The sequence below is a fragment of the Canis lupus genome, chromosome 20 (assembly GCF_011100685.1).
Source record: "Canis lupus familiaris isolate Mischka breed German Shepherd chromosome 20, alternate assembly UU_Cfam_GSD_1.0, whole genome shotgun sequence".
NCBI classification, from domain to species: Eukaryota; Metazoa; Chordata; class Mammalia; order Carnivora; family Canidae; genus Canis; species Canis lupus.
The window spans coordinates 9,554,595-9,698,773 of record NC_049241.1 but is presented as its reverse complement, the minus strand read 5'-3'; the positions used below and the strand labels follow the sequence as shown (position 1 = coordinate 9,698,773).

The window sequence follows — 144,179 nt, the reverse complement described above, 5'->3', positions numbered from 1 at the left end:
ATAAGGATTTGATAAGCGCTTCTAAAAACTTCCAGTCTACCGTTAGTGCTTTCCCCTAATACTTTGCGGTAGTGAAGCTGATGCAAAACAGACAAACACACACAATAGAAAACTGCATTTTGTAAGAGAAGACCACATCCTGGGAGTCTTGTGGGAGGACTTGCAGGGCTTACATGTTTAGTCACACATACCCATCCCCAGTAGGGCCAGCCTCAAATATCAAGAACAGTCTACACTATACATCTCTGGGAGTTAAGTAATTCCAGAGTCTTAGATAGCTTCCCAGGAAAACAGAATGGATAGTCTCCAAGTCAAAAAAAGAAAGAAGGAAGGAAAGGAAGAAAGGGAGAAAGGAGGGGAAAGGCAACTCCTTTTTTGGAGAGGCAGAGCTGTGGCTGAAACACAGAAAACATAAACCCTTGGAAACAATCCAGTTATATATGTTTCCTAATAAGATGATGTCCCTTGAAGAAATAGGCTATTCTGTAGCCAATGCTTGGTGAACTAGCAAAGGAAGAGGGATTCTTCAGAGGGAATTGCTGATTATGTTAGCTAATAAATCCAAGAAACCCTGGAAGATTGTCACACAAATGTATGCGAAAGTGGGAAAGGTTTAGCAGCAAGAAATGACCATGGTCAAGTGGAGTTCTCCATTCTGTGTCTGCCTTCTAATTTTTGGCTTAGAGTTATCAAGTCATCAACTCTAAGGGATTAACCACAATAATCATTGAGGGTTCTTTACCAGAGGCAGAAGAAAAAATTCAAGTTAGCTTAGCAGACAAGGAATTTCCTGATGAATAGAAATCAAAGGAAAATGGGGAGAAACCGAAAGGCCCCAGGAAGACAGAAACCAAGGCATCTATGATCATTCAGTCAGGCCCAGTCCCTGTGTGCCTTTGCCTCATCATCGCTCAGCTAGAGTGAAATTCCTGGGTGACAGAGTCTGGGTCAAACATCCATCCACTGGCCAGGGAAACCAGATCACTTTGACCCGTGGTTCTCTCTGTGTGACCGTAGGGGGGGATTTTCCCCTCCGTAGACATTTGGCACTGTCTAGAGATATTTTGGGGCATCCAGAGATTATCACAACTAGGGATACTGCTAAATATTGAACAATGCACAGGAAAGCCCCTTCTGACAAAGAATCCTCCTGTCCCAAATGCTAATAGTATCAAAGTGGAAAAGCCTTGATCTTGACTGATGGGCCCGAAAGGAATGCAAAAGGGATATTTTCTTAACAGAAAGTTGAGGTGTGTAGAGGACATGACCACTGACTGCTCCACCCAGATTCCCCTGAATCCCTTTGGCCATCTCCCTTTTCCCCTTCCCAAGCTTTGCTTTTCTAGCTCCTACCTGCATATTCCTTCATAGGACAGTCCTTGGGCTGCTGGAGCCACTTGTGAGCCAGACAGCTGGAGTGCCTGGGAATTTATATCTCATTTACTGGGGCTGGTGAGTAGGAAAACTCAGCTCTCTTGCTTCAAGTGCCATCTACAGTCCAGAACTCCCCTGAGACCAGGCTGAGGCTGGGACTTTGCTGAGATTGTACATTTGCTTGGCATGTCCTCCTGCTCCAGACCTACTTCCCACTTCCTTAATGAGTTCTCCTGGGAACGCTTTCTTAATAACTCATTTGTACCCAAATCCCCTCTCAGGGTCTGCCAAAAGGGGAACCTATCCTAAGATAAGGTGCTATTACCAAAAGAAATGGGCGTAGCGGAGATTGCTAGACAGTCAAAAGCAAAAGAGACCCACCATAATGATGCAAACTTCTCCTGGGTTTCCAGCTTTCCCCTCACTACAGAACAGATTACTGGGTGGCCCAAGTGCATGGGCTTTGCAGTCAAGCCTGGGCTTGAAACCGGGTTCTGCTTCCATGTGCCTTTGGGTGAATCATTTCCACAGTTTTCTCTCTTTTCATCTGTAAAATGCGCATAATGTTAGGACCTACCTCACAGGGTGGTCTTAAAGATTAACAGGAAAGAAGAAGTATTTATTCTGGCATGGAGTCCTTTATGAATACTCATCAAAGACAAAATTTGTAAAGTAGTGAGCACCTTCACTGTTTTTATTTTAAAAGCACATGGTAACCTTTTGAAAATCAATAATAATGAGTGAGAGAGAGAGTGCGAGCCCCAACTTAGATGGAATTCCATCTAGGGTGCTTTGTAGGCCACCTGTGATTAGAATTACATCTTCACAAGCAGAAGCAGAGATTTAAGGCTCCCAGGTACCTTCTAATCATTAACAGGTTGACGTGTTGTAATCATTACTAGTATCTATAGCAAAATGATCACTGCAGCAGAGCATCAGGCATAGTACACATGGATGGCTGGAGAAGCAGCCAACCCACCCAGGTAGGAAGAGAATTATGTAGAGAGAGAATTATTATGCTTCACCACAAAAATAAGATGGAGAAAGGTACAGGATAAACCAAAATGTAGAACTCTGGGGAGCTGAATTGCCAGTTCTTTGTGTAAATTAAAGCAGCTATAGTGTAAGGTTTAGATGAATGCCTTATGAATGAAATATAAGAGATTACTAGTCTGCAAATAACAAAATTACTGGAGGGTATTATGCTGAGTGAAGTAAGTCAATCGGAGAAGGACAAACATTGTATGTTCTCATTCATTAGGGAAATATAAATAATAGTGAAAAGGAATATAAGGGAAGGGAGAAGAAATGTGTGGGAAATATCAGAAAGGGAGACAGAACATAAAGACTCCTAACTCTGGGAAATGAACTAGGGGTGGTGGAAGAGGAGGAGGGCGGGGGATGGGGGTGAATGGGTGACGGGCACTGAGGGGGGCCCTTGACGGGATGAGCACTGTGTGTTATTCTGTATGTTGGTAAATTGAACACCAATAAAAAATAAATTTATTATTTAAAAAATAATTAAAAAATAAAGGGTTAAAAAAATGAAAAAAAAAAAACAAATAACAAAATTAGATGTTTGCAAGCAGCATAGAAGAGCAGAGAAGAGTAAGCAGTCTTCACAGATCTGCAAGCAAAGTCTTTCCAGTGCATTGAAACCAAACAAAAGATATTAACAGCATCCTGGAATGGGGTCAGAAAACTGGTCTCAGGGTGGGCAGGGAAGAGGAGCTCAAACAACTTGTTTCTCTGCCTTCTCTGTGGTTTGTCTGGAAGTGACATTAAGGGCTCACAATGAGGTTAAGGAGATGCATTCTTCTAAGGTTATGGAACTGCCTGGTGCATAGCCACTAGCCACATGTAACTATTTAAATTTAAATGACCCAAAATTAAACAAAACTTTAAAATCAGATCTTCTGTTCTATTGGCTTCCTTTTTTTTATTTTTAAGTAATCCCTATGTGCAACATGGGGCTTAAACTCACAATCCCATGATCAAGAGTCGTATGTTCTACAGACTGAGCCAACCAGGTGCCATCCTCCCCACCCACCCACTCCCCTGCCCCAAATCTCCCCACTCCAATCATTGGCTTCTAATCCCAGCTCAATGACCTGTTTAGATAAATCACAACCCTCCCCCCACCACCTCAGAATCTCGTTAGGTAAATAAGAGGAGCTGACAAGGTTTGTGAGATCTCTCGTAGCAACTGTATTGTCTGTTCTTGCAGTCTGTCTTGGAAGAACAACTCAGAAGGAACTATCTTTTAAGTGATGGATAGAGCTTATATGTCTGAACATTTGAAAGCCATATCTGCCTTCAGAGTAGGATTTGTTGCCTCTCTTGGCTCTTGGGGCCCTGCCTCAGCTGTCTCAGCCAGTCTTCTGGGAGCAGTCCCATATCCAGTGACTGAGGGAGGTGGGATAGAAAAGCCTAGCCATTTCTATACTACACAGGACAGCTCCAATAGGCAGTACTCACTCCTCAGCTCCCCTGGGTTGAGGAAACTTTCTGGAGCCTACAGGGCAGTTCAGCTTCTTTCTCTGTCCAATCCCATTGCTCCCCATCCTTTGATGTTGACTTCTAACAAACATCGTGTACACCAATAAACGTCTCAGGGTCTGCTACCAGAAAACTTGCTCTGTATCAACATGGTATATCAGAAGGGTTAGGCCGATGGTCAATGTGGACAAGTAGAATGAACAGATTGTGTGGAGATTTTATGATATAATAATAGCAATTAATATCAATTGTAATAGCTGTCCAGAAATCACCCCACCCAAACCCACTTAAGTTTCTGTGTCTCTTTTTCTAGCATCAAAGATGTAAAAACATATAAAGAGACAGGATGTGTTAAGATCTGTCTGTCTCTCCCTTATACACACACACACACACACACACACACACACACACACAATGTGAAGTGGGACTTTCTCTGATTTAGCACTTAAAATGTACTAAGAGCTTTATATCTGTTCAATTTTAACCTTCACAACAAATGTGGAAACCAAGGCTCAGATAGGTGAAGTCACTTTCTCAAGGTCACAAAGTCCTTAAGTATCAGAGTGAGGATTTACACACAGGTAAACCCCAACATCTGTGCTCTTGGTCTCTGATGGCTCAGGGGCATCAAGGATCCTCACCACTGGTGCTTATTCAAAGTAAACACGTTCTCTCCAGTCAGCACCCCCACTCCCAGCCACACTGTAAAGACGCAAGAGATTAAAGGTGTTGTTGGAGAAGGAGAGATGGGGAGGGAGAAAGGGAAAAGGGAAAAGGAAAAAGACAAGTAGGGAAAGATAGACAGTGATGGCTGGAGTTGCCAGTCAGTGGTGCCTACAAGTAAGGGGAGTACAACCTCTGGATTTCCAGGTTGACACCTGCTCAGGAAATGGCTAAGTCACTCCTTCCTTTGGCAGGGAGAACAGAGAATGGAAGAGGGAGACTAGGCTGGAAGACAAATGTAAGTGAGTTTCCTGCTGGTTAGGAGCACACCAGTCTCTGCTAGAAGCACTTTTGACCTGAACTAACTCATTTATGCCCTCAACAGTCGTATGAGATAGGCACTTTCTAATTCCCATTTTGCAGGTGAGAAAAAAAGTAAGGTACAGAAGGGTTAAATGATTCACCCACAGTCACACAGCAAGTCAGTGTTCCTTGAAGTTTCCTCCTGAACCAGTTAATTACCTTAAGTTCCCGTGACTAGGAAATACCATCGTAGCACATAGTGCAGTCATGCTAGTGCATGGAGGAATGAAAGGAGCATTGTATTAGGAGTTAGGAGACCTGGTTTTTTATCTCACCTCTGGCCCTAGCAAATTCTGATCTTGGGCAGGTTGTTTTTATCTCTCAGCCTACATTTCCCATTTATAAAGTGAAATAATTGCTATAAATGATGAGCTCATACAGTAGTTGTAAGAGTAGAAGTAGTAGTAGTAGTAGTAGTAGTAGTAGTAGTAGTAGTAGCAGTAGTAGCAATATTAAAGTAGAAATTGTAGTTGTGGTAACAGAAAAAGTAATAACAGATGCAGTGGTATTAGAAGTAGTAATAGTAATTGAAGTAATGGTGGTGGGACATCTGGGGGGCTCAGGGCATGATCCCAGGGTCCTGAGATCGAGTCCTGCATCAGGCTCCCCATGGGGAGCTTGATTATCCCTCTGCCTATGTCTCTGCCTCTCTTTCTGTGTCTCTCATGAATAAATAATTTTTAAAAAAAAAATAAGTAATGGTGGTAATAAAAGTAGTAATAGTAGTAACGGTAGTAAAATAGTAGAAGTCATAGTAGTAATAGAAAGAGGAGGAAAAAAGGAGGAGGAAGAGGGAAAGAAAGAAATAGTAGTAGTAGTAATAAAAGAACTAATACTACTAAATAGCTACAATACTAACAGTAGTCTAAGGTAGTAAAGTAATAGAGTAAAAGAAAAAGAGGGGTAACAGAAGTCATAGTAATAGAAGTAGCAGTAGTAATGAAAGGAGTAATAATAGTTATAGAAATATTAGGCAGTAGTAATGGAATAGTCACTGAGGCAGAAGAGGAAGGGTGGAGGAGGAGGGATAAACCCTCAATGATGACCTCCCATATGCAAGGCACTGTGCCAGGTATGCCGTGTGCACTCACCCCTCACATCTCTCTCATTATATGGCTAAGTGTTGTGAAGCCCACACACAGATGGGAAAACTGAGATTTGGAGACATCAACCTGTGCAAAGTGGAAGAAGAGTCTAGACCGTGCTAAGTGCCCCCCATCAACCAGGCTGCCTCCGTAGGGTCTCCCATGTACTTCTCCAGAGATTTTCAGCTTTTACAGCCCTCATTCCCAAAGTCTTGTTACGTCTAACGATCTGAACCTCCTGTCCTCTGAATTAGAAGGAAACGTAGTGCTAACTTCCTTTAGATAAGGTTCTTTATAAATATTTTCCATGGAATGCCCTTTTTGCTTTGTTTGAAAGATCAGCATGAGACTGGTTGTCACCCAATATTCTGTTGACATTTCTTTTTTAAAGAACATAACATACATTCTTGGGCTGGACTCAAACATTCTTACATTTTAGGGTTTTTTTAATACTATTTATGGAAAAACATAATCATTGGAAATGCTAGGTGGAAGCCCTGAGTTCTTTCTTCCTCTACAATGAAGGGCATAAAATGTCAGCCCTCTACAATGCTAGAATTACTCATGTCTCCATCCCCAGCCCTCAGGACTGGCATAAAGCTCCATAATAATCACAATTGAGAACGTGATTGAGCACCTACTATATTATGGGTGCTGAGTAAAGCATTTTATCTGCATTTGTTTCTATTAATTCTCACCATAACCTCATGATATAGGGTGCTACCATCAGCCCCATGTTGCAGATGATAAAACTAAAGCTCCCAAGCATTCAGAAAATCTCCCAAGGTCACAAGTAAGTGAAAGAGGAGAGATCTTAAACACAGATCTGTTTGAATCCAAACCAGGACTCCTAGGCTGACTAGGAATAACTAGAAATAACCAGCTAATGGGGACTTAAGTAACTACAGAGAAACTGAACACTCATTCAGCAAGTGACCCACAAAAAAACCATTCTGAAAGGCCATTGGCAGTACTCATCTAAGTAAGATGGGGGAAGAGGGCTCCATGAATATCTTCATAGTCATTCATTGTTTATTCAATAAACATATACTGACCATCTGGAACATAGAGCAAAACCCTAGGAACTGAGGATACAATGGGAATCAATATGGGACCCTCCTGGGAGCTCACAGTTGAGAAGGAGGCAGTAAGTCAATAGCCAATTATAATGGAAGAAATGAAATGCTTAGGCTAACACAAGGAACCTTAGTAATCTGCAAGGGTACCCTGATACAGCCTCCTAGGAGGAGGGAAAGTATAGTCAAGGATGGTTTTCTGGAGGAGATGACACTAAATTGATATTAAAAAGACAAACATGGGGTGCCTGAGTGGTTCAGTTGGTTAAGTGTCTGACTCTTGGTTTCTACTCAGGTCATGATCTCCCGCTCATGAGATCAAGCCCCATGTCAGGCTCCATGCTGAGCATGGAGCATGCTTTAGATTTTTATTGTCCCTCTGCCCCTCCCCTCCACCATGCCCCTTATTCCTGCATGCATATACACTCACTGTCTAACAAAGAAAAAGAAGAAGAAGAACAAAACAAGTCAGCCAGGGGACTGAGGTTGGCTATGGAAACAGCAGAGAGAATAAGCAGAGAGAATGCATCAGTATTTACTGAGCAACTGCATCTGTTAGAATCCTTTTGATTGTGAACAACAGAAAACCCAATCCAAAGTCTTAACTAATAAGGGAATTTATTATTTCACTCATGAGGAAGTTCAGAGGACCCATATTGAGTTAATTCAGTAGCTCAATGATGTCACCAAGTACCAGATTTTGTTCCCGTTTTTGTTCTGCCATTTTCTTGCTACAGTTCCCGGTGTCTCATACAGAAACAATATCCATTAGAAGAAAAGGGGCTTTTCTAGTCCTGTTTTTATTCCTAAAAATGCCTCCTCCTCCAGAAGATTTCCCTTCACACATCACTGAACAGAAATTGGTGACATGCTCCTTATAATTAGGCTAAAATGTGGTTAAAAAAAGAAAAGGAAAAGAGAATTGCTTGGACTAGATCCACCATGGGGAATGGAAAAAGTGTCACCATGCCTGACCCACAGCTCTATGGGGAAGGGCAAATGTAAACAATTAGGAGTTCTGCCTGCCAGGAAAAGTGGGGGTAGTGAGAAATGGATATGGGTCATTGGTACCATGGTGATATGTCTGGCACACAGTAGGGGCTCAATAAATGTCTTCTGAATGAGGAAAAGGAAAAACCAAGTTGGGATGGTTACAAGAGTTGGAGCAATAGAGTGGCTATGAATACATATTCAACACAACTCTTTCAGTTGCAAGAAATAGATATCCAGTTCAACCTAGTTTTAGAGAAGAAAATTATATTTACTGGTCACAGAACTGAGAAATCTGAGATTATACTGGCTTCAGGACATGGATGGATCTAGATATTCAAGTAATATTTTCAGGAATCTGTCTCAATTCCTCTCTTGACTAGGTTTTTAGCAGATAGACAACAGGAGCTGCAAGCCCAAATGCTCCCAGCTCAATAGCCCCATGAGAAAGAGGGTTCCTTCCCCCCCCCCCATCTTTCAACACCAGCCCCTGATTTGATGCTCAGTGACCTGGCCCAGATCTCATGTCCATCCCTGACCCAATTTCTGTGGCTGTGAGGGGGCTGATTGGTCAGTTCCAGGTCACATGACCACCCTATGGGAAAGGAGGAGGAGTGTGGGTAGTCAGAAGTAAGGAGCAGAAGAGGACATGGAGGCAGAGCAGACACAGGACAAGGGAGGGGATAGAGGCTGGGAAAAGGATATGACTTGGCTCCCTTTCTATTGTTCCCTCACAGCTTCTACCTGCTTTTTCTTGGATAAATAAGAAGCAAATGGACAGTCTGTACATTTCAATACTCTCCTCTTCCTGCTAAACAACAAAAATTACTTCCAAGAAACATTCCAAACCAAGAATGAGGTAGGTAGATAGGAAAAGAAGTTCATGTTTAATTAATGGGAACAGTCTTCAAATGATCTCAGTGGTAAAACCTCATTTCATGTAGGTTTAGAAAGGGAACATTCTGGAGATTATTAATGGAGTTTTGTTTTTCATGGCTACAGTGAAAATAAAGGGGGAAGCATAATTGGTGCCATTCGGTTAAAATTTGGCAATTTACTCACTGGCAGATTTGTTCAGATGTGAAAGGGTGGGGCCAGGGCCAGGGCAGAACACGACAAACACAGCTTATCCATTTGGGAAGGACTTGGGTTGAACACGTGAGTGGTTTCTATGTAATTTGGAACCCACAATACATGCACTAATTTTAGGAAGATTTCCAACATGGGGCCCTCCTGCATGAGCCTCTAGAAAGCAAACATCACAGCCACCGGGAGTGATCACATGACAAACATAAGCACACAATGCAATGTAGGTTTGGTTGTGATATATTCTTTGGCCCAATTTTCTCACCATAGGCCTTTGTCCTTGCTTATCTCCCTACCTCGAATGCCCTTCCCTATGGCTCAAGGTTGGTCTTCAGATATCAACTTAAAGGTCACCTCATCAGAAGGATCTGATCTATGATCTTGTGGTACTCTTTAAATTTTCAGCATCTCACTACCTAATACACATGTGGTTTGTTGAAATATTCGTAGACTCATTTATGTTCTGGCTCAAGGATAGCCTCATATAGCTGGGGTCCCTGTCCAATTTTGGCTGCCAGTATATAGCTAGTGACTCCACCAGAGACTGGCACAACATTAACACTCAAATATTTGTTAAAAACATGAAATGGTTATCCCTGGCCCCTCCCTCCAACACTTAACCTAGATAAGGGCCATAGCAGACTCCCTGCTACTTTATCCTTGTATGCCTCCAAACCTTTGCAGAGTTTCCTTCTAGTGGAGTCATGCCCTTCTCCATTGTCATACCCTTGGACAACCTAATGAACTCCATTCATTCTTCGGGGCTTCAACCAGTGTTACCTTCTTTCTGTAGCTTGCCTCAGCCCCAACCTCAGCCCGTGACTAGAGTAGACTTTGCTCCTATCCCACCTGCACCATCGGTGCTCCTGCTCCCCTCTGGTCTTACTGAAAAAGGTGAGGTTATAGAAAGAGCACAGACTCAGAATCAGACAGTTTGAATACTGGCTCCAATACTTACTGGCTATGGATGCTTAGGAAAATGTTTAGCTTTTCTGGGCCTCAGTTTCCTCATGTGAAAAATAGAGATCATAATAGCATCAATTAACACAATATCTGAGAAAACTAAATGAGGTCACATACATAGACAATGTCCAGTCCGAGTACTTCACATCGTTTTAGAGTTCTAGAAGTAATCACAGCTATTTGTGGATCTGTGCATATCATAGGTTGTGAATTCATCAGAGGAGGGATGACATGCTGCTGTTCTTTGTAATTTTTTTTGTCCTTCATGTTGCCTTGAACATAGTAGATGCTCACTCAATGTTTGTCCAATTAAATTAGATGCCATTCCAACAGGACCAGACCCAGGTATTTGAGTGACTTCTGTACCCCTTTTCCTTGATCTGCAGCTATCCAGAGAAAGCAAACCCATATGCCTTATGTGTTAGGCAAAACTTTAAGAAAAAAATATCACCAACCATGAGAAAATAGTTGTACCCCACATTCCCACACCAAACAGAATTGTTTTCAATCAACTATCTAGTCTGCACTCTGCCCTTCTAACCCATGTTTATTAGTATGAGCAATCAAGAAGTTACTAAGAGAAATTGCACGGAACAAGCAGGAAGTAACATTTGGTTGTTATGAGTGTCTCTAAAATGGATGCCTCTTCACACTCACTTCTTGAGTGGAGGTTGTTTCCCTCCAAAAGTTCAGAAAACACGAGATTTACCATCCTAACTTTTTGCTGCCTAAAATTGCCAACCCTTCCCTTGTTCAACTTCAGGGACTATGTCAACTTTAAGATCCTGCCCACAGGGCCACAGAGGAGCCAGACATGCCAACAAAATATTATTTGCTTCCCTGGTTTCTGGTGCATTCGACAGGAGCCTTTAGCTCCCAGAGTCCCAAGACTGCAAATTCCTGTCCCAACCCATAACTTCACTACTTACCCTGGCACCAATCATTTTCTCAGACACGTAAGGTGGCTCCAGGACCTCATTCCAAGTTCTGACTATGCTTTCTTTTTTCCAATATTGTGAATGTGCTTCTTTTTTTAAAACATATTTTTCTTGGAAATATCTGTATGTCCTATTATCGTCTTTCATGCTTTGCTGGAGCATAATACACCCCTTGGAAAGTCAACCACAACTGATTAAATGGTTTTAATATATATATTTAACAGGAAGGCAATTAGCTATGCTATATAGTTCAAAGATGGTAGCAGTGTTGGGAGGGAAAGGCAGTGATGTGTGTGAGGTCACAGATGTGCCATCTGGGACCATTCTTCATTCAGCAAGTTGTCATTTACTTGGAACATTTCCTCCATTCCATAGATTTTAGGCATGCTTTCTGTTCAATGGGAAAATGGAAGGAATAGGTCATTGAGACCTTTCATTTTTCTCATTCTTGTCATATAAACATGAAGAAACTGCCCTCTCTAAAAATGCTGCTAAGTTAGGGCAGCCCAAGGATATTTCAAGCCTGCATTCTGGCCATTTCTCTGTTTTATGTGGCTTCCTGCTCTCACATCTGATGAAAATAGTTCTTTCCATGGCAACACCACATAGAGAGATATGGTAGTGTCTTTTTTTAAAGCAATATTGTTTATCTTGAAACTGAACAGAATTCTCCTTTTTCTCTCACTCCACAATCACACCAGTGTTGGCAGACTCTCTTGAGGGCATGTGAGGACAGCTTAGCCATCTTTACCAAGGATTGCAGTTCTTTCTCTAGTCCTCCATAGGACATTAATCCTGTATACCTGTAAATAGTTTTTAACTTTGAGTGCTAAAGTCCAAGTTCTTAGTTTGATGTTCAAGGCCATTTTCACAACTGGCTCTGCCTGCTTCTACATTTTCATATCCTAACACTGCCTACATTTTATTTCACATACTAACAATACTGAGTGCTAACCTGGAACCCAAATGCACCTGAACTTTCATGGTCAGCCTGCCATTATATCACAATCAAGTACAACAACATATCACCTCCTCCCAACATGCACAAACTTACACGCACATATACATAAATACATAGACACTCAAATCTCTTCCCTACAACATTCAAACAGTAAAGCTGAATTATACTTAAGGTCTGTACAGAAATATTGAAAAGGAGATTACCCTGTATCATTTGGCCCTTAAAATTCCTTTCAAAATATTTCCTCAAAAAAAAAAATGTCCTTAAAATTCCTTTCCCCATTGTAACTATCAACAGTATCTCTACTTTATGCAAAAACTGAATTTTGAGAACAAAAACCTTTCTCCAACTGAAGTTAATTCTTTCTCCTTATCCTATACTCAGCTCGTATACCTACTGAATAAAACAAAAACCAGGCAGCTAGGTGAGAGGTTTCAGTGATGTCAGATCATTAGGCAAATCCTGATAACCCAGCATCCTGGGTGAGTCTCAGAATGGAAACACTGGGTGCGGGATCCCTGGGTGGCGCAGCGGTTTGGCGCCTGCCTTTGGCCCAGGGCGCGATCCTGGAGACCCAGGATCGAATCCCACATCGGGCTCCCGGTGCATGGAGCCTGCTTCTCCGGTGCATGGAGCCTGCTTCTCCCTCTGCCTATGTCTCTGCCTCTCTCTCTTTCTCTCTCTGTGACTATCATAAATAAATACAAATTTAAAAAAAAAAGAAATACTGGGTGCTTGCTGATGCCTAATTCATTCACTGTATAGAGTTCACAAATGAACTGTGCATCTCTGAATCCCGGATTGCATATGCTGCTCACCTTTCTTCGAATGCCCTTCCCACATTGCCTATCTGATGAACTCCCTAAGGCCTTAAGACTCAAGTCAAGAATCTTCACTTATGAGAAATCTTGGTGATTCCAGACATGTTTCCTCATACAAAGGAAAAAATGGAAGTCCCAAACTGACCAACCTGACTTAGCACTGTTATATGATCCCTGGGTTTTGTACTTGCTGGCATATCTCTTTGTCCTATTATACCATAAATTCCTTAAAGGGGAAGTCTTCCTGTCTGAATCTCAGTTCAGCACAGTGCCTAGCACATAATATAAAAAGTACCAGTAAATGTTTGCCAGATGGAATTTTATTTTTATCATACACCTGAGATTGATGTGGAGTGGGTATATATATTAATAGGTATTACAGGAGAAACTCCTTTTGTTTTCTGAACCACTAGGTGTGTTGGATGTGTGTTCTAACAACTTTCTATGCATTAATTTGATCATCATAAGAATCCTATGAAGTAAATTTACTGTCATCATCTGCATTTTTCAGATACTGAAGTTTAAATTTCCCTTCAGTAGATTGTATTGTTCAAAATAATTGTCTTCCATACTAGAGTGCCCTTCCTGTAGGTGAATTGTATGCTCAGGCATGGCTATGTTGCTTGCTTTGTCCTATGAAACATAAGAAGTGATGTGTGTCATTTCCAAAGCTTTAAGAACTAGTACATTGTTTGCCTCATCTCTTTTCCCTCTGCCCTATGAATAGCTTCTGTTCCATCACCCTGAGTCCTAGAGTAAACATGATATGGAACAGAAATGCAGCTAACCTGTATGCCTATAGAGCACAAGCAATAAATAAAACTTTGTTCCTATAAGAGGCTGAGATTTGAGGGTCATTTGATTACCTCAGAATAACCTAGCCTAAGCTGACTAATGAAATCCCCAAACCTGGTCTTTTTTTGATGTTCTCATGGTAGTGAATGAGATTAACTTCCATCTATCTGCACAACCATGAATCTGGAATTCATCTCTGGCACCTCCTGTCTTTTCCACCAAAAGAGTAAAATTAAAATTTTTAAAAATCCCAAGTCCTGCCAATTGGCCTTCCTAAATATCCCTGGAATGGCGTTGCCTCCAGTTCTCTCTTCATCTGCAATATCATCATCTTAGGTCAAGCCACCATCATCTCTCCCCTGACAGTTTACATGATATACCTGAACTCAGTCCCACGTGCAACCTGCCTTTTCCTCCCTCCATTCTTTCCTCCACAGATGCTCTGTTACAATGACAACATCGATCACATTACTATGGTGCTTAAAAATCTTCAGTGCTTTCCTACTGTTCTCAGGAAACTGAGCAATATCTTAATTTGGCATCAAGTCCCTCCATGATCTCTTTCTTTCTCAGCTCTCCAGTCCCATTCTATTCTACCCTCACTTAAACTTAATGATCCAGCTACTCTGATCTTCTTTCCACTCCTTTTTTTAAAAATATTTTATTTATTTATTCATAGAGACAGAGAGAGAGAGAGAGAGAGAGACAAGCAGAGGGAGAAACAGGCTTCACGCAGGGAGCCCAATGTGGGACTTGATCCCAGGTATCCGGGATCACGCCCTGGACTGAAGGCGGCGCTAAGCTGCTGAGCCACCCGGGCTGCCCTCTTTCCACTCTTAAGCCATGTTATCTTCAACCTTAAGGCCTTACATATGCTGTTCCTTCTACCTTGAGTTCTCTCTCTACTACCCACCATCACTCTCCATCTCACTACTCAAATGCCACTTTCCTGGGGAAGCCTGCCATGACTCCAATAGTTTGAGTCAAGCCCCTTAATTAAATGCTTTCATTGGTCCCTGTACTTCCATAATATTTTTCACAGTTGCAATTTTATATAGGATTGTTTTATGAAGCTGCCTCTCCAACTAGACCATAGGCTTTGCATTAATAAGAATCATGCCCACTGGATGTTTTAACCTGGACACTCAACAATTCCTGAAACATGACAGATGACCCAACAATATTTGATGAATGAAGTGATGAATGAAGTAATGAATGAATAAGTGAATAAAGCCCTTTTTCATTTGGATATTCTAGGGCTCCCAGTAATGCTTGAGAAATACATTGGTTTGCTATGCCCTCTAGCAGGAATTAAAAACAATCCTCCCCATTCAATTGGTTGGATCAGAAAACTCAAGGTAACAGAATAGTAATATTTTTGTCAGTGTTTACAAAGGTAACATATAATCTCATCACTTGGGCTCCCTGATCATGCAGATAAAAAGCTAAATTCAGAATTTCTCTGGATTCAGGCCCTGGACCTAAAGCAAATAAGATGAACATGAGTACTGACAAATAGGGTTAGGACTCTGCAGTCTCAAAGTTAAGTTGGTCATCAGCTAAAATGGACTGTTTGTCTTTTGGAATGTGTACAGATGGTGACCAGAATGGAGCACTGGCTGATATTTTCCCTTTACAACTGGCCAGGGCTTTGGGCATCCCAGGGGCATGGTCTGAGCAGTTTCATATAAACAGTACCAGAGGCCCATAGGAAGGCCCCTGTGTTTTTCTAGGCCACTGATCATGACACTGGCTGTGCCACTGCCTTACTGATGGTGGTCAGAGGGAGAAGGGCTGGGCCAGCTGACAAGAGATGCTCTGTGACCGGCTAGGCTCTGTTTGTTATTTCACAGAGTTCCAACCTGCGTTCTAGAAAACAGCCTTATTGACATTCACAGGACAGGGGAGTCCAGGTATGAGCAGCATGGTACAATGGAAAGGAACCAAGTGTGGCTCATTCTCTTGGTTTCAAATCCCAGCGGAGCTACTTACTAATGATTTAAAATTGGGCGAGCCACCACATTGCTCTGAGTCTTAACATCTTCATCTGTCAAATGAGGAGCAGAGGAGGGATAATTCTTTTGCATATGAAGCACCTAGCATATAGTAAGTACTCAACAAACATCCACATCTTCTCTTGATCACTAATCTTTCCTTCAAGTACGTTCAGAGTCATATCCTCAACTTTTATCTTAATAAACTAAGAGTGATTCTCTGAACCTCATAGTCCCATCCTTGCTTTAATGAAAAGGACAAAATATTTTACCTCCTTTAGAAGTATGACAATTGGGGGTAAACTGTGTGAAAACCAATGTAACATTATAACATTATTATATAACATTATATGTAAATACTAGGAAATATCTTTCTATTGCAGAAGCAGTAATATCAATCTCTGCCTCTTCTTGGGTACCTCTTAGGAGCCAGGCACTGAACTGAGTGATTTGTAACCCTGCTAGTCATGTGAGCTTGGGCAAATTATCTAGCCATGCCTCAACTGTATCTACTGTAGAATAAGAATAATATTAACACCTCCATCATAGAAGATTAAGTAAAATACTCTATTCCACTTTGGATAACTTGTGACTATGCATATTAAATGGTAAATACTGCTTTCATTCATGAGCCTGCTGGAGCCAATCATACTGTCTCTCAGGAGCAGATTGTGTGCATTTTCTTCCCAACTCTGTGCTTAGTGACATCACATAAATAGTTTGAATCAGTTATAGTGGACATATTTAAAATAAGGTCACTGGAAAACACTACAAATAACGGCTTTTTATTTTCAGTTTCAGTTATTATCTATCTACCAGCATGCCACTCCTATCATTCTTTCTATTTTACTCATGTAGGGCATGATGCTCCTGGAGAGGTTAAGTGACTTACCCAAGGCCATGAAGCCATTAAACAGCAGAGTTAGGAGTTAAATCATGTCCATCTGACACCAAATCCCATGGTCTTTTCCACAATAAATATGTTGTCATTTAAAGTAAAGGAAAACAATGCTGACTTTTAATGGGTTCCTTACATATCATGAGGTCCTTAAAATAAAATTTTCTGACCTATTGTTTTTAAGTTATCAAACATCTTTTTTTTAAGATTTTATTTATTTATTCATGAGAGACACACAGAGAGAGAGGCAGAGACACAGGGAGAAGGAGAAGCAGGCTCCATGCAGGGAGCCTGACGTGGGACTCGATCCCAGGTCTCCAGGATCAGGCCCTGGGCCGAAGGTGGCACTAAACCTCTGAGCCACCCAGACTGCCCCAGTTATCAAACATCTTTATGGCATTTATTTTTATTCTCTAATAGCACTACACAACTGTTAATTCATTAAATCCTAGTAACAGCCTATTAGGTTGCTTTTATTGCCATCCTACTTTACATCTGAGGTAATAACTGAGGCAGAGGGGAGTTAAGCAACTTGCTCAGGGTCATGCAGCAAAATAGATTCAAATGCAAATATGCTACCTGTAATCTATGTCCTTCTCTATGATGCTAGACTGTACCTCTATGTTAACAAGAAGCATTTACTTCATGCTTTAGCACAAAATCTGCTTCACTCCTTTGCCCTGGGAACTTGGTAGCATTTTTTTTTCCTCCTTGAATCACAGAGAAAATATTTATGGATGCCCTACAATCACACCATGGGGGCAGAAGTCATTTTGCACGAGTGGCCTAGCATGTGGAATTCTTCAGCTAGCAAAATTCTAACTATTTCATGAAGCTCCACTTTGGAGCAATCCTTTATGCTGCTGAGAGTTGTTGGCTAAAGGCCCTGAGAGAGGAGCCTGAGGTGGTACAACAGAAATACCTATATTACCTTTTTAATTTTTTACTATAGAAATTTTCAAACATTTGCAAAGCAAAAGAAATGGATCCTTTGACCCAAGGACTGATTTCTTTCCCTAGTGAACAACTAGAGAGGGTTCGACTCCCATGTTTAGGAGGTAAATGAAGTAAGTCCATTTATGTTCCAATTCCAGTCACTTCTCCCCAAGCCCACTGCTGTGACCTTAGCTCAAACTGATGGCGTCATAGCCTAGAAAACTGTGGCAGACTCCTGATGGGTCTCCTCATTTCCATCTGTGCTGCCTTAAACTCTGTTCTCCATAAAGCAACCACAGTGAGCCTCATAAAGTATAAATTACACTATGTAACGTCCCTACTGAAGCCCTCCCACCACCCAATAGCTGCCCATCGTATAAAAATCAAACCCAAACTCCTTGCCATGACCCTGAAAACCCTGCGAGATCAGCCCTCAGCCTATTTCTTAACCTCATCTCCTACTATCTCTAGCCAATGAGCTTTCCTACAGTTGCTCAAATAGGCCAAATTCTTTTTAACCTCAGGGCCTTTGCATGTGCTGTTCCCCTACTTTGAGGTTTTTTTTCTTCCCAGATGATAATATGGTTGCCTCCTTGCCATCATTCCAGGCTCAACTCAATACCACTTCCTCAGAAAGGCTTCTTCGATTGCCCTGTTTGTTTATTTATTTAGTTAGTTAGTTAGTTAGTTAGTTATTTTATGATAGTCACAGAGAGAGAGAGAGAGAGAGAGAGAAGCAGAGACACAGGCAGAGGGAGAAGCAGGCTCCATGCACCGGGAGCCCGACGTGGGATTTGATCCCGGGTCTCCAGGATCGCGCTCTGGGCCAAAGGCAGGCGCCAAACCGCTGCACCACCCAGGGATCCCCTGATTGCCCTGTTTAAACCACTGTTCTATCACTCTCTGTCCACATCTTATTCCTTCATAGAATCTACCGCTAGCCTATGCATTTCTTTATTTCATTATTATTGTCTCTCTTTCAGCTAAAATGTAAATTGCATGAGAGCAAGGACTCTGTCAAGTCCACTACTGTCTCTCCAGTGCCTAAAACAGTGCCCATGACCTAAGAGGTGTTTGTTCGGCCAATATTTGTTGAGTGAACTAATAATAAGTGATGAAAATGAATTATGCAATGATGATGACCATCACTCAGTGTCAGACAGTTTTGGAGTTCCTTTCCCAAATGGGAAGATTGTTGGAAAAATACCTTGTGGTGACAGAAACAAATAGAGGAAGAAGTTTCCAGAACTGAATGACATCCCACCGGAGGTCCTCAGAAAAGCAAAGTGATTTCAAAGACCAAGAGGTACCTATCATTCTGTCCATACTATATCTTCAGATTGGAAAGAGAGTGTGAAAGAGAGATGCTCCTGCTAGTACTTGTGGTGGGACATGGAACTTGCTTCTAACCAACTGAATATGGCAAGGGCAAGGGGGTCTTTGATCCTCTTTCTGATGTGTCATCAGAAAGTTAATAGCAGCCTAATGCTACATCACCTACGCCACTCACTTTATCATGTAAGCATTTTACCAGCTCATATCATCACAAGAAGAAGAATAAATATAATACAAGATAATGTGAGAGAAAAAGAGACCACAGTCACATAGCTCTTATCAGAGTAGGTTGTTATAACTGCTCTACTGTATTAGGAGTTATTGTTGCAAATCTCTTTCTGGGCCTAATTTATTAATTAAACTTTATCACAAGTATATATGTATAGGAAAAAACATAGTATTCAACCCTACATCTACTCTCTGCAGTTTCAGGCACCCACTGGGGGGTTTGGAACGCATGCCCAGGCAGATAAGGAAGGACTATTGTCTATTTTAAGAGGGATCAGTTTGGGAGAGAGAGAGCTCTCCACTTCTCTCAAGCCAACTGTGAGCAGGACTGCCCTACAGTACTACAAAGATCAGACAATGAGAGAGACAGAGAGGACAGGATGTTCCAAAACAAGATAGAAAGGACAGACAAGAACAAGTTTGAACGGACAAGAGACATCAAATTAGAAGAGAAGAAAGTAACTGGCAATAAGCATCATGTTGTATCCTCACTATCTCCGACTCCTAAGGCCCCCAGAGGGTATCTGCAAGTCTTGGCTCCAGGCAAACTATCTTCACTCACTCCTGCTTCTGATCCTGCTGCCCTGTTGTGTGCTTCTCACTTACAAGCCTGAGTGGCAGCAGGTCCAGGATGAGAAGCAGCATCCTCTCGGTGGGAGGCAGCTGGGGACTGTTTGTATTGAGTGAATCATTCACTCTAGAAGCTGAGTACTTCCCCCCTCCCCCGCCCAGACTCTCAAACTGCAATTAATTAATCCTGGAGTGCTCTTCTAGGTGGGGTCACGGCAGTGAAATGCCACCCAGGCTCTGCCCTCAGACACTGAGAGAGGCAGCTTGTGTAACATGCTAGCTGCCATGGTGCAGCCCGGGCCACGCAGGGAAAGCTGAGGTTACCCTGGCTATTGGCACACAGCTTCCCTTTGTGGAGGATGACACTTGCTACAGGCGTGACAGAAGCATTTGTTCTACATGTCAAATCTTGTCAAAAGGGGAAATAATGTAATGAGTGCTTTCTGGGTACTCAACAGTGGGAATCTGGCAGTTTTCAGCACTGAATGAGTGTCTGTTGTGAAATACCCTCTCTTCTCAACCCCAGTGAATTCAGCTGGCTTGTACCATAACAGCATCGGGCACCCCGGATGTAGGCTGGCCCGAGCTTTCCGAGACAGAAAGGGAGGGAGAAGCTAGTGCCCTGACTGGGCACTTGCTTTATGCCAGATGTTGTACCAAGTGGTTTATAAAAATCACCTTAATTCACCTACTAACTCTGCAAGGTGGTCTCCTCATCCTTATTTTGCAGATAAGAATAGTAAACCCAGGGAGTCCGGTTCACGTAGTTGTTAAGTAGACAGTCAGGGTTGGAATCCAGACTCAGAAGCCAACATTTGCATTCTTGCTGTAAACATTATGGAGGCTTGTTCATTTTATTCATTGTCACTTTATTATTAACCTCCTGAGGATAAAGACTAGGTCTGTTCTCTCCCTGGGTGAAGTTTACTTGCGTTGTATCATCTAGTCCTCTCAATGTTGTTATCCTCATTTTACAGATGAAAAAGTAAAGCTCAGAGAGGTTAAGGAACTTGCCTAAGATCACACAGCTAATAAGCAGTAGAGCCAAGTTTGAACACAAGTCTGATTCTAGAGTCTGACTCCCTAACCACGTGCCCATTCCTTAGGTTATGGATATCTATATATCCAACCATGCCAGCTGAGAGGTGGTTACCAGTCAGGAAAAGAGCTCTCTAAAGAACATAGATTTCTCAAAGTCACAGGAGACACCCTGGATCTCTTTGAGACATATGACTTTGCTAGCATCTGTATCCATGGCAACCCCGAAGCCTTAAAAACACTTTGGTCATGAACTCTAACCCCTCACAGAACTGTCCTGACCCAGCTTTTGGAGCTCACCTTTGGAAACATCACAAATGAAAACCATGACAACAGTGGATTCTGAATGAGCGCCTATAAAAGTAAGTCACTTCTTGGATGAGACACAATATTAAAAATGTATTCCAAAGGGTCACATTTCCTCAGCCTGAAAATATCCAAAAATGGAGATAAGAGAGATAAATCGGAAGAAACAGAAAGATCGTATTCTATGATAGTTCTCCCTTCATTAATCCTAATTCTTCATGAGCTTGGAGAGATAGAGAAGTTTCCATGTGGATATATCAGGGGCTCCCTACCTTAACTCATATCCCAATAAGCCATTTTTTTTATTTCTAAAAACCTGTTTTTTTCTTTTTGGTTTGGTTTTGTATGCCTAGCATCTATTCTCTCTTCTGAGAGCACCATTCCAATGTTCTTGGAGGGGAACTACCATCTCTCACGTGTGTTCCAGGGTGCAGGAGAGGAGAACTCCAGTCCCAGTCCCAGGGGCATCTGATGTACGTAACCCCAGTCTCACCAATGGGCATGTTTTGTTGCCCTGGCCACAGGGAATTGATTCAGGACCTGCTCACAGCTCAGTCTTGGCCACAAAGAGAGCCTGCGGTTTCTGGGGGAACTACTGGGAAGGGCAGCTCTCCCTTCCCCTGTGTGTCCACAGCTGCAGGACACAGGGGCAGGCTGTGACAAGGACCCTGCCTGAGAGGGAAGCTCTAAGGTAGGATGGTGGGTGTGTATGAGGGGGGGGGAACTCCTGACTCTTTGAACCTCTTTTACCAGAGGAACAGGTGTAACCTCAGCTTTCCCTGTGTGGCCAGACTGGTGCCGTAAAAAAAAAAAAAAAAAAAAAAAACAGTTTGGTTCTTTGAAAATGGCTACCAAAAAATCCTAATCCTAGCATTAATATTAATGAGTAGAATCCAGGAGAGAGGCACAAATGGCCACTCCCTATCCTAGGGCACTGGACAAGGAGTCTAATACTAACCATGTTCCTCCTATGTCCTACACTCTGGGCCAACACTTCTCTTATTCTGAGGGCAACTATACTTGCTTCTACCCAAGGAGTCCTTCTTCCTGGAATAAATCTCTCTGCTCATTTCTATTAAGTGCCCTCCTACTCATCCTGCAAAACCCTCCTTCTCCTCCTCCTCTAGAGTTAGGAGTTGCCTCCTCTGGGCTCTAAGAGCACCAGCCCACATTTCTGCAGTCACCTCTACCATATTTCCTTGTTTTGTATCTGCCCATATGGTGATTTTTTTCTTTATTATCAAATTAAGAGATGTCCAATGTTTAAAAAAAGAATCCTAACAACACATGAGGGAATGAGATAAAAAGTGAGATAAATTCCAGTGTCTCTCCCTTGAGGTAAACATCATGAACACTCATGAATCCATTCAGACAATTCCAATTGCACTACAATAAAATGTTGGTCCCAGGACATGTGAACTCTCTCTCCTAGGACAGGGATTCGGCTCCACTCCTTCTGCAGTGGTACTGTGGAACCATTCAGTCTGCGTTCTAGCCCTGGCTCAAACATTTACTAGCCTGTGACTTGGGACAAATTAATTACACTCTCTGCACCTCACTTTCCTCATCTGTAAAATGAGATTTATAGTTGTCACCTATCTCACCAGGTTCTTGTGAGCATTAAGTGAGTTAATATATTTAAAGCACTTAGAACAGGGCCTGGCACATGGTGAGTGCTATGTAAATGTGTACCACTTTCTACTGTTGATCTCTATCTGCAGTGTCTAGCTCTAAACAAAATGTTCTGAGTACAGATGCATTTCTCTGCAGTAGGCATGTAGTTAGATGGACTCCATTGCTCCTCAGGGAGACTTCTGGCACTTTCTCACTGATATTTCCTCCCCATCATAGGATCCACCCTCATCACCACCCCTATTTATTGAGTTTGCATCATGGGTCAGGGTGTATCTTATCGTATTTTACCCTCCCGATATTCCTATAAAAAAAGTACTCATAAGTATTCATAATAGCATTATTCACCATGGCCAAAAACATGGAAGCAACCCAAAATGTGGAAAAACTTGGTTGAAGTTCCCACAACTAGTAAAAGGCATTGAACTCAAGCATGTTTGACACCTCAGCACACTATCTGCCCAGTGTGCCTGGTGCATTGTAAGTGTTTAATAAATACATGTTGGGTGGACAAAATAATAGAAAGCTATTGTAACGATATCCTTAATTTTCCCTCTGCTATGTTTAATCATGGCTTCCTGGAGACAGAGATGGCAAACTATGATTAAGGAAGAGTGAGATAGATGTTAGTACTATCCTTGTTCACTCCTGGCCCCCCAAGCCCCAAAGCAAGCAAAATCCTTGGAGCTGCCAGTCAGACACAATGTTCTGAGACCACGCACACCACACTGTGGACTGTACAAAGTGGAGTGCAGGCAAGTAGGGGACAGTCCCTCCCCAGCACATCAGCCACATGGGTTCTTAAAAGCAATGGGAATAAAAAAAAAAGATGGAGGAGTATCTGGGTGGCTCAGCTGGTTGAATATCTGACTCTTGGCTTCAGCTCAGATCAAAATCCTGAGCTGGTCATGAGATGAAGGTCATGAGATGAAGCCCAGTGTCAGGCTCCACATTCAGCGGTGAGTCTGCTTGAGATTCTCTCTCCCTCTGCCTCTCCCCTCCCCTCAAACAAGCAAATCTTTTTTTAAAAAAATGATGGAGATGGTCTGACGAAAAGCTGCAAGATAAGCTGTCACTGTACAGATGAAAAAAGTGAAGCCCAAGACACAGGGACTAATTCAATGCCCTCCAGCCCACTGGTGGTATAGCAGGGACTAGAACCAGACCTTACATTTCAGGTCCACATACTCAGCAGCAGGAAGACAGTGTAGCCCTGGAACCCTCAATATATACAAGGTTAAATCAGTCCTCCATGAATAGCTGCGTGGTCTTGAGCAAGTCACTTACTCTCTAGGGCACTCAGTTTCTCCACTGATAAAATGCAGATATTAAGTCTTTTATTTGGATTAGTAACAAGAACATTAAAAAAATTTAGTAAGCAAAATACAGCTAATGCAATAGAAGAAGTAGGCAAAAGAAACAGTTCACAAAAGAGGAAACACAGAGCCAAAAAAGATATATGAATTGATATTCAGTATCATTGGTGATCAAGGAAATGCAAATCAGAGCCACAATGGGAGATAAGTTTTTATGTCTATTAGCTCAGAAAAAATTTTAAATCTGACAATTCCAAACATTGCATTGGACAGAATATGAAGGTTCTCTTATACATTGCCAGGAAGTGTGCAAATTGGTGCAACCATTCAGAAAAACTGAGACACATAAGATTGTTCAAAGGTGACACTGTTAACAAGAGTAGAAGTCTAGCAACCACCCAAAAACTCATGAGTAGAAAAGTGAATGAATAAACTATGGGATATTCCCACAGTGTGATCTTCCAGAGCCATCACTATGGATAAACTACACAGAAGTATTCAGTTTGATGGATCTCAGCAAGGTATCACATTGAAATTGTGTCTAGCCTGCTAAGTGGCCTTTTATATAAAGCTAAAACAATTAAAATGAAATGTATGCATGTATCTTTATAACACACATGGATAGAATTATATGGAGAAAAGCCAGAGGGTGATAGAAATGGGGTTCAGGAAAATGGTGGCCTCTGGGATGAAATGAGAGAGGAAGCTGTACACACACATGTGAGTCCGTGTTAATGTCTGAGCTTTCGTTCTAAGCCCAGGGTCATGGGTGTTCATGGCATTATTAAAATATGTGATTCTGAGCATGTGTCATGAATCCAGAGTCACTGTCCTTTTAATTCTGGGAAGCTAAAGAGCAATGGTGACAAGGATTCCTTCTTGGTGGAGCTGCTGTGAGGATTCAGAATGGATGGCCCAGCTTCTGGGCACCTGCACAGTAACATCCAGCTCCTAGGTGGTGGTGGTGGTTCTATGTACTTGTGGCTCAAAGCAGCTTCAAGTGAGCTAAAGAAAACAAAATTCCTTTCACTCCGACTCCCTCTGCCTCATGGCTCCCCTGATTTTGTGTATCAGTGCAATCTTTCCACCCTCTTGGGTGTCTTGCTTTTACAGATCACACAGCTCTTGTCTGGTAAATAATAACCACTTAACTTCCAAAATCTTCAGCCAATGTTCTTTGAAGAGTAACCTCTTCAGAGCGCTGGGACATGCTTGCACTACCTTCCCTTCAGAAGGAACTCTCATAGTTGGGTCTCTGACACTGGCGTCTTGAAGGATTTCACATGGCCTGGACTTAGGTTTAAAAGAAAAACTGGCTTTCAGTAGAGGTGGGGGGAGGTGGGTACCTTGTTGACACTGCTCCCTCACCCGGCTGTAGGTAAGAGTTTTCTTTTTCCTCCCACACAACACAAGGAACAGAGAAGTCATTTAAGCCTTATAAATACTGGCAGGCTCAAAAAGCAAGTCGCCAGTCTTAAAAACAAGTCTCTGTTTCCTTTGGCTAATCTGCAAATCCAGTCATATTTTCAGATAAGAAGGTAAACAGAGGGTGGAGGAGATTAAGGAGGCCTGTCTTAGGCTAGTATCTTTATAGAGAGACTGCGAGAAGAAATGTTACTGGAGTCTTTCCCTTTCAGGGAAAAGGTTAGTAGCCAAGCCCAGAATAACCCCCAAACCTAGGAGGGTGGTAGAAATAGGCACTTCTCTCTCTACCTTCAAGACAAAACCAGAACACCAATGAATAAGGTGCCAGACACACTGGTGCCAGAGCCCAGTCTCAGGGTTTAGAGGCAGGGAACAGGGTGGAAAAGAAAATTGGTGGAGTCTGTAGTCTGTAGAACTGCCTCTACCCACTATTTAGATGGAATGGCTGCCTGGAGGGGTAACAAGTCCCCCATCTCTTAAAAAAAAAAGAAAGAAAAAGAAAATCCATGCCTTGTGGTAAGCCTCTCTTAGCAAGGATGCTGAGGAATGTTCTCCAGATGGTAGAACCAGATCAGAAGGTTGAAGCTGGAGAGGTAAGGAGGACAGGATGGAAACCCTCTGAAACTAAAGGCAGAAGCCAGCAGAACTCAGGAGGTGATAAGTTCATGGCTTTATGGCTTCTATAATATTCTCAAAGAAATATGTGACCCTAAGAAAAATAACGAACCAATAGACGAGGTGATCTTTAAGGTTTCTCCCCTAAACCCCAGGATCTAGGATCCCTTAGATCTCAGAATTCAGAGTAGGGTACAAAGATATTCTGTAAGATTTAAAGACGGATCCCTATGTGGCATGTGAGGTCCAGGATGGCAAGGATTTCTATGAGTTTCCTTCACTGTTTTGTACCACCAGCATGTACAGCAGTGGCTGCCATGTAGTTGGGAAACATTTGTTGATTAATGTGCGTGAATGAACCCTAGTCAAAGCCTCTACTTCTTTTCCTTAGGGACCCCTGGACAAATGAGGTCTCATCTGGCTGGCAGTGGTGATCCCTGGGCCTCAGCAAATGCTCATCTTTGGACCTTATCTGTACAAATTCAAAGAGTCTCCCTCATAATTCTAGTGATAATCTCATCGGAAATCTAATGTCAGCTCCTGATTACTCAGTCTGATGGGGCCACCCTGAAAACCCCCACCCCCAGCTCCCGCTCCTAGACTAGAGATAGAGAGAAAGGTGTTCGCTGTGGCCCTGGATGCCAGCTTCATAAAAGGCTTCTGCTGCCCTTGACTTCAAGCCTCCCCATGTTGCTGATACTGCAACCTCATTGTGTTGATATTGGTCTCTAAGGTAAAGAAAGCTTTACAGGGGAAATGTTTGGACCTGGAGATTCCTGTTTGCTCCAGGTGTGGGCTAATAGCCAGAATAATGAGCATTTTCATTCATTTCCTTTTAAAGTGCCACCGATAATGTAGCTAAGTGGACAGCTCCAAACCATTCCTACTGCTCAATTACCAAAACAAGTTTCTGAAATACAACTGATACTTCCTACCTCTGTGGAATTTCACCTAGAGGAAATGCCAAGAACTATATCCTTTTGAAGGCCCCAAGATCTTGAGGGGAAGAGCAAGGAGAGAAGGAGAAGAGTAGGGTAGGTGAGAAGGGAAGAGAGTGACAAACAGCAGAGGCTAATCTGAATTGCTAATGTCCACTTTTATAATGGCCTGCCACAAAGTTAAGCCTGTTAGGTACATTAGTTCATTAAGCCCTTTTGACAGCCCTGTGCGAAAGATTTTATTTATCCCATTTTAATTTTTTCTAAAGATATTTTATGTATTTGAGAAAGAGTGAGAGAGAATGTGTGTGCAAGCACTGGGTGGGATAGTGGGGAGGGGCAGAGTGACAGAGAATCTCAAGCAGACCCAGCACTGAGCACTAGCCCACTGCAGAACTCAATCCCACAACCCTGAGATCATGACCTGAGCCAAAATCAAGACTCAGATGCTTAAATGACTAAATCACCCAGGCACCCCTATTTACACCATTTTAAAGAGGAGAAAACTGAGGCCCAGAGACTTGTCCAAGGTCACCCAGCTGAGCTGTGACCGAGCTGGATTTATACTAAAGCCTGTGCTCTCTACCACCATTTTGCACTGCCTCTCTTTATGTCACAATTCTGCTCCTCCTTCTCTTTACCATATGTGTATCCTTCATCATTATGTGAGGATGGTTTGAGTTAAACTGTGACTCAGACCTGGAGAGAAGAGAAAGCAAGCCTAGGACACGAGGAACTCATGGTGGTTCTATATCAGTGGATTGTAGATTGTAAAAGTTAGAGATGGAGGTGGAACTTTGGGTAGGCCAGTGTGCTTGACCAGGGCCAGGGCAGGGTTTGAAGTGGGGGAAGACCATGCCATGACTATGTGTTGGAAACAGCATGCCAGTTGTGGCATGCCAACCCCCAAACAAGACGGACTCTGCTGTGTTAAGGAAGCCGTCTGGCCCATGGCATTCCCGGAAGGGGCAAGCCTGGCAAATCTCAACCTTGTAACCCAGTCTGGGAAGCTGGCCCCTGTTGGGTTTGGCAAGGAGGCATTTATGAGCTCAGCAGGAGAGAATGAAGAGTGTCACTGGTTTAGAGAGGAAGAATCTGTTGCACCAAGATGACAGCTGGGCCATCGCACAGAAGGGCTTGGCAGTGTGTCTGGGCTACCTTTGTTTCTGACACATGTGGTATAACCAAACTGGAGTCAGGCTCATCCATGGCATATTGGGGCTTAAAGCTCTGAAAATGATCCCTATAAATCTTATTACTCTAAGTGTGGTCCACAGACCTAGAAGCTCGTCATCCACCCGGATGGAATCTCAGATTCCACTTGAACCTGCTGAATTAGAATCTTTAAAGTCTGAGAAGCACTGTCTTAGAGTCTGCCCTGACCTAGGATCAGAATCTCTGGAGCCACATTTCTCAAATCTAACTGACATAGAAACTCCCCAGGTCAATCAGATACAGGCTGAAGTCTGAGAACAAATACAGAAAACCTTTGAAATGTCATAAGGACATCAATGGGGCATTTTAAAAAATATTTTATTTACTTGAGAAAGAGAGAGAGCATGCACAGAGGGAGAAGCAGACTCCCTCCCCACTCAGCAGGGAGCCCGATGCAGGCTTGATCCCAGAACCCCAAGATCATGACGTGATCCGAAGGTAGATGTTTAACCAACTGAGCCACCCAGATGCCCCTCAAATGGAGTATTTAAACCACAGCTTTCAGGTGCTTCTCCAACCCAGTAAATTCCCTTTGAGACAGCATGGAAATTATCATCTGCTGATTTGTGGTCCACCTACTTCTAAAAAAGGATTCATGACTGATTATGAACGGAGCAGGTGGTCAGCAAAGCAGCGTAACAAAATGGATTGCAGGGAAACTCCATAAGCCGACAACCCACTAAACCCTTTTCTCCACATCTGGGGTATTATAGAGCCTAAAATCCCACTGCTCGGTTATCCTTGTGCTTCTTTTTAAAATTACAAGTTTCTCTTGGCGGAAAAGGCATATTTACATTAAATTGTTGATGACTTTTCAAAGCCTGCTTTCCTGATGGCAATCCGTCAGTAAGTCCTGGCATTCTATCTCCAAAGAAAATCTCAAGTGTGCTATTTCTTTCCACCTCTGCTGAGCCATTGTGTCTCATTTGCATGCCTGCCAAGAACTTCCCAGCTGGTCTCTCTATTCCTACTTCTGTCCCCTCTGATCTCTGTTCTACACAGCTCTCAAAGCGGTCACTGAAGGATGGAAATCTCATCATGTCATATCCCAGCCAAAAGCCAAAAACTGCCTGTATCAGTTTCCTTTGGCTTCTGTAACAAATTGCCACAAAAGTGGTGGCTTAAAATAACAAAATTTATTATCTCACAGTTCTGGACTGGAAGTCCAAAATCTGTATCACTGGAAGTCCAAAATCTGTATCACTGGGTTAAAATCAGCACATCAGCAGGACCATGCCCTCTCTGGAGGCTTTAGAGGACAATGTGTTCTTTGCCTCCTCCAGCTTGGGGAGGCTGCCAACCTTCTTCAGCTTGTGGCCACATCACTCCAGTCTCTGCCTCCATGGTCACAGTGCCTTGTCCTCTTCTGTCTGTCCACTCTCCCGCCACCTCCTTTTTCATAGGGATACATGGGATGGCACCTCCCCATCTCAAGATCCTGAATTTAATCATATCTGTACAGTCTTTTTTGGTCATATTAGAAAACATGGATAGTTCCCACACTAGGATGGACTATCTCTGGGGATCATCAATCCACTGCACCTAATAAAATCCAAAATCTGTACTGTGGCCACTAAAGTCCCATGTGACCTAGTCCTTGCCCAACTTTTAGAGCCTATTCTACTCCTCTTTCCTCATTTTTCTGGCCCACCCCTCCAGTCTGCTTTTAGATCTTCAAGTCTGTGCCTACCACGGAGACTTTGCTCTTGTTATTTCTTTTGCCTGCAGTGCTACCACTCTTGGCCCCATTTGCTGAATGAATGAATAGATGAATGAATGAATTGATGGATGAATGGATGGATGGATGGATGGATGGATGGATGGATGGATGAATAAATGAATAAGTGTCTTTTTCCTAAAAACTCAGGAAACAAGATGGTGGGGAAAGTAGAGACAGCAGTATGGGTAGAAATTAACTTCATCTACATCTCAATTTTGCCTAGAAAGTTGTTTGGCTAAAGATGCTTCCACCTACTCTTTTTTCAATTGCCAAATACCTCAAAATATCCACAGCTCTTAGGCACTTGGAAGCTTCCTAGAAAGGAGTAGCTTTAAATGGTTGTAGCCAAGTTAGAAAGTTGGAACTGGGTATTGATAGGAATAATGTCACATGGAAACATCCCCTCTCTCCTCGTTCTGAAGAAACAAGACAGTCCAAGGTATACAAAGCTATTTTGACTTCCAGCAATGATTTTGATGGTGTTTCTTCTTCTAGTGGTCAATGAATATTCATTGTTGATTTTAGTAGCAATTTTATGAAGGCCACCGCTAATGGCTGCATCCTGCCCTGGAGACAGTATGCCTGCCAGTGGTTAAATGACCTTTAATTATCTCCTGCCTCTGAGAGAAGGTCTATCATTAAATGGAATTTCTTGCACACTATTATGATGAAAATGTAAATAGAAGTTCTTTCTGCCTCAGAAAGAAGGAGTCTGAGTTCTGTATAGTTATATAAATTAACAACAGTCACTACATTATATGTAGTAGGTGGTCTAGAGTGATCAACACACTTTCTTCCAGTTTTCCTGGGTCTTTCTCCACTAGTACAGTAAATCTTGAATCACAGGAAACCCCTTAGTCTCAGATACACTAGGACTACTGGTTGCCCAAGTGGTAGCTAAAAAGCCTATCCCTAACACTTGAAGGAGCCAGGGTAAAAAGATACTAGAAGAGGCCCATGAGGTATGTATCTAAATATACAGAAGTTATAAATCAAACTAAAACACTGCCCAATAAAAATGTTCTATCCTCCTATCATGACAAATGTCCGCAAAACAACCCGGAAGGCTGGGTTTGAGTTCCAAGCTCTTAGACTCCCCTCTGGCTTCTGGTCTGTCTCCACTTTCCCTTCCTACTCCTAGCTCTCTACCCCACACCCCAAACCCCAAGAGGTCTTGCTCCATCCTATAAGCAACTACATCTTGGTTTCCCCCTGGGGCCTAGAAGTAAACTGTGACAAGGCCATTCTTGGAGGAGAATGGCCTTAGGGCAGAGGAACACCCAGTTCTAGAAATGGGATTGGAGCCATTTAAGAAGAGAATTCTGAGGTCATGGAACCTAAACCTAGCCTGGAAGGGATAGGTGGCCAGAAGAAGGAAAAGAGTGGAATCTACAGGACAGGAGTCACTCTTTCTGGAGTCTAAAAACCATACTGGAAGTCACCACTCTCTAGAGTGTCCATGAAATTAAAATATGTTAGATAATTTCCAATTTCCAATTACACCACCAGGTCCTTGTGGGCAGAAGGCTAGAGTTGTTCAACCCAGAGAAATAATGTCTGAACAAAATGTTATGGATGCCCTGAGACTGTTCCTAGAAAGAACTGAGGACCTCACTAGAGAAAACAAAATTACAGTACAGTACAGCAGAGAAAAGAAGTCACGTAGCAAAGAGAAAGAACTACTTAAATAACGGCTCTCTTACCTGGAGATTGATAAGAAAAGTGTCTGCCAGAGAGAAGAGACTGGGAGCTTGAATGTCATCCTTCTGAGACCACGCTAAGGCAAGATTTCTGTTTTCCTTCAGGGGATTTACTTTGATTGATGATGCAGATTGTGGTCCAAGTATCAGTAGGTAACAAGTATTGCAAGCTAAAAATGCCTCGTGTGCTCTTGTAGTTTTGTTCATATGAGCATAGTGAATAGCAGGCAGCCAATATTACATAATTAACAGCACAGAGGTGATATGAGGATATGAGATGGCAAAAAAGATCATGAAAGTAGAAAATACTGATGTCCTGTTTAAAAGTATCATGTCAGATAAGTTAGGTTTAGATAATCTCTCTGCAATTTACTAACAGTGAGACCATAGGTGAGTTACTTCACATATTTGAGCCTTGGTTTTAATTCCTAAGCAAAATTGGGATCAAATACTACATGCAGGAAGTCTGGGGGGCTCAGTCGGTTAAGCATTTGCTTTTGGCTCAGGTCATGATCCTAGGATCCTGGGGTCAAGCCCTGCATCAGGCTCCCTGCTCAGCAGGGAGTCTGCTTCTCCCTCTTTCTCTGCCCTTCCCCTTACTTGTGCTCTCTTTCTCTCTCAAATAAATAAATGAAATCTTTAAAAATAATAAATACTACATGTGACTAGTATGAGGAATAATTGAGATAAAGCAAATAAGGAACCCAACCAGTGTTTGTAACATTTTAAGTATTCCAAAATACTACTTCCTAAGGGGAAGAAAAAAGATGGTAGTGGTGGTGCTGATGGTAGTTGCAGTATTACACTAGTAGAGCACTACTACTTGATGTCAAGAAGAAGTAATACCATTGTATACCAATATGGGATATAGGCAGATTAGCTGGATTCTGAAGCTCCTGGTCCTTAAGTCTAAAAAGGAGATTCTTTGATGATAATTAAGACATCGGGCAAAAGAATCCCTTTGAATAAGGAGGTGATACATGGACTAGACCTGTGGTAATTGCAGAACACCAAAAGAACTGACAGGGAGACACATGGAAACATGACTCACTCGTGGCTTCATTGAGAATACATGGCAAAACTCAGCAAGTGCCAATGAGCACAGAATCATCTCCAACCACGTGGGAGACACCAAGAGAAGCTGCTGAGGGAGCTAACCATCGTACTCACAGTTGCACAGACTCAAGCTGAGTCATCACAGCAATTCAGTAATATCTCAAGTGATAGAAGACGGATCACTCACGGGCAAGCCTGAATCACCACCACTACAAGCAACTATTCTCATCCCCAGCCAAACTTAGGTACTACTCAATGCGTATATGAATCATTTCTAAATTAAGCATGAAGATTTCCAAATTATCTCAACATGATCTAACATCTGGACAGGAGATATTTATTATTGAGTTGGAGGAGGGGACATGAGGAGAGAGAAAAAATAGAGAGAAGGCTATGTTCTCTAAGAAAACTATTTTCTTTTGAAATATGGAACTATTTTTGCAAAAAAGACTGACTCACTTTATTTTTTTAATCACCAAAAAGGAAATAGAGTGTGTGTAATAGACTGCTTTACACTAAATAAAGACATCATGTGGACATGAGGCTTTCTAATTTGGTTTTATATTATTCTAACTGCATTAAAAATGTACACACGAATATAAGATTGATTCATTTCTGGGTTGGATTGCCTAAGGTCTTTCTGCTGTTACAAATAACTTCCCGCAAAGCTTTCTCATGCCTTCTGGGATGTAGGAACGTAGTTCACCCCATGATGCTCTCTGACCTGGTCACCCCAAGTTCTTGTTCTTTTTCCCATGGGCTGTGAGGCTCACTGAAGAGCTCTTGATTCTTCGGGAGGACAGCAGGAAGATCCAAAGGCTCTCCTCACCCCAACTTCTCAATGTCTTTTGTTACAAGTTTTCTACTTCCTGGGCTCAAGAATGTTCTTGGTTATTACCGTGAGCTGTAGAATCAGACAGACCAGGATTCAACTCTTTGCTCTGCCACTTCACCCTATGTGACCACAGACAAGCTGTTTATCCTTTTTGAGCCTCAACTTCCTTGTCTGTGAAATGGGGATACTAAGTCCTTAACTCAGGAAAGATTAAGTGTGACCATCTTTGTAAAGGACTTGGCTCAGTGGCTGGCTACATGGCAAGAGCTCCCACAAATGTTAGTTCTTATTCTTTCTAACAGATGAGTGCTAGGAATTATGTATTTAGACATCCAGGACCTGGAATCTGATGCTTTAGGCAATAGAAAACTGTAATCTCCAGCCAAACTGAACTTCTTTTGCTTTGGGGCCCATGCTTTTCCTATCATAATTCCCCATTCATCACCTTTTGTTATAATTGCTTGTTTAAAATCTGTTTTTTCCAGGAGAGTAGATTCTGTGAATCTTTTTTCACTGCTACACGTATGATACCCAGCCCAGCTCTTGGTATAGAAAAAGATGTCCAAAAGATATTCATTGCATGACTGAAAGACTGAACAGCCAATGGACCAATGAAGTGACAGACCAAATAATTGCTAGAACCACAGACCAAACGATGAATGACCAACTGAGTGATTCAATGAATGAAGGAATGAACATATGAACGAATGATGGAGACTGGTCATGTAAATTCAACTGGATATGAAAATATTGTCCTAGCATGACAACAGATGAGACTATTAAATATAGGATTTTAACTTGGAAAATGTAAGGTCTTTAGGAGGATATATAATACTTGTTTTTTGAATATCTTAGAATTCAGTTCTTCCTCCACCCCCATCAATGATAGGATGGGTGATAATACACTACTGGAAAACATTACTCATTCCACACTCACATGGCCCTCAAATTGCACATCCCTCCCACTCTCCATCATGAACCAGAATCTGCTTGACAGTTTCTGGCCTCAGCGTGTCTATCTATGTCAGATGACATCATGGCCCAACCATGTGTCTTGGGCTGTGAGAACAACTTGGGGAAATCAACAAGAAGTCCCAGATCTTTTGATGCCTAATTTCTGATAACTAAGAATCTTTCCTGAAATCTCCCATCCACCCCTTTCTTCTTGGTGAGCTCATCTTGTCTTTCCAGAAAGGCTGATCAGTGGCAAGGCATTGCTGGACTTCGTCAGGGGGATTTGGTGTCTTCATACCTTGTTCATCAGCCACAGGACACACTCATCTTTCAAGAGTTCTGGAATTCTGCCCATGAATGTCTGAACATTCTGCTGCAATCCCAAAGGACCTCTTAGAATGTACATGTTTAGTCACAGAAGATCCAAGCTGTTTTTAAATTAAAACCTGCCTCGAATGAACATAAAATGACCAGTGAGCTGTATTTTGACTATCCTCCTAAGAATCTTGTGACTGTAACAACACAAATAGAACACTCGTTAATGCCATTTTCCTGGTGTAAGGGAAGGGGAGAGACTACCAAATGCAGGCTGATGAAAACCATAAAGGTCACTAGGAAGATTTTCTAAAAGAACCAAGTGTGATGGCTACTTGCCTGGAAATTAGTAAATAATAATTATGCAGTTATGACATCTTTTCTATGTCAGGCAAGAGACTGCATACTTTCTATACATCAGCACATTTAATCTGCCTGGAAGTACTATGATATTGGTATTAGTGCTTCTATTGTACAGGTAGGTAAGTTGAGTTTCCAAATAGGTGCCCATGCAGGGATGAGAACCAAATGTGCCTGACTTCAAACCTGATGTTCCTACCCCTCCAATAGGCTGCAACACAGCACCTGAGATAAGGGAAAGCATGACTGCTGACAAAGTGGAATGGAACTGTAGAATATAACTTAGGCAGGACAAAACAGTACCTGAAGTCTAGAGGGGAAAAGACCTTGTGAACACATGACCAACAGTTTTCCAATAGATCAACTGTCATCCTATAAGAAAGGGAGAGCCCTTCCAATAGATCACAAAGGCTGGAAAGAACAGGTAGGGTCTAGGAAGACAGATGGAAGCCAAGGTGACACAGAACTCTGTAACAGTGAGAGATGTTCACAACTGAGAGAATGAGTTCTTGAACACGGGAAGTGTCCAAGCAGAGGGTAGGTGCTAAAACAGTGGATGGTATACCTTTGAGGTCCTGGCCCTCTGTCTGAATTGGGTAGATGTCCACTAACCATCTGAGAAGCTTACCCCTATTTGTGCCCAATCACCATCTGCCACAAGCATGCAAGTAAAACCATGTCTGCAGAAACAGTCTAACACAAGTTTTATCTCCCTGAGGCTACAGGAGGGAATCATGGGAACTGTTACTCTGAATCTCTTTGTGATAAACAAGGAAGAACTGGGGGACATTGGAAGGGAGAGAAATCTTGGGAGAGGAAGGAAACCATGGGTATTACTTTGTGCCAAGCCATGGGTTGGGTGCTTCACACATGCTTCCTCATAAAGCAGGGTGCTGCTGTTTGAAAGTAGGGCTGATCATTTCCATCCTACAGCTAAAATAGTTAAGAGGAAAAAGTTAATTTGCCCATAGCCACATGGCTAATAAATAGGATATAACCAAGGCTCAAACTCAGATATGCCTGACTTCAAAACCCTCATTCTTTTCTCAATGGTTTGCTGCCAAACCCAGTGAGGGAGTTTGGGCAGGATATTGAGAGAAGGTGCTTAGGACAGGTGGATTTGGATGAGCAGAAGAAGAATAAGAAGGCTGCAGAATGCAGTAAAACACAAGAGAGTAGGTCAGAATTTGATGCTCAGACAGGCAATTTAATCACTGAGCAAAGGCAGGCAACAGAGAGGAAATGGATCAAGCCAGACATCATCTCTTTCACATAGCATTCTACTTTTGACCTTGAACCCAAGCCATAGAACTGGTTCCAAATTACGAGTGATACAAGTTCTTAAATAGAACCTCAGACATTTTAATCTGAACAAAACCCATATATGTCAACTTTGCCCCAAGGGTAATATACAGAAAAATATACATTTTTTTTCTCCAGAGTATCCCATGATTTCAATATCCCATAAAGAGATGTTACCAGGTAACATAGGTTCATAAGGCTTTGGAAAATTAAGATGCCAAGATGGTAAACAGAATGGAAAATGTGATAATGAGAAAAGATGATAATAATGGCTTTAACTGTATTGATTTTTATCTCCTGTCTCCTGGGAAACAGGGGTGCTACAATGCTCCCTTCAATCCCTGGCTGTTGGGGTTGAATAGACCTAATTTTCTTCCATTATCTAGCAAATACAAAGTTATTCCAAAATAGAATTTTATTCTAAATGGTCCCCGTTATTAGATTGTTGAGGGACACCTACAATTAGACCACAGGTGTTAAGTGTGTATGTGTGTATAGTCGAGGGGCATGGAGGGGAAGTTTATTTCTATCATAGGGATCCAGACCCTATCCTGTGGGAATTAAGTGTCCTTAGCATATCCTGGCATGTGGTGAAATGAGCCATTCCTAGGGCTCGGTCTGCTGTTCTATAAAATGGGAATAAGACCACTTGCCTCAGGAAGATGCCCAGAGGATGCAATAAAATTGCCCTCAGGCAGTCATGTTGGTGTTAGCTCAGAAATGGCACTTGGTACCACTCATCCTGAGCATGTCCCTTGAAGCTGGGGAATTCCTCCTTTGATAGGCCAGCATCAACCCACCACCTGACCTATCTAAGCTAGCCCACCTGTCCCCCAATCCTCCTCCCCGAAAGATCAAAATCATTCTTACACTGGGAATTTAGAGCTGCAATAATGCCCCTTTATCCTGTCCAAGAGATTTTCTCTTTAGTAAGTCATACCAACACCTCACTCCCAGTGGGCCACGTAGAACACAACAAGTATTCTGATATACCTTGGCTGCAAAGTACATGCAGGTCAGCAAATTATAATGATTCAAGAAGGCCCACATCAGCAAATTGCTCCAAATTCTCCAGTGTCTCACATTCAAGCCTCATACCCAAAGATGCAAAACTAGATCAATGTTAGCTGGAACCCTGGCATGGGAACAGAACATTTGGAAGGGCCGTCAGGCTTAAAACAAACTTTTGCATATGACCCCACATTCATTCCTCACAATGAGCCCTATTTTGACACAGGAGAATACCAAGGCACAAGGGAGTTATATACCTAAAGTCACTGTCAGTGGTCAAAGAATTCTATGGTCAGCTTTCTCCTCATGATACAAGAGCAGCCAGCAGACTTGCCCTAGTAAAGGTCCCCAAATTTCTGTCTTGTTTCTCCTAGCACCTCTAACTGATTTTCCTATTCTAATTAATTGCCAAAATCAAATCATTTTAACAACTTCACATGCAAGAAGCAGAAGAGACTACACGAGAACCCCACAGGGTGCTCTATATCTCAACAACCCAGCAAACACCACACTGAGATCATCTCTAAAACCCACCTTGCTTCTGTATGGGTCAGGGTGCTGGCTAGAAATACTTGAAGGGGTAACCACAGGAAGTTTAATCAAGGCACTATCAATGAAGAAGAAAACAGGGCCATGTGAGAAGATGCACCCTGAGGCCAGTGACAGCAAGAGGCGAGACCACCCCAAGGCCTAAAGAGGCCATGGGAGAGAGCTGTCCCCAGGTTCACAGAAGCTGTGACTAGAGGTAGAAGAACATGACCACCACCTCCAAAACCCAGGCCAATAGGGAGGAAGAGGAAAGATTAAATATGCTCCCCCCTGATCTCCTACCAGTCTCCTGCTCCCAGGAAGACAGCACAGATGCTTAAGCAGGAAGTCCGTGCATCAGCCTACCAGGAACAGAGCTGGAGGAAGAAAGTAAAGAGCAAATCTAGAGAGAAACATGGAAAACATCCAGAGAAATCCTGAAAGGTGAGGAGCCCTGTCTCCCCACCTTTGTCCAAGCTAAGCCCTATTGTAAAGCCAGGCATCTCATGAGTGATCCCAGTGATCCCTAACTAAGGAGCAGCTTAAATAACCCAGCAGAGGGGATGCCTGGGTGGCTCAGCAGTTTGGCGCCTGCCTTCAGCCCAGGGCATGATCCTGGAGTCCCGGGATTGAGTCCAACGTTGGGCTCCTTGTGCGGAGCCTACTTCTCCCTCTGCCTGTGTCTCTGCCTCTCTCTCTGTATCTCTCATTAGTAAGTGATTTTTTAAAAATCTAAAAAAAAAAAATAATAATAACCCAGTAGAGCTTCATTCTCTTATCTGCAAATATGCAAATAGGAATAATAATATCTACCACCTGGGGTTGTGCCAAGGCTTAAATACATAAAGTTACTGTCTGCAAATAGAAAATACCAGGTATTTTGTTCACTGCCTTCCTGGTACCCAGAACGAACACACACACACACACACACACACACACACACAATGGATAGGCTGAATATAGCATTTAATATTACACGTATGGAAATGAAATGTGTAATATGGCTCCTTGGTAAGAGTAGGTGCTGCTTTAAAAATGATACATGCAACACAGGTGACTTACTGCCCCAGGAAGGTTTAAGAATTGAAGGGAGCAAAAGTATTTCTTTTCAAAAAGGGAATCTTGATAGAATTCATTTCCTCACCAGTGTGAAACTTGGTAAGCTTCCTTCTTTAAAGCTAGTAGGACAGAGGCAGAGGCAGAGATTTCTTCTCTCTGATTTCTAGTCACTGTTGTAAAGAGCTCGCCAGACTGGGTCAGGCCCACTCAGGAATAGTCTATCTTTGGATTAACCTGTTAGAGACCTTAATGACATCAGCAAAATCCCTTCACTTTGAACATAAGACACAACATACTCATGGGAGCGAAGCCCCACCACCTTTGCGACGTCCTGTTGGCTAGAAGCAAGTTACAGGGACCTCTCATTCTCCTAGGGATTGTTACACGAGGGCCTGGGTCATTGAGGGGACATCTTAGAATTCTGTCCACCACAGATGAGCATGTGGATGTACTTTGAAAGGGAGAAGGAATAAAGATTATTATCCTGATTTTTCAGAAACTCAGGGACTCTTAAAGACAATGCCCAAATCCCTGAGCTCATCCCTGCGACAGAGCTGAAACACATGCAGAGATTTTTCTGGGTCTAAATCTTGTGCTCTTTACATTCTCTTGTTGACCTCGGAAAGAAGGGAATGGCTCCATTGCATCGTCAACTAGGATATATATCTGATACTCAGAGAAAATGTATCACTTGCTCCTACTAAATAATAATACATTTGAGTTGCAAGTGGCCTTAGAGATGATGGCCAGACACATCATTTTAGCAGAGCTAGGATCAAAATGTAGGGCTCTGGACTCCTGAATGGATAGATTCTCATTGTGTCCTTCATAGTCTCTGTCAAACCTGGGCTATAACGCAAGAGAATGCTTGAATTCAACAATCATGTTTTGTTTTTATCCAGATGTTTTGGTCTTATAAGCAAAGCCTTTCTTGATCTAGGAAGCCCATCCAAAAATCTGAAGAAAATTAGATAGTTATTCTAAAATTAAAGTCACTGTAAGAATGACAGGAAAGACAAAAATTTCAGTTGTGAACAGTTCACATATACATGGTATAAATGTTGGGTCAAATTGATACAAATCAAAACATATAAGCTTATCCGGGCATATTTAGGTCAATTAATATACATTAAAATATACTATATGGTCAAAGTAGACCAGACACGCAGTTAGTGGTTCTCAGACTCTCAGTCTTTCCACTTGATCATGAGAGGTTGTTAGTTATGAGCTAGGTCTCTGTTAATACCCCCTTGGGTGTCCTTGCTGTGAATTAAACAGTAAATCAGATACTGTCATCCCCCGGTAGAACCCTACAACTGCTCTGTCCAATACTGTAGCCACTGGCCACAAGTGACTACTAAGCGTTTGCAATGTGGTTGATCTCAATGGAAGTGTACTGCAAGTGTAACTTGTACACCAGGTTTCAAAGATACAGCACCAAAAAAAGGATGTAAAACATATCAGAATGGGAATCAATCACAGACAGAAATGACATTTGGGATACATTGGGTTAGGTAAGATGTATTATAAATAGTTTACCTGTTTCCTTCTACTTTTTTAAAATGTGGCTATTAGAAATTTTTAAATTATATACTTGGCACACATTATGCCTCACTGGAAAGTACTGATCTATAATTCCCCACTGTTCTCAGAAAAGAATTTAGCCTCTGTAGCAGGGTGTGATCCAGTCACTGCCTACTTCTCTGGTCCCCTTATGCTTTCTCCCTGTCCCTCATTACCCTCCAGCCACAGAAACTTTATGATCTCTCATAAGGGGATCATAGAAAGGGACACAGAAAGCCTGTACCCACCTTAGGGTCTTTGCACTCAGGATTCCATTCTTGTGAAATGTTCTTTCCATGGCAACTCTACTCATAGCTGACTCATTCTCCCTCTTCAGGTCCTCAGCTCATATGACCTCTTTAGTCAGGCTTTCTGGACTACCTGATGTGAATGGACCACATATCCAGTGAATCTCTGCTCCCTTTACTTCCTCTAAGGCACTCACTTCCATCCTCCATATCCTGATCTAATTATCTGTTCACCTATTTAATGCCTGTCTCCCTCCACTAGAATCGAAGCTGTGTGAAGACAGGAAGCTTTCCAGTCTTATTCATGGTCTATCAGAGCCTCAGCTCAGGGTCTCCTAACCCACTGTAGTTCTCAGTTCAATGTTTGTTGAATGAGTGAATGAATGAATGAACAGTGAAAAGGGCATGAAAAGGAGTCAAAAGTCCCAGTTAGGACAAACCCATTGATAATGACAATGACAACAATACCATCTTCCTTCAAGTGCTTACTTTTCTCCCTATAGTCAATCCTTAAGATTCATTTGGGAGGTAGTATGGTATAATTGAAAGGGCCACTTACTGGCTGTGTGACCTTGGATAGAGCCCTAGACTGTTCTCAAATCTCCACCTTCTCCCAGAAAAATAATTAGAATTATTATGGAATAATTAGAATAATCCTTTGATGTCTTGACATTCAATTAAAAAAGAATAAGAATAAGAATAAGAATAAGAAGAAGAAGAAGAAGAAGAAGAAGAAGAGGAGGAGGAGGAGGAGGCGGCGGCGGTGGCGGCGGCGGCGGCCCAGAGGGCCCCAGTGACATTTATTAGACCAAGACATTCCTTAAGGGAAATGATTCCTTTATTTACCTGAGGGGGCCCCCAGCACCCAAGACTCTGACTACAGGTCCCCTGGAACATCTGGCTCAAGAGTAGGGTTCAAAGAGTCAGCATCTTTAGCCAGGAAAAGAATAAGTACTAGCAGGGACTGGGGGGTGCCTTTCTGCCCACAACAGGTTATTCTCCAGAAAAAAAGAGACTGGGCCACCCCAAGCAGTAGCTCCTGATTCTCACGTTCTGAAAAGAGTCACTATATCTGCCTCCTTAATTGACACTGGGGCCAAGGGTAACAACAAGGAAGGGAAGGAGGTCATGAGTTTCAAGCTATACGATGTTAAAGTTAATAAAATTAGAATTATTCCATGGAACCATAATTTCTCAAGATGGGGCAAGAAGGGTGGCTGGAAAAGGAGTGAGAAATGACTTCACTGGGAAGGCTTCTGCGCAGTTTGCAAGGGATAAAGCATGTCTTTGTTATTCTCCTGGCTTCTGTTCCTATACCTCTGAAATATGAAGGCTTCTGGCATGACATCCCAGTTCATCACCATTGTTCCAAGGGTTTGCTACTGAATGGGCTATTCACATGGAAACCTCTTCGAGGCCAGGCTTCTGTTGGCCACAGTTTATTTACACCCTGGTTTAATGTGCAGCACACCTTGGAAGTTTGGACAAACTAGACCACGGTACAGCATTGCACCATCTCTTCCTAGTCCTGCCTGCCTGCTCACTGCTGATTAAAAGCCAGAACCCCACCCTCATTCATTCAGCCCACACGTTCTAAGCGTCTATCACATGCGAGGTGTTGGGGCTACAGCTGGGAGCAAGCAAAACAAACGCCAATGACAGCAGATCCATGAAAGAAGAAAAGGGGAATCACAACTGGAAAGCCCTTTCCAGGAATGTGAAAAAAAGGAATCAAAATTTGGGTTCATTGATCAAGAGTTGGGATTGCTGGGGATGATGGTGTGTCAAGAACTGGGGATCTCTGGGTGACTCAGCAGTTGAGCGCCTGCCTTCAGCCTGGGGCGTGATCCTGGAGTCCCAGGATCGAGTCCCATGTCAGGCTCCCTGCATGGAACCTGCTTCTCCCTCTGCGTGTCTCTGCCTCTCTCTCTGTATGTGTCTCTCATGAATAAATAAACATAATTTTTTAAAAAATGGCGGAGGGTTTAAGAAGGAAAGTACCTCTGATAAGAGACGGAGTTCTAGAGGGACACCTGGGTGGTTCAGTGGTGGAGAGTCTGCCTTCACCTCAGGGAGTGATCCTGGAGTTCTGGGATTGAGTCCCACATCGGGCTCCCTGCAGGGAGCCTGCTTCTCCCTCTGCGTGTGTCTCTGTCTCCCTCTCTCTCTGTCTGTCTGTCTCTGTGTCTCTTATGAATAAGTAAATAAAATCTTTTAAAAAGAGAGAGGAAGGAAGCCCTAGAATGTGGCCAGCAGTTCCTCCATCCCCCCAAATCAGTCACATGAAGTAGTCTGGGACCCCTCCCCTCCTTCAGTCTCCCTGCAACCTAGTTTTATGGTAGGCCCCCTGAGCCCTGCTTTTCTGGCAGGGGGTGCTGCCAACATGAGTTTTAGGACCGAAAACCTCAGGAGAGAGCAATATTCCCCCAGGATAAAAAGTGGGGTTTGGTTCTCCGCCCAGGCAGGGAAAAGCACCCCCGGGGACCCCACGTCTGGCTCAATAGAGATGTGTCTGTGTAGGCACACAACACTGTGAAGGAAGATCTTGCTGAGACTGTCTTAGGGGACTTGTTATGTGAGATGTTGTCAGACCCTTCACCCCAAGGAGGTGAAAAATCCACAGATGGAATCCCGCTTGTCCAGATCTCGACAGCCTCATCTATCGAGTTTAACCAGAATTTCCTGGCTTATGGCTTCTTGTAATGCTGTGCCTCTTCTCCCTGGGGAAGTTCTCACTCTCATCCACGAACTAAGATTGATTGATTAATTGATTGAAAGATTTTATTTATTTATTCATGAGAGACACACACACACACACACACACACACACACACACACAGGCAAAGACACAGGCAGAGGGAGAAGCAGGCTCCACGCAGGGAGCCCGACATGGGACTCGATCCCGGGACGCCAGGATCATGCCCTGGGACAAAGGCAGATGCTCAACCGCTGAGCCACCCAGGCTGCCCCGAACGAAGATTCAAAGCCTTGCTGAAGAGCTCAACTTTGGACCAGTTACCCTCTCTTGAGCCTAAATCCTCATGTGCCAAATGCAATGGAGCATCATCATCATCATCATCATCATCATCAAAGGTCCTGGTAACACGGGAGGTCATTATGCAACCGGAGAGAAGATGCATATTTCACGCTTAAAAAACCAGGACTGTGTTCTCCTCGCTGAATTGGGAGAATTCACACGAAAGCAAGGTATGCGAGGCAGATCAATAATCCACAAGTATTAATTAATTAAAAAAAAAAAATATCCTAAGTCAGTGGACTCTGCCCTCCCGGCTGGTGACCGGAGGACCTGGCCGGTGCGGGCTGCACAGCACCTGCCTCCCCCCCACCCCCCCATCCCCCCAGGACAAGGCAGAAAGAGTGGGAAGGGGGACGCGGCTCAGCATTTATTTTTGGAGCCAGCTCACTAAAAATACCCCCGCCTTCCCGTCTGATCACTCTCCCTTTTGACCTGAATGGATGGCGGGAGCCGGCGGGCCTCCCCACCCTCTGCCCGATGTCCTTTAAAGGAGAAGGGCGGGGGCGCGGATTCCTGCGGCTCCCTCGACGGGCGCAGGCGAGCCGCCGCCGCGCGGGCCGCACCGGGCAGGGCAGGGCAGGGCAGGGCAGGGCAGGGCAGGGCAGGGAGGGCAGGAGGGGCAGGAGGGGCAGGGAGGAGCTGGGAGGGCAGGAGGGGCAGGGAGGGCAGGGAGGGCAGGGAGGGCAGGGCAGGGGCCGCTCTGACGTCAGGGCAGCGCTCGCGCCGCCGCGGCCGCCCGGCCCGGACCACGCCCCCGGGGCGGAGAGCCGCGCGCTGCCATTGGCCGGCCGAGCGCGAGCGCCCGCGACGATTGGCTGGCGCCGTTTGCGAGGGAGTCCCGCTCTCCAATTAAAGGGCCCCGCGGCGCCGGGCTGCGCGCAGAGCTCCCCTGGGCGCGCGAACTCGGCCCGAGCCCGCGCTGTGCCCGCGCTGTGCCCGCCGCGCCCCTGCCCGAGAAGCCGGCGCTCGCCGCTGCTGCCCCACGGGAGATGGCGAAGGTGGCCAAGGACCTCAACCCGGGAGTTCAGAAGGTGAGCTGCGCCCTGCCTGTGCTGCCCACGTCCTTGCTTTTCCCCGCGTCCCTCCCGCAGGCTCGGCCGCGACTTACCCAGACGTAAGGAGCAGCAAACGCGCTACATTCCAAGACTTGCCGAGAAAACGGAACAGTTGGGAGTACAGAGTTGAGCTGACAGGCGCACCCACCCCGAAACTTACTCTTAAAAGCCCTTGTGTGGAATTTGCAGAGAATCTTTAGTGCTGCCGTGATGCTGATCGCAATGTTATTTGAATTTTCTTTTTGCGCTCGTTTTTCTTGGAGTCCAGTCTGCCAGCAGATAGTATAACACCCCGTGCTCATCCCATCAAGTGCCCTCCTTCCTCGGTGCCAGTCACCCAGCTGCCCCTTTCCCCCTTCCCCACACCTCCCCTTTCCCAACCCTTTGTTTGTTTCCCAGAGTTAGGAGTCGCTCATGGTTTGTCTCCCTCTCTAATTACAATTTACATAAAGTAAAACTATTAAAGAAAATAGTAATCCTGTTGTCTGTAGGGAGAGAAAAAAAAAAAAAAAAAACAACTCCCTTCTCCTCTTCCTTCCCCCTCCCAGGATTGAGGTGGAGAGTAAATATTTACTCACAAGGAATCTCCCCTCTTGCTGTCATCCTGTTTTCTATTTTGCACTCACACACACTCTCTCTCTCTCTTTCTCTCTCTCTCACACACACACACACACACACGCACGCACACACACCAGTTTCTTTAGTTGGTGATGTTGGCCATGGCAGCAGTTCCAGCACGAGGGAACTAATTTCTGTCCCCAGGGTCTGCACGTTTCCCTTTCAGGAAGGGCTGGCCAGGAGCCCAGAAGGTCATGGGTGAATTACCGCAGGAGGGGCCTGTGGCTTCAACACCCACCCGCTACTTACCTTGGTGCAGTCGGGAGAGGGCACAGGCCAGAGGCATAGAGGACAAGTGAGCTGGAAGGGAGCAGAGACACAGACAGTCTAAGCCAATGGAGAAACTGAAGCCCAGGGTTAGAAACTGAAGCCCAGGGTTAGAGAGCCCAGAAGACCGCAGAGATTATTAAGGGAAGCCTTGGGCACGGAAACCCTGGCCCTGCCACTTTTTAGCTGCACTGTTTTGACCAATTCACTTTTCTGTGCCTCAGTTTCCTTGTCTCCAGTTCTAGGGATGATAGATCTCTCTTTTCTCCAGCAGCACTAGCAACGATAGTAAGCTGGATTAGATTAATCTCCCAAAGCAGTCATTTTTAAACTCTTGCAGGGCAAAGTCCTCCTGAGACCTCTGCCATTACCTGTGGAGTAGAATGAGAGGAAAACAAACAAACAAACAAACAAAAAAGGAATAAAGAAAGAAAACAACAAAACCCAAACATATGTCAGAATCAAAATAAAAGTGCAAACCATGTAACTTTGAGGCACGAGTTCATGCATCTGATTTATAGCTGCACGTTACACAGCTGACTTGCCCCAGACTCCCACACAGGGTCCAGTGTACCCTTCTGAATGTGTACACCAAGTCAGACTTAATCAGGGCATCTCTCTGGAATGTACCATGTCCCATCACATTTGCCAGACTATTTGGAGAGTCAAGTTCTCTCTCCTTCTATGGAATTCGTACACTTCAGACCTTGGTATGATACCTGTTAATTTCCACCTAGTGGCAAGTCATGCATGCACTGCTTTTGTTTCTCTACACATCTTTCTGAACCCCTTGTAGACAAACCTTTCTGGTTCATCTCTGTTCCAACACAGCATACCGTACACAGCAGGACTCAATAAACTACCAGTGAACCACTGAATATCCGTCCAGCTAAGACCTTAGTGTTCGCGGACAGTACATTTTGTACATGAATGTTTTTTAACTTGTCATAGCACGAGGATATTTGTGCGTCTGAACTGCCTCCCCAAATTAAACTGAGGTAAAAGAGTTTGGAGCTAAAGGGGCAAAGCCCCACTGTCCTCTAGAAAGTCAGATGATTTGGGGGTGGTTTTACTACAAATTGATTGATAGATAATGTGTGAAGTAAGACCCAGTACATGGAAACCCTCCTTCTTACTGAAAGCCAAAGCCACCACTTGGAGGAAGCCTTGTTTTTATTTTCCTTTGCATCGGAGACTGTGATTATCGGGATTAGAGGTGGAACATGTTCTCCTTCTTGTCACCCTCCAGTGCCAACTTCCTTGGCCTGCAAAAGGTTTATTTTCCATTTAGATCCAATTACAGGCTTAAAGAAAGAATGTAGTGGGTAGAGATGAAAGGGTGTAATTCTTTTTTTTTTTTTTTTTACTTCTTGGGACTGTGGCAGTGAGGAGGGCAGTCATCACTATGTAGATTAACCAATGTCTTCAACTCAAAAAGTCAAGGCAAAGGATGAGAGTGGGGGAGAAGCTCTCCTTGCTTAACATTATAATAGTGATTGAACACCGTGTCATACCCAACAACATTCTAAAAAGCTTTTATTCCATATTTACTATTTAAATCTACAGCAGGGGGGGGATTTTATAACATTTGGCTTCAGGATACATAATCACACTTAGGCATTTTGAAACAATTTCATAGACTCTTGGAGCGACAAGGGACCTATTTACAAAATGAGAAATGGTTTAAAATGGCATACAGACTGTCTCTACTGCCCTACCCCCAAGGGGAAGTGTGGTAGGGGGAATCCCTAGCAGCTGGAAGTTATAAAAGGTCTTCAAGAGAACATAAAATCCAAAACCTGGAGTAGCCTTAGAAATTGTCTAACCAATCCCAGACAGACTGAGATCACATACCTAGTTAGTGGCAGAGCTTAAAAACATTACCAGGCTCCTCTCATCTGTGCTAAGTTAAATGCTCCCAATGGCTGCTCTTAAGCCATCATTTGTTTTTCTATTGGGAAAGGCTTCCTAGCACAGAGAGTTCCCTGAGAATAGTCAACATTCCTTGGTAATAAAGGGCCTGAAAGGCCACATGCCATTTCTTTTGGTGGAATCAACTACTACTGCGTTGTGTTCTTCTGTAGTGTTTATTAAGCATATTTAAGAGTACTGGTACTACTATCAAAATAGTGTTTGAACCAGATAGAGGTTCATACCCTATCCTAGTAACTCTACCACTTACTACCTGTGTGCTCTTGTGTATTAGCTAATTAACTTTTGAGTCTCTCCTTATCTGAAAATTGGAGAGACAGTAGCAGCATCTACCTCCCAAGGTGTCTGTGATCATTAAATGAGATAGTACATATAAAGAGCTCAGCCCAGAAGCTCTCAAATAGTTAGTTGTTATTGTTGTTGCTGTTATTATTATTATTGGTGGCAATGGCAGTGGTATATATTATGATGGGTGTGTGAACGCTGAAAGGAGTCTTTTGGTAAATGAAGGACACACTTTTCTTTATGACTATCCTATCTGAAGAGCAACTAATTTCCATTCAGCTGAACCAAAGCCAGTTGCCCCGTCTTGATGAGCTGAACATTGGTCTTATCTTCATTCTACCCAAACAGATACAAAATCTGCTCACATGGAACAGAGATTACCAGTCATTTCACTCTGGAGTCAATTTTAGGCCTGGAGGGGGCATGGAGCTCTTGTCACTTTTTAAGCAAGGATACTGAGGCCCAGAGGGGTCAAGCTCCTCATCTGAGATTGCCAAGATGTGCTGAAGCCCATTAGGCTCTGCGACAATACAGCCCTGTTGGCTGCCAAAGAGCCACTTGCAGGAATTTAGAAAGGACTAGAACCAAGAGATCTAAGAGCATGTTCACTGTTGACTGCATGTGTGCCGGTGGCCTGGCTCCAAAAGGTCTGTTTTTCACCCCTCAACTCAGTGTCAAAGGAGCATTACATGATGGTTCTAAGTGCGTTGCCAGATTCAGCTGGGTGTCTCCCCACACCCTTCTCTGCCTACCCTCCCTCTTGGCTTTCCTGTCCTCAGCCCTTCCTGCCTTCACCTCCAGTTCCTGCAGCGTGCAAAACTGCTGGCACATTGCCTGAGAGAGCCGATCCAATGTAAACACGGCTCCTCGAGAACGTGGTTGGCTCCCTCAATCTTAAAAATATATTAAGCTGTCATTTAAAGGCCTTCATAGCCAATGCATTGGAGACATGCCCATAGGTGTAGAAGCACGTTGGCCCGAGAGAGCCTTATCGTAAAAGAAAGAAAGAAATTATCCAAGTTCTTAAAGGATCTCTGAAAACAGATGCTGAAGCCATTACTTTGTAAATTACAGATGCTTGTCGTGTTGTGCAGACGTGTGTGAATATGTGGGGTTAGGGGCTGATGAGTGGCTTTCACCAGTGCATCCACCTCCTGGGACGATAGGAGGCAGGGAAAGCCCTAATCACAGACCATCTCTAGGCTTTACTCTCCGCCATCTAGGCTCCGAGACCTTCTCCTAGCCAGGGTTTACACACCACTCTATAAGCCGGACAGTGGGAAAAGGACTTTGGTATTTTCCTCTGAAGATCCTATAGTTTGATCTTCTCAGTATATTAACTGGCCAAAGGTAACAAGGAAGAAAAAGAAGAGGCTGAGTCCAGCAAAAGCTGGGGACCAGGAAGGAGGGACAGTGTCACAGGCTCACATGTGCATCTTACTTTCCTACCTCCATGTCCGCCACTCCTGGTGAGGAAAAGGTAAGGACCAGAGACGTGAGGGAATAATTCCTCCTTCAACCCACTGGAGTCAGCAGGGCTCCAGAAGAGGTATTTGATTTGACCTTGGAAAGGAGAATCATTTTTTCATTCCAGCTTGCACATTCAAAATAGTGTGTGAATAATAATGTGGAAATCTATCATGATGAGTATAGACCTTGGGAATTCTTATCTCCCCAGTGTTCATCCAACACCATTTAAACATTTATTATGAGAAAAGTTTTCTGGCAGTGGTTGAGTCATTATAGTAACTGTTGGCATTTCTTTACCAGGTGACTTTGAATAGGTCACTTTTCCTAGGAAGTAGCAGACCTTGACTGAGAACCTGTCTTCCTTTTCCCTCCAGTCCACTAACCTTTCCTATACAGCAGGCTATCTCCCAAATAACAAATGATTATGGATAAACAGGCCTAAAACTCTGTTCCACTGAAAGTAGAATTGTGGAACAGCTTTTCAGGACAACCAGAAGGGAGCCACAGCTGTTGTTCGTTAAGTGCCTTCCTTTGGAGGTACCCACCCCTCCAACACACACACATACCCTTTTCATTTGCTTATCGGGAAGAGGATTTGGCTGGCAGCTGCCATGACCTTAGCAGGTGCAAGGCCACCAACAACTTCTACAGGAGTCCTTCAAGATTATGATAGTTCCTTAACTTCACATGTAATCTTCAAGATGTCCTAAACCCATTCTTGGAGCTTTGTACATAACAACGGCATGGATCTGCAAAGGCTCTAGAAATGCTTTCTATGAAGCTTTTATAGAAAAGCATTGAACAAGAAGTTGGGTCTCATATGTGCACTGAGACTCTGTCAGTAGCCAAAACTTAAACTTTGTATCTAGGCTTAAATATTTGATGTGGAAATTTGGTGGTAGCTTCACAAAAACAGAAACAATCATACAATTACAAATCTTTGTCAGACTCCCAGATCAACTCTTCACTCACTGTCTGCTCTTTTATATGAGGAGCAAACCCTTTTAGGTTTTTTTCTCAGAAGGGACCTGTTTGGTCTTCCTTTTACGATTTGTTTGGACTCTTGTCACTGAAGGGCTTTGCAGGAAGAGTCGTCTGTTCTCTGCTAGCATAGACAAATTCAAGGAAAGACCAAAGAAAGGAAGGAAGGACTCTCTTGAGTACGTGCACAGTGCTTGGCCTTTCTCATATCCCATTTGGCCTTAAGGACTACCATACAAAAATATGAATATCCTTTCTACACATGAGTAAATGAAGACTAAGTTAAGTGATCATATGATGGCAGGTTAAGAACTCAAATCAGGTCTTCACTCCGATCCCAAAACTTAAGCTCTTTCCACTCTAAGGAAAAATAAGAAGGCTTTTCTCAGAAGTAGCAGTCTGGTAGAGAGAAGCTATGATTATCACTGTGAGCTATCTACACATTAGTAGTCTGATTCGGGAATTGCCCAGCATTTGCCAAATGTTACCAGGCATTTGTACCTCTCTGGTATCTCTCGGTCACTACGAGGTATATACTGTCACTCACAATAAGTCCAAGCCATTTCCAGATACAGAACAAGGGCTTTCTAGATTTCTCCTAGTTCTGGCTTTCTTAGAAGTCTAATAGAACTCAAGGGAGGAGGCTGGTAGAGAGACAGTCTAAGGAAGCATACAAAAGTATCCTAAAATTACTGAAGAAGCAGTGACCCTTGACCAAAAAAATAAAAATAAAAATAAAAAAATCCTAGAGATCCTAGTCTGAGAGCTTCCAGGAAATTCTAGCCTGGGGATAAGCTTGGCCTTTGGAATGTATCTCTACATGCCTGGTCAGCCTGACTCATGGCCTACCCAATAACACGTGAATCAGGACCAAGCAAAACACAGCCAAGCCCCCACCAGGACACGCTTTAAAAGGAAATAAGATTGCTGAGGGGGAAAAAAGCAAAGGCTCCATTTGGCAAGTCACTCTTTGGAAGGACAAAGGAGTACTGGGGTCCAGCCCATGGCGGCTGTTTCAAATCCACATGATCTGTTTATGGATTTTTTTTTTCTCCTTGCGTTTTAAAACATTAGATTCTTTATAAAATTAATCTTTGGAGAAAAATGCAAATGACTCGTTATTTAAAAGAACTGAGCAGAATCTAGGGATCTGCTTGGTCAGTCCCTTTGTGTTACTGTTGGGATATGGGGAGAAATGCCATATCCAAAATTTATATGAGACATAAATGAAAGATACACTGATTCACAGCATCTTTTATGAATGCAGGAGAAAAGGATATGTTCTATATTCTGTTGCTTCCATGCCCAGAGTACTCTAATTTCAGTCAACTTCATACCCTCAAACTTCAGAAGGTCAAGTGAACATTTTGGTGATGAACTTTACTTTGGCCACCAGATTTAGAGGCTAATTGAGAAGTGGTTAAACACATAGCCTTTGCAAGCATGGAGATCTAAATGTGACTCATGGTTCTGCCATTTGCTAGATCTGCAGCCTCTGCCAAGTTGCTTTTCCTCTCTGGACCTCTGGTTCCCCGTTTGAGAAAGAGAGTTAACAATAGTTCTACATCTAAACAATAGTTAGTGAGATAAAGCCTGTAATGTGCCTGGATGCCTAGTAAGTGCTCAGAAAATATTTCCTCTTGCTCTTACTGGCATCCCCTCTCCTCAGTACAGCACAGAAATCCCATAGGTAGTTAAGCACTGGGGTGTGGGAAACCAAGTTCAGCTTACCTACGTCACATCACATGTGGCTTCTAAGATATCAGATTGCAGGACCTTCTCTTTGTAGCTAAACTTAGACTTAGCCATAAATATACTCAGGCTGCATCATATGCAAAATTGTGACAATAGCAACAATTTGCTTTGGGTGGCTGGTTGCCACACTTCTAAAAAGCAGCCCTCCCTCTGCCTGAGACCAGTCCTTGGCCCCAACCGTTTGATCGTGGACAGGCTTACCCTCACCAAGCCTCAGACATCCTGCTTATTAATCAGGATAATGGTCACTCATTTCTTCATTTAGCAAATATTTATTTAGCATATATCATGTGCCAAGCATTGTGCTGAGTGCTAAATACAAGACAATGAATAAGAAAGTTTTGGTCCCTGCCTTGTAAACTTGAGTCAGGTGAAATTAATTTCTCATAAAAGTAGGATAAAGGCCAAATAATGTCAGTGTTCTATGAGTCTGTGTATTCCTTGACCATCTGCAGCACATGTGCACACACCCTCACATCTACACACCTACTAATTCTCCTTTGCTACCCACCTCATATTCCCCAGGACTGCATACATCTGAGCCATACCCAACCCCAGTAATTTGTACAGTGTAACAGAGGAATGAGTTCACACTATTCTCCCAGTTTTTACATTTTTTTAAAGATTTATTTTTTTGAGAGAAAGAGCACATGAGCGAGAGAAAGGGTGGAGGGAGAAGGAGAAGCAGACTTTCTGCTGAGCAGGGAGCCCTGATGTGGGGCTAGATGTGGGGCTCCATCCCAGGACCCTGGGATCATGATCTGAGCCAAAGGCAGACGCTTAACCAACTGACCACCCAGGCGCCCCCTAGTTACTGCATTTTAAACAGGATATTTAGTGACAGAGTCTGAGGCTGGAGGGACTATTGGCAGCTCTCAGGTACTATGGTAACCAGCAGCCCCTTCAGCTGCCTTGCAGATACGGTGGTAGACAAACTGTGCTCAGCCTGTGTCCTCAGCGGCAGCCTAATGCCCAGGCTCTGTCCTTAGTGGTGTTGATGGCAGGGGCACCAAAGGACAGGGACACAGGGAAAGGGTTCTTGGATGGCTAACACCCCTATAACCTGCCCTCAAGAAGATAGCATCTATTTGGGCCGTATGACTAAGTGGCATGTCCAGGTACTGATTCATGAGGCTGACTACCAAGGTGACTGGCCTGGCTGATCCACTGGCTGCAAAAAGTGGAGGGAAAGTGGATCCCAGCCCTGCCCTCATCCTGGAGGAGAGCCACCCACCTGCCAAGGCATTCCTTTGCTCCCCACCCCGCCCTGGCACTGTGACCAGCCAGTCTCCTTGCTGAGTGGATCTGGTCTGAACTGGGGGGGGGGGGGGGCGAGGGGGGGGAGTCAGCATTTGGGGGCTTAGCTCAGAGGAAGTCGAGGGAATTTTTTACATATTCTTAGCAGATAGAAGAGAAGTTTTTAACTAGGAATCTGTGGATAGAATTGAAGGTATCAAGGACTGTAAATAAAGAAAAATTACACCCTCACACTCCCAGCCTCTAATGGATTCAGCATTTCTTTCAATTGTGAATGAAGGCAAAGCCCTGACAACTTAGCAACCCCTTGACTCGTTTTCTTTTTTAACTAAATAAAGCTATTGTGCAAGACATTTACGTTAGAAAAAGATAGCTGAGTATGAGCCCTCTGCCCTTGATACCAATGGAATTCTGATACTTTCTTGTCCTATTCCCGCTGAGATAGATGTCAAATGTACCATTTATATTTGTCCATATTCTGAAATCACAGTAAATGCACTGCTAAGTCCTGTTAATTAACTTAATAAAGGCATGTATGTTACTAAATTATAGATCTGTTTTTACATAGTGGTACTATTTCAGTAATAGTGGTTTCCTCTGTAATCCTACCTATTTTATGCACTTAAAACACTGTTCTGAGAAGGGAGGCTTTCATGTCAGACAAGAAAAAGAGCCCAAATATATAAAGACGTCTGTCAAAGCCTCAGCAGTACTCTATACACATATACACAAATATGTACATATATAAACACACATACAGCTGTAGTGGGTTGAGATCTGAGGCTCTTGGAGCAATCTGGGTTTAAATCCCAATTTGGCTACTCATTTCCTGTTATCTTGGACAAGTCACATTACCTCTCAGCCTCAGTTTCTTCATCAGTAACATAGGCCTAAAAGTTGTCCTCAACAATAACCTGTTAAATTCTTAGCACAGTACTTGACAAATAATGTTGTATTTTATTTTTTTAAGATTTTATTTATTTATTCATGAGAGACAGAAAGAGGCAGAGACACGGGCAGAGGGAGAAGCAGGCTCCATGCAGGGAGCCCGACGTGGGACTTGATCCCAGGTCCCCAGGATCAGGCCCTGGGCCGAAGGCAGTGCTAAACTGCTGAGCCATCCGGGCTGCCCTAATACTGTGTTCTAAACACGAGTTACCATCACTATGAATAGAGCTAACAAGAACGAAATGGTAAAGAGAATAAAAACATTACTTAGACGAAAATTCTTCACCTCGAATTTGGCACACACAAGAATTTAGCTCATGCAAACATTTATTATGTGCAATTTTTATATGCCAGGGACTAAGGGACTAAGCTGATAAGTGGAAAAAGGAAAAGAGTCTCAGAAGCTGATGGTTTCAGAGAAAGAACAGCCAGTGTGGCCATCAGAAAATGAACAGTTCCTAAAGACCTTGATCAGAGGTCCCAGTATAGAACTGAAGGAGGTTAGAAGAGGCAGTACTTAACCCTACCTGGGAGGTCAGAGGAGGCTTGCCCAGGAGGCGACATCTGAGCTGAGTGTTGAGAGACAAGGATAAATGAGCTGTTCGGATCAGGTCATGGTCCAGTTTTATGCTTTCCAAGTCTAGCACGTATATTCTCCATCCTACCTGACTTCTAACTTGGGGAATATCATCCATCTTAGACTGTGGAGAAATACATTTCCATGTATACATCTATCCCCACATATGTATCTTTTATTTCTGATCTGAGGACTGGCTCCTCTTGCTTTTCAACCAAAACACTTTAGAGTGATGAGGATAGCAGGCCCTGCAAAACTGGCACACAGAAAGCTTCATGGCTTTCTGTGTCTTGAGACTCTTCCAGTTCCAGCAAAGGAAATCCAACAAATTCACTCCCATTGAGCTTGAATTTTTGCAGGAAGATTTAGACTCAGGTAACTGAGAATACGCAATATAAATGGTAAGAAAGGAACACACACACACACACACACACACACACCCTGTGAAATTCAGCACACCACATGTGTGAGCAGAACATGAAAACAAAAAACAAACAAACAAAAAAAAAAACACACAAAAAAAAGAACATGAAAACAATCCAGAACAAGACAGGGTATGTATTTATGTGCCCCCAAGTTTTATTCACCTTTAAACTCTGAAGCCATAAATGATATTAAGAGCAAAAGAAATCTCAAGTAGGAATCTTTAATGAAATAAGAGAAAAAAATCAACTTTTGAAATATGGAACTTGTTTAACAAGATCCAGAATCTTACATTGAAACAATTCCTTTTGAACAGCGCTTCAGATTTCTCACTTGGTCAGACAGTGTGAGTTCCTTGTTGCCATGTGTTAAAGCAGGTGAGGCTTCAAAATGAAAAACACATGGTTTGGGTGTCAAAATGCCACTGGGATGATTGTTTTTGATTGTTCAGTTATAGATGGTGTATTAAAAAAAAAAAAAGAAAGAAAGAAAAAGAAAAAAATCCCAGATAATTCCCTGTCAGTTATCTGGAAAATAAAGTTGTAAGAATCATGCCTGTGTTTGCAAGGACCTGAGAAGAGGCAAAGTTTGATAGAAAAGCTGTGTTTCCTTGAGTCTGTCCTCCTACACAGCCAACATGCCTAAACAGCTCATGGGGAGAGACACCCTGTAATAAGATTCACAGTAACTTGAATGACTGTCGTCACCTGCCTCTACTTTTCTTGGATCCAGCCCAGGGTTGGGGCCACCACAAGAGAAATCATCATATACGTATTTGAATAATGCTTGTACTGTATATTTCAGCAACTACAATTAATTTTTAAGAGGTAGGAAGGGCTTTAGTTCCCTGGATCCACCTCCTTATTTAACAAAGAAGGAAACAGATCTATCTTGACCTTGTGACTTGCTCAAGAGCTGGGGTAAGAATTTGAGGTATCATAGTATTTCAGGTTCAAAAAGGCTTTTCAAACTCTATTTTGTTCAGCTATCCCATCCATAAACATGAGATGAACTAGACAGGACAGCCAGATCCTCTGAGAATGCCACTGACCAGCACTCGCAGCTCCCGAAGAGATCTATTTTTTGAAGTCCTCTAAATATTAGTTCTTTGTTATTGTGAGCTAAAATCTCTCTCTCTCTCTCCAACTCTTCCCATTGCTTCTATTTCCCTAGCTCCTCAGTTCAAGGATACAGTGACCACTTTTTTCTAATGTTCCAGTTCTGGTAACTGACCAAGTCCTCTGTATTGTTCAGGATTAAGGTCAAAGCACCTGTTTCCTGGGTTAGTTCCTGCCTTCTGGGAGACCTAGTGTCAGCTTTTAGCTGAGTGAGATAGCCAACAGACAGCCCCTAGTTTTTGTTTTGACATAAGTTCGGTGACTCATGCCACCTTCTCCATCAGAGCATATTTACCTCTCCTAATCTCACCCAGTTGGGAAGGCCACTTCTTTGCCACCGAACTATCCTATTTCTTGGAGAAGAGCTTTTAAAGTACAAAAACCTGGCAAAAGAGAAGGGGATAGGCATCTCAAAAGCACTAAGAACTCCAAACCCATGTCATAAATACTCATGAAAAATCAGCACTGATCCACAAGCGAAATACTTGATTTATAAAGAATTGGAGGCAGGGGGAGATGATAAGAAATCAGAGAAGGCTAAGAAGGTAAAGAAGAAAACTTTGATAAACAGAGGTAATATACTTTTTAAAAGCTTTTTAAATTATTTACAAACTTGTCATAGTTTATTACTATATGGAATGCTAGAGCAGTAAGAGAGCAATGTAAATCGTATATCCTGCTGATTTTTCCATCTGGAAGGGATGTTCCGAAAATAAATATGAAGGCTGGTCACCAAAAACAACTTGCTTTCATTAAATGATGCCACTAAAGAAAAGACAATCCACAAAGAAAATATTCACAGTACATATATCAGACAAAAGATTATATCGAGAATATATAAATAACTCCTTTAAATCAATTTTTAAAAAGCAGTCCAATTTTTTAAAAAATAGGTGGGGATTTGAACAGGCATGTCACAGAAGAAGATGTCTAGATGGCTACTAAGTGTAAGGAAAGGTATTCAATGTTATTACTCATCAGAAAAACACAAAAGCACCGAGAGACAGCATTACACAACCAGAGGACTAATAAAATTAAATACTGACAATAGCAAGTATTGACAAGGACATGGTGCAGCTAGAATTCATATGCTGCCAGGAAAAATGTAAAATGATACAACCACTTTGCTGGGGCACCTGGGTGGCTCAGTTGGTTAAGCATCTGAGTCTTGATTTTGGCTCAGGTCATGATTTCCCACATCGTGAGCTTGAGCCCCCTGTGGAGCTCTGCACTCAGTGGGGAGTCTGCTTAAGGATTCTCTCCCTCTGCTCTTCCTCCATGTATGCATTCTCTCTCTGGCTCTCGCTCTCTGTCTCTCAAATAAATATTTAAAAAACAAAAAGATACAACCACTTTGGGAAACTGGTAGAGACAAAGAATCCCGAGGAGGTGGAAGTAGAGAGAACATGAGGGCAAAGAACACAAGACAGACATGGAATAGAGTACATGAGACCAGCACCCCTCAGTGGGATCCCTACCCATGCAGCTTAATCTAAAACCTTCTGACCCATGGACCAAGATCAAAACCAGCATGGTAGGAGTGGGGCCAGAGACATGGGAGGGAGACTCTTTGGCAAATTTAGGAAGAATCTGGAGATGAAAAGGAAATGAAAGTGAGAGAGTTGGGGGAAGGCACCATTCCAAACCAGACTCTGAATTTTTAATGCCTGGTCCCAAGTTTAATTATCTTCCTGCAGACTCGCCTACGAAAGGATTGGCTTTAGGATGGTGGCTGAGCCAAGCCTTGATTTGTTTCCTTCCTTCAAACAATTGACTTAAACCTTCATCTGACCCCAGAGGCCCCCCTCTTTCTGGCTGGAAGTTTCTTGAGAACAAACTGCAGTGATTTCCATGGTCTAGGGCGGCAGTTGGCTCAGGTCTCTGACAACAGCAGCCACATCTCAGGAGAGTTGGCCCTCCTGAGAGACGACAGCCAGCGGGACAACTGAGAATTGGCTGAAGTCTAGTCCAAACCACTCATAGCTCAGACCGATATCGACTTTAAGTTTCTAGTCTCTGATGAATATTTATACCAAAATAGGGCCAGTGGAGAAGTTCCATCTGTGTGGATTTTAAGAGTTTTGCCTTCCCTCAGCCACGTTGACCAAACTCAGGAAAGTAGCAGAATCATTGCCAAGTACATACTCTTTGAAGTACAAGAAATTCTGAGAAGGCCCTGGACCCATCATATTTCTTCTCATCCTGAAGACTTAGATTTGGCACTCCTTTTTTAAAAAGTGCTTAATATCACCACCTCTCAGTGCTTTATAATTTTAGACTAGCCCTGAACACTATGAACACTCTTTTGAAAGAGTGGATAGTCTCTTCAAAGTTTTGCTGAGTGAAATTGCTTTGCTGGTTGATATTTTCCCCATCTTTCTAAAGTCTGGATGGTCCAGTTAATCACTTTAAGTCACCTCTTTACTTTGCTAGTTGACAAATAGCCCCGAATTTTCTCTTCAGTTTTATTAGTCACTCTATACTCCTTGGAAGCAAAAACACCAAAAATTTTATTAAGTTCTGCCCTTGATATGAGGGATTAAAATAGAAGCTCTGCTCTTGTACTGGGTATATTAACTCCACTTATCAAGCACAGGCCATGTGCCAGGCACTGTGCTACATAGTTTTTTCCTAATGTTTACAGAAATTTCATTTTACAGATGAGTAAGACTCAGATTAAATAAATTGCCTTGGTGACATAGCTAAATGATGAACATGAAATAAATGTGGGAAATTCAATCCACAGCTCTCCCTCTTCCCTCTATGCCATTTCTTATCTATATGTAACATGTTTGCAGGGTTCCAGAAAGATGGGCCATGATAGAGAGTAGCCCTCAGGCTCAGACCTTTTAAAAGACAATAGTATTAGCTGGAATGTAATGATGTTTCATATTTGTCGTATTTTTTATGGTTACCTTCTGTTTTAATACATTTATGGTAAAGGGTTTTTTTTTTTTTTCAAGAAATAAGTTGTTTTTCTTTTTTTTTTTTTTAATTTACTCTAAGGGAAATAAACAATCACACAGATGGTGTATTGAGGACAGAATTCATGAAGGAGCAACATAGGTTTTCCTGAACATCTAATACTTGTTTATCCCTAATCTGTATAGCACTTTTCAGTTTTCTCAACATCTCATATGCAGTGTCATATTTGATTCTCACAGCAACCCCGTGAAGCTGGTAGGAATTATGATCCATTTTAAAGGTGAAAAGAAATCGAAGTTCAGAGAGCAGAAACTACTCACCAGGGTCACATGGGTAGTGATAAAGTAGCCAGGGCATGGGTTCAACTCCTCAAGCTCCAACATGAACGGTGCTCCTCCAGTGCTCTGCCAGCAAATCATTTCAAGGGCAGGAGTGGATAAAGGGATATTCCAAAGCAATGAGCCAAGACCAGAAATGCCATGGAAAGTCCACAGAGCTTAACGACTCTCACAGGCTGGCCTAAGTTTTCACAATTTCCCAGTGCTTGTGTATATTCTGTTTCATGGAGAAGCCTGTGGTTGCTACATTCTGAGTTGCTCTAGAGAAGTCTGATTTTCTCTATCTGGTGAGTCACCTTCCAGAAGGTTCAGAAAATGGCTCTCCCATCAGAGGAGCATCTCCTACCTTCTGGGATACACCCCAGAAGGGATGGTACAAACTAGAAATGGGCCCCTCAAAGAGGAACAGCTGGATCCTGCCCAAGAAAAAGAGCATTTCTTTCCATGTCTACTTGCCTTGAACAACTGACCAGAATGCAGACCACAGGTCTTGGTGACTGGATGGGCAGGAATACCATAAACAGAAGAGAACCAGTGGGTTTGGTGGCAAAGAAGGTAAGATAGCACTTCTGTCATACGAAAAGATTCCAGGAACTGAAAGAATTCCTGGAGATAACAATGAGAGTCAGAGGGAATAGCTGAAGCTATTTGCATACATTGATGCATAAAGGAGAAGCATCTTGAGAATCAAGAGGAGGTAAGAACCAGTTCTAGAACCTTACAGGGGAGGAGAGAGCCATTGAGGAGGGCCGAGAAGGGTTGGGCAACCAGGGAAGACTAGAATTCCAGAAACTGCAGGAAATCAGGGTGATTCTTATTTTTCCAATTCTTCCTGTCGGCATCAGCCTCAGATGAAGGACATCTATTATACTTTAGCTTTTAATGTAGCACTGAAGAGGCATTGGTTGAAGGCAAAAATGAAAGTTACAAAAGAAGCTAGTCAAACACATGTTCACTGAGGAGCTACTACTATGTGCAAGGCAGTATGTGAGGCACTGCTGATAGAGCAATAAACTAGATACATAGGGACCCTGCCCCCATTGAGCTTACAGTCTAGCAGGAAAGAATGTCACTAAGGAGTTATATTCAGGATTAAATAATAATTAAATAATTACAATCATGATGGGTACTACAAAGCAGTACAAAATACAGGGTTTCATAAGACAATGTGATGGGGTACCTGAATGACAAATAAGAGTCGAGTATAGGGAGAGAGAAATGTTCAAAAAGAACTGCATATGGGCAGACTCAGAGGTATACAGGAAAGTGGCATCTTTTCTGGGGCATATGGTTAAAAGAATAATCCTAAAATTATTCAAGAGATAATTTTCTGGAAAGTGACTTGGCTTCTATAGTTCTGATTTTAATTGTGTCAGGTGAGCTGCAAAGGTGAGACCTTGAAAACAAATTATTTGCAAAGTGACCATCTGCTAATTGCAGTTTCATAAAACTAGGCTTAGAAAAATTTGACCTAAATACTCTGTAAGGTGTTTTCATTTAAGAATCTGTGATTTCCTTGTGTCAGATTTTCTTAAACATAGAATTCCACTATATAAAGTATGTGCAACTAGTTCATTATGGAGAAAGCTCATTGGGGGGAAAATCAAGGAAAGGATGAAATATTTGAAAATATATTTAATGTTAGTTTGAAAAACATATGATAGTGAAGAAGACGAAGAGGAAAAATAAGAAGGGTACTTTTGTTTTAAACTAAGAAACCATCTTGCTAAAGACATTCAAAACACAGTAGTTTCTTAACATCAAGGCACCAAAGTTGGCTGAAGGAAATGTATGTGTGTCTCAAAGCTTCTACTCCCATAAATTCACCTAAGAATTTATGTGTGAGATTCCCAGCAGGAATCATTTGCATAAGCAAAGCCTTCATACTTTCAGTAATAGTGCCGTACTTTTACATGGCACACTTCCTATTACCATATCAAGATTCAGATAAGCAAGATTAAAAAAACTTCCAACTTGGTTTGCTATGTCTCTCCATTTCCAAAATTAACTCCAGTAAAAGTGTGTTATCCTTAGATCAGTAATGCTGCAAGAATTCAGACACATGCATACACACACACACACACACACACACACACACACACCAAATTAATATCCTTATAGGAAGACATTCTTAAGACATTCAGCCGCTAAAATCAGGAGTCATATAAAACCGGGGAGGTATAAGTTAAGTATTGCCAGCCTCAGGCCCGCAGTCTTCTAACTTGAGGAGGAGTCTACTAAGGGCTGAAACCTAAGAACTGTGAAGCCAATTAGATTTTAATTTCCAAGTATGGCCTGAAGGTATTAGGCCTGGGGACACCGACAGCCTGTTCTCATTTAGGAAATGGGGGAGGGGAGAATAAAGAAACCCTACAAGGACTTTATTTTCTTTTATCTTAACTTCCCTCAAACCACTTGGTAAATCTCCGATAAAATTCCCAAGAGGGCTGGATAACTTCTGGCTCTGAGTGAGCCTAGTGGCTTTACTTACATCTTCCCAAGAACTGGCAGGGCTGATCCATGAAAGAAAAAAGACAAGTTTAAAAAAGATAGCATTGGAGCCTCTGGAAACATTTTGGCAAGAAATGCCAGGTCCATTCTTGCTCTATGGAAATCCCTTTCAGTGAAAACAATGCCCATACTTTGGGAACCTGGTGGTCTCAAAAGAGATCCATAAAAAGTCTGGATGTGGGGGGAGGTAGAAGTACCCTCTCCCCAGTGACTTTTTTTTAAAGAAGCAATGCACCCCTCAAATAATGGGCTGACTTGTCTAAAAACAGGCAATTCTCAAAAACAGGAAAGAATGGTTTTGTCAGTCTGTTTGTGCAATTCGCTATTCATGTTAGCCTGGGCAGCATCTGTAGCTAGTTCAAAGGGAGCTGGTGTCAAAGAAAAATATCAGTTCAATCCTAAAAATCCTACCACTTCAGCCAGCAGGGTCCCTTATACAAAAAATGTGTGGACCTGCTTTGTACTCAGCCATGGGTACCCATCAGCTGTCAGCAAGAAGCTGGCGGCATAGAGGCTGATTTCCTCTCTTTCTCAGTCACCATCATTTTTGCTCTACCAAAGGAAAGTTAAAGGAGTCAGAGTCCGAGCAGGGCCTGAAAACCTCCTGCATTTTCCATGCACTGCCATTACACAGATGCAGTCATCCAGCCATTAATCGCTCAATTTTGGATTTGGAACTTTCTGCCTCGTTCCATATTTCTCCCATTTCAAAGTGACCCCAGCCTTATCACCTTGCGAAGATAAGAGATATTCTACGAATATTTCAAGGCTGCCCACCTTCAAGGGCTCTGGCCAGTGCTGAGCAGGGAAGGAGCCCAGCCCTGTGAATTGTCACATGGAATCTCTATAGCTCCTCCATCCAAGTGTCCCTCACGTCAGGCCTTTCCAAGAGCCACAAACCCTTGGAAAATGTACTGATTTGAGTCGTATTGCTTCTTTGCCTATTTTTGATGAAGTGCTAAAAATACAAGAGTAAAATTACCAAAACACAGACAGAAGGGAAGAAAAGTGGGCAGTAATCCCCTATCTTGGCTAGCAGAGCACTCACTGCGTCTGCTCCATTATGCCAAGTAATGATGTGGTAGGAGGTAGACATTACTAGCAGACTTAGCCAACCAGGCCTGACAACAGGGAGGAGTATGATTGCAATATCTCGCTCTAATCGGGAGGAGATAATACAGGATGTGGCCAGTAAGCATGTGTCAGCTGTTGCCCACAGGCAGGCTTCCATGTGCCTGCTCTGTTCATGGCTCTGGGTCTGGGCATTCCTGCTTTTTTGGAACCAGCCTGAAATCAGTGAAGGTTGGATGAAAGAGACAGGAGGGGGGATAGAGAGAGGGAGGCAAGAGCACGGTCTTAAACAGAGAAACCTTTCATTTCATATTTCCCTTTCCACATATGGATTTGCTTTTCTACTCAGTTTTCATAGCTGGATTAACCCTTTTCATTCACACATGATGTGAATCTCAGGAATCTCCAATAATTTCCTTACCTGGAGGGGAAGACAGAACCAAACAAATGATTGCAAGTATAGAATCGTTCCAAAGAAGGCTGCATGTGCATGCATATGTGTGGATGTGTGCACATGTGTGTGTGCATACAGGTGGATGGGTGTGTAACAGATCATACATGGTGGTTAGGAACTTAAAGGGGAAAGCTTCCTGAAGAAGTGGTAGGAGGAACTGGCTAGTGGTTTCTAGAACTTCCCCAGGGGCATTATTCATCAAGAAACCTGAAGAGAAGGATTAGGATCTATTTCAGAGACAGTGGGTTGGGGAGACACAGGAGCAATAGGCCTCTTTCACCACGCTTAAGGGGCCGGGCCGACCAAGCATTCTGCTAACTTTCCACACACTCTAGAGAAGCATGTACTGGGATTCTGTGAATTTGTTTCTCCTTGCTGGCAGCTCTGATTTCAACTTAATTCTATGTATTAAACATGATGTTTAGAGGAAGAATAGTAAGAGGAAGAATAGTAAGAAGAACATGGTGTTTTTTGCCCCAAACACGAATTCTCCTACAGTCATGCCTGGACAGACTATCTTGACAGAAGAGAGAGAGAAAAAAAACACACATTTCTTATAGAGAGTAAGAAGTACTCTTTTGTTGGGCATTTGTTCAAAACTTTGTTTGGGACACCAGACACTCCTAACTAACATCATGGGCTAAATCCATCAGACTAATTCTTCCAACCACAGCTGGTCCGTGGAATCAATTTAATACACACAAACCATTTAATAAGAAAGATAATTGAATCTTTACCCCGAAATACTGACAACTCAAGCATTTCTGCCATCAGCTCATCACCCACCAAATGTTTTCCTTTTCCGTTGCTTTAAATAGGATTGGTCTTTAAAAACAAAAAGGAAAAATAACAAGTTTTCCATCCATAGAATTCTGAATACGAGATCAGTTGAGCTAATTTCAATTTGTTTAGTCTGTGCATTTTTATCCTTATTACACAATTCAGGAAAAGGGTATCTAAGTTGAAGTGATTTCCTTATATCTATGCTTGTCCAGACAGAAGACTAGAAATGCCCAAGAAGCAACCTTGGGGGTAAAAACAGTAGATTTGGACACATACCCACATACGTGTATGCATGTACATCTGCACACACATCCATGTACACACACAGTCCCCTGAAGAATACTTGTGCCCCCAGATATGACCTCTGATGTTGACATGGTTTTTGTTGCTGGCTTTGTGAGACTTGCTATGGTTTTACGAGGCGCTTTATCCTAATTTGTTTCCCTGGCTAATTTGCATGGCATTATAGAAAACATAGATTAGCCAGTGCAGAATAGAAATTTGAACAAGACCGCCAGCAGCCAGTTCTGCTCACTCCTCTGACTGGTGTACTGTATTCTAAGCCAGCCATCTTAAGGCCGGGTGGGAAAAAGAACCCCCAGGATTGAAGCTACAAGCCCCACTTTTCAACTCCTATTTGGGGAAACGGTTTTCTTGGCCACAGACTGAAGCCCTGGCTTGAGGCTTCCCCACCCAGAGTACAAGCATCAATAGGCGGGGAGAGTGAGCCAGAAGCCAGAAGATAAACACAGAGCAGTAGTTGTACCTAAGATTGGAGGGAGCAAGATTGGGAACACCCATTTTACATGAAAAGAACATAAATATACATTATGGAATAGGATGCCAAAAGTCCCCCTAATGTAAGAGCAAACAGATTAGAAAGAGTCTGTGTTGTTCACCCAGCATCCCTGGGTTTCTGGGCCCCCGTCCCTACCTCTGGTAGCATACAGGACCTGTCACAGGGAGGGCTTATGTTCAGGAAGGGCAGCAAATATCACTTTGACGTTAAGGATGGACAGTTATTGTACTGGTTAATGTACTGATTTCATTACTCTATTAAGATTTTTTTCTTTTAAGATTTTATTTATTCATGAGAGACACAGAGAGAAAAAGAGAGAGAGAGGCAGAGACATAGACAGAGGGAGAAGCAGACCCCATGCAGGGAGCCTGATGTGGGACTCGATCCCAGGACTCTAGGATTACGCTCTGGGCTGAAGGCAGGCGCTAAACCGCCGAGCCACCCAGGTGTCCCTGTTAAGATTTTGTAAAGCTGTTTGGCAGCTCATTCTTTCAGTCATTGAAGAGCTTCAAAAAATGGAAGAAGTAGTCCAGACTTTGTCAAGACCATAGGGTTTTTGAGTGGGAAAGTGAATGTAAGGCCTTTCATTATACTTCCTAGCAAGGTCATTCTCCAAAAGGATCACACTTCTTAAAGTGGCGGGGAAGAGGAGAGACAACTTTCCATGATGCAGCTTGTGACCTTCTGGGCCTTCGGTGTCCAAGTTGGGCTCTTCTGTCTGGCAGGACTTCTCAGTCCATACCTGGGCCCCAGGGTTGGGGAGGACCACCCTTGACCTCAGGCCTGGCAAAGGATCTCAGCATCAGTGTTGAGTCCCTCAGGGAGTCAGCCGGCCAGTGAAATTTAGAAGCAGAGGGAGGGCTGTTGTCTCCCTTCTGTCTGACTATTAAGAGAGTTTCTCCTGCCTTTGGCATGAAAGCCTGTGATGTGGTTTTGTGCCAGCGAAGAAGGGACCAAAATGAAATAACAAAAGTCAGTCGTGTTGTAGAAACTCACCTTGTAGGGAACAGTGGCCTGGAGGCAGAATGCGGGAGGAGACATCAAACCGATGCACTGAGACCCTGAGTCCAGGTTGTGGTGACTGAAAGTACAATGGGGAAACCCAGTTGTTCCCAAATTCGTCCATACACTAGAATCCTTCAGAGAACTTCCAGAATGACCGCAGCCCTGCGGCTCCTCCCCAGAGATTGTGGCTAAATTGCTCCAGTGCAGCCAGGACTTTGATAGTGTTGAATCTCCCCAGGTAATTCTAATGTGCAGACCAGTTTGGGAACCGCTAATGTGGCCCCTTGCTCCTTAAAGTGTGGTTTGTGGACCAGCGGCAGCAGCTTTCACTGGGAGGTCTGTAGAACTATGGCCTATCAGGCTCATCCCAGGCTTGAGACCAGAACCTTCATATTAGTTAGATCCAGGCTGATCTTTATGCTAATTAGAGTGTCTGATTCATTTGAGCAACGCTGCCTCCAAACACACACAGACCAGGCCAAATCCCTCTACTAAACTACAAACTCAAGGCAAGTCTTATTCTAATTCCTGGCACTGACTGCATTTGTAATTCTACAGTGGTAGGAGCTCTTTGAAAAATAAGTGTCAGGGCCCCAAACTATCAGGGAAAGTGTTCTCAGCATCACTGATTGTGCAGTGGTTTAATTAAAATGGAGATTGTGGGTCCAAATCTAAGCACCAGCACTTTAATTTGACCTCTTTGACTAGTTCTTAATTAGGGAGACCAACTCATCATGGTTGGTCATCATGGTTTGTCCAGAGCTTTCCCGGTTTCAGCACTAAATCAGCCTGACATTTGGGCTCTGATTCAGTCTCAGGCAAACCAAGACAGTCCGTTTCCCTTCACTTACTTCACACACAGCCTGGGGATTCCAACAAAGATCAGGGGGGTTCTCAGACTTCACTTGTGCATCCACATCACCTGAAGGACTAGAACAGCAAATGGCAGGGCCCCACACTGAGTATCTATCTGTGTTAGTGAGTCTGGGGTGAGAACTAAGGATTTGCACTACTCACCAGTTCGGAGGTACCTCTCAGGGACTACACTTTGAGAACCACCACAAGACCCCCTACCTAAGGAGGTATAGTATTTGGCTGAGCTCAGGCATAGCCCAGTGACTAGAGAACCGTAACTCCTAGTACTGGTTGCAGCTGTGACTAATTGTTTTTATTATGGAAAAAAGATAGGACTTCCTGAGCTGGTCCCTAAAGAGTGGGTGGAATTGAAGCTCTCTGAGGTTTACATGAATGTGAGCAAAAACCCCAGTGTATATTTAGGAGAAGTGCAGGAGGCTCAGGTGATTGGAAAGAGAATCTGCATAGAAGTAGTAGAGGATATGGAAATAGAAACAGATAAATTTGGACCACATCATGGGAGCCCTGTGACATCTAACACTCAAAAACGTTTATCCCTTTGAAAGTAGCTCAATACAACTTCAAAATGAGATGGGTGCTAGTATCCTTGATATAAACAAACTATTAAGAGTTGGGAATAAACCCAGATATGACTCGCTTCTTGGTTATGATGGTTTTGTTCTTTTTTAAAGTGTTAAGAGTTTCTAGAAGACAGTTCTCAACATCTTGTCCCCCAAGCCACTGTGTATCCAGTCATCTGGAGGCCTGGGGTTGGAGTGGGAGCTCCAGCTCCCTGGTCTGGTACTAAGTGTACGTGACCACTTGCCCCTCACTTGGGCTTCCAGTGAGGGAAGCCAATGTCCTGGTGCTTTTCTCCCACAGGCATTGCTTGTGGTTCTGATTCACTTTCTCCTCTGGCTACTGCCTCTCCAGCTGCCCCTGAGGCTTGTCCATTGCCTTGAACATCCGTACTTTAGTTTATTCAGCAGAACAGAGTTGGATGGTAGAAATATTAGGACCAAGGTGATCACGGCCTTGTACTGCTGCCCCCAACCCTAACCTGAACCTCCCACTCCTATAGACACACTGTCCCGTCTGTTTGAGCCCAACTGGCCTAATGCCCAGAGTCAAGGCTAGACTTGTAGGAGGCAGTCTGAGGTCTGGAGACTCCCAGTGTGGTAGGAAATCATAGGATCTGGATTCCAAAGACATGAGTGTGAATTATGTCCTGAGCATTAGCAAATCCCATCAGTTCTATGAGCTTGTTTTTTTTTTTTTTTCATGAGCCAAATGCAGAGTGTCTACATCCTAAAGTTGTTGTGAAAACCAAGTGAGATAAGGAATGTAAATACACTTTGTAAACTGTCAAGTGCTATACCCTCCATGGAAAGCACCATAGCAGATGAGATGAGAGCACAACTCTGAAGTAAGACACACCTGGTTTCACTTCCTGGCTCCATCACTTACTAGCTATTGGATCCTGAAAAAGAGGCTTAACCTCTCTGGGCCTCCCTCCTCATCTGAAAATGAAGTCACTAAAAGTACCTCTCTCCCACAGGGTCATCAACCATAAATCTTATGAAATGCTTGGCATATGCACGGCACATAAAGTGTACTCAATAAATGTTAGCTACAGTCAGAATCATTAAGAAAGCTATAACATTTTTGCTTAAAGGCCAGTATAGATGAGGGTAGAGTTAGGAGCCCCCCCACCACCACACACACACACACCTTCCCCATAGGAGCTCCAGTCTAGACCATTCAGAATAGACAAGTTGCTTCTCCTCTGTCTGTCATGCATCCTTTGTTGATTGGAAATAATGATGATACTTCACAGGTTGTCATAAGTGTTCTGAAAGAGAATGCTTAAGTAAGTAAAATCACTCCACAGATTGTCAAACTGTTAACATTTTGGAGTTGTTGCTAGCAGTAGTTTCTGGCAGCATTGTTTTCTGTTTATGATGGCAGTTCTTTTCCAAACCTTCTCATAAATTTCACCTCATTCCACCCTTAACTACTTCCACTCCACCTTCTCTCCTTGGTGAGGAGGAAAGGGTTTGTTTTCAAGTAATAAAGCATGTTGGCTAATAACCTTTAATAACACATATGCTTATAGAGCTTACCTGTAGAGGACAAGACAGAGTGATTGGCTTGGAATAGAATTTAGTGGCAATATTCAGAACACCCTAGCTCAGAAAGCAAACCCATGGATGATCAGGAGGGCATGTGATGGCGTGAAGATATAATTTTCAAAAATGTAAGATCATGACTCTTATGCAAATATAAAATAAAACTTAGCAAAAGGTTTATCTAATTCATTAGTTAATGAAGTAAGATACTTAGACCAGTTCAAAAATTATTTTAGGGGCTGGGTATTTATAGGCAATTTAATGTTAGGACGAGATTTATGGGCTAGGTACATAACTAGCTAATGTCCAACAGGACAAGAAACCATAACCTTTATCTGTTTCAAAAAGACAAAAACTCCTTATATTTGTATGTTTACCAGACAAAAATCTGGTAACATGTAGCCTCACCAAGTCTTGGAGTAAAGCAAAGTAAATTTGCCTAGATAATCCTTGCAGGGGGTGCAGAGCAGGGGCCAATGTCATTGCCACCATATGATACTGAGAGGACATGCCACCCACTTTTCTGCCTTACACTCGAGTTTTGGATAATTTTTTTAACAATGGTAAATATTTTACACTAAGAACAACCTTTTAATCTGACTTGCTGCTTACAACAGCCTGTGGAGGCAAAAAAGGGGCAGGGAAAACCCATTTTGCAGAAGAGGAAACCAAGTTACATATGGGAGAACTCTCACGGTCTAATCCCAAGTCTCACATTCATTCCTAAACTCCCTATTGCATCTGTCTTTTCCCTTCATCTCTGTCCTACCTTGTTCTTGGTGACATTTCCCCCCATTAGACTTCCCCTGGGGGTTCACCTAGAAGAAATGCTCAAAGTGGGAAGGAGGCCTGTTGCCCCTGGCCCATGTGTCCCCAGGGTTCCTGGCCTGAGCTGAGTCCTTTTAAGTCCCTGACACAATTCAGTTCCACAATATCCCACTCTCCCGAGCCAAAGAAAATTGTCAAAACATGTTATCTCCCCTCAGGAAAAATGATAGAATAGATGTTACATTCCAGGAACCCATTTTTTAAAGTGATGACTCCTTTTAAGCTCTTCTGTTTTCAGCTACTGTGAGCCACTGTGAGCAGCCACTGCACCATCTTTCTTTTGAGACGGTGTCAACATCAGAGAAACCTACTGTTTACAAACCAGAATATCTTGTTTGAAGCACTGTTTCTGGTTGATGTTTTCCTCTCCTTAATAAACAGGATCATCATTTTCTGTGTCCAACATAGCTGGGTCTGTCTGGCTCCTGGATGAATGACATGCAGGGGACAAATGGCTATTTATTGTGTTAAGCAGTCAGCCAGGAAACTGGCTGCAAGTGTGGCCTGATGGCCCAAATCTGCTTCTTCCTTGCAAGGCCATTTATTTTTCTCTCCCACGGACTTCTATCGCCATGGAAACTGTCCCACTAGCAGGATGGAGACTAAGGCCAACTCTCTGCTTCCTGCACTTAGTCAGAGAGGCAACACGTAAACACATGAAGCAAAGGAGACAGTAAGAAAGTATATGAGGTGTGGAGTTAGAAAGTAGTTCCTCTAAAATTCCCCAGAATTCTCAAGCTGGAGAATGAATTTTTTTTTTTTTTTTTGAATGTCTGAGTCAGGGCCTCCCAGACCACTTACACAAGGTGTGCTGACAAGAAGAGTAGACACTCAGTGCATAATACATGCATGCTAAGCCCTATCACTGCGGCAACCCATTTAAGCCTCACGGTAGCTCCACGAGACAGGTTGGTTCTTATTATCCCCACAACCCAGAGGGAGAAACGGAGACTCTGCAAGTCTGTCACTTGCCCAAGTCCAGCAGAAGAAAGGAACAAATTTAGGACTAATATCCAGGCCTTCTGACCCCAAAGCCTGGACCTCCTCACTTGAAATAGCTGCCTGTTCTCTACCTCTTTTCTTCTTCTTCTTTTTTTTTTTTTAAGAGTTTATTTATTTATTCACAAGAGATACAGAGAGAGAAGCAGGCTCCCCTCAGGGGCCTGATACGGAACTTGATCCCTGGGCCAGGATCGTGCCCTGAGCCAAAGGCAGATGCTCAACCATTGAGCCACCCCGGCGTCCCTCCACCTCTCTTCTTGCTCTTCACATAGGCTGGCCCCTGAGAGGCTCTGAAAGCCACTTCACATCCCGTGTCCACCATTTTTATTTGATCATGTAATCCTTCCCACTCCCAGCCATCAACAACCACTTTGCGACATCTCACAGAACAAGGATTCTGTGGAACAGGATTCCAGCAACCTCAGTCCAGGCCAGTTTTCTCATCTTACAGAGGAGCAACTTAGGCCGGGGGAGGAAATGAGTTGCCTCTAGCTGCACAGCTAATAAATGTCAGAGCTGGCACCATGGAGCCAGCCCCCTGCCCCACAGGCCTGTGCTCTGCTGTGCTGTGCCGCCTTACATCACTATTTCTAGCCAGACCCTGAGCCAGCAGTTCAGCTCTCCGGCCAAGCATCAGGACTAATCCCCTTATAGGATGACTGTTAAATCAGCCACTCGTTAGAAGAACAGCGATGCTCGCATGCAGGGTGCTTTGGCCTTTATGAAACGCTTCCACACAGCTCTTCTGTTTCCAGGCTTTGCTCCCTCTAGGTCCTTCTGAAATGATCCAACAATGAAGCCTTATTCATAAGTTGTATACCTTCCCAAATAACTGTTGAATCGCTCAAACATTAAGTGTGAAAGGATCACTGTGTTTCAACTAGTAGAATCCAAGGTGACAAGAGGCAGAAGCAGAACAAGAGGTGGAAGCTTGCGAGGTTTCATATGCCAGGGTTCTAGAGAACAGAGTTCTACCTGTGAATGAAAGCTCCCCAGCTTAGGGTGATGAGTTTTGACGGGGAGCATCCTCTCGTTTTTCATTTTTAACAAGAACCTAGCACTGACCAGGCACAAATGTGAACATGCTCTCTTTCAAATATGTGCAGCATGGTGCTTACTCTCCAGAGTTGCGAATGTGTGTTTGAACAGTGAAGCCCGGGAGGACATGGCATAGACAGCAGCTGTCGAGTGGGAGATGGGAGCTAGAGTCATTGTGGGAAGATCTGAGGTACAGAAGAGAAACATTGTGAGGAATAAGTGTGTCTTTTCATGTACTTCTTTGGATTCTAACAGTAGCGATGAGGATGGTCTCACAAGTTCCACTGCTGGCTTTTTCCCCATTTAAAAGCAAAGGGAGTAAAGGAGTAATGCTCAGATTGCAACATCCCACCCATCATGCCCTTCTGCATCTTTTTCCTGTGCACATTTTCTCCCTTCTAGAAATCCCTTCTCTGTTTCTGTCTGCTCTTTTTGTATAACCCCCATCCAGAGTCACCTCCTCTAGGAAGCCGCCCTGGACTTCCCATACGGGTTTCTTCACCCCTTCCTCTGTGCACCTACAGTCTTTGTGCAAAATTACACCAGCTCCCATTTTTTCAGTACCCAGTGTGAATAAGCACTTTACATATATCATCTTCATACCCATTTGACAAGGAGACTGAAGCCCGGTTAGTCCAAGGCCAGTATGGCTATTAAGTCATGAAGCTGGGCTTGGAATCCTGGTCTCCCAGGCTCCAAAGTCCATGCCTTTCTGCTACAACGGGCAGTTTCCTTTGCCTCAAACTTACCCTTTCAGGAGCAAGTGATAAGTACGTGTTTCTCGCTCGGTCTCCCCCTTGTCTGTGAGTACATCTAGGGTACACCCAAGTCCTATGATGTATCCCTATGCCTGACACATGCTAAATAAATAGTTAAATGAATCAATCGTCTGTTCAGTGAGGAGCTTATGCCTTGTTCTTGATAAAACCATAATACATGTACGTAACTGGAGCAAGTCATCCCCACCCCCAGTGGAGAGATAGGTAAGTTTCTTAGCCAGCAGATCCACTGGCTCTCCAATTTTAATGTAATACGAATCTCCTGGAATTTTGTTGAACTGCAGATTCTGAATCAGAAGGGCTGGGGTGGGACCTGAGGGGCTGTGTTTCTGGCAAGCTTCCTGTGATGCTGCTGATTTGAGAGCCATTCGGGCATTTGGGTCTCAACACAGCAGCGGCAGCAGCTGGTGACAAAGAGTAAAACCTGTCCCATGTGTTGTTCTCCTTTCAGAAGACAACCAGTCTTGAAATGCTCCTGATTTTCCATGTTTTAGCAAAATATTTGTTATGCTTTGAGCTATAAACATTTGGCAGCATGAACATTTGTGTCTGCCTATAGCTTTGGTTTAATCCCACCCTATCAATAAATCACAAATAAATGAGGGAGAGGAGTCACTCACTGGAAGATTCCATTCCAGTGACAAGTGGATCAGGGGAGCTGGTGAATTGGAGGAAGGAGCAGATGATCCCTCGCAGCAGGGGGTTTCCAAGGGAACCCTATGGGCCGGCTGGCAACAGCTCTGAAAGACCCCGCCTCGGTCCATTTTTATTGGGAAGGGCCCCACCCTTCCACATTTGCCTGCTCTATGGCTACTTTCCCAGCTGGTCTTCTCCATTCTCGGTAAACAGTAACTGATGGCTTATTCATCTTGAGCCCTTTGAACCCCACACAATCCCTTTGCTGGCATGCCAAGTCTTTTAGAGGTCAAGCATCCCCGGTCCAAGACATTTGGAAGGAAAACACCCTCTTTTCTGTCTTCTTTTCCAGATGTCCCTGGGCCAGCAGCAGTCAGCAAGAGGTGTGCCTTGTTTGAAATGCAAGGGGACGTGTTCAGGCTTCGAGCCACATCCATGGAGGTAACAGAGTTTGTCAGGAGAGGCTATGCCTGCCTTCATTTCTTGGCTGTCCTTTCTGGGAACCCCTAGTCATTCTTCTCTGCTGCGACTGCTTACAATGCATGCGTTTCAGGGAGGACTGGCTCCAGAGGGAATGTACTCCTGCATGGCCCAATTCAGAAATGACTGAGAAGTCCTTGGGAGCCAAGATGAGAAAGGAGTGTAGTGCTTCACTCACCATTTCAAAGTGGAGGCCTCCAAGCTCAGCCCACCAAGGACCACACTGGGAAGATGTGGGTACCTCTTAATTGGTGCCTGGTCCTCTCCAGATTGCTCTATCCTGGGGTTTGGTGCATGTGCTTGATCCCCCTGTACTATGTTGTTGCCCCTGTTGTGACCTCAGAGGGCCCCAGGGCCAGAAATAAAAGTCACTGTGTCCCTAGTACTTTAAAACCAGGCTGCAGTATACTCATACCCACAAAGGAGGGCCATAAGATACAGCTAGACTTGGATCTGCAGTTTTTTTCTTGTTCTTCATTGAGGACTCTGAAAGCCAGAAGTAGGGTTGCCATACTGCACAGCTCCCAGGCACTGTTCCCATCAGCATCTGTGTGGGTATCGCCCGCTGGATTTGTGCAGGGCACAGCCTGTGTGACTATCCCAGCAGCCCTGGGAGAGACAGCCTAACCTCTGTAGGGCAAGAGAGCAAAGAGGGAGTTTTATCTCCCCTGCCAGAGGGTTTCCTTGGACATTCAGTGGGGGAGCACAATTTGGGAGGTAATTGTCTCAGAGTTGTTGACTTCCATAGTGAGATGGCAATTGCAAAAACATTTGTTGAGCTGAACCAAGTCTTTTACATTTAAACGTTGAAGTAACCTTGAGCAGTAGGGAAAAGTTTCTCCATTTTTCAAGTCAGGAAACCAAGAGTGGGTAGCAGGGAAACATCCAATACATGGCAGGATTCAAACTTGGGTCTTCTTGAACCCCACACCATGTTCTCAAACACTCACCAGTCCTATGTTTGTTCAAAGCACGAGATTATTCCTTGACTCCGTTCCCTGACAGTCCTCAACCTCACAGGAGCTCATGTGGTCTTCTGGATGCAAGGGACCTTCAAGGTCATCCAAACCCCACTCCATCCCCCGCACAAATTCCTCCCACAGCGAACACACTCCCCTTTGGGGGAATGCCCCACACATCTATTCTGGCCACTGGAGCCCTTTCTGGTCTTGAGGAGAGACAGCTTCCCTATCATTTCACCCCCTGGTCCTGAATCTGCCATCAGGGTGTCACAGAACAATGCTGACTCCTCATCAGCTCTCCAAAGACAGCTGGGATACCTCCTTTTAGACTCTTTAAGGCAGGGGATAATGTTCCCCAAATACACCCACTGACTCAGTTCAATGTTTCCCCCTCTAAAGGATCAGTCCTTTGCTGCCTGTTGTCTGACATCTGAAAAGGGTCATTTAACATATTTTGTCTGGTTTTCTAGCTGTTTATGGCAGGAGGGCAATTCTGAGCCTGTAACCAGGAGTTGGTTACCAATTGGGGCTGTAACCAGGAGTCTCAGCATTGTTTTAATCTCTACATTCCCCTACCATTCTGCAAAGGACTTGAACATCAAGTGAATTGATCCTTGAGAAGTGCAGATTGTAGCCTCGGGTCCCACATACCAAGTGTTGTCTTAGTTTGAATAACTTTAATGGAGACCTGAATTCAAGCCACATTGGAACAGTGAGGTCCCAGAATGGGAAACCACGTGAAACCATTTTTATGCTCCAGTTCTCATACTTTTAGTAGTCTGAAAGATATTTGAATAACCAAAGTGACAGCCAGCCTGGTTTAATGAGCAAGTCCCTCGACTGATAATCACAGGACAAGTTAACCTCCTGACTCTGCTTGAAACAAACACTTCCCTTCTATAAGCCTCGCCTTTCCCTTCTGAAAAATGGGGATGCTGGAGCCAATATGCTCTAAGGCTCCACTCTGGCTTCGCAATCCATAGTTTGAGGCAAGCTGTCTGTCATCAAATTAGTGATTGACACAGCAGAATTAGAATGATATTAGTATTAGTGGCACAGATGGTAGAATTACTTCGAAGTGTACAGAGTGAAGGCAAGAGCAGACGTTCATGAAACAGCAAATCATGAAAACAGAAGGGGAGGCTCCCCTAGCAGCCTGCAGCCTCCTGCTTCCCAGATGGACATGCCAGGTTCCCTGGCCTTCTGAGCCAACCTCAAGGTGCTGAACTGCTCCTCAGGGCAGAGGGAAACACATGTCCAGGACTCCAGGCTTTTCAGAGAGAGCCCAAAAGAAAGTCTCTTCCTTGCATGCAGAGATTCTTTATATATATATATATATATATATATATATATATATATATATATTATCATAATCCTAATAGCTTTATTTTTTTTTAAATGCTCACTGGCTTCAGTAAATAGAGAAAAACCCTGCTTTGAGGGAAGGAGGGGACATAGTATGAAAAAACTGAGATGATAGTATGAAAAATGGCTCTTGAGATTACAAAATTTTACATTCTTCAGGGGTCATTCTTTGGATTACCCCAGTGTCCTCATTATGGCACCCCTTCTGATGAGGTCCTGTCTCCATGCCAGCTTAGGCTGCTGCCCCAGGAATTACATGTTAACTCTGCATCTTCTCCCAGGGGCAGTGGATCTTCACTGATAACTCTGCCCTCAGAGCTAGGCTTCCTCTGCTTTCTGAGAGACGATCTAGAGAAAGTCAACCAGAGCTGCTTAAATTTCTGAAAGGAACCAACTAGGGACTCTGGCACTTTGATGCGCATCCAAATCACCTCTGAACAGGATTGCAAGTATCCCTGTCCAGATCCCACTCCAGACCCATGGAATCTGACTTGCTGGGGCCAAGGTAGGGCATCTCCAAGTTTACCAAGCTCCCCAGGTGATTTAGGTGTGCAGCAAAGTTTGAAACTCGTCAAATAGACCAAGGGTCAGCTAACGTCCTGTAAACAGTCTCTTCATAAACATTTTAGGTTTCACAGGCCATTTGGTCCTTAACACAACTAGTTCACATGGTGGCCCTTGTAGCATGAAAGCATCCATAGGCAATATGTAAATGAATTAATGTGTGTATGTTCCCATAAATCTCTATTTCAGGAGTGAAATTCAAATTTCATATCATTTTCTTGTGTCATAAGATAGTAATAACCTTTTGAATTTTTTTCAACCCTATAATATAGAAACTATTCTTGCTTCACAGGTTGTGCAGAAATAGGTGATGGGCCACATTCTGCTAATGGAATGTAGTTTGCCAACTCCTGATACCCACCAGCCCTCTCGCTGTCAGATGACAAACTTGACCATGGGCCTGTGTTGGGCTAGTGTTCAGGATGGGATAAGAGTCCAAGGCTTTGCCTTTTCCTCCATTGCTGGTAGCCTAGGAAGAATAAATAGCTGTTTTAATACTATTGAGGATCTTTCAGGGTTGTGTCTGTGTCCCCTTCAGTCTGAGTGCCCGGAAAGAGTAGAGTAGGGCTAGGGAGGTGTCTTCCTCATCCATGGAATCCCAGCAACAGTGCCTTGCAACATGACAATATGAATAAAAGGAGAAATAACACTGACACAATTTCAAAGAATATCTCGTATCCGTTAACATTTTCCATTTTGAAGTGTTTTGCATTTGCCACATCTCTAATAGCATCCTGAGAGTCTTATTTAATAAAAAAAAGCAAATGGCAGCTCCTCCACCCAGCTCCATGCATGGTAGGCAATGGGGCTCAGAGGATCTGATGGGACACCAGGCTTTCCCTCACTTCCTTCCTCTTCCTCCTACCACTTGTCTACTGTCTACTCCTCTACTGTTGTCACTCCCCACATGTAAACCAGTGGTGTCTCCCCTATGTTGGAGAAACCGTCTCCTTCATGCCTGGCTCATAAAAAGGAGAGGAAAGGGAATGTTTATTATTAATAAAATGCCCCAATTCTATAAAATGAGCAACCCCTTCTTATGAGGACCAGAAGAAAAGACTGCTTATTTTTGCCCCACATCATCTTTAGGGTCATATTGTTTTGGAGTACCGGCATTATCCTTGAGATCATCGATTTTACCATTTCTCAAATTGTAACCCGCTGAATGTGAAACTGGACTACAAGCTTCTTGCATTAAAAACAAGAATCAGCCTTGCACTGCAGAAATGTAACCTGCTGTGTCCCACACTTACCACACTGAGCCTCTTTCCATGTGCCACATACATACATGCTGGGGGAACTGGTCCACATCAACAGAGCCACCCCAGAGCATATGAAACCCTCCTATGGCCCAGCCTTACAGTTACAGTTCTGTCTGATTTTCTCTCCCTCCCCGATCCCAACTGTGCACTCCTGGAAGGTTGCAGTGGGGCCTCCCTCCCTTTATATTAGACAGGGGTTTCTCAACCTCAGCACTGTTGACATTTTGGACAGGCTAATTCTTTGGTGTGGAGGGGGGGCTATCCTATATATTATGGGATATTTAGCAGCACCCCTGGCCTCTACCCCACAGAAGCCAGTAGCTACCCCATTGTGACAACCAAAAATGTCTTCAGACATTGCCACATGCCTCCTCGGGGTCAGAACTGACCTGCGTTTAGAACTACTGGTGAAGAAAAGGAGGATTCCTTCAGGCATCCCTGGCTGTGACGCACTCGTGCTACTGCCCTGACCTCTCTCTTGCTCGGGCCTGCCTCATCCGTGTCGCAGGGCTTGACGTTGCTCACTTCACTTATTAACAAGTTCTTAAATCTCATGCGTGAGAGCAGCCACGATACAGCACGCCTCAGGTGTCAGGCCAGAAAGGGAGGGAAGTGGTTTTCCTCTATACCTTGAACCCTCTGGATTTCAAAACCTCAACAGCATGGGCACGAAGCAGCCAGATGCTGTAGTCTGTAATTGTCAGAGAGAAGCATCAGGCTTTCGAGTGAATTTGACGCTTCCCCCAGGATGCTTTTCCTTCTCTCAGCCTCGCAGCAGAGCCTTGCCAGCAAACATCAATCTCTCCAGCCTAAGGGGTTTCCTGAGCTCATTCCCTTCCCCCTGGGTCCTATCCACCCATTTTCCGAAGAAAATTTCCAGCTGTGTTCTAACTTCAGTTTGAGTGCTAAAGAGTGAAAGTTGTTGAAGCTCCAAGGCTCATGAATCTTGGGAGACCATTTCAAGATTTCCTTAAAGCGGGGGTCAGCAAACTTTTTTTTTTTTACAAAGGACCAGATCATGGATACTTTAGGCTCTGTGGGCTACATGGTCTCTGTTGCAATTATTCGAGTCTGCCTGTTTAGCCCAAATGCATCCACAGACAATATGTAAATGAATTGAACATGGCTATGTTCCAATAAAACTTTATTTACAAAACCAGGTTGTGGGCCAGGTTCAGCCCACAGATCATATAGACTCCTGCTTTCAAGCATCTCTAATGAATGAACCAACCTTTGCTGTCATAATCACTGTGAGTAAAAATGTGTTGTTCTTTTTACCAGCAAAAGTCATATCCCTCATTCCCCATAGACCGACTGATGGACAGTCTCCTAAACTCAGTTCCCAACTCCTAAACTCAGTTCCCAATCCCAAGGCCTTTTGGTCTCATGTTACCATTCATCTGCTGCAAACCTTTCCAAGTTACTAAAGTTAAACCTTGAACTTGCTTTCAAAAAGGCAGATGCTACCAGCAGGAGACTCTGCTCCTCTTTTCTGGAGGTTGATCTCATTTGTCCCAATTAACCTCCCACCCCAGGAAAATATGCAAGTCATGCAAATGCAGCCATGAGGATCACTGCTTGAGCTCTGAGCTGGAAGATGATCGGAAAATTGGCCGCTTGCTGATGGACTCCAAGTATTCCACCCTCACAGCCCGGGTGAAAGGTGGGGACGGCATCCGGATTTACAAGAGGAATCGGATGATCATGACCAATCCCATTGCCACTGGGAAAGATCCCACCTTTGACACCATCACCTATGAGTGGGCCCCCCCTGGAGTCACCCAGAAACTGGTAAGACAGCATCCTCCAACCAAGGGGTTGTTCTCCTATCCATGTAAATGTTAGCTATGCCTGAATTTCAAAGACAAGGTAGGAAGAGGGCGAGATGATAGAAATGATAGGAATAGATATGATTCTAAGCTCATTCCTGCCTCACTATGTGATCTTGAAGTGAAAACTGTCTGGCCCTTGGTTTTCCTCATCCAGGAAATGGATAGAAGTGTTTCTGAGAATTATAAAGGGCCCTTCCAGCTCTGGTACAGGGTCATTCATGGTTCCCTTTGGGCTCCCCATTTCTGAACAAAGGATGGTTTGTGATTCTAGACTCTCAGAGTGCTTGTCTTCATGTGTGAGATGTTCATTTTTCCTCAGAGTGGCCTGGGATATGCCCATTGCAGGCCTGCCGTGGAGCACAGAAACAGTCCCCTCTTTTCTCTAACCACTGAGACTTCTTGGGCTTGAAGGGAGAACTGAACTAGCTTTACACAACCCTGGGGAAGAAGCACCCAGAGAAGGACAAGGTCCAGAAAGAGAAATGACTTGCATAAAGTCACATCCTGGCTGCCCACTACAAAAACCCATAACAAGTCCCCATGCACAGGCCTCACCCCAGACCATTAAATCAGAAGCTCTAGATTACAGGATCAGAATCAACAGATATGGGTATTTGACTCCTCAGGTAATGCCGAACGCAGCCACCTTCAAGACCCAGGGGACCAGACCAGTGCCCCTCAAATTTCAACAGCCTTATACATTATCTGGACAGCTTGCAGAAATACATCTAGTGAGCTTGGGGCTGGTCTGAGACTCCACACTCCCAACATGCTCCCAGGTGATGCTGATTCTGCTGGCTCCCAGACCATACCTGCAATAGCAAAGGCCAAGGTGATTTCCACAAGTTAATGAGAGTAAAAAATGCCAGGATGCAAGCCTGGCATTTAATTAAATGTCTTCTGGGAAAAAAAGGAGAGGCTTCAGAGTCCTGCATGGTCATATCCCCACCACAGGCTCCCCAACAGCTGTGACCCCTTACTCATGACCTTACGGTGCCCTGACCTTCCTCTTCCCTGCTCTTGAATGCTCTAGGCTTTTGCCCTCCTCAGGGACTTTGCACTTGCTGTTCCCTCCCCTTGAAATGTCCTTTTCCTGCTCTTTGCATGGCTAGGTCTTTCTGACAGGTCCAAGGCAGGCCTTCCCTAACCACCCAGTCTACAGCAGATGCCACCTATCCTCTAGCTACATTTTTTTTTAAGATTTTATTTATTTACTCAGAGACACAGAGAGAGAGAGGCAGAGACACAGGCAGAGAGAGAAGCAGACTCCACGCAGGAAGCCCGACATGGGACTCGATCCCGAGTCTCCAGGATCATGCCCTGGACTGAAGGCAGTGCTAAATCGCTGAGCCACCCAGGCTGCCCTCATTTTTTTTTTCTCTCAGTTCTCTAGTGTTTCTTTAGAAGCTTTGATTGCAAGCTATGGTTGTCTTATGTATGTCTTTGCTTAGTTATCATCTCTCTCACTGGAGTGAAGCAAGGCCCCAAAAGGGCAGATGCCATGCCTATCCTGTGCCCCATCCTATCCAACAACTTGCACCACGCAGGGCACATAGTAGGCTTGATGAGTATTTGTGCTACGTCATCCTCCTGGCCAGTGACATTCCACATGTGGTCTATGGACCAACACTGTGCCATAAAAATCCTGTGACTGGCCCACAACGAGAGGTACAGAAATTGAGCATAAATGTTGGGGAGATTTAGTAGCAATTGACATCCATGCCTGTGATCAGAGAACTCCTCTCACTGAACAGAATTCCACTATGCTCAGACTCATGTGGGAATCTCATGTGGCATGAGCTACATTCTCATCTCATGCAGCGAGCCCACAAATCATTCTGCAATAGATGGAAAAATCAAACAAAAAAACCCTGATCCTTCACCATAGAGAGTCTGAGCAGCACAGCTCTAAGCTATAGCTTAAGTGAGGGAAAGATGGGGAAATCCCTTCTAGATCAAGTGGAGACTGGCAAAGTTACTTTTTTAAAAGCTGTACTTTTTAAAAAAACATTTTAAAAGAATAGGTCAGCATTTGTGAGCTCAGCCACCATGTGAAGTAGGAATTATTTTACGTGTAGGGAAACACAGCGTGGTCAGTTGGCCTTTACCAGTTGCAGGGGCTAGACAGGGGCAGATCCGGGCCAGAGGGTGGCATCCAACAACAGCAGTACCAGGACATGGTGGGTGGCTCCAAACGCAGGTCTGCCTCCAGCGCCCAGGTCTGGGTAAGCCATCACCCAGGTCTACAACATGTCAGTGGAAAGTAAAGCAGGCGGCTTGTTAAAGAGCTGGCTGTAGACGTCAGGAACTGGCTGGTGAAAACCCCAAATGCTTTGGCCCCAGACTAATCAGAGGAAGGCATCGTCAGGCTATGATTAATGCTGGCTTGTAAAACCACATGGTATAAAGGCCCCTCTGTCTGCCCTGCATCTGGCCTGCCTGAGCAAGTTGCCTTTCTGAGATTGGACAGTTGTCCCTTCCCATTCACCCTCCTGATGTTTGTTTAATTACCAAGTGATCAGGACTGATTATATTTTGGAAATGGGACTGAATCTTCCTGTCATCCTTCCCAACCAGAATGAAAAACGGAGAAATTCTTAAGCCTTTAAGGCTAGTAACAATAAACCTAATGCCTAATATTTACTGAGCATTTACATGTACTGGGCCCTATGCTAAGAGCTGTACTTGCATGGTCTCATCTAGAAAATTCTAACTGTTAAGGATATATACTATTACTATACTTATTCACAGAGAGGGCAACTGAGGTTGAGAGAAGTGACACAGCTAGCTAAATGTCCCATCACTGGTTTAAATGGCAGAGCCATCTCTTGGACTCAGGCCTCCCTGACTCCAAAGCTTAGGCTCTTGGCTACCAAGCCAGGCCAGGAGAACCAGACATATAGGAAGAGAGGCAGGAAAAAAGCAGGTACCTTGGATTAGCACTTTTAAGGAAGGCTCCTAAGAATAGGGAGGAACTTGGGCAGATCTTTGAAGGCTATCCAGGATCTGGGGGGAGGCAAGGAGGAAAAGATGAAGGGAACCAGCATCCATTGAACATTCTGTAGATGACAGATAAATAGATAGATCATCAACACCTTACCACTCCCTATATGCATCGTAACCCCATTTTAATTTTCTTTTTTTATTTATCTATGATAGTCACAGAGAGAGAGAGAGGCAGAGACATAGGCAGAGGGAGAAGCAGGCTCCATGCACCGGGAGCCCGACGTGGGATTCGATCCCGGGTCTCCAGGATCGCACCCTGGGCCAAAGGCAGGCGCTAAACCACTGCGCCACCCAGGGATCCCCGTAACCCCATTTTACAGGGGAAAGTCTTTGAGGAGCCTATGCAAGTGTGGCACTCATACCTCATCCTCTACTCTCATGCCTAAGGCAAACATGGCTGGTCAATCAGGGCACTGTCTCTCGTAGTGCCTTCATTGGCCTCAGAATCCTCGACACAACACTCCAAGTGGCCACTGTTGACTAGGATTGACATGTAACACGAAGCCCATTTACCATCCTTGCCTGACAGCTGGAGAAGCAGAAAGAACAGGCGGGATCGGGTCTTCCGATTCCAGAAATCCATGTGTGTCCTACTGCCCAACCCTTAGAATAAAGCACCTTTTCCACTTTTCTCTCTGCCCTTTGATTCCTCTCCTGATGAAGCCCGATTCTGGGAACCACTTCACCCAAGATGTCCCAGCCAGACAGCAAAACACCAAATGACTCAGAAAGGTCCTCATGAAAACCTTGAAACCTAAACCAACCTTTCCTAACTGCTCCAAGAAAAGGTCTCTTGCTAAAGGTTTTGGAAACATGACCTTAATCAGCTTCCTGGAGAGATTCCTGAGAGATTCTGTTACAAGCTCTGAGAGGCGCAGGCAGCTGACTCTGACCCAAACCTCTGTCCCCATCATCTCCTTCCCAAGCCCATGCCAAACCAACAGTAGTTGTCTGAATGGTGTATCGAGATGGACTCTGATACCCTCTCCTGGGTCAATGAACAGCATCTGCCACAGGTGTGTGTGACTAGGATTCTCGGGCCAGCCAGGCAAGGCATGCCATCACAGAACACATGCCAGTGGCAGCAGGATGCTATGGTACCCAGCTGGGTCTTTGAGCTGCCACAGGAACACTAGGTTCCTGGGAAGGAACACTCACTGTCTCCAGGGCCCTGGCCAGGAATCCTTGAGCTCTGTGGGCTATAGACACCTGTAGCCCGGACAGAGCCATGAGAGGACATTGAATGTAGGGAATCAACAAGCAGGTGGCTGACACTTGCAGAAGGCCACTGCTGCGGGACTTGTACCGCAGTGTTTATTTGTAAAGCTAAGCAGGAAGGGATACCTCCTGTTACAGACCACAGTCATAGCCATATCCAGGGACTGGAGAATCATGGCGCAAGGCAGTGTTTACACAGCCTCTTCACTGTGACAAAGACCAAAGGAAACCTCCCTAGAGATTGAAGGAAATTTTTTTCTCTTTGCAAATCATTCATCTCCTAAAGAAGTAGTACACACATGGATGAGACCCAAGCTCTGCTGAGTACAAAGCTGTCTCTATCACAGATGCATTGTGGGAGCTTCAGGAGGTTCCTTTTCCATGCCTCAGTTTCTTGAGGGGTAATATTAGTTCCTTACTCCTAGAGGTTCTGTGAGAATTAAATGGGTTAGCTTGTGTCAGGTACCTAGAAGGGTGCCCAGATCATAGGAAGCACCATGTAAGTGTGAGCTACTCCTCCCATGCCTTCGACCACTCGTCCTGCAGGAGTCGGTAGCCTTCCTAGGAGAAGAAATTGTGCTCCCATGAACTCAATCAGCCATGCAACTAGATCTGCTTCAGCACTTGGAATGAGTGAGATGTTGGCCATCTGAGTGCCCATTCTGGCACAGTGAGCATCGCTCTTGTTTCTACTTCTCCAAAATCCTTCCATAGATCCTGGGAGCAGGGCAGTCCCCACACATGAAATAAGAATGACTGGGGTAGTTATTTGTCCCCCACACTGTCCCTAACCACATCCCCAGGGCCCTGTGCCCTGCCCCGGCCTGTAGGCTGCTGGTCCACTGCTTTCCCTGTCCTCTGATGGTCACATCCTGTCCCACCACCACCCTCTATCTCCAGATAGGCCCCAATCCTCAGATGTCCTGCTTCACACACACCCAGGAGGACCTACTAAAGTGCTCACTTCTAGGCCTTTTACAGACTCCTAAATCACAGTCCAGGATGGGCCCAGGAAGGTTTTTCACAAGGCCATCAAGTGATTCTTATGCACCCCAAAGTTTGAGACTAGATTCTTAAGACCTACTTGCTTGGCATGTTTGTGCTAGCAGCTACCTGCAGTTTTATACTGAGCCAGGGAAAAACAGCACCCCGTTTTCCCAAGACAGAGTCAGGACTCAGCCCTTCCCAAACATGTAGTCAGCTGTGTGGCTCCCTGGCACTTTCATCTGTTGGGGTTCAGCATCTTGGCCTCTTTGGCCAACCCGAATCCATGTGCTCCTTGAGCCACTTTCCTGAGCTGTAGACTCGGGTCAGTGCTACTGCTTCTCTCTCATAATAATGGTAAGGACTGAGTAAGGACACCACAGACTTCTCATGGTGGTCAGGACCCTGAAGATCATGCAGTCTACCTCGAACTTTGTAGATGATGAAACAGGTCCACGGGCACTGGGTACTTTTTCAGTCTTACACAGAGAGCAGCAGCAGGACAAGAGCTAGAAACACAAATTTCCTGGTACCCCAGAATTCTGTCCATGCCCCACCCCAGGCCATCTCCTGTGTCTGGCGAAAGCACCTAGAAAAGTATTGGGGACTATGTGAATGAAGGGATAGTAAGAGGGTGTACCGTGAGCCCACAGAGCCAGGAGGCGGCTCAGCCAGGTGATCCAGGATCCAGGACAGAGCCTCCTAGGGACCATCCACAGCCACCTCTCACTTCATGAGTCCCACAGGAACCCGGGTCACCTGTGTCTCCCTTCTCTAAAATTGGTCTTATCCAGAATTCATTTATTATGAAACTCAGCAAACCAGGCTCTGGACTCATATACTCCTCCCTTACCCCTGCTCCTTATAACATCAGGCAACCAATATGGTTGTTCATTATGAATTATTGTATGACTTTCCATGTTGAGTAACACAATTCAATTCCAAAATAAGTCCAGCCCCAAGCAATGTGATATGGGGCAGGCAAGTTCCAGGAGGTAAATATGGCAACGGCCACCTGGGCAGTAGGAATCACACAACCTGGTGGGGGTGTCAGGGTCATAGGCAGGGACAGGCATGGAAGTGGAGAATAGTTGTCAAGGATAAACAGTTCTCCTTTCACACTTTCTCGTGCTCTGTGGCTTTGACCTTTATCTTCCCCAATTGTCCTCATCCCTGGTACCCACCCAAGTATAAGGTTACTGTTCATTTAAAAAAAAAAGCCAAAATTGGACAGTTATCTATAGACATATTACTATTCATGTGGTTACCAGTTATAATTGATGTGGAAATGTTATGACCTTGATACCTTATCAATTCATTCTATTAGAAGGTGCCTTGGCCTGTTTTTAAATTAATAAACGATGAAATACCTTATGCCTATCATTATTTAATTATACTTTTCTAAGAAAAGCAATTTTAAACTAGATTGACTCTTTTGTTTTTAATTAGGAACATTGCCATTAGGTGAATGAAGTAAAAATGTTTGGTGTTGAAGGAAACCAAACCTGTATTGCAAAGCCAACAAATCTAAAATGAACACTGACTTCAGGTACACCATTCTCATCCAGAATGTGAATCTGTGACAATGTAGAGGAGAGTGAAACTTATTTAGGCCTCTCTTGGGTGTTGCCAAATTCACCGCATTCCTGCCTTGACTGTCCTCGGTTCTGCAGAAAACCTGAAGAAGCTGGAAGCTGTTCACCAATTCCACATGTCTACCTGAGAATCACAGTAGCTTTATCTCCTCCCCACCAGGGTCTGCAGTACATGGAGCTCATCCCAAAAGAGAAGCAGCCAGTGACAGGCACCGAGGGTGCCTATTACCGCCGACGCCAGCTCATGCACCAGCTCCCCATCTACGACCAGGACCCTTCTCGCTGCCGTGGACTTCTGGAGAATGAGTTGAAAGTGATGGAAGAATTTGTCAAGCAATACAAGAGCGAGGCACTGGGCGTGGGAGAGGTGGCCCTCCCAGGGCAGGGTGGTTTGCCCAAGGAGGAGGGGAAGCAGCAGGAGAAGCCAGAGGTCACAGAGACCACCGCCCCAACCACCAACGGCAGCATCGGTGACCCATCCAAAGAATACGTAAGTCTCTCCCATGCCTCCTGGTGTGGCTGAAACCACCAGGCCCAGGGCTTGCAGGGTCAGGGTGCCAGCTCCAGGCTTTTTCCTGTTGGTCATGCATTCTTTCATACATTCAGACCGCCAGCAGCTATTTGGTGCTTCTTTACTCTGTGCCTGGCACTATCCTGCAGAAAATAACATAAGATCACTGTGCTTGAGAGGCTGATCATCCAGGGCAGGTCCAGACTACCAAACTGTCACAGCTTAGAGAAAGGGCATCTAACCTTGGTTGGGATGAGTGTAGGCTTGGAGGAGGACCTGAGGCCCATCCTGGCCTGGGAAGAATAACCAGGACACATCCAGATCTTCAGGCTTTGCAGGGAAGACCTGTACCACCTTAAAGAGGTAAGCAGGTAAAAAAACAAAAACAAAAACAAAAACAAAAACAAAAACAAAAAAAACACCTGAGTTCCAGAGAGTGCTGCGGAGCCAGAGGCCTGAACTGAGTCCCATGTGATTGAAAGCACGGTATGCTGGTGGTGTGAGGACACGAGGCTGGCAAGGTCAGGAGGGGCACGCTTCCCGAAGAGGCAGGCCATCCATTCATCACTCAAGTATTGACGAGGCTGTACTGCCCACCAGGCCTCAGGAAATCAAACAAGCAGAGGACACCGTCCCCACATTGGAGAATACTGTGGATGTAGGACTTCCCTCTGAGGGCCATGGGAGGCTATGGCAGGCTTTCAGTGGGAGATGTCATGGGGTCTGAGCTGGGCTTGGGAAAGTGTCCTCAAGCAGCGTGTGGGAGATGTGCTGTAAGAGAGTGAACTACTGGGGGCTGTTTGAGAAAAAATGAAGAATCCAGAGTGTCTGGTGAAAGCCTCATGAACTGTTTTGTCTTAATCTGTCCCACAGGAGGTAAAAGGACTAGCTTGAGACAGTGCCACAGATGGCTGATGTTTGCTGTTTCCTGGCCTCTGGCCCCCTTTTGTCCTCTGCCTCTATCAGCCAACTGGCGTCGACTGCCTGTATTTGATATTTAGACATAAATGTCCCAATATGTGAAGCCCTCGAGCAAATTACCTGCCTTTCAAATTACGTGACAGGCTGGCAGTCACCTGTGTGAGCCAGACATCCCAGAGAAATGGCAGCCCCAATGGTGCTGTCACTACATTCGGAGAGGACCAGTCTTGTCATCCAAAACCTGCATCCTACAACTCTAACCCCCATTTGTTGGCACATTCATTTGGGATGGCCTCATACTGTTAATCTGAGAACTTTTTTTTTCTGAAAGATTTTATTTATTTGAGAGACAGCACAGATGAGGGGAGGGCGAGAGGGAGAGGCAAAAGCAGACTCCCCACTGAGCAGAGAGCCCAACACGGGACTCGATCCCAGGACCCCGAGATCACTACCTCAATCAGACACTTAACTGACTGAGCCACCCCGGGCCTCTAAGCTGAAAACTTAAAGACAAAAGAACAAAACTTATTTTCCCTACCACAAATTTGGCAATGATGTTGAAAAGACCCATTTCTCAAGAAGAATGCATGTATCAGCAACTTAAAAATTTAGATTCAGTTACCATGTTTCATAAATGAGTCTCCTCCCCATCCAGCCCTCTATCCAATAGTCATTTGTCCTTAAAGCATAAATACGACATAATTCCAAATTGGACGGCAATCTCTTTGAGTCGTTGTGACATTTCCCAATTGCCATTCCCAGGAGAGAGAGGCTGATCTGAGATCGTATTTTATCCTTGACTCAGCCCCACATATTTGTACAACATGGAAGTGGGGCAAAGGTGGCCTGAGACCCAGGGTCTCTGCCTACCGTCAAGTTTAAGAAATAGTTATGACAGTTTGGAAGTACATAAACAACAAGATCAGACAATAAACAGAATCAAAGGAAGCCCGTATTGGTTGGGCTGGGCTGGCTGGGGAAGACAGCCTTCTCCTTCCTTACCCTAACCCCAGTCTTGTTTAGATAACACGTTATGTAATTAGTGGCTTCATGTCTGTATGCCGTGTATTTATGTCACCTCTAGGTGCTGCGGGCTTGTCTTTTTCCTCTCTGTATCTTCAGCAGGTGCCATTGATAGAAGTAGTGGGTGCTCAATAAATGTGTGAACCATGAATGAGTGAACAAATGGATGAATAAGTGAGTGTTCTAACTAAATAGAGCCTCGAATGATGGGGACAATTTAGATGGTTAGGATGATGATGGGATCCAAGTTCACATTTATTCATTAAGCACCTGCTCTGAGCCAGAAACACTGCCCACTCTTTCAGGGTCTTTGTTTATTAATTCACACAATTGCCAAGAGGGTGAATTTCACCAACCCCATCTTATGGGTGTGGAATCAGAGATTCAGAGAGGGTAGGTAACTTTTTCCAAGGTTCCCACAGTTTCTAAGGAGGAGAACCTGGATCTGATACTTTTCGTACTACGTGATGCAGAGTTATAAAACCCTGCTTATGATCTGTTCCAGGAAGAAAGAAGCCTGGGTGCTCTCATTTAATGCCCTATTTATCTCCTTGAAGCCAGGGAGTAAATCCTATGAAAGTAGCTAGATAGACATAGACCATAGGCAATGTGTCCCCAGCAAACCCAAACTTAGTTGTGGATGTGTGTTCCCTGGACTGCTTTGCCTTACCCCAGTGAGTGGCCAAGTTAAGTAGACATGGGTGCTGGCCATTCTGTGTGCCGTGCCTTCTGTTTCTCATAAAAGGGCAGTGTAGGACAGTTTACCAGAGCTAAGCATCAAGCAGGAAGCCTGATTTCTGCTCCCCTGATGTGGACAATAAACTTCGCCAGAAGTGGCCGAGGCATTCAATTTGAGAACCCAGATATGGGGAGGAAATTGTACAGCGCAGACTGACACCCCAGATCCAAGCAGTGATTTAGGGGGGAAAATGGAGGCAAAAGGAAGGACATGGGAGACCTATTTTCCTAGAACTACACTGGTGACATAGCCGCCCTAAGAATGATCATTATTGCTATCATTAGCAGCTACCACTTGGCAGGCTTTCTCTGACCTAAGGGTAGCGCCAAGTATTAGAGTATCTGATTTAAAGCTCCCAAACCCACCCCCCAATGACTGGAAGAAAAGCTGTAGGATTTGAACCACCATCCGTCAGACCCCAAGTCCATCTTTCCTGTTGCCCAAAGCTGGTTCCTTGAAAAGCTAATGGATATTAGGTCATAAAGGGGTTACATGGCCATGTAAGTTCGGGAGACAGAGTGACCAAAACTAAATGGGTTTCTTTGTGGTAGGACCTCCGAGAGCCTCCAGTGAGCTGTGGCAGTGGTTCTCAAACTAAAATCACCTGAAAGGCTAGTTAAAATCCAGAGGGCAAAAAATAAATAAATAAATAAATAAATAAATAAATAAATAAATAAATAAATAAAAAATAAAATCCAGAGGGCTGGGCCCCACCCCAGCTTAGTAGGTGCAGGTAGGGCCAGAGAATCAGCTTTTCTACTGAGCACCCAGGCTGATGCTGGCACGGGTCTGGGGGCCACACTTCTGAGAACCACTGCTAAAGAAGTCAAAAATAATCTTACATATAGGCTCAGGAAAAATGACCTCACCAAATTCGTATATGGTGAGGATCGAAGAGATGACAACACAGGCATTTTCTAGATGTATTTGGCCTCCTGGCTTAGGGAGTCCAGCTTTGAGGGCATTGCGCGGCGCTCTCCCATTCCTTGAAAGGTCCACGAGGAGTTCTGGAAACACAGAACTGATTTATACACTGCCTTACACCCCACCCAATCACACTGCTCAGCAACCTACGGCCACAGGCTGCCTCTCCTCTCTGCTACACTGCAGGATGGCTCTCCAGCCTCTGTCAGCCTGTTACAGTGATGTCCTTCCTCAGAGACCTTGGGAGGGGCCCGAAGCCGGCAATGGCCAAGTCAGGCTGTCCAGTCCTCCTCACCAGGCTGCTCCACCAAAATGTGCTCAGAGGAAAGGGTTATCCAGACCAGAGGAGCACTATTGCCAGAAGCCTTTTCCAAATCGCCCATGTGGAAATGCCCCCACGGACTGAGTTAGGGGTGAGGCCAGGTAACAGTGGGTGGGCCAGCCCGCTTGTGGGAACTGCACCCTCTGAGCCCAACTTACCGGCACCTGGGCTGTGCAGCTACTCATATCTGAGTACAGATATGCACCCAGCTTTCCAACTCCAGGTCTGTATACAGGCCTCCCCACCCCCAACAGGATGGTTTGTTCGATGAGTTAGTTGGATGAGCAGTAGTGTTTGGAGACACCCACAGCCTCGGCCAATGAAAAATCTGGGGACCGCAGGTCTGCATGCCAAGAACAATGAGTGGAAGGACTTGCCCATCACACCCCGATCCCACCCACCATGAGTTCTTATGGGTTTGGAGGGCTTCATAGGGCTCCATGGCCAGAGAACTGCCAGCTCCAGCAACCTGGAACGTTCATTCCAGAATGGCAAAGCCCCACGTGGCTTTCCAGCCCTCTGCTCCCCACCACTCCCACCTGGATGGAACCTATGAGTGCCTGGGCCGCAAGGGCAATGACCTCAATGCTCTGATTGTTAACAGCCCCACCAAACCATTTCCCCCTTTAGAATGCTTACTTGGTATTTTCTCAGAAATGAAATAGACGGATTTCCTGGGCATGGAATTTCCGCCTCTCCCGACACCCCAAACTTGTAACTGAAGAAAGGGGAAAGAAAGCCAAAACCTAACACTCAGTGTAATCTCCACCCTTAGGATTTATCATCCTTGCAGGGTGCCCCCCACCCAGCCCCTTCCCCGCAGCACCCCTCCCACCGAGGTCCGCCTTTCAGATGGAAACTTACAGCAGCTGGCTTGCGCAGCCTGCCTCCTGCCCCAACAAGGGACATATTTGTGGGCAAGGCACTTCCAAATCTTTGTGCAGCAGATGTTTGGCTTGTGGGCTCGGCAGGCTGGCTCTCCTGCCAGCCCCTCTCTGGGAATTTGAAACCGGGGCCCCACCCCCACATCCTGAGACCTGCCTGAGCTAGGGGACCCAGGCCAAAAGACCCAGAAAATCACCATAGTTACCAAGCTTCTCAACATCTGCCTCCCTCCTTTACAGCGGAGATATTTTAACGACATTAAAGGAATTTCTTTCCACAGAAAATTCCCTTTATCCCACTTTTTTATGCTATAAATACTTTTCCATGTTGCCACGGAGGCTTCACAAGCATCTTTTTTTTTTTTTTTTTTCTGGAGTGGACTGCATAATATTCCATTGACTAAAACAGGAGTTGGCAAATTTTTTTCTGTAAAAGGCAGATGGTGAATATTTTAGGCTTTGCAAGCCATACGGTCTCTGTCACAACTACTTGCTCTGGCCTTGTAGCCCTAATGCAGCCATAGATGGGATCTAAATAGGTGACTATGGCCATATACCAATAAAACTTTATTTGCAAAAACAGGTGGTGGCCTGGATTTGGCCCATAGATGTAGTTCGCTCACCCCAGAACCAGAATACTATAGAAGATGGTTATTCGCTTTTTATGAATTACTTTGGTTTTATACAACGTCATTTGCTAGTATAGGTTAATAGGGTGATGATGATGTCATCTGCCATTCCTTGACTGTCGAGATTGTACCCAGAGCTATGCCAAAGGCTTCACATAGTCTTGTTTTACTGAATCCTAAGAATTCTCTTAAAAAACATAATTTTCCCTTTTTCTAGTCATCTAACTTGTGAGTAGTTAAGCCAGAACTGGAAGTAAGCCCTGTCTTACCCTAAACCCTACAAAGACTCCAGCAAATGGAAGCTCCTATTTCCATAACTCATGTGTAGCTGCAGGCACTGCACATGGCCATTGCAACATGGATGACCGCACGTATGGCTTTTTCCTTTAGTGGGAAGACAGTCCTTGCCAACACACTTGTCAAATCTGGATTTGAGAACACCCTAGGCTGACAGCCTCTCTTCCAAGGGTAGCATTTATTAAGGCTCCCTGGCTCTGTGTTCTCCCTTTATCAGATAACCAATGAGGGAGATTCGGTTAGAAATGCCTAACATGCTACCTTGCTTGGCAGAGAGCCACATTCAATTATCTGCCCCAAGAAGAAGCATGAGGTGAAACAGTTGGCCAAGAACAGTGACCACCATATGTAGAGCATCTCCTATGAGCCACGGCCTGCCATATGTTCCTAATGAGGAAACTGTGGAACAGAGAGGTGGGTGACTTGTCTAAGGGCTCACAGTGATGAAGCAATGGTACAGATCTCCTTCCAAAGCTCACCACCCTAACCACTGCCCGCAGCCTGCCCAATCTGTACTGCGAAGAGTCTCAGGGAGATAACAGTGTGAGGGAAGAGAACACACGAGTCTTAAGATGCCAAAAATGACACTGAGCCAAAAAAGGAAAGAAGAAAAGAAAAAAAAAGAAAAAACAAGAAACCTTTGGGATACATGAGGCTGCAAAGCAAAGATGGTGAATAATCACCATAAGAGGAAATGGGGAGATGCTGTTTATAAATAAATTGTTGAGTATTTGTGTTGGAAAGAACCCAGTGCCTGCATTCAAGGCCCTTGTGTTAATATTTACTGTATTGTAATAGTGAGATTTTCACAAGGCACTCTGGGTTTAGACTGAGTAGGCCTTTGGATAAGAGCCTTCCAGAAAAGAACAGAATGATTGGGATAGAACTTCTGGCAACCCCAACAGAGAGATTATCACTGGTCCAGAGAGGGTTCGGCCTATCTGTTGATCCTTCACTCAAAGCCAATACAGCTCCGTCCTTAGAGACAGTTCTCTGGCCACGTAACTCTTGGCTACTATCCCTAATCTACTGTTGCCTAAAACACTCTGTTTCTCGGTTACTGTCATTTCTGAAGTCTTAATAATTCTGTGTGCCCACATTGGATGTTCTTGTCACCTACTCCTGCATGTCAAGCCTCCCCAAGGCTTAAAAAAGTAATATTAATATCTATCTTACCGACAAATCAGCAATTTGGGCAGGGTTGAGTGCCACACTGCCCATGTGGCATCATTGGGAGCAGTTTGCAGGCTGGGAGCTGGAGTCTTTTGAAGCTTGTTGTCTTACTGGTTTGTGGCTTTGATGCTAGGAAGACACTAACAGCTGGACTGGACCAGCCAGGGAGGGGCTCCAAGGGCCTCTTCCCCTATGTCTGTGTGGTTTCTCCACATGGTTGCCCTGGCAAAGAGACCTCAGGATTCCTTTCCTGCCTGCCCAGGGCTCCCAAGGTGTGTATACAGAGAGGGATCCCAGTGGAGGAAACTGTTGTCTTTTATGACCTACCTCAGGAATCTGTAACATCCCTCCCACTACATTCTGTTCAATAGAAGCAAGTCATTAAGGAGGGACCACAATCAAAGGAAGCGACTTTGACACCTCATTGGTTGGAGAAGTGTCCAAGAATTTGCCAATGTCATTTCCACACACCATGACCTAGGGAACCCCAACCCTTCAAAGTCTTAGCTTCTGAGACAGCTAAATCTAAAATAGTGCTCAGCTCTCTCAAAGCAGGTGTTTTTACAGATTACAAAGGCCCAAAGTACAGAATTTTGAAACCCTTTCATTTAGACCCTTTTTATTAAGAATCTCTGACCATTTGAACAGGGACAGGGCAAAACTTCAGTGGCACAAGGACAAACTACACGTTTGTTCCACCCAGTGAAAGTTTTGTACCACACCTCCTCCCCACAGAGGGGAATCAGTGTGCAAACTAAGCTCTATGGCAAATGTTAGGAAGTTTCTCAGGAGCAAGCTCCGAATTTAGACGGTTGAGAGTATGAATAAGAACCAACTAATAGGCTAATGATAAGCATTCTCTCTGCCTCTTAACATAGTCCCAAGGGACTTTTACTTGGCCACACTATCTCCTTCATAGGGAAAGTAGCCTGAGAATGACCACACTGGGCTTTCTTAAAAATCGTCTAGAATTAAGGCATCCCAGGAATTCAGATTGGCTTTTGCTGTAACTGAACTGAATTGGTGGTGTCATTTTTGCTGAGTTTATTTTTAAGGTCATTTTAAACAGTCTGTAACCATGGTTTTCAAAATGGTGCCCTGACCACACCAGCATCCCCAGGAGCCTGCAGATTCCTGCACTTCATCCCAGACCTATCTGGATCAGACACTCCAGGTGCGGGGCACAAATCTGTTTTAACAAGCCCTCTGGGGGTGCCCAGCAGACTCAGGTCTGAGAATCACTGTCTTACAGGGGGTGGTTTGGGAGAAGGGATTGACTGTCCATGAGCCTGGGGGAGCGAATGACAGTGCAATTCACACAACTCTATCTTCTGGCCATGCACAGATGGAAAAAATGGAGATGGGAAAAAACAAAGCTCATTGACGGGAGGAATAATGTCCTGTCAATCTATGTGAACATGGTGTTATGGAAAGAAACCCCAAAGTCCAAACCAAACGCACATCCTGCCCTCAACATGTCTTTCTCATCTTGGGATAGTGATTTAACCCTTTGAGCTACAGGTCTTTCATCTATAAAGAGAACTTGAGTATGGATAATTTTAGGTAATTATTATTGAGCCCTAAGAAAGTCCATTAACTCTATTATCTCATTTAATCTATACAACTATATGATATTAATATTATTAGTATCCTCTTGATGAGTGAAAAAACTAAGGCACAGAGAGGTTGAGTAACTTGCTTAAGGTCACACACCTAGCCCGACTCTCAATCATCCACTGCAATTTAGAAATTGTTAACTTCAGTACCAAAGATGTAGCAGAATAAGTTTGTGTAGAGAAAGGCAGGCCCAGGATCTTTGGAGCCAAGCAGGCTAGGCATTCTGACTCTTGGGTGCCAGCCTGCCCCTGGGGCCTGAGGAGCCACTAGGCTGACAAGCCAGGACACTGTTAGATCTACTATCCTTTGAGATGACAAGGAAAGCACAGAAAATAACTCAGAGGCCAGAGGAGGAAATTGGTTCCTGACACATGTTGACAGGGCTCATTACTTGGACATCTTGTTTTCATAAAATGGCAGTGACACTGTTTGCTTTTAAAAGGGCTGGCTACTGGTAGTAATGAGGCCATGAGCCAGGGATGCTGGGGGAACAGTGAGGGAAGGGACACTCCTCATTGAGGGAGACACTTGAGACAGCGCTTTCAGATGCAGTGAGGACCAAGCTCCGCGGGCACAGATCTCTTTCCCTTCCCCTCTCTGGGCTGCGGCTGTCACTGGAATTATCTCCCTGCAGTGAGAACCAAACACAGTGTTCCCAGCCTCGAGAAGCAGTAATGGCTCCCCATTACCTCCAGAAGTCAAAACCATAACCCAGGCTCATGGTCCCCCAAACCACCTCTCTCACCTTCCGTCCCCCTGTTTCCTTTTGTGGGTTGTGGGTGCCTTCCAAGGGTCCCCAGACACATCCAGATGCATTTATACCCCCTTTCCCTGCTTCCACATTAAGCAACATCTGGAAATCTGGAGTTGGAAGCCCCGCTGGTATATCACAGTGATGCCCAACTAGGTGGTGGATTGACATTAAGTCCCATCTGCGTGGGAATAAAGGGGCTGGAAATTTCGTCCCGTGAAACTTAGAAAGCCAGTCAGACAGAAAACTCACTTGGTACTCATACAGCGCTTGCCAAAGAGTTTACACTTCCCAGCTGTGCTGAAAGGATAGTGAAAATAAGTCAATGATGATTCATCACTTGTTTTTGGTTTAGACCCTCTGATGAGCTCCATGGGAGCTGGGACTCAGTCATGTGCAGGGGAACAGGGTTTTCATTGTAGTGAAGGACTCACACCATTCATTCTTGGGGGCATAACTGAAACAAGTCCAGCACAGTCTAAGGAACACTGTCAGGCAGTCCAGATTAGTTATCCAAATACATGTTTTATCTAGCCATTCATTCCACAACAACTATGCTTAGGGACCCCTGTCAGTACGTGGGCATTCTTTGTCGTTTGGTTCTCTTTCCCTACTTTTCATCATCACAGTTCTTATTTCATCCTCTTCGTATATAAGAATATATATTAAGTATGTCATTCAAGTCTGTAACTTAAGAATACCAAGTGTTTAAGCTCTTAACACATGCCTACTCATCTTGGCGCGACAAAATAATGTTTCTGTTTGGGCTGATATATAATTGGTGCTTAGATCAATTTCTCATCTAAAGCCAGGGTCTGCAAACATTTTCTGTGGCGGGCCAGGTGGTAAATATATCAGGTGTTATAGACCAAGAGCCAAAACTGATATCATATAGGTACCTCATGTATCAAGAGAGAAAACAAATTTCCACCAAGTTTTCTATTTCTGAAATTCAGAATCTAGTAATATCATTAAGCCTAGATTTCTGTAATACAGGTTATATTAGCTCAGGCTGTCATAACAGAATACCAGAGACTGGGTGGCTTTAATAACAAATTTATTTTCTCATAGTTCTGGAGTCTAGAAGTCCCAGATCAAAGTGCCGGTACAGTAGGTTTCTGATGAAGCCTCTCCTCCTAGCTTGTACATAGGTGCCTTCCTTCCGTGTCTTCACACAGTCTTTCCTGTGTGAAGGAGAGCAGCGAAGGAGAGCAGGTGATTGGTCTCTCATAAGGACACCAGTCCTATTGGACTAGGGGCCCACCCTTATGACCTCATTTAACCTTAATTACCTGCTAAAAGTCCTATGGCCAAATGCAGTCACATTGGGAGTTAGGACTTAAACATAGGAATTTAGAGGGGCACAATTCACTCCATAATTCAAGTTCATTAATGAGAAAAATGGAATTCTTTCTAGGAAGAAAACATTTCACCGAATTGGAGTTCAGATGTAAAATCCATTCTTAGCTGGTGGGTCTTAACAGGCAGCAGCCAGGTTTGGCGGTGGCTGCAGTTTGCTGATGCCTATGCACAGGGTCGTAGTAAGAAACTCGGCTTCCGAGTCAGGCTTGGCCCATGTTCAAATCCCAGCTTTGCCTCCCAGCTGTGCATTACTGCAACCACTGAACGTCTCTGAGAGGGAATGTCTGGAGGGAAATAATGATTTCCTTAAAAGGGAGCTGAATTAGAAGGGGGCGTAACTCTCCAGGGTTTCTGTAAGGGGTATTAGTAAGGAGCATGGAATCCTGAGCATAGTGTTGGACACAGACCTCTCTTAAGGAAATGATAGAGCCACCATCAGCATCAGCATCACCAGAATTTTGAGGAGCAGGAAATAACTCCAAAATGACTCAAAAGATTTGATATATTTAATATGTACTCTGGATAGTATGTCATGAGAGAATGGCAGTTAATTTCTGTGGTTTTCCTCCCGATGTAATCATGGCAATGACATCAGATCCCAGCCGAGGGACACTCTACAAAACACCTAACCAGTACTCCTCCAAACTCTCAAGATCATCAAAAACAAGGGAAGTCTAGGGCACCTGGGTGGCTCAGTTGGTTGAGTGTCTGACTCTTGGTTTTGACTCAGGTCATGAGATCAAGCCCCACATCCAGCTCCACAATGAATGTAGAACCTGTTTGGGATTCTTTCTCTCCCACTCCCTCGGCCTCCACCCCTGAGCTCAGGCTTCTCTCTCTCTAACTCCCTCAAAAACAAAACAAAACAAAACAAAAAACAAGGGAGGTCTGATAAATCACAGCCAAGAGGAACCTAAGGAGATAGGAGGACTAAATGTAATATATCCTGGAATAGAAAAAGAATATTAGGTAAAATCTAAAGAACATCTAAATAAAGTTGAGACTTTAGTTAATATTAACATCAGTATTGCTTAATTAATTGTGACCAGTATATCATATTACTTTAAGACGTTCAAAACAGAGGAAATTAGGTGTGGGGTATATGAGAACTCTCTGTATTATCCTCACAATTTTTCTGTAAATCTAGAACTCCTCTAAAACTTAAAGCTCACTAAAAGATAATTATATGTGGGTAAAAGATCCAAAGTGCAGGTGATCCAGTGGGTTTTAATGTAACTAGGATGGAAGGTTGATATGGTTCAGACTCCACACTGACTTTGGGGAAACTACCACTTGTCCAGTTTTGATACAATATCCATAGTTATATGGAAAGGCTCTTAAAATATTCCTCCCTTCCTTTTCCAACTTCATACCAGTGTAAGGTCAGATTTTCTTCATATATTTCAAAGAAAACAACATATTGCAAAAGATACAGAGCTACAGCAGCCGTGAGAATCCCATAGTCCTCTATTGAGCTAGTCATTAAAGAGATCTGCAAAAATACAAAGCAGTGCCTCTCTCCTCACTAAATTTTTCTGTTTGGGAAAATAGAGGTATTTTTAATTGCGACTATCTATGTTAACACGTTGGCTTATGATTTCTAAGTGAATTATTAAGTAATTGCTTAGTCTTATATTCAGTTTTAATTTTTCTTATGGTAAATCTCAGCAGCTATTACCTATATGAGGAAAAACTGTTTGGGGTTCTCAATAATTTGTAAGAACCTAAAAAGTTTGGGATTCAGTGAGCTAAACTACTAGTGTTACTCAGTCCTCACAGTAACTTACGAGGTAGGCCTTGTTATTATCCCACTTTGAAGATGAGAACACTGAGGAACAGAGAGGTACAGTAACTCACTGGAGGACCCTCAGGAAGTAAAGTAAACTCCCTCAGGAAGTTGAGTGGAAACTCAAACCCATATCACAGTGTCCTCTGACCCCCTTGCATCCCTGGTGTGCTCCTCCCCTTCTAGGTCTGTGAGTTCTGCAAGGGAGTGGCCCCCGCCGACAGCCCTGTGGTCTACTCAGACAGGGCAGGCTACAGCAAGCAGTGGCACCCCACCTGCTTTGTGTGTGTCAAGTGCTCCGAGCCGCTGGTGGACCTCATCTACTTCTGGAAGGACGGTGCGCCCTGGTGTGGCCGTCATTACTGCGAGAGCCTGCGGCCCCGGTGCTCTGGCTGCGATGAGGTAAGAGTCGGGGGGCTGGACAGTGTGGAGGGTACCCCCGCTACTGTGGGAGGGGACCCGGAGGCCAAGGGGAGAGTGGCTTCATGGGTGATAGTGATCCACAGATAGGAAAACTGAAGCTCAGAGCTCTCTTCCTGCGCTCAGCCTCGGTTTCCTCATTTGCAAAGTGGGGCAGAAATTAGTTTGCACTCATGGGGTTGTTTGGGATGGGTCAGACGTGTCATTCTTGTCAGGTTTTTTTAGATTTTATTTATTTATTCATGAGAGACAGAGAGAGAGGCAGAGGGAGAAGCAGGTTCCGTGCAGGGAGCCCGATGTGTGATTTGATCCTGGGACTCCAGGATCACGCCCTGGGCCAAAGGCGGATGCTCAACCGCTGAGCCACCCAGGCGTCCCTTCTTGTCAGGTCCTATCCTTGGCATGATGCCTGGCACTTAGTAAGTGCTTGGAAGAACATTCTGGGATGAGGGGTGGGTCCCAGAAAGCAGGCTGCCCCCATTCAAACCTGGCTGTGCACAATTAGTGGTGTAGTTACCTAACTCTTGTGCCTCAGTTTATCACTTATGAAATGGGAGGAAAATAGGCCCATCCCAAGGGGTTGCTATGAGGATAAAATGAGATCATTCATGAAAATGCATGGCACAAAACTTGACCAAGTTCATAAATAGGAGCTACTAGTAGTCTTATAAGGTAATATAATGTGATGTGATACTGAAACATTAACTTAATACAATAGAGATGCTATGAAAAGGGTTTGACTCTCCAATATGAGTTCAGGCTAGAGGAGCTCTAAGACACATTAGCAGTGACAGAGTCTGCACGCCTGTGACAACGGGAAACTCACTACCTTAATCACTAGCACAAATGAGGATTAGAAACTTCTTCATTTTGAGCCAATATCTGCCTCCTCCCCCTGACCTTCCACATGTTGCTCTTCATATGAAGTTAAAGCCCTACAGCTGTCTTACCTAATAACTGTGTTGTCAAGTGAGGTTAAGAGGGGAAAGGACTGTTAGCAGGCCTGTCCCACAACCTCATTTTTTTTTTAAGATTTTTAATTTTATTTATTTGAAAGAGAGAGAGAGTGCATGAGCAGGGAGAGGGGCAGAGGGAGAGAGAGCAGCAGGCTCCCCGCTGAGCAGGGAGCCCGACACAGGGCTCGATCCCAGGACCATGAGATCATGACCTGAGCTGAAGGCAGATGCTTAACCCAGTGAGCCACCCAAGCGCCCCAACCCCCCACAACCTCATTTTTATGAGGACAACAGTATAGTTAGAATCACAACATTCCATCCATTATTAAGGACTTACACTGGGTCAGCCATTTGCTCCACACGTTATCTGTGATGTCCCATTTTCATCTCACAATAGTGAGAGATAGTCATTATCTCCATTTTACATTTGAAAAGAGAGCAGCTCAGAGAGGCCAGTGACAATCACATGGCATTGGCTCTGTCTCAGTCACTATGCCAAGTACTTCCTATGTAGTAACACGTGTAGCATTCATAAAACCCTATGGGATGAGTAGTATTTAATCCCCATTCCACAGATTGGGAAACTGAGGCATAGAGAGATTAAGTAATTTGCCCAAAGTCATGCAGCTGGTTCCCTGGTTCCTGTTGGGCCCCCAAATCAGAAAGCACATTTAATGAGTATGCTGTTCTGCAATTTTTGAGCCTCAGGGATTCCTCAGCATATGTATACATATTCCAAAGTGTTACTTTATTCCAAGCCCAAGTGACCCCATGTGACCTCACTGTTGAAGACTGGCCATTGGCCCTTAGCTGTCATTGGGCTGTCTTCACTGGGGTATATAATCCCATCTTAGAACACAACTGGGTTTTGAATTTAGGCAAAAGAGTATTAAGAGCTAGATAAGTAAAACCCGCCTGTGGCAGAGATTTTTTTTTTTTTCCCCATCTAAGAATCTAAAATGCAATCATGACCTGTGCCAAATATTATACTTGCTGCCTGAGATTTAGATCAGTATCCTCCACTGATGCATTTGAGGTCAAGACGAGATTGGAGGGGATCCCTGGGTGGCTCAGCGGTTTAGCGCCTGCCTTCAGCCCAGGGCACGATCCTGGAGTCCTGGGATCAAGTCCCACGTCGGGCTCCCTGCATGGAGCCTGCTTCTCCTTCTGCCTGGGTCTCTGCCTCTCTCTCTCTCTCTGTGTCTCTCATGAATAAATAAATAAAATCTTAAAAAAAAAAAAAAAAAAAAGACGAGATTGGAGGAGGAGGAACCGCCATTCTACAGCTAGTCCTCCATACACTGTCTCTATGGGGGACAGAACCTGAGTCGTGCATCTTCTCTGCTCCCCTCCCCAGATTATATTCTCAGAGGACTACCAGCGCGTGGAAGACCTGGCCTGGCACCGAAAGCACTTTGTCTGCGAGGGCTGTGAGCAGCAGCTGAGTGGCCGGGCATATATCGTCACCAAGGGGCAGCTTCTGTGCCCAACTTGTAGCAAGTCCAAACGCTCCTGAGGGGCCTGCCCATCCACAAGCCGGAATCCACAGGATCCCACCAAGAAGGAAGGCCAGGTGTGCTGAAGCCATCCTAAGGGTCTGATGTGACAGCAGCAAGCAACAAAAACAGTGATGTTTCAGCGGGAATATGTATATACATATATACACACACACATACATACATATATTCTAGGTTGGGTGCTGGTAGGTCCCTGAGGATCAGTAGTTGCAAAACCAGAAATGTTCTGAGAAGTCTTAGAATGGAGTTATTTTGTTGTTGTTGTTGTTTCCCAGCTACCGACTAAAGACACAACTGGCATCCTGCAAGGAATCTCTAGGAGTTTCCCAGAATACAGTTCTGGGTGATCAAATCACATAGCTGTAGAATGTGCGTGCTTTCTTGTGAACGTGGGGGCTCCTCCAAGGAGCAGGCTGGGATCCCAACAATCGTTTGCGGCCTCCTTTTCAAATGGAATTTGAATTTTAAATAAAAACTTTTTTGGCATGATAACGTATCAATAAAAGTTTTATGTAGTTCACATATGACCTGATGCAGTTATTTACACCGTAGATAACTACCGTGATTTCGTGGCATCCTGCAAACCCTGTGACCCTGAGTGCGGGTGGTGGCGGGAGGTGCCATAAGTGCCGTTGTGCCTCTATGTCAACTGTGTCTCATCAGATTTGAGAGTGTAGGTCCTCAGGGCAGAACCCGTGTCCCCCTGATCAGTGGCAGAACGTGTCCGATTTCACGGTACACCAAAAAGCAGCCAGCCCCCCAGGAGCTGGTCAGCTGCCCTCACAGGTAATGAGTGAACTCCTCTGGAAGTAAGACCAGGTGGACCTTTGGGAAAGAGCCACATGGGACCACCTGAGCTCAGCCAACGGGTGCCCTGTGGGACATGGTGACCAGTGTGGGCAGTACTGAAAAAATATGGGGTGTTTATGAGAAATCTCTCTGCTTTTCAATGTTGCCAAGTGAACACTGAATGAGCCAAACAGAATAGGTCTTGGGCCAGATTTCTTCTCTTTTTATGGCCTCTCTGAGCATTTGCAGCTCCCAGATTAGTTTCCTTTCCACGACTTCTAAGAAAAGGAATCTCTTTTTCTACTGGGGATACAAAGACAAAAAAGACATGAGTCTTATGAGCTCACAGCCCAGTCACCCATGGCTTTCGTTCATTTTTAAAACTCCCATCGGTTGCCAAGTTTCTTTCATTTCCCCACCCAAATTTCACCCTGCTCATCTCTTACCTAAATACCTCGACTTCGCACGTTTGACCAAAGCTACTGCAATTGCCTGGTGATCTTCTGTTTCCAGCTCCTCTCTCCACCCACCTGCTTCCCTGTCCTCTCCATCACGGCAGAGAGAAGCTTTGGGTGTGTCCTCTTCCTTACCTACCTCCATGGCTCCCCAGTGTCTCAAGTTAAGAACCAAGACCTCCCCTTGACATTTGAATCTTTCCAAAGTCTGGCTTAATTGTCTTTCTGGCCTTGGAACTCTGTTTCTCTTTATTTCCATTTCCCTGTTTCTCCTAGAGATTCACCAACTGCCTTTGATCAAGCCCTCTTCTGTGCTTCGGCTAGTTCCGTGCTGGTTTCTTAAAGACCAACATTACCTGCTGAAACTCCGTCCTATAAGGTGCTTCTCAAGCATAACCTGCTTCTTAATCCCTTTCTGGAAGCACCAATGGAGTATTCACTCATTCGTTCACTCACTCACTAATTCGTTCTGCAAAATATCCACTGGGCATCACAGAGTTCCATTACCCATGCTGAGTCCAGGAGATAGAGTGTTCACAGGAAGAACACTGCCCCCGGCCCCATGGATTTTACAGTCCGTCGGGGAGATGGGCCTTAGGCAAATATTCCTACAAGTTGATGTAAAATTACAGAAAGGGGAGACAGAAATTACATGTCTTTAGAAAGCATATAAAAGAGATTGGACCTAGTCAGGGATGTCAAGAGAGGTGCTCCTGGAAAAGCAACACTTGAACTGAGATCTAGAGGGTAAGTAAACTCTGAGCAGGCAAAGAGGGAAAGGAAGATGGTTAAGGATGGATGCACAGATGGCATGTGCAAAGACCCTGTGGCTGAAGTGACATCAGTTTATTCAATCCCTATTTACTAGTGTTGGAAATACAGTGGTGCCGTGGCTCATGGATGGGACTAAGACTAGTGTGTCCTACAGGGACGGAAGATGAGAGTGGGGCACAAGAGGTGCACCAGTTTTGTGGGCAACAGAAAAGACCAGTCTCTGGGGCACCTGGGTGGCTCAGCAGCTGAGCACCCGCCTTTGACTCAGGGCATGATCCCGGGTCTGGGGATCGAGTCCTACATTGGGCTTCCTGCATGGAAGGAACTACCGTGCTTCCTGCTGGAAAAGGCCTGCTTTTCCCTCTGCCTGTGTCTCTGCCTCTCACTGTGTGTCTCTCATGAGTAAATAAATAAAATCTAAAAAGAAAAAAGACCAGTCTCTTCTGTCCAAGGAGAAATGGGGAGCCTTCAAAGAGTTTTAAGCAGCGGTGGTAATGACTAAACAGATTATTAGATGCATGCATCTAATCATGCATCTAACAGAGGAGAGATCCTCTGTTAAAACCCCAGCATGATGCCTAACTGATTTTGTCCTGGTTTTTTTGTCCACACCCCCAGATACCACCCAGAGTGGGCTCCTACCATCCCCGTGTCTACTAATGACACCCCATGCTTCCACCTGGAACACCTAAATCCTCTCTGACACTCCCTTCCTGTCAGATGGGTCACTCAACACAACCTTTTCACTCCCATCATGGCTTTACCCCCCTCCCCAAAGCCATATTTCACCTTGAACATTTTCTGACGATAGTCTCCTAGTGAGTCTGCTGACCATGAACTCATCCTCTTCACGCACCGCCCAGATGAACTGCTCAGAAACAGGCCTCTCCTAAAACAGTCAGGGGCTCCCTGTTGCACACTTCTTAGCCTTACAATCAAGCTTCTTAGTTTTCCTGGCCCCAAACCACCTTGCTTCCTGCTCCCCGCTCAGAAGCCAGGTGAACATCTTGTGGCCCCTTTACGTGCTCTGTGCTTTCCCTACCTCTGCACCATTGCTCAGGTTGTTCCCTTTCCCTGGACTTCCCTGCATTCTGTCCAACTGCTGCCCCTCCTGTGGGACCACGAGGGCTGAGCAGCATTCTGTAGCAGAACTGGAAGGTGGCATGCTTTCAAAGGCTACAGTGTTAAACTTGTGCATGATTTTATCCCTCATTCAGCAAAAAGAGCCGCCATTCCCATTCCTCCCATTATCTAGGAAGATTTCCCCGGCCTCACCCTCCCCTCTGGGGTGTTTTAGGTTCATCTGTGCCTTGGAGTATCCCAGGCTCTCTGAGATCATTGACGGATGCTACTGTGCTATAATTATTACTTCCTGAAAGGCTCCACCTATGAATTTCTTGAGAAGGATAGCCTCACTCTTTGGTTCCCCAATCCTTACTGGAGCACCTTGCACCTAAATGCAAGGACAAGCAGCCTAGGGCTCTTGAAGGACCCATTGTTGCCAGTGGCCCTGGGCCCCCAAATAAAAGGGCATGTGATTCAGTCTTGACCAGTGGGGCTTCTCCACTGAGGAGCTGCTTAGAAACGTTTTCTTCCTTAGTGGAAAGAGACGCTCTGGAAGAAATAGCCCTGCCTTTCCCCACCCCCCCTTTTTTAAAAAAAGATTTTATTTATTTATTCATGAGAGACAGAGAGAGGCAGAGACACAGGCAGAGGGAGAAGCAGGCTCCATGCAGGGAACCCGACGTGGGACTCGATCCTGGGACTCCAGGATCCCAGCCTGAGCCGAAGGCAGGTGCTAAACCGCTGAGCCACCCAGGGATCCCCTTTTTTCCCCCTTTTAATATAATTTTAAACTCACAAAAAATGTTTCAAGAAGAGAACAAAGAACTTTTCTTCTTGAACCACATGAAGATGTGGCTGACACAATGCCCCACCACTCCTGAGTATTTGAATGTACAATTCCTATGAACAAAAACATTCTTCTACATGACCACAAAACAACCATCAAAATCAGAAATTAACACTCTACATTGAATCCTCAGCCTCGCCAGTGTACCAGTAGTATCTTCTACTACAAAAAGAGCCAGTCCGGGATTACGCATTGCATTTAGTTATCTTGTCTCTTTAGTGTTCTGTAATTTGGAAGTGTTTCTCGTTCTTTCCTTGACATTTATGACCTCGACATCTAAGAGCCACTTATTAAGTAAAATGTCCATCAAATTGGGTTTGTCTGATATTCCCTCATAATTAGATTCAGGTTATGCATTTTTAGTGGAAATGTCATGAAAGTGAGGTTGTGTTCTTTTCATTATGCCCTAACAGATGATAACAAGATTTGTATTTGTGCTATAAAGAGTTGATATTAATTTTCAACACGATTAAGCTAGGCTTTTCCTTTGTAAAGTTACTCTTTTCCCCTTTGTATTAAATAAGCATTTTGTGGGAAGGTGCAGGCCTATGCTTGGAGATACTGCAGGTTCAGTTCCACACCACTGATGTATCACAAATAAAGTATCACAAAGTGAGGCAAATGAATGTTTTGGTTTCCCATTGCACATTAAAATTGGGTTTACACTATACCATAGTCTATTAAGCAAGCAATAGCGTTATGTCTAAAAAGCAATGTACAGGGCAGCCCTGGTGGCCCAGCGGTTTAGCGCCGCCTTCAGCCCAGGGCGTGATCCTGGAGACCCGAGATAGAGTCCCACGTCGGGCTCCCTGCATGGAGCCTGCTTCTCCCTCTGCCTGTGTCTCTGCCTCTCTCTCTCCTCTCTGTGTATTCTCATGAATAAATAAATAAAATCTTTAAAAAAATAAATGAAAAACAATGTACATACCTTAATTTAAAAATACTTTATTGCTAAAAAGTTAGAACCATCATCTGAGCTTCTAGCAAGTCATAATCATTGATCACAGATCATCATAATAAATAATAATAATGAAAACACCTGAAATATTAAAGAAATTACCAAAAGATGACACAGAGACATGAAGTGGACAAATGCTGTCAGAGAAAAAATAGCACCGATGGATTTGCTCACTAGAGGGTTGCCAGAAACCTTCAATTTGTAAAAAAAAATAAAACAAAAACACAAAATAATATCTGTGAAATGCAATAACCAAAGTGCAGTAAAATGAGATGTGCTTATATTTGATATTATGTTGACATCCTGTACCTCATCAACATGCCACCCTTTGCTTCTAAGTATCCATTGATGTTTCTTGATGGAATTAATTAATTAATATGATAGCTGCCAAATGTTGATTTTTCTAATCAAGTCATCCCTTCTATATTTATTAGTTAGCATTCTACTATAAGGAAAACCTCTCTCTTCTATTTATTCCCTTATTTATATCAATTTGAAGATACAGATTTCTATTTTATTAAATCACGTATAAGCTAACAGTATCATTATTTATTTTGATGCTCAATCGCTTATAATCTAATACTATCGTTATTTATTTGGATGTTCAAACTGTCCCAAATTTGGCCGAAGAAAGCTCTTTCAAACTGGCTATGTCCTTTTGACATGTCACTACCATTCTTTAAACAATTTTAACATTCTGGCACAATCAGGGGTTCACGACTCATCTTGTGTTTTCTTTACCCCAGCTATAGAATCAGCAATTTCTCAAGGAAACCCCTCTTCCTAAGTGAGGTGCAGTTGGGTTGAACTCCTGGTGCCATCTTAGAACCTTGAGGAGACAAGTTACCCAGCCAGTAAACTGAGGATGATAGATGTGAGAGTCAAACATAGCCTAGGTACTCGGTTAAGTCATCCAGCCAGTGGACACGCCCCTGGGCCTCTTGTTACATAAGATGATACATTTCATTATTCTTTATGTGGGGTGAGACATTTCCTCTTTGTGGGACATATTTCCTCATCATATAGTTTCTCATTAATGAGGTCTTGTTGATTCTAGCCAAAAACCACATGAATGATACCAAAAACTTTTGGGTGCATTACATACTTCTGAAGCCATTACACTTCCTTAGTTCATTTGGATTTTTAATCAAGTCTGTCCCATGGGGACACAAGTGATAGTGACATGAGTGCTTGACTCACTGGGTTATCAGAGTTTGGCTTCAAATGTTTGCAATCAAATACAAGAAATTTACATAAAAGACAAGGCTATGCAAATGCTAACATTGGAGGTGATGCTGTTAAAGGAAACAGTGTGTTGGCTCTTTTCTCAACTGCTATTTATATTTAGGTCAGATTGTACTAATTTAAAGCCAAACCATCTCTTGGTCTGATTCTCTCTGTTCAGTAACAGAAATGAGAGGCATCAGCATAAATGGTTTGAGTTTGGGACAATGTTGGTTCTTGAACCACAGAAAGGATTTGGACAGAATAAATATTTTTGGGACACTATTGTTGCAAGTGAAGGAACTCCAATTTAAACCAATTTAAACAAACACAAAAACTAGAGGGAATCTACATTTCTAGTCAGAGAGTTCAAGAGGAGCACCAATGTCAGGAACAAATGAATGTAGGAATTCTAATTACATAGTGAAGAATTTGATTCCTTTCTCCATGTTTCACCTCTGGTTCCCTCCATGTTGGCACCATCCACAGGTAGGCTCACTTAGATGCTCGCAGTCTTGGCCACTAGCAACAGGTAGGGTCGCTTTTGCCCTTGGAGCTAGTAAGCCCAAAGAAAAGGGACCATATCTTTCTGGGGATTTCTGGGAATGACTCTTCTCAGCCCGATGTGAGTCATGTACCTATGCCTCCACCAATCACTGTGCCAGAGGACCAGGGTATTGTGATTGGCAGTATCTCCATCCCCTGCCAACCAGCCAACTGCAGATGGAAGAGAAGGGATTCACAAAGGTAGCCACAAGTAAATCACCTAAAACGACCTCTTGTGAAGAAAAAAAAAAAAAAAAAAAAGTGAGAGAGAGGCCCTGTTAGAGCTGGAGGTAGGGGAGAAAAAAAACCTGCTGGGCAAAGTCAAGCTGTTCTCTCCAGAGAGGAAGGGTGGATAAAACAACAGGAGCAAAGCACAGAAAAGGAACAGTCTAAGAAGTTGGAAGAGAACCAACCCAAGGAACCTAAGGGGCTAAGATTATCCCAGGATTGGGGAATGCAGGTTCCTGCGAGGCCTGGGAGGAGCTGCCCCAAGAGCAAGGATAGAAGCCAAGTCACAAAGCTCATCTTGAACTAATTAGCAAGCCACTAAAACTCTCATTTGTCTTGATCTTTATTTAATTACTGGCAAAAAAAAAAAAGACAAATGTTTTTAAAGGCCTAAATAAAATGGTATTCCCTAAAGGAAATGTCTAAAGGGTTTTATTGTGGCCTTTTTTCTTAATTCTGTGAGAGATGATGGAGACTTACTAAACTGTTTTTATGGGAAAAGTTTAATAAATGTGAAGGATGTACTTCCATGAGTTCAAATATGGAAAGTTTTAAAATAGAAGAGTGACACAAACAGCTAATGATCCCAATATGTTAGATTATGCAGGCTGCTGGCATAGGTTCTGGTTTTTAATCAAATATATAAATTATGAAATATTGTTGCAAAGAATCACAAGCCTTTGCCCTACAAGGGAATGGTTTGTGCTTCAGATGACAGGAGAGCTCTACGAGTTCATCTTCAGCTGATAAGCAGGGGAGGGAGAAGGAACAGACAGGCAGGCATCCTTAGCTGATGCCAGGGGACCCTGTGGTGCCAAAGCTGGACAGAAGAGCATGCTCCAGCCAAAACCCCAAGCCACGCAGGAAGGTATCCATTCAACACATTGCCTGTGTGGTCCCCTCTGCAGGACGTGTTTGTGACATCTTGGGCCAGAGTTTGCAAACACTGTGCTTTCAATATTTATTCCCACCTGAGTGGTCAGCATTCCACCACTCTGCTTCCAGGCTCGGCACAAGCACTCCCTCTTCCAGGAAGCCCTCAGGGATTCTTTCCATGTTCAGAGTCTCAATCATGTGAGGGATTCAGCCCTTGACCACTTGTGTCAGACTCTGTGCTTTGTCTTCCAAGCAACAGGCCACTCACTCATTAATTCATTCTTCATTCATTCATTTACTCAGCTCTTGTTATAGCCCAAGCACTGTGCTAGGGCATTAGAAATACAACAACAGACAAAGGAGACATGGCTCCTGCTGTGAAGAAGTTAAATCTATCAGAGGAAAGGAATAAATAATAGACAATTACCTACTCAGACAAGAGGGCATCCAAGCCCAATCGAGCCTATATCTCTTCCCAAGATATTCCCCAGGGCATATTGCAATAGGCCCCTGGCAGCCTGGTCCTTCCCGGTTACCCACCAAATAGATTCAACACGTCTGGCAGCAGAACATCGTTACTGACAGCTTGGAGCTAGAGGCCTCCATTCTAATCCCACTCTAGTGTGTCGCCTTAGACAAATTGTTTCACTTTGTTCCCAAGTTTCTCCATTATCCTCAAACGGGGATAGTAATAGTATTTCTTATGGAGCTGCTCTGAGAATTAAAAGGGTTTTATGCATGTTAAAAGATTGAGAACAGCTCTTGGCACATAGTAAGTGCTCAGTAAGTATCGGTTATTACCATTATTGTTGTTTGTGTTACCAGACAGTGGACCCGGGAAGAAGATGACTCAAACATAATCTCCTCTACTCTTGGAAACAGCAATTTTTAAAAATTTTGTTCTATTTCTTAAAACAACAGACCATCGGCAAACATGGTCATCAGTTTTCTCATTTCTAATTTCTGAGACCTTCTAGCAAATGCCCAAATAGGACCTCCTCGTTGAGAAAGACATTTCAACATTTTGCTCCCCACACACGCACACACAGAGTTGTGAATATAGATACTCCCTCTTTACTGGTAAAGTCAACCCGCCATTTCAAAGCCAGGTGGTACCTGTCCTGCATTGGTGCCATGTGTGTTTTAAGAATGGTGAGCAGTTCTGCTGACCCTCAGACTCACAGTGGGTCCCACAAAGTCTTAAGCAAGTGCCCAGGGAAATGATACATTAATCATATTAGACCACACATTTTATGTCTCTCCTAACTCACCCTAGGACTAAAAACAACTCCGAAATTGAAATCCCCAGCTGCCTCTAATTCACTTCACTGCTAATATCATCACATTAGGAAGGTGATACTCTGGAGAAGTGCTTCTCACATCTACGGTTTATGAGAATCCCGGGGTGGAGAGGTTGTTAAAATGTGGATCCTGGTTCGGCAGGTCTAGGCTTGAGGCCTGAGACTGTGCATTTCTAGCAAGCAGTGGGGGATGTCACTGCTGCTGGCCTGAGGACCACACTTGGAACAGTGAGGCTGGAGCGTGTTACAGTTGAAAGGTCTGGTTAGAAGCCAAGTGAGACATGGGGAAACTGAGGCCAGAGAACAGAAGCAGCTTTATTAGGGTCACATGGTAAGCTGAAGGTGGAGCAAGATTGCCAGACGAGTCTCCAGACTTCCAAGTCAAGCCCCTTTCTGAGTCTGCTAATCAGGACTGGGGATCTAAGGCCTACAGGTGCCCAGCAGTGAGGGTAATGCATGAAGGAGGTCCAGTGGCAACAGCAGGAGCCAGGCTGCTTGTAGCCTGCTTATTGCTTCATTCTTTAAAACACCATCAAAACATACCTGTAGGCTATGTAGTCTGTGGGGGGCCAGTTTGCATAACCTTACACCAAGGTCAGCTAGCTTTTTCTGTAAGAAGCTAGGTAGTAAATAGTTTAGGCTTTGCAACCCATATGGCCTCTGTTGCAACTCAGTTCTGCTCTTGTAGTGGGAAAGGAGCCACAGACAGTATGTAAACAAATTAGCATGGCTGGGTTCCAATAAAACTTTATTTACAAAATCAGCATCTGGCCAGTGGGCTCCTGCCTAAGCCGATTAGACAACTGGGGGTGGGGGTGCTAGTGTCTGTATTCATACAAACTATGACTTATAAAACAATTTAAAATGCAGTTTCTTGTGTCTTTCAAAATCAGTGAAGTGCTCCTGTGAGTTTTCAGAAATGGAGGACAGAAGTGGAGGGTCTTGTATCCTCACTTCCAAAGTACACATTAAATGGAAACACCACACTCCTACAACAAGGATTCATTGTAGAGTTACAGTGTACATTTAATCTGCGAGAATTTCTTCCAACCCCTGCCCCAGCCCCTTACAAGATTATTACCTAAGTGGGTGGTATGCACAGTGACCTAAAAAATCCACACATGAGGAAGCATCACATCAACTGGAAACAACTCATACAAAGAAATCCACCTGAGACGGGGAGAAGACACAGAGTTCTTGGCTTCTTGTTTTACAACATGAGAGGGTATGCAAGTTGAATTTCTAAACCAGAGCAACCCCTGCTTTTCCACCTAGGACAAACTTCATGGCTTGCTTCCATTAATAGTATGGATATTTTTGAAACCAGAGGTTGAAAATTGTCATTTCCTTTCAGAGGTTGAATGCTCACCCCCTCCCCTACAGGTGGTTTTCACACCACATCCAACTACTGTAACTTCCCTAAAGACAATCAATTCAGTAAACTAACAGATTCTAAATTAGCATGTGGTCTGAGAGAATGAACCACAACTGCACCTAAACATTCACATTTTTTAAATAAAGCTTTTTTATTTTTTAAATGAAAGGGTTTTCAAAATAGGGGCCAGGAAAAAAAATGCCAAGTAGTCTAAATGAAACGCCCACAATTTCAAATGAAAACACCTTATTTTGGAACAACTAAACAGCAATTTACATTGCTCCAGAGATACTTCATACTAACTAATGAGAAGCCAGGTCCCCAAGTTATAAAATATCTGGCAGCCCACTGCACGCCTCCTGACTTTCCTTTTTTCTTCTGTATTCAGAGTCAACAGTGCCTTCTGATGGGTACACATATTTGTTTTGGTCAGGCTGTTGTCAGGTTGTCAGCCTGCCAGGTAGAAAGGGATCCTCCAGATTTTGCTGAAACCATGATTGCTTTCTACTGTCTTGCAAAAGAGTCCCGGGCTTGGGGGTGCACACATGGCTCTGTTTATCAGCCATCAGTTTCCTATCAACAGTGGCCTGGGGACCAATTTCACTTTGGAGTCAGGACATCATTCACTCTATGAAACTTCTTTCCATCCCAAAGTTTAAAGGCAATCCCAGTTCCAGGCAAAGGTTTCATGACAAAAGTGGCATCCTCCACACTAGGAAACTCTCCAAAAAAAAAGAATAATGAGAAACAGAGCTAATCTGGATCTTGTCTGTTCCATTTATAATGTATAATAAGAGCTATTTTCTCTAATTCTTTAGAATTTGATGGCTTTTTTCCAAAAGGCTAAGTCATCAGCAGGCAACTGGGCAGTGAGCAGTCCAGATGGCTATTCTAACAAATATGTTAGAGACACGTGCCAAAGTGGGCCTCCTTTCTATGGAGGATGAAAGGGGGTTACCATGTCAGTCTTAACTCAAGGCCAGACACCTGGGTTCTCCCCTTCCGTGAACTCTAACTGCAGGGCAGCAGGGAAAGGTTAAGGAAGAAGAAAAATGGTAGGGATTATAACTCAACACCGAAGGAGTCAGCCCCAGTCGTTACTTAGAGATAGGATCTTCCAGAGGAGGCTGAAGACTAGGACACCATGCTGATGCTCTGCTCTCTGTACCCGTGCCGCTGCTGTCCTGACCCCTGGGCACTGCTGGCAGACCAATGTAGGGGAGGAAAAAACTTCCTTCTCCCTCCATATATCCTAGGTTCATTGACTGAAACCAATGAATCAAACTGAAAAAAGGTGGACTAAAACGAGGAGCGAAAAGAAAAAATGAGTTTCAATCACATACCTATGCACCGAAGTTCGCCAAGAAATATGTGGCTCAAGGAGGTAGCCAGATGAATGAGGCTTATAGATCATCTTAGTCCAAACAAAGGAAAAGGGGTTTGGGGTTTCTAGAAGGGAGAGGCAAGTTATGGAAAGATGACCAGAAACGTACAGTAAATAAGGGTGTTCAGTAAGGTTTGTTGTGTAGAATTAAATCCATGCTTTCTCCACTGATAAGAGTTATTAAGACCTTCTCTTCCTATTACAGGAAAGGAAGACACCTTTACAAATACAAATTTACTTTATAAACATGGATTTCCTTTTGTGCCCTGTTTTAACAGCTTTTTAGGAATCCACTTGTTCTCTTTGGCCTTTAGCTCACTTGGAGTGGCACCTGTTCTGCTACACCTCACCAGCCGAGGGCTTTTTCTCGCCAGGGTCCTTTCAGCAGGCTGACTCCCGGTTCCTCTGGGGGGTTCTAGATATAAAACAGAGGAAGCACTGGCCTATAAGGCAGAAAGCCTGAGCTCAGATCTGAACTTTCCTGCTCCCTGGCAAGTCACAAGTTCCCTATAAACCCCAACTTATATATAACCTATAGAAACCTATAGAATGGAGGCGATAGCATCCATCCTGTCCACCTCTCAGGATTGCCACGGATCGGTTGGGACAGCAGACAGGAAGGACTTGCAAAAATGATAAAGAGTCCTATTCATGTATGACCTACTTCTTTGATATTCCCGGAAGAAATATCAGCTTTCTCCTAAAGCAGTTTGAGATGAACATTCTTTCAGTAGCATCCAGTGGGCTAGCTCAGACACGTTCAAACATTTTTGAACTATTAATATTGATGAATTTTTTGTATATTTTGTATTGGAGTTCAATTTGCCAACATATAGCATAACACCCAGTGCTCATCCCGTCAAGTGCCCCCCTCAGTGCCCATCACCCAGTCACCTCAACCCCCCGCCCACCTCCCTTTCCACTACCCCTTGTTTGTTTCCCAGAGTTAGGAGTCTCTCATGTTCTGAATATCTATGAAATTTTATACAGCCTCCTTGTATATGAAAGCAATGAAAGTAGGAATGCAAGGAGACCCCCTCTCCCCCATTCAGCTTGTGCCTCAAACTGATGGCATCATCTACGGTCTCCCCACAGACCCCAGGGTTCCCAGGAACTAGGCAGAAAGCTCCAGACTAGACCTTGCCACTAGACTCCTCCCTGGCTAGTGACTACTTCAGAGACAGGAGCTAATGTCCTCTGTGTCCTGTGCTGCCACCATGCTGCCAGGATGGCTCCTTCTGGAAGCTCCTTGAGGAAGGACATAGAAAAGGGTGGGAAGGTACAGCAGACAATTTGGCCAAACAATACACAGGGTGATGAATAGCAGAACTAAGGGAAATTTCCCCGCATTTGTTTTTCTTAACCAACCAACCAGTTGGAGCAGCATTTTGGTCCTGGAGATACTGGCTGCCAGACCAGCTTTGGGGTCTTTGGGGTAGCGGACTTGGGCCGCTATCCCACCCAGGATGGCAATGTCAGGAAGGAAATCAGCTTTGAAAATGGGCCAGAGCTAACCCGAGAGTGACGAACCTTCACCCTGGAACAGTAGACAACAGATCCAACAACACATGAAACACGATCCCAGCTCCTGGCCTCGTGTAACTGGTGAGGACTTGCTCGATCCTGTTCTTTCCCCAAAACTGACAGACCCTCCGGCACCTGGAAAAACAAGCTCAAAACAATTGTGTTCGTTTTTCCATGACTGTGTCATTGTAGATCATAGGATATTAAGTGTGGAGCGAAGGAAAATTTTAATGGGGAAAATGTCAGGACTGTTCAGTAGGATGACATTACCGCCAAGAATACAGCCTCGGAATCATGTGTCCAGGGGGCCTACCATGGGCCTCGGAAGTTAGCTACACCAGAGCAGGTGTTCTAACTCCTCTGTGCCGATGGGCAACTCTGGCTCAGGAAGGTGAGGTAGCAAGCCCAGGGTCACCTGGCAGCTAGTTGGCAAAGCAGGATAGGTGTCACTGAGTTTCATAGATGATAAAATGTGTCAGGGATTTTATGCACAAGGAAACTGAGACCCTGAGAGAAATGGAATTTGCTCAAAACCGAATGGCTAGGAGGTAGCAGAATTAGGACTAGAACCTGCTTCCTGGTTCCTGGCCGTGAGACCTTTCTACTCCTCTTTAAGAACAGTGATAGCAACTCATGCAACAAGAAGCAATTATTACAGATAATTTTGTCAGTATTTTTGCTATTGTTTCACTTGTCATTTTTTTAAGTAGGCTCCATGCCCAGCCTGAAGCCCAGTGTGAGTCTTGAACTCACTTGAACGACTGAGCCCCCCAGGCACCTCTCTCATCATTTTTTGACCAAAGTTCAGATATTTTAATTGAGGTAGGTGGGCAAAGGAAGAATTAATCCCTAAGGGAAAAAAAAACCCACTCATGTTTCTAGTTTTATTGTCACTCTTTGCTAGACTCTCCCTGTGATGCAGTTTGGTCTTCCCCTCCGTTTAAAAACAAACAAAAATCAAGCCACCCTAAATAGTTTAATCCACACTGAGCCTAGTCTCTGGCAGTGGATAGAGTCCCTGAGTTAGCCAGAGTTCGAATGTAGTTCAGTGAACCAGGACAGGCAAACATGACCTTCATTCTCACAGAATCCACACTAAAATACTGACTGGTCCAGGGAAATATTTCTAAGTTGTATACTTCAACAAGAACATGTAACAAAAGGCAGAGAAAATAGTCAGTGACCCCTACAGAGCCACCACATTCAAGGCACATGCTGGAGCTCTGTTCACAGTTCACCCAGACCACAGTGAGGAGGAAAGTTAGGAGCCTAGGATATACTACTAAGGCTGTTCCAGGGAGCAGCTACTTTACGAGAGGTTCTACTGGTTTCTTCCAGCAGGAAAGCAATGTAGGAGAGAAAGTTGGACACTTTGAGAACCCTATGGCCCAGTTAGGAAGACAAGACTCATGAAACTGGCATTCTGGGGAGAGGAGCTGCTTGTCTCTGTCCCAGGTATGTAAGGATTTATTCCCTGATGGTCTGCTCTCCACACTGTCAGTGAGGACGGTGGCCCCTTCAATGCCCAGCATTGTGACTGGTGCTCTGTCAGCACTCACTTGGTCAACTTCAATTCTATCCCAATTCATGTCCACTCCCACCCCCACTATGATGCATTCCCTCTGAGCTGATGTCTGACATGCATTGGCTCAAGTCACTCCCTAAGTACAGCTTTACAACATTTCCCTGTAGAATAAAACCCAGTCTGTAAAATCTGATACATGTCAACCTCTCTGACTTCCTCTCTTCCCACTCCCTCCCTTGCTCACCACACTCGACTCCAGTCATTCAGACCTTTCTACATTTGCCTGAGATGTAACACACAAAACCTATCCCGGCCTCAGGAACTCTGCACTTGCTATGCCAAGGAATGCTCCTTCCTGCCCCAGATTGTCACATGGTTGGCTCCAGCATTAACTCAGATATCACCTCTTCATAGAGGCCACCTCTGGCCACCTTATCTGAAAGGCCCATCCCCAGTCATTCTGCATTTATACCCCTATAAAGGAAAAACTCCTCTACACCAACTAAAGGAAAACTATATTTCTCCAACTCAGTATGCTCACTACCCACAAAATACTTCTGGAACCAGATGGATGGCTTTTTTCCCACACCAACCAACTCTATGACACCAGGTAGGTGTCCTAAATTTCACTTAATTCTGACATTAAAATGGAGTTGTTAGTGCAGACCTCATATCATCATACGTCCCAGGCTGTCAGCTGTACTTCCAACCAACTGGATATAGATCAGGGTTCCCACAATCCCCAAACTGGGTGTGATTATGTCCTAAAATGACTCACAGAACTCAAGGAAACACTTATGTTTACAGGTTTATTATGAAAGATATGATGAAGAGATATATAGGTCTGGGAGGGTCCCAAGTATGGGAGTTTCTGTCCTCGTGGAGTGGGGGTGGGCTAACTTCCCACCATGTGGAAGTGTGCACCCACCTGGATGCTCTCTGAACCCTGCACATTAGGAGTTTTTGTGGAGGCTTCATCATGTAAACATGATCCATTATAAACTCAATTTCCAGCCCCTCTCCCCTCTACAGGTTTGGCAGGTTTGGCCTAAAGGTACCAAATACATATACATGATAACAACCTCACAGAGTTGCTGTTAACGTTACGTGTCTTCCATTGAAAAAGCCTTGGATATCTTTGGTTAAGTGAATTCCTAAATAGTTGATGATATTGTAATGTCTAAAAAATGTCATTTTCCAATTTGTTACTGCTAATACATAAAAACACATATAATTTTGTTTAACCTTAGCTGCAATCTATTTACATCTGTCCTGCAAATGTGCTTTCTATATTCAGCCAGAGGCATTTTGAAGAATAAGGAGAACATGTGAGGGGTGGTCCCCTTCTCCAGCTCTCTCCTGTCCGGGACTATACTATTGCTCTCCAGTGGTCACAACAGCCCCACAGAACTGAAATCTAGTTCCCAGGCCAGAATATGGCAGGATTTCCACCAGAGTTTTCACTACTGTTCATTTCACCATGATTACACCCCACCTTCCAGCTAAAGACCCCAAAATTAAAAACTATTTAATGTTCTCTTCTTTCAAGTTTTGACCCTCTTCAAGATCTGCTCACTTTAGTGCACTTTCCAGAGGCTTCAGTACTGATTTTTGTATTTTATCCAGAGCTCACAGTTGTTCTCTGTGGGAGGAAAGCCTATTAGGAGCCTACTCTGTCATCCTGGAAGTGTAACTCTTTGTTGTTGATTTTGTTGCCTCTGGGTGAACAAATTTTAAAAAACAAACATATCCCCCCAAAAAGTAAAATAACAAGTATTGGCAATGGCAGTTGCCATTTGGCAATTGGCAGAGAAATTAGAACCCTTGTGCTTTGCTGGTAGGAATTAAATGGTACAGCCACTTTGGAAAACATTTTGGCAATTCCTCAAAACGTTAAACAGAATTACCATATGATCCAACAATTCTCCTTCTGGGCATATACCCAAGAGAATTGAAAGTAGACACTCAAGCAAATACTTGTATACCACAATTCAAAGCAGCATTATTCACAACAGCCAATAGATGGAAATAACCCAAATGTCCATTGACAGATGCATGCATTAAGAAAAATGCAGTCTATACATCCAGTGGAATGTTTTTCAGCCATGAAAAGGAAGGAATTTCTGGTACATGTTGTTTTCTAGAGCTATCATAACAGAGTACCACAAACTGGGTGGCTTAAACAACAGAAATTCATTTTCTTCAGTTTTAGAGGCTAGAAGTCCAAGATCAAGATGTTTGTAGGGTTGGTTCTTTCTGAGAGCCGGGAGAGAAGGATCCATTCCAGCCCTCTCTCCTTAGCTTCCAGATGGTCATAGTCTCCCTCTCTCTTTATATGGTCTTCCCTCTGTATGTGTCTGTATCCAAATGTTCTCTTCTTATAAGGACACCAGTCATATTGGATTAGGGCCTACTCTAACAACCTCATTTAAACTTAATCACCTCTGTAAAGACCCTATCTCCAAATATGGTCATATTCTGAGGTACTGGGGAGTTAGGACTTCAACATATGAATTCTAGCTGGCCAGAGAACACAATTTAGTTCATATATGCTATAACATGAACCTGGAAAACATTAAGCTAAGCAAATAAGCCAGACACAAAAGACAAATATTATGTGATTCCACTCAGATGAGGTACTCAGAGTTGTCAAGTTCATGGAGACAGAAGTAGAATAGAGGTTAACAGGCTGGAAAGAAGAGGAAATGGGGATTTTATGATGACTAGTTATAGAGTTTGTTTGGGATAAGGAAAAAGTACTGGAAATTGATGGTGGTGATGGCTGCACAACACTGAAAATACTTAATGTCACTGAGTTTTATGTAAGTGTATATTTACCACAATAAGAAAGTATACTCTTGCAAAAAAATCTACAGAAAGAAATTATTATCTTAAGTTTATCACATCTGAAAATTGGTGGAGTAGTACAGGGTATTTCTAGTTTTTTGCTTACTAAGATAAAAGAAATTTCAATATTCTGTTGTTTTTTTCCCCCTTTGAATTATGCACCTCAATAAAGTGACATCAAGCATTATTTTAAGACAAGAGGCAGGTTTTTATTTTTATTGTGTGTGTGTAGTGTTTATTTTATTTTTATTTATTTTTTATTATAAATTTATTTTTTATTGATGTTCAATTTGCCAACATATAGAATAACACCCAGTGCTCATCCCGTCAAGTGCCCACCTCAGTGCCCGGCACCCAGTCACCCCCACCCCCTGCCCACCTCCCCTTCCACCACCCCTAGTTCGTTTCCCAGAGTTAGGAGTCTCTCATGTTCTATCTCCCTTTCTGATATTTCCCACTCATTTGTTCTCCTTTCCCCTTTATTCCCTTTCATTATTTTTTATATTCCCCAAATGAATGAGACCATATAATGTTTGTCCTTCTCCGATTGATTTATTCTACTCAGCATAATACCCTCCAGTTCCATCCACATCGAAGCAAATGGTGGGTATTTGTCATTTCTAATAGCTGAGTAATATTCCATTGTATATATAAACCACATCTTCTTTATCCATTCATCTGTCGATGGACACCGAGGCTCCTTCCACAGTTTGGCTACTGTGGCCATTGCTGCTAGAAACATCGGGGTGCAGGTGTCCCGGCGTTTCATTGCATCTGTATCTTTGGGGTAAATCCCCAGCAGTGCAATTGCTGGGTCGTAGGGCAGATCTATTTTTAACTCTTTGAGGAACCTCCACACAGTTTTCCAGAGTGGCTGCACCAGTTCACATTCCCACCAACAGTGCAGGAGTGCTCCCCTTTCTCCACATCCTCTCCAACATTTGTTGTTTCCTGTCTTGTTAATTTTCCCCATTCTCACTGGTGTGAGGTGGTATCTCATTGTGGTTTTGATTTGTATTTCCCTGATGGCAAGTGATGTGGAGCATCTTCTCATGTGCTTGTTGGCCATGTCTGTGTCTTCCTCTGTGAAATTTCTGTTCATGTCTTTTGCCCATTTCATGATTGGATTGTTTGTTTCTTTGCTGTTGAGTTTAATAAGTTCTTTATAGATCTTGGATACTAGCCCTTTATCTGATACGTCATTTGCAAAGATCTTCCCCCATTCTGTAGGTTGTCTTTGAGTTTTGTTGACGGTATCTTTTGCTTTGCAAAAGCTTCTTATCTTGATGAAGTCCCAATAGTTCATTTTTGCTTTTGTTTCTCTTGCCTTCATGGATGAATCTTGCAAGAAATTACTGTGGCCAAGTTCAAAAAAGGTGTTGCCTGTGTTCTCCTCTAGGATTTTGATGGAATCTTGTCTCACATTAAGATCTTTCATCCATTTTGAGTTTATCTCTGTGTATGGTGCAAGAGAGTGGTCTAGTTTCATTCTTCTGCATGTGGATGTCCAATTTTCCCAGCACCATTTATTGAAGAGACTGTCTTTTTTCCAGTGGATATTCTAAGAGGCAGGTTTTTAAAGGCAAAATGAGAATGAGGAAATAGCTTCTGAACAAGTGTGTTCAAAATGAGATTAGGGGTGCCTGGGTGGTTCAGTCTTCTGAACATCTGATTCTTAATTTCGGCTCAGGTCATGATCTCAGGGTTGTAAGATTAAGCCCATGTCAGGCTCCAGGCTGGGTATGGAACCTGCCTAAGATTCCCTCTTTCCCTCTCCCTCTGCCCCTGCCCCTCCCCCCCACTACTAACCCCTGCACCAGCATTCTCTTTCTCTCTCTCAAAAAAAAAAAAAAAATGACATTAAAGTCAGGTCTTCAGTTGAAACAGTAGGTCATTAATAACCCCGGCATTGAATTTAGATAGTTTACTTGCAGTTTCCAAAATAATCGGCTGGGTGTCCTTTTGTCTCAATAAAATACCATCTTCTGGGCTGGAAGTTTAGAAAAATGATTTATCTCTGTGTCGAATGGCATCATTACACAGAGCACAAAATGCTCTGGACCTCTGAGTTTCACAAATGAGGACAAGCCATTCTTTTTGCAGGCAGCACTCCAAGGGCAAAGCATTTCAGACTCTTTATTCAATATTCACAACAAGCTTGGAAAATTACCACCATCCCCCGTCAGACAGGTGAGACCACTAAGGCCCCAGTCTTCCTTCAGGAGTCTATGCATCTGGAAAGTCTGAGTATAAGCTCTTTGAAGAAAGAAACTCCTCCGTGGGGTCCAAAATAATTGCCTTTTCTTTCTACCAGTGAAAAAAAAAGTGAATGTAGTTCCCAAAGTTATATGGAACATGTGCCTGTATTGTAGCCTTGAGTACTTGCCTTATCACCTTGAGCAGTAAACTGGGTAACATCAAGCAAATCACCTCACTTCTGAATGTTCAGGTTTTCTCAAGTGCAAAATGGAGATTGTAATAGAACTTGCCTGAAACATAGTCAGCACTCAATAGAGATTAGCTGGTATTAATGCTGCAATGGTGATTGGGCTCATGGTCTCGGTAGAATGTCAAGTGCTGTAACCATATTATCATCTACTTGATCTATTTCTACAGACAGATATCTGCCTATTAATATTCATCTACATCATCTAACTTACTACCTTGGCAAGTCTGCAGAGTACAGTCCCTTAGCCCCACCTTATAGGAGGGGAAACTGAGGGTCTGAAACATGAAGTAACTTGCTCGAAGTTAGCGAGGTGTATGAGTTTGGAAGGGTGGGGGGTGGGCAGAAAAAGCTGTGACTTCGAAGACCTGGTTCCAACACTGGTTTTCAATTGTCACCAAGTCAAATTTCTCTTCTCCAACCTCGGTTTTGTCACCTCGAATGAGCAATCTCTGCCTCCTCCACGTACTTGTTGTAGGTACCAGCTGAGGCTGGCTGTGAAAATTCTTCATCATGACCAAAGAGTATTCAAGCTTCCTGAGGGTAGGGGGGGGTGGAGGGGGTGTCCACATCTGTTCCGTCCCTGCCTGTGCCCTCGGTTCCTCACATTTTGGAAGCGTCACAGTCAGTGCTCAGTTAAAAGTAGCTGGATGGATGGGCAAACTAATCGGTTTTGCTTCCTCTGAACAAAGGTTTCTCAGAGCAGATGGTTTCTGAATGACTCCCCACATCCCAGCAATCCTGTGGTCCTTGGAACCTGAGAGAATGGTCCCAATCTTTGCCCCAGGTTTATCTGTGATTCCAAAGAGGAAAACCAGATCCCAGGTTCCAGAAGGGATTGGGACACCTTTAGGACAGCACAGCTGTGCCAGAGGGAAGAAGGGCTGGTATCTGCATAAAGACTGTGTAGTTGGGCTCTCTCCACAGGGAGGGTGAAGTGCTGGCAGGGTCTCACAAGCTGAAGCTCACATAGAAAATAAATGCCAGTTTCACTCACAGTCTTATTTTGGTGGTTCTGAGCAAAGCCACCCCTGTGAAGGCCACAGGAGGTCCCACAGCTTTCTAAGTCGCCTGCTACATGCCCTGTGGCCATCCCTGCATTCAACTTGTGTTTTTCCTACTCTACTCAGCAGAGATTAGATGCTCATTAGTTTTCTACTGTATCTTGGAGGAAGCATGTATCTGGCGATGAATCATGCCTGGAAAAATGAAGAAAACCCTCCAGAGGCAGTCGTTTATTTGTTTGCAGATAAAACTGCAAAGGAAACTAATTAAAGCTTTTATTTTTAATTTAGGTTTAATTTTGAAATGCTCCATTACCAACAGCCTGAAGGAATGTGTTTTCAGTGTCCTGAGGACTGGAGCAGCTAGCCCAGAAGAGAAAGGAGTTAGGAATCAGAGAAGATGCAGATACTCTCCAGGGGCAGGTGGCAAGGTCCTGGGAGGTGGAGCAAGAGCTCCCTGCCCTGGGGAGCCTGGCCCTCCTGGTCACCGAGATGGTCACTCGCAGTGGTACCACTAAGCCCACTCGTTGCAGCATGCAGATTCAACTCCCAGTTCCGCCTCTTATTTGATGTTTAAGCTGGACAAGGCACTTAGCCCCTTTGAGCCTCAGTTTTCTCATCTGCGAACGAGAATGATGACACTAGCCTGTGTCAGAGTCGTTCTGAAAATTCCAATGCTACGTTGGTTGACAAAGCAACTTTACAAATGGGGACGTGCTTCTAAGAATTGGAGCTTTCCTTAATTGTGTCGTGCCTCGTCTTTCCCACCTCTACCTCACCTTCTCCAAAGAAACAGTGAGCTCTCTCAGGGCAAGGCCCACATCTTGTGCGGCGGTGAAACATAGTGCAAAATGAGCAGGCTTTGAAAAACAGCATGCCTGGGCTTCAATTCTACCCCCAACACATCCTGGCTGGGGTCACTGTGGGCAAGTTCCTTAACCTGAGACTCAGTTTGCTCTTCCAGAAAATGAGGGTCCTAACATTTTTCCCATAGGAGTGTGGTGAGGATAAAATGAAATAACAGATTCACAGCGTGTGACACTTAGTGGATATTCCAATGGTTGCTCATTCTCTTCGTTTACCTTCCCCCAGTACATTTGCTTATATAATTCCACAGTTTTCAGGACAGGGCTTCTGCACATGGTGTGTGCCAAATTAAGGTTGACTTGATAAATAATTGGTACTCTATAAATACTTGTTCTAGATCAGCTGGCTGATTTATCTGACCTTGTAGTGCAGCAAAGAGTCATTTCCCATAAAGCACTCCAGCCCCCAACCTACTACTCTGTGGGGTATCCAAAGGGAACTAACAGAATTAATAACCATTAATCATCTATTAAAAGCAATAAGATAGGGGTGCCTGGGTGGTTCAGTCAGTTAAGAGTCTGCCTTCAGCTCCCGGTCACGATCCCAGGGTTCTGGGATCCAGTCCTGCATTGGGCTCCCTGCTCAGCGGGGAGTCTGCTTCTCCCTCCTGCTTGTGCTCTCTCTCACTATCGTTCTCTCTCTCTCTCTCTCAAATAAATAAATAAAATCTTCAAAAAAAAATAAAGCAATAAGCTAGACTTCAGAGGTCTGGCATGGAAATCATCATCATCATCATCATCATCATCATCATCATCATCATCACTTAAGTAGCCCTAAGTCCATGTCAGGCATTAAGAACTTTTTAAAAATATTCTTTCATTTATTCCTCACAACAACCCTATGGATACAGGTGGTGTTACTAACCGCATTTTATACCCAAGGAAACTAAGGCACAGAAGCCTTAAAAGATGGTCTCCAAGCATGCAAAAAGTGAAATAATTCAAGTTCCAGAACCCTGAATAGAATTCTCAATTATATAATTTTAGAGACACTCACACACATACACATATACACATGCATGTAAATTCACACAAGTGACGAAGCTAGGCCAACTATGAAGTCAGAGGGCACTATCCGCAAGATGACCTTCACTTCTGACACCAATTGCAAATGCAGGGGGCTGCTCCAAAGCCTCAGCGTTAATAATTTGCTAGAAAAACTTACAGAACTCATGAAAACTCTTACACTCACAGTTATGGTTTATTACAGAGAAAGGATACAGATTAAGATCAGTCAAGAGAAGAGGCACATAGGGACAGAGTCCAGGAGAGGGATAAACATGGGGATCCCATCGTCTTCTCCCACCTAGTTATGGTCATGCCACTCTCCTGACATCCATGTGTGACACTATGCATGGCGTAGCATCAGCAAGGGACACCTGGGTAGCTCAGCAGTTGAGTGTCTTATGTGATCTTGGTCCAAAGATCGAGTCCCACATCGGGCTCCCTGCATGGATCCTGCTTCTCCCTCTGCCTGTGTCTCTGCCTCTCTCTATGTGTCTCTCATAAGTGAATAAATAAATCTGAAAAAAAAAAAAAAGAGTAGTACCAACAAAGGTAGCTCACCCAAGTCTTAGTGTTCAGAGTATTTACTGGGGGTCATTACAAAGGCATGATTGATCACTCAGTTGGCTTAATCTGCAGGTCATCTGGGCATGACCCAAAGGCCCCACCTAAATCGCACTGTTGGTCTTTCTGGCATGGCCAGCCTCACCATAAATCACACAGTTACTATCTGGCTGGCCCAGCATCGCCTGGCAAATGAAGGTCGCCTCCCAGGAGCTGAGAGCTAAGGCCACACATCCTCTTGAGCAAGGTTAAATTCTCTACTGCATAGACACATATGTATTTGCATTTATATTTGCACAGATACGTATATAAACACATAGAAGAAAGACTGGAAAGAAACATGCCAAGTTGTTAACTGTCAGAATTGAATGAAGTGGAACCTAAATATTTCACTCGAAGCATTCTTTCTATATTTCTCAATTTTTTAAGTCTTTCCCAATGAGAATATATTTGCATCTTACTTGTGAGAATAGTTATCTTTAAAACTTAGAGAGGACTGCCCCAGTGGCTCAGCAGTTTAGCGCCGCCTTCGGCCCAGGGCCTGATCCTGGAGACCCAGGATCGAGTCCCATGTCAGGCTTCCTGCATGGAACCTGCTTCTCCCTCTGCCTGTGTCTCTGCCTCCCTCTCTCTCTGTTTCTCTCATGAATAAATAAATAAAATCTTAAAAAAAAAAAAACTCAGAGAATAAAGAAAAAAAAGAGAAAAGAAAATGAAGTCTATTGTGGCCACAAGGTCAGCCTCCAAGCCGCCAGGTCTAAACTGCTGCCTCATCCTATAAATAGTATGAAATCTGCTGACTTAACTTAATGAGGAATGGCATGGGCTGGCTCTATCATAGAATTCAGAGTTGGGAAATCCTAGTGACAATGTGCAACACTGGGACTCGGGAGGAAGGGGAAAGGGAGACAAATTCCAGGAGAGAAACGATCAACAGAGGAGGTTCAGTTTGACCTGCGGCGAGCTGGCTGCCGGGCTAGGCTGAGCCCTGTGAGCAGGTAACTGAGGACAGTAGGTGGCACGGAGAACATGGAATGCAGAGTTTGGACTTAAAAATGGGAGAGAGGAAGTGAAGGCCAGAAGAGCAGGAGGGATCTTCCCCACTTTGATGCTCCTGCACCCCATTCCCTAACCAGGACCCCAGGAGTAGTGAGTGGTAAAGCCTTGCGACGTCTCTCCTGGATGACCCCCTGCACACCACTGCTCTGTCCTGTTGTCCTAGCCGCACAAAGGTGCTTCCAATTCAGCAGCCTGAGGGCTCCCCAATTTACATCCCACCTCACTGCACAGATCAGGGCCTGCCTGGGCCCACCTGTCATTGTTCATCAGGACAGACCCTCCCTTGCTCTGTAGGGCCCAGCTGTCCCAAAGGCAAGCCCCGCATCTTTCTTTTGAAATGCAGCTGCATTTTTCCCTCTCAAAAAACTTTCTAACAAAACTTAACAGTGAAGAAAGACAAACTTACACAAAGTGACGTGTATGAGAGACATATATTAGAAATCATTCTGAAACCGTAATTCAAGCCGCCTATGGAATCTACATTATTCATAGTCTCCACTAGTTTGTTTTCCTTTTTAAAAGAGGGACAGATTTTTTAAAAAGAACTCAGCGCTGTTAGAGATGTAACAATGTCTGCTATTACCAAGTGTTGCACTAATTCAATGAATCTTCACAACTAACACTGCAAAGTGCTACCCCCATTTTACAGATGTGGAAAACTGAGGCTCAGAGGGTTAAGAGGCTCAACATCACTCATACAGTGAGAGGAAGAGCTACAATGCAAACCCAAGACCGATGTGAGAATCTATGCTTCTTCCCAGAAAGTTCTAAAGAGCTCCTGGTTCCCCCCCACCCACCCACCCACCCCCGGCTTCCAGCCCACAGGTGATCCCGGTTCCAGTAGATCACACTGACCGATGGTTAGCTGCTCCCTCTCAGGCTTTGTTCCCAAATTCAGAAGCGTCCTGAATCCCAAAATGACCTGGGCTAACTTGAAGATCACCTACTATAGGGAAACATTTTTCAAACCAAAAATAAGCCCAGTGTCCAACAGAGAAATTTTGCTCTCCTTCAGGTGTGAAAGTTAATCTGGAAGTCGTCATTTGGACCCCAAAGTGTCATGATTCCAGGCAGAGCTCAAGGGCTTATGAAGACCAGGGACCTCAAACATTGGGCTCACAAAGAAACCCAGCATCCATTAGGGCCCTGGAAAGGTTCCACAGGTGACACAGGCCAGGCGGAGGTGGAAGGCTGTCCTTGCCCTGCACCTGTCACCCAGGAGCCAGCCCTTCTTAATTGACCTCAGCCAAGATCCTAAAGCCTTCACCCCCTGCTGATCCGTCCCCAGGACCCCACACTGGTGGCTGCCACCCCCATGCTTGCTTCCCTCTGGCTCCCAGGGCAGCAAGAAGGGTTCCTCCAGGGTCCCTCCAGATAGCAAAGAACACCAGGTGAGCGTGGGTTCACTGTGCACGAGACCCCGCTGGCCCACCCCATTGCCTTCAGCAGCACAAGCCAGACACAGCCTACCTGGACCGCACCCCGTCCTCCCCAGCCTGGGAATGGGAGGACCAACAGGAGCTGTTGGACCACACCCCCTGTAATGTGTTGACCGCCTGCCCCCGGGGGGGCGCTGAAAAATGGCTTCGCAGGAGCCTGAAAGGGACACGCGTGCCTGTCCCCACAGGTCGCGCTTCCCAGTGACCCGGCGAGCACAAGCAGCACCCCAGTCAACTAAGGGGGCCCTACAGAGCTGAGAGGCGCTGCCAGTGGTGAATGTGGCTCGTAGGAGCCCGAGATACCCAGCCAGCCTGGAGCAGCAGCACGAACTCAACAAGGCGAAACTCTAATGAGGACAGGTGGTTGGAAGCCCCGTGCTTGGGCCTGGAGTCGCAGGGGCCCAAGTCCCAGGATGGGTGGCAGGGCTTGATGGCAGCCCGTGTGACAGAGACCTGGGGGGGTCTGTTGCGTGTAAAGAGGGTGGGTGCCTGCCAAGCAGAGCTGTGACAATAGATGTGCGAGGGTCGGAACAAAGTCACTGTCCGGCTCCTCGCTGCTAAAGGACAGTGAGAAGCTGGTGCCCGTCCAGCTGAGGGCAGTGGCATAGCGTGAAGCCATGTCATGTGAGCAATGGCTGGAAGAGCTATGTTTAGCTTGGAGAAGAAACCCAGGGAGGACGTGAGAGCTGATTTCAAACACCCGAAGGGTTGCCATACTTAAAGAGGAATTGACACGCGTGTTAGGTGGCTCCGCGGGCTGAAACCAGGGCAGCGGAGGGGGCCCCGAGGCGTACTGGGCCCGGAGGAGTCAGGCTGGCACTGTCCGGCAGTGAGGGTTGTCCAAGAATGAAACGGGCTGTCTCCAGAGAAACTAAGCTCCCCATCATCGAAGTAATCAAGCCCAGGCAGAATGAGCACCCCTTAGAGGGGTTGGGAAGGGTGTTCTGGGGCCAAGAAGGTCTCTGGGGGCCCTTTCATCTCTCAGAACCGAGGGGCCTTGGGAGGGAAGACCTGTCTCGGGCTAGGGGTCCCAAACGGCCTTCTTCTTAAATTCTCTGGCTGAAGGCGTGAGTGAGCCAAGCACTTTCGACAGCTGCCATCCCCCTGATTCCTTTTCCTAAATTAGGCTCCCTGGAGCCTCCCACCGGCTGAGCCCAGAGACAAGGCCCTTCATGGTCCTGAAAGTAATTAGTCCGTGACATCATCACTCAGCTTGTCCCAAAGAACACCGAAGCCCCAGGGGCAGGGAGCCAAGGTTCCTCAAATTACCATTCTTGTAGCAGATTTTGGCCTTTTGTCCCTGAAGGCCCAGGCCTCTGTAAGGTGACACACGTCAAATGGCGACCAAAATAGAGCTGAGCGCTGGGACCCAGGCTGTCACCCAGGAGGGCGACGTTCAGTCAAGGACACCAAGGAAGCGGCCTCCAGATCCCTGACCACTTCTCCCCCACTGCTGTCGGCAGTGGTTTTCCTTCCAAGCCAAGCTGAGCGGGGACGGGAGATCACCCCACTGGCATGAGGACGGGAGACACCTCCACATGGGCAGGACCGGCCGGTCCGGGTGTCGTGGAACTGCGGGGCTGCAGAGGGGAAGGGTCCCCGAGAGCCCATCATCCACTCACCCGGCAGACGAGTGAGCGCTCACGATGCACTAGGTATTTTGCTACAGCAACGAACAAGGCAGACTCAATCCCAATGATGGGGAGGGAAAGGCCTAACAACTGAACAAACATTCTCCCTAGTGGGGTACGAAGAAACTGAAGCCCAGAGAGGTTGAGTGATCGGGCCAGGGTCACAGAGCAGTGGCCAGGCGTCCGTCAAATCTTAAACAGACATGCCAGCCCCACCGGACCCAGAAGCACCAAGGAGAGGCCCTTCTACCATCCAATTCACTGGCTCTCTCATCTCTAGAACCTCGGTTTTTAGGGAACCAGAATTTGTGGAGAATTAAAATTCCCAAATAGGTAGAAAATATGCAATCTCTGAGTGCCTGAAGGTGGTGGGTGGGAACCCCGCAAAGCAGACAACCCCCAGAAGAGCTCGGGCGTTCCAACCAACCCACCTCCCTTCCAAAACTCCCCCTTGGGATGACTACACACCTGAGGGACAGAAAAAGGCTGGAGGCTCGGGGAGGGAAGAGAAGCAGGAGCCTGAGGAAGCTGCCAGAATTGGTGGACCCCGCTTGAGTCTTCACTCAAATCCAAGTTCAGATAAATATGTTTGTCTATTAGCAACTGGGAAGGGTTCAACTGGACACGTTCTGAAATACTTGTGGATGGACTAACACAATTCTAGGACTCCTTCCAAATACCCCGGTGGGGTCATGGAGGAGGGAGAGGTGGTCTTAGGTGAAACAAGACCGGCCGTGAGTTGATAGGGCTGCAGCCCGGGGCTGGTACAGGGGGCTCGTTATCCATCTACTGTTATCCTCTACTGTCGTGGAGGTTTGAAATCTTCTGTAATTATAGATTTGAAAAGGAGATGTGGCCAATATTCTGAGCATCACTGCTAATGTTACAGCCAGGAAAGGGTATTTCAAAACGACGCAAATAGTTTGCAAAGGCCAACGTTGGTGTCCAGGCTGATGTGAGTGCTCATTACTCCTTCCGGAAGTCATTTGAGCAAATTGCTATTGAGCAGGGCAGGGAGTAAAGCGCACTCATTAACAGGGCAGAGTTGTTCATGCTCACTTTTCTTTTCTGGAAGACCAACTGCTGGCTTCAGCCTCCTTCCCGGGAAGGGGATACCTCTGGGGAAGTTTCTAGAAGATTTCTTGTCCCTTTATTTGATTCATGTCGGTCTCCGAGCTGGACTGTCGTGCCATGTCTCCAGTGATGTCACCAGGAAGCTTGCTTTGGAGATTTGAACGACCCCTCTGCAGAGCCTGGCCCATCCCAAACCCAGTTGCTCAGATGCCTTCTCTAAATAGCAGCCTTCTGTGATGGTGCCTTTTCTTTTGCCTGCTTGAGGAAGCCAGCCTGAAAGGCCAAGCTGATTAATCCTGAGCTAATTTTTACCTGTGTCCACCTGTCGATGTCAGTTTCTACAGGTCCTGGATAGCGCAGCCGTAGGACATGGTGATACGACAGCCTGTCTTTGGGGCAGACTGTCCGTGGGGTAGGGTGAGTTCCACTGGCAGCTCAGGGAATGGCTTCAGTGGTTCACAGCCCAGGGCCCAGGCACTAATAAACGCTGACCCACACACCGAGAAACTGACCATGCTCTGCCATCAATTCTCTTCAAATCTTGCTGGTGTCCACAGGGAGAAAGGCTCACTTTTGGTGCCAGTATCTTTAATACCTTTCTAATGCGAGCTGATCCCCTTTTTAACAAACAGAGAGCAAGCCTCAGGTTTGGAGTCCTTGCCTGCAACAGTATCTAGCCAAGATGAACTAACTTTGATTTTCATCCTACTGAATCCTGTAGCCACTTTCTATTTATGGAAACGATGCTGGCTTCCCATGTACAACCAGAAGACAAGGTAAAGAAATGTTAAGTAAATATAATTCAGCTGTTCTGCAAATGGTGATAAAGCAGAGATTTAATGAAGCTTGCATAGGCTTCTTGAAGCTGCCCCAGCATTACGCAACACAAGAGCTAGTGTGCAGGAGGGAAAGTCGGAGTGGGCAGAGAAAGTAGTCACAGTTAAGATATCCAGTATCCAACTTTTCAAATTCTATAAAAGCATATAACCATATTAATATATTCTGGGTGGCTTTTTTTTTTCTTAAAAAGTGCTCAGTCACCTGGCCTAGAACTCCTGCAGCCATCCCTGACTTTTTCTTCCAATCCCATTTGTCATCTCCATCCCTGATAGTTGTCACCATAAAGTCATCATCGTCATTATCTTCACTATCGCCATCATCACCACCACCACCATCAGCACCATCCTCCTCCTCACAATCACTATCATCTCTATCATCATCATCCTCATCACCACTATGCTCATCATCAATGGTTAGCAGCATTTATTGAATGCTTCCTATGAGCCAGGCAATGTACAGGCTCCACTTGAATTATTTCAGTGAATCCTCCCAACCCTCCACAAGCAGAGATACTCCAGCCTATCTGGATCGTGAAACAGACCTGGAGAGGTTGTGTGACTAGCCCATGTTTACACTTACAAGTAGGTGGCATAGTTAGGATTCAAACTCAGATTTTTTTTAAGACTTACTTACTTACTTACTTATTTATTTATTTATTTATTCATTTATTTATTTATGATAGACAGAGAGAGAGAGAGAGGGAGAGAGAGAGAGAGAAAGAGAGGCAGAGACACAGGAGGAGGGAGAAGCAGGCTCCATGCTGGGAGCCCAACACAGGACTCGATCCCGGGACTCCAGGATCATGCCCCAGGCCAAAGGCAGGTGCTAAACCACTGAGCCACCCAGGGATCCCCTCAAACTCAGATCTATCATTAGAGTCCAAGCTCTTAATCACTACATTTTTCTGCCTTTGGTGCAAGCACTCACCTAACTCACACCTTTAGTATTTCTTCCCTCTTCTTCATCACTACTTAACCAATCCTCTTACCTCTATCACCCCCCAGGCCCCACAAGAACCAAGCCATACATTGTTCAGTCACCAGCATTAAAATCTGTCCCAGAGATTCCCCTAGTTAAAATCCCTAGTTAAAATCTTCCAAAGCAGCTCCACCACCTAGATAATATAACCTCCTTGTATCTATTAGAGCTCATTAATGAAAAGCAACATAAACAACTCTGAATAATTTATGAAGGAAAAAAGGCAAGAGCAGAGAGTGTATTGGAAGGAAAAGAGGTAGCTCACTTAAGCACAGAGCCTAAGATATTAAGTACTCATCACGAGTTTGTTAGATGGACAGATGAATGAGAGACTAAGTAAATGAATGGGGGAGGTTGCTTGGCTTCTAAGTAGAGCTGTAAGGATCCATGGAATTACTTCAAACACCCCTGGTGGTTGAGGCTCTGGGCCACACATAGCTCCCTTCCCACTACTTCTATGTATCTAAAGTTGAGAAGACTCACATAAGACATCTTTGATGGGTTCTATTTTTACAAAACCACAAGTAAAATAAGTAAAGCACCAGCCTGGAATCTGGAGATTGATCTTCTAACCCGGGCTCCAGCATTCAGTGGGTGGGCATTCTTGCTAGATGTGACCCCTCTCTCAGCTTTGATTCCTATAGCTACAAGACCAGCAAATCCAGCAACTTTAAGTTACCTGCACTCAGGAAGAAAGAGATGCAGCGTGACTGCATACACTTGGATAAGACCACGCACAAGCTCTGCAGATGAACTTTCTTAATCACATTTCTTTTTTGCATTAATAGTATAATGAAAACTACCCAGCCACAGGGCATGTTGGGGGCACAAGGGTAGTGACAGGAAGAGGGCCTTATCAGGGTAAGGCAGCCCGGAGTTTTAATAGCCACTACTAGTAATCTACTAAATGCATTTCCAGCATTAGGGTAAGTTGGAGGAAACTGAAATTAAAGATGGATGATTTGTGATTTTCCTATCCACCAGGCAGATTATGCAATTAAATGTAAATTTTGGATGTGTGTGTGTGTGCGCACACGTGAGTGTGTATGAGCATATGTGAACTCATTGGGAAGACCCTAGAAATCTACTCAACACTAACCCACATGATGAAGAAGCTGAAATCCAGAGAAGCTAAATACCTGCTTCTTGTACAACCATTGATTTTGTTCCGATGGTCTCTCAAGTCCCATGTCTCCTCATTCCACACCTAGGGCATGCCTACCCCTCCACCAACTCCTCATACATAAATCCTTTCTAAAATGCCTCCTGCCTGCTTCCCTCCAGGGGATCCAGCTGCTCAGGCAGTGTCCCAGAGGAGCCTGGGGTGGCCCCTGAGTCCACAGGAGCCCAACACACAGTGTTTTTGTTCTAAGTGGGTTGGCACCAAACCACCATCAACCTGCCAAAAATTTCCTGTACTCTTTGGGTTTAAGCCCAAGGTCATCATATCACCTTCCAGGGAGCTCTGGAATTGGTCCCAGAGAGAAAAAACATCTGGAAAGCAGAATGTAGATATGTATTACTCTTGGAACCACTACATGTGCTCCCTACCAGCGGGCTCACCTTTGATACTAATGGAGGTGGAGGTGGGAACTGGGGCAGGCAGGGCCTTGAAATGAGGTTCTACCCAACTCCATAAGGCAGAGCTGTGTTGACACCTGCACTCTCATAGGTGACTAGTTGGACAAATGGGACTTTTCAGCTTCTCTGGAAAGCAAATAATCCGCATAGAACAGGAGTCTTAAAAATATGTGTGTGTGTGTGTGTGTGTGTGTGTGTGTGTGTATATTTAAAGATTTTATTTATTATTCATGAGAGACACAGAGAGAGAGGCAAAGACACTGGCAGAGGGAGAAGCAGGCTCCATGCAGGGAGCTAGACGTGGGACTTGATCCTGGGTCTCCAGGATCATGCCCTGGGCCGAAGGCGGCACTAAACCGCTGAGCCACCAGGGCTGCCCCCCTTCATTCAGAATTTTAAAAGTGGATCATGGCCTGAAAGGAAACATTTATATGTATGTATGAACTACACATATTATATATTGAATATACATTATATATGTATCTGTACAATAGCAAAAAAATACAAAAGAAAAATATTAAATGCCCACTATCATAAGAATAGTTACAAAAACAAATGGCAATCTCTATGATATAAAAAAACAAAGTTTTATTATATATATATATTTTTTTTTTTTTTTAATTCATGAGAGACACACAGAGAGAGGCAGAGACACGGGCAGAGGGAGAAGCAGGCTCCATGCAGGGAGCCCAATGTGGGACTCGATCCCGGGTCTCCAGGATCACGCCTGGGCTGAAGGCGGCACTAAACTGCTGAGCCACCCAGGGATCCCCTATTTTTTATATTTTTGAAGATTTTATTTATTCATGAGAGATACAGAGAGAGGCAGAGACACAGGCAGAGGGAGAAGCAGGCTCCATGCAGGGAACCTGAAGCAGGACTCAATCCCAGACTGTGGGACCACGACCTGAGCCAAAGGCAGATGCTCAACCACTGAGCCACCCAGGCACCCCAAAAAAACAAAGTTTTAAAAATCATGTTTATCTGCTATGTTTTTTTAAAATATTTTATTTATTTATTAATGAGAGACACAGAGAGAGAGAGGCAGAGACACAGGCAGAGGGAGAAGCAGGCTCCATGCAGGGAGCCCGGTGTGGGACTTGATCCCAGGATTCCAGGAGGTACCAAACCGCCAGGGACATCCTGGGTGGAAACATCCTGGAAGGAAACATACTTAAATAACAACTGAGTTCTAAGTGGCAAGATCCTGGGTATTTCTAGTTTATGCCATGGCTTTCAAATGTCCCATAGGAAACCTGAATTGCAGCAAAACGGAGGAGCATCTTTTCTATCTCCATACTGCAGAACTGGCCTGGCTGCCTTGCTTGAACCATTGTGTAAATGCTCCAGCTCTGCACCCTCCTCAGTCTGGCCAGCTCCACTCTGTATTTACTAGTCTGACACCTCCTCTCGTTGACATTGTAAACTGATCTTGAACCAAACCCCATTTTTGCCTCCGTACAGCTCTCATCCCAAGTGGGCTGGTCAGAGTCCTGGCAGGAAACAGCCAGCACCCTCAAATTAGGACAAATTTGGGAGTGTCTCATAGAGAAAAATTTTACAAAGGTGTGGGCAGGGTGTGGTTCCCTGGAACTGACAACAGCCAACTCAAGGCAATCTATAAGTGGGAAACAGGGGAACAAACAGCCCCCCACATCACTCTCCTCATTCTGAGGCCCTAATCAGATGTAAATGGAAGCTCCTCATTGGCCAACCCCAAATGAAGCTTCCATTGGCCCAAACCAAATGAAATTGCTCATTGGCCAACTCCAAATGAAGCCAGAGGGCAAGAGAGCCTCTCCAGCATTGCCTCTCAGAGCTAGAGAAGTGAAGAGATTCAGCCCACAAGCATTTGGGGATTTCTTAATAATTTTCACTGACACTATGTATGTGCACAGGGAAGGCCCATAAAACCCAGCACCCTGGATGTCTCTTGAAAAGCTCCCCACCTGACACTTCAACCTTTCTCAGGCCCTTCTCAGCAGCACTACTCTCCCTGTCTGCCATCCTCCCTCACACCTTGGTCAGTTTTTAAAACCAATCACTCCCTCCTCAACTGCAAACTTCTCCCTCAATTATGCAGAGCAGTTTAGGAGGCATCCTGCTCTGTGTTCCAAGAGCTCATCACAGCACTTCTTCCTGGCCACACAGTGCCCTCCCCCAGAGGCAGTTTGGCAAACCACTTTCTCAGGTCACATTTCTGTCGTTCGTGTTGCACACGCCTGCTCATTACTAACTGCAAAGCCTTGTTGGAGGAGTATTGCAAAAAAAAAAAAAAAAAAGAATAATTCTCCCTAATTGATCTGGATAAACATGTGCCTGTCAATACAAATCCCCATCCCTTCACGGATCATTTGCTGCATCTCCAGCTCTAGGCTCCAGGGCAAAGCTAAGAAGAAGGCTTTTCTGAAGCTGTACGGGGCAGCCACTGAGTGGATCTTTCTTTGAGAAAACTCTCCCAGAGGCAAGCTGGAGGGATGAGAAAAAATAGGCAGATGCCAGGAGAATTTTCATGTTTTCATAATGGGAGCTGGTCTGTTCCCTTGCAAGAGTCTACACTCCCTCGTGCCTACCAACCGCAGGCCCAAAGCCACCTGCCCAGGCTGCCTGTCACTGCCCAGGGCCAGACCACACTGGCTTCTGCTGCCCAGCCTGTGCCCATTCACTGTCATTCTAGGGAAGAGGCTGTATTCTGCACCACCTGAAGACAGTGTATGTCCCTTAGAAGCAAGTGGCTTCTTGTCTTCCTGGACCATCTCCCCACTATGAGATAGGGTGATCCTCAAAGGGCCGAGCACCACAGGAAGGAAGGAGAATGAGGAATCTGACTTTGCTGCCCAGCTTCAGACTGAACTCAGGCTGGTGTAGACAGAGAGGTTCAGCCCAGCCCCTGCATCCTCAAAGGAAACTGTGCACCTGGGTTCCTATCATGTGTGACACTGAACAGGTTCAAGCTCACCTTTTCGGAATGAAAGAGGTTGGCTGGGGAATGCCCCATGTCTAGAGTGTGTACAAATGCTGTCCCAGTAATTATTTGGCTGCGTGGAGTCTCCTCCCCTCCTGGGAGCAGCACCCAGATTATCCTAAGGGAACCAGCCTCCTCTCCTTCCAAATCCAGGTGGTTTTCATGGGGCTGGTCCCATCCCCAGACCAAGGCTTGGCTAATCAGCTCATTTCATCACCTGGGCCACAGTTATTGGCACAAAGATGGCCCAAACCAGGCCATTTGGCCCAATGAGTCTCAGTACTGGAACCTTTTCTGGAGCAACCAGGAAAGCCATGTGCTCTTGGCTGCAAGAGTTGCTGAGAGAGTCTGCATAAGCCTGGAACCAAGGTGGACAGCATGCCACCCAACTGGATGAGAGATGGAGAGAAACACATTCCTAATAGCACCGTTTGAACCTCTGGGTACACCCGGCCCCAGGCCAGAAAACCCCTGAAGCTTTCCGGTTCTGCAAGCCAACAGACTACATCAGCCAGGGTGAGCCAGGCTTCCAGTACCCACAACTCAGGGTCCCGGTGCCCATGTATACATCCATATTTTCTTTTGCTATACCTGAGTCACTCCGCTGGTGGTGTCAGCAACATCTACCTTCTGCACACCTTTCTCTGTCTTTGAGTGTCCCACCTTGGTCTGGAGGAGGCAGCATGTGGTGGGTCAGAGTCCTAGCTCAGCTGCGTGGTGGACAGGTGGTAATGTGTTGGCAGATCTGGGGTAAGACCTTGGAAGCTGAACCTAGGGATGGCCAGGGATCGGATGCTGGGAGAGGAGGCCCAGGATATCCAAACATGCTCTGTGCAGTGAGAAGTGGGGTGGGTTTGGACTCTAGGACGCTGCTCAACAGGAGTCATCAGTTACAAGCCAGAATCGGGGGCGGGGGTGGGGCCTCACAGACGGTTGGAGCCACAAGGGTGATCAGGAAAGACAGGACAGGGAAGGAAGAACCATGCTCTGTGTTAGTATGTGCTTCCTGGGACGCCCGAGCCTCTTCTGGGCTTAAAGGAACTCTCTTCAATCCCATGCTGGAGATTGAGGAGCCAGGAGGTCCTGAGTCTGGTCCAACCTACCATGTGACTTTGGGCAGGAAGCGCAACCTCTCTGAGCTTCAGTTTTCTCATCTTTGAAGTGGGTCTTAAAATAAATAGGCCTCAAAGGACAAGAAGTGCATCAGATTGAGACAGTAGGTGATGGATGGGTGTTTTGTAAGTAAGTAATTAGGAGCTGGTGTGGTTTGCAACGTGGTTTCCTATATAACCAGAGGACAGTTTAAAGGAGTCTTTGATGCCTAAGAACGTAGGGTTTTGAGCCCAAATATGTTGAATTTTAGGCACAACTTTGAACTCCTACTCTTTAGGAAACCTGGAACCAGACATTTTGCTTTTTTACTCATCTGTTGGAATATTGTTCAAATGAGAAAAGGAATTCCAGCTTTCCCTCCGAACCAGAGTGAGGACCAAAGGAGGGTACAAGAACTTAGTAAAATAAATAATCATCATCATCATCATCATCATCATCATCATCATCATGAGAACCCTTTAATGAGAACTTACTGTGTGCCACACATGAATTCATTTAAGTCCCCAATGACCTCCAAGGCAGAAGTAACAGGAATAACAATCATCGTCACCAACATCAGATTAATAATAGTAAACGTTTCGGAGGGCTTAGCGTGTGCCAGGCCCCATTCTCAGGGCTTTCCAGACCTGAGCACTCAAACAGCTCCCAGAGGAGGAGCTACTATTAAGATCCCATTTTGCAGATGGGCGGACGGAGCTCACAGAGGTTGATGAGCCAGGGTCTCAAGGCCAGAAAGAGCATAGTTGGGATTTATGCAAACGCAGGGGTGATTTTACAATTCCTCATCTATCCGTCGTGTGTGTGCTCTACATATACCACATATCGTATGATGCATGAGTAACTCTAGCCCGGTGGATTATTGGCTGGGAGAAGGACCACAAAGGGGTCGATTAGTCCCCTTCCCCAGGACAGTGGCACAAATAGGAAGCTGTGGACAGGACTGTCACTTGCACTCCAAAATGAAGTTCCTGCTCTTGGGTACGGCTAAAGGGGTGACCTGGGACAAACCCACCTTGAGAAGAGGCCAAGTCAGCCCGGGCCACAGAGAAAGCTGGGCCCCAAATATCTATCCAAGAAGAACAACGCATTTCCTTTCAGCAGCTGCCAGGCTGGGGCCTCCCCAAAGCTGCAGCTGTTCCAGCTGCCCACAGGCAGGCACGCTGCTCAGCTCACCCGGCCTCCGCCTGCGGGGGGGGGGGGGGGGGGGGGGCGCCTGCTGTTGCTGGCTGCTCAGAGGCACACATCTCCCCTGCAGACCTGGGGGGTCGCCTCTTCTTACACGCATAGAAGCACACCATCTGAACTGGCGCACCGCATTCACAGCCGAGATTGAAGGCCAGACAGGATGGCTCTGCACTTCTCTGCTCTGTGACTTTGCACAAGTGATTTAAACTCTCTGGGCCTCAATCTGCTTATCTGTAAAATGGGGATAAGACCCATCCTTCCTTCACGAGATTGTTAAGAAGATTTAGGGCCAAACACCCGTAAAGTGGTAAAAGACAGTGCCTGGCACTTAGTAAAAGCTTAATAAATGTTCCCCATGATGATTATGTATTTCAATCAGTGGAAACGGGAAACAGGAATTGGGAGGAATCACAATGCCTTCCCCAGGCCAGGTTAGATGAATCCCACAGAGCTCTGTCTGGTACGAGGGTGGGAGGCGGCGAGGGTTCTATTAGCATAATAAGGTCCAGATGTTGGGCTGGGTCTCCTGGATGGAGTCAAGAGGACTGCTTCTTTGGCCATGTGCCCCTAATGTGAGATGCTTGGATTTCTACCGAGTGCGGGGGGCGTCCAAAAGAAACAAGCAAGAAATAGAGCATCTCTCCTTTTGGTTTCTTCCAGGAACCCAGAACATCATGAAAGAGGGCAAAGACCAGACTGAAAGATTGCCTGACACCCAGGGAGGGAGGCAAAGATAAGCAGCTAGTGACTGAGCTACCTTCATTCACAAGATTACAGCGCGTGCGGGGTCTTCCCAGGGGAGCTCTTGAGCTGAGAGCCTGTTCCCACCTTATTACACTGAGACTCATAAGTGCCTGGTGAGGGAGCATTACCATCCCCATTTTACAGATATGGCAACTGAGGCCCCAACAGGTGATCTGTGGCTTGAGATGGCTAAAGAGAGCTAAGCAGAAGCAATTAATTGGTTAACGGTGCTGATACATTCGTGGGAAGAAAATCCTTTGAGGGTGTGAGTGCAGGGCTCAGCAGGCACTGGAGAATCCTGGGTGTCTGGAGTATGACTCTCTGAGACCTCAGGGAAGCTTGTGGGTGCCAGAGGCCAGGAGGAAATCAATGAGGGAGAATGCACCTTAACAGCAAGGTCAGGCAGGGACGGGGATCCAGATTCAGCAGCTCAAATGCCATCTCTTCCGAGCGGCCTTCGCTGCTCCCCATGGGGCCAAATCAATGCCCCCCCAAACCTCTGCAGCCTCCAGCTCCACTCCATTCAGCCCTGGCATGTTCTGGGCTAGGCTATAGCTCTGAACTGGATGCAGCTCTTTGCTCCTTAAAGGATACACACTTCAGAGAGATGGGCGTCCCAGGCAGGGCTCCCCCCAGAGCAAGTCCTGAACCAAGGGCTGCAACGGAAATAGTTTAGTTGGAAGGCTCCACTGGGGAGCACCAGACGACGATACCTCAGAGTCATCCGCCCCAGGGGGCTGGGGCATTTATCCTCCAGGGGCACCATCGCCCCAGCAGTGCCCCACTGCCCAGCTCGGTAAGACATCATCAGCGCGCCTGGGAACATGGAGTGACTAAGGCACGCGTCTCGTACGGCTCTTCCTGCTAAGTCATTATCACGCCTGCTCCCCACTAACGCAGCTGGATCATGGGCTCTGGAGTCAGCCGGCCCACCTTCAGATCCTCGCTTCTCCCTTCCAAGTGGGACCTTGATTTAACTTCTCCGGACCCGAGTTCCCTCCTCTGTCAGTTACAGGTAATAATAATACCCACCTGGCAGGGCTCACATGAGTTAACGCCTATGAAGAACCAAGAACAGCACCTGACACACGGGGGATGCTCTGAAAACGTTCACCATCGTCTTGAGAACAGTCCTCAAGGCTAGCTCAGCGCCTGATTCACCTTCGTTTTCCCCATGCCTGGCTGAGTCAGTGCCCACCCCAGCGAAGGTGTCAGCTCCTGTCTGCTGAGTGAGTGAACAAATGAGTTGGATTCAAGAGCCAATGTGTTGACCTGGACCATTAACTTCCAGTTTGGCATCTCAAGCCTGGCTTTCTAAATGTCAGTCATATGTCCTTCTGGAAGGATAAAACATTTCAAGTGGGGCCCCTGGATGGCTCAGCAGTTGAGCATCTGCCTTTGGCTCAGGTCATGATCCCGGTTCGGGGATCAAGTCCCACATCGGGCTCCCCACAAGGAGCCTGTTTCTCCCTTTGCCTGTGTCTCTGCCTCTCCCTGTGTGTCTCATGAATAAATAAACAAAATCTTTAAAAACAGTAACAACAAAAATCACACAAAAAAATTTTAACTGGAGCCTCTGAATAATATCTACTATAAATATACTACAGGCATCTCTGAAGAACTTTCTGGAGACACCTCAATTATTTATTTCCCTGAGGCCTGAACCTTGCAAGGGTCTTCATGGCCCAGGAACAGCCGAGAACAGTCTTGCAGAAGTTCTGATTTCACCAGGCAGGGAACCGGCCCGTGGGAGGAGCTGCTCCAAGGTTTGGTCCACGTGCCCCTGCTGCCCCCCGGTGGACAGGTTCAAAGCGGCAGGAAGCCCTGGAAAGCCTCGAGCTGGTCTTTCCAGCTGGTAACAAGGAAGATAAAAACGTGGGGTGCCAGTCCACAAAGTGCCGTCACATTCCGTGTCTTATGTGAGCCCTCAAGCAACCCTGGAAGGTCGGTAGCGCAAGGACTGTCCCCCTGTCACAGCGGAAACTGAGGTTTAGAGAAGGTAAGTCCACGGTGAGCTAACAGCTGAAATTTAAGGTGGAGAAATTTGATTCCAGAGCCCAAACATTTTGACTCCAAATGTCCATTTCCTGTTCTGACTAGGCACAAGAATCATCTCGGGGCATGGGTGAAGGCTGCAGAATCTCAGCCTCCAACAGCCCAAATATCCAGGGGTGAGACTGGGATCCTGGATCTTTGGCAAGCTTTCTAGGGGAGGCAGGTGCCATCAGGCCCCGACACTCAGCCCGGCTTTTGGAAACCACTGCCTGGTACCGCAAAGCCTCAGATTCTGTACTCAGACACCCTCTGCCTTAGTCTGGGACGCTATCACAGAGCACCATAGATGGGGTGGCTAAATGCTAATGTCTCGCATTTCTGGAGGCTGGAATCCAAGATCAAGGGGCCAGAAGACCAGTGGGTGGTGAAGGCCTGCTCCTCTGTTCACACACAGCTGTCTTCTCACTATACGCTCACATGGCAAAGGAGCTCCCTGCCTCTTCTAGAAGGGCACTAATCCATCACTGATGAGGGCTCTACCCTGATGACCTAATTACCTCCCAAAGGCCACATCTCCAAATACCATCACATTCAGGGGTTAGGATGTCAACATATGAATTTTGAGGAGTCAAAAATGCCCAGTCTATAGCACCCTCTTTCTGCCCTACCCCCAATGCTAAGGATCTGATCTCTTCCTCCCAATAGTTGCCTCTTCCTGTATACGCTCATACTACTAACCTCTCACACCGTTAAGGACCTGTGCCATGCAAACCATATACACTATTCATTTTGTCTCCCACTATCCTAGTGTCAGTGCACAGTGTGTCTGTCTTAAGATAGGCCCTCTGGGCAAGCAAAGGAACACTCGTCCACATGGGTGCATTGCAGCTGAGATTCCCAGGATCGGAATCCCAGGCTGTGACCACAGAGGCCAGGCCATGTGGCTTTGTCCATGCTGTGCTATCTCCCCTACAGAAAGCCTGACTCTCTGACCATGGGACAGAAACTAATTATTACTAAAATGACAGTGACTAATTTTGGCCTAAAATATTAGCTCCCTCTGTCTGGGTCACATCTTTCTTTGAACTGGAAATCTCAATTGGCTGATGGACAGAGCATAGAATGCCCCAGACTTGGAAGACATAAAGACAGATAGCAACATTTGCTTCCAGCTTGGGGACCGAAGTAGAAAGAGGGGATCCCAAATCTGGATGTCCTAGGGCCCTTCTGCTCCAGACACAATACAGGAGAATTATCAACTGGCGAGAGCACCAGTAGACAGACC

The 144,179-nt window shown here is 44.7% G+C and overlaps 1 protein-coding gene and 1 long non-coding RNA gene across 2 annotated transcripts; both read left to right on the top strand.

Annotated features, from left to right (window-relative positions):
• Positions 1-20,940: 20,940 nt before the first annotated feature.
• On the top strand, positions 20,941-36,535 carry LOC111091246. Its single transcript, XR_005374630.1, has 3 exons — positions 20,941-20,975; positions 21,273-21,392; positions 33,857-36,535. It is a non-coding gene; the product is annotated as an uncharacterized LOC111091246 (long non-coding RNA).
• An 8,085-nt stretch (positions 36,536-44,620) lies between these two features.
• LMCD1 (LIM and cysteine rich domains 1) lies at positions 44,621-103,211 on the top strand. Its single transcript, XM_038565779.1, has 6 exons — positions 44,621-44,779; positions 73,940-74,028; positions 79,756-80,011; positions 87,016-87,345; positions 99,981-100,196; positions 102,528-103,211. The coding sequence occupies exons 1-6, from the start codon at positions 44,738-44,740 to the stop codon at positions 102,684-102,686; spliced, it is 1,092 nt and encodes a 363-aa protein (XP_038421707.1). The 5' UTR covers positions 44,621-44,737; the 3' UTR covers positions 102,687-103,211.
• Positions 103,212-144,179: the final 40,968 nt, after the last annotated feature.

What these genes read in the sequence shown, in the direction of transcription:
- LMCD1 (XM_038565779.1), top strand. Translation starts at nt 44,738, where the DNA reads ATGGCGAAGGTGGCCAAGGACCTCAACCCGGGAGTTCAGAAG. An exon ending in TCAACCCGGGAGTTCAGAAG is followed by an intron (nt 44,780 to 73,939) that starts GTGAGCTGCGCC and finishes CTTCTTTTCCAG; the next exon opens with ATGTCCCTGGGCCAGCAGCA. An exon ending in GGTGCTCTGGCTGCGATGAG is followed by an intron (nt 100,197 to 102,527) that starts GTAAGAGTCGGG and finishes TCCCCTCCCCAG; the next exon opens with ATTATATTCTCAGAGGACTA.